Source organism: Oncorhynchus masou, chromosome 17, assembly GCF_036934945.1.
Source record: "Oncorhynchus masou masou isolate Uvic2021 chromosome 17, UVic_Omas_1.1, whole genome shotgun sequence".
Taxonomy (NCBI): domain Eukaryota; kingdom Metazoa; phylum Chordata; class Actinopteri; order Salmoniformes; family Salmonidae; genus Oncorhynchus; species Oncorhynchus masou.
Window position 1 is genome coordinate 34,256,433 of NC_088228.1, and position 144,179 is coordinate 34,400,611.

The window sequence follows — 144,179 nt, forward strand, 5'->3', positions numbered from 1 at the left end:
GTAAGGGAACTTTTTGAGTTTTTGTCTGGATGAAATGCTCACGCCTCATGAAGATGGATTACTGGGCTGAACACGCTAACAACAAGTGGCTATTTGGACATAAATGATGGAACTTTATGTAACAAATCAGTCATTTATTGTCGAACTCGGATTCCTGGGAGTGCCTTCTGATGAATATCATCAAAGCTAAGTGAATATTTATGGTGTTGTTTCTAACTTTGTTGACTCCAAAATGACGGACATTCCCCTGGCTGTTTTGGGCTGTGAGCGCCGTTCTCAGATTATGCTTTTTCCGTAAAGAATATTTTGAAATCTGACACAGCGGTTGCATTAAGGAGAAGTCTATCTTTAATTCTGTGAATAACACTAGTATCTTTTATCAATGTTTATTATGAGTATTTCTGTCATTTGATGTGGCTCTTTGCACTTTCACCGGATGTTTGTATGAGACAATGCATTTCTGATCATAACACAACAATTTCAAATGAGGTTTTTGGACATATAGATTAATCGATTTATCGAACAAAACACACATTTATTGTGTAACATGATGTCCTGTGAGTGCCATCTGATGAAGATCAAAGGGTAGTGATTAATTTAATTGCTATATCTGATTTTTGTGAGCCCTCTCCTTGGCTGGAAAATGGCTGTATGGTTTTCTGTGACTAGGTGCTGACCTAACATAATCGTTTGGTGTGCTTTCGCCGTAAAGCCTATTTGAAATCGGACACTGTGGCTGGATTTCCAAGAAGTTTATCTTTCAAATTGTGTAAAACACTTAAATGTTTGAGGAATTTTAATTATGGGATTTCTGTTGTTTTGAATTTGGCGCCATGCAATTTCACTGGCTGTTGGTGAAGTGGGACTCTACCGTCCCACATATCCCAGAGAGGTTTTAACACATATTGTTAACATTTATTGTGTCATAAAGTGTCACGACTTCTATCGAAGTCGTTGCCTCTCCTTGTTCGGGCGGTGCTCGGCGTTCGACGTCACCGGCCTTCTAGCCATCATTGATCCATTTTTCATTTTCCATTGGTTTTGTCTTCCCACACACCTGTTTTCAATCCCATTCATTACCATGTGTATTTGTTTGTACTCTGTTTCCCCTCATGTCTTTGTCAGAGATTGTTTTATTGTCAGTGTAGTTTTATGTTGTATAGGTGCGCATCGGGTCTTCGTACCCATGTTTGTACCTTTTAGTATTATGGAGCATGTTACGTGGACTTTATTAAAAGACTCCATTTTACACTCCGTTTGACTCTCCTGCGCCTGACTTCTCTGCCACCTATACACCTATGCCTAACAGAATCTCTGATATTATTATATGAAGTCAGCAGGAGAGGACACTATGCCCATGGAGCTGGAGGAACGCGTTCAGGAACAAGCGAGGGAGCTTGACTGTATAAGCTCCGTCATGGATCGCATTGTCCTGAAAATGGATCGCTGGGAGAGACGGGGAGTTTCTCCAGCGCCACCACCACCACAACCGGAATCTCCCGTGAACGTTTTTTCCTCTCCGGAATCGAAGATCCATTTATCCCTACCCACGGGATACAACGGAGATACTGCCGGCTGCCAGGGTTTCCTCCTTAAGCTGATCTTATATCTAGCCACGGCCTCCCCAATACCATCTGACCGTGAGAAGAGTTACGCCCTCGTCTAATGCCTCACCGGGAAAGCCCTGGAATGGGCCAGCGCTGTGTGTAGAAGGGAGGATGCGGCGTTGGACCATTTTGAGGAGTTCACCCGCCAATTCCGGATAGTATTCCGGATAGTATTCGATAGTATTTGCCTGAAGGCAAAGCAGCGGGTGAGCTCCTCTATCATCTGAGGCAGGAGACGAGGAGTGCACAGGAGTTTGCTTTGGAGTTTAGGACCTTGGCTGCCGGCGCTGGATGGAGCGTCAGGGCCCTGTTCGACCATTACCGTTGTAGTCTACGCGAGGACGTCCGTCGGGAGCTGGCCTGTAGAGACACCACCCTCACCTTCGACCAGCTGGTGGACATGTCCATCAAGCTGGACAACATGCTGGCTACTCGTGGACGCCTAGATCGGGGTCTGGTTGTTCCATCCTCCCGCACCCTCTCTCCCGAACCTATGGAATTGGGAGGGATGGTGCGCAAGGAGACCGGAGGGGGTTCCTGCTCGAGCACCAGTCATGGTCGCACACTGCTGGTCGGTGCCGGGTTGGTTCCTCTGGGAATAGAGAAGGCAGGCAGGGCATTCTGGCTTCACCCCAGGTGAGTAGGCACCATTCTCATCCAGAGCCCTCTGAGCACATATGTTTGTCTCTGTCTCTTTTCCTGATTTTTCACTGCATTCCCAGTATAAGGCGCTAGTAGATTCAGGTGCGGCTGGGAATTTCATTAATAAAAGTCTAGCTCATAGTTTAGGGATCCCTATTGTTCCTGTGGATATGCCTTTCCCTATTCATGCCTTAGATAGTCAACCATTAGGGTCAGGGTTTATCAGGGAGGTAACCGCACCTTTGTGTATGATAACGCAGGAGGGTCACAAGGAGAAGATTAGTATTTTCCTTATTGATTCTCCTGCGTATTCTGTGGTGCTAGGCCTACCCTGGTTAGTTTGCCATAACCCCACTGTTTCTTGGCCACAGAGGGCTCTCACAGGGTGGTCGCGAGAATGCTTAGGTAGATGTTTAGGGGTTTCCGTTGGTACTACTACGGTGGAAAGTCCAGACCAGGTCTCCACCGTGCGCATTCCCCCCGAATATGCCGATTTGGCTCTCGCCTTCTGTAAAAAGAAGGCAACTCAATTACCACCCCATCGACGGGGGGATTGTGCGATAGATCTCCTGGTAGACGCTGCATTATCCCAAGAGTCACGTGTATCCCCTGTCGCAAGCGAAGACGGAGGCTATGGAGACATATGTCTCTGAATCCCTGCATCAGGGGTTCATTCAGCCATCCATTTCACCCGTCTCTCCGGGTTTCTTTTTTGTGAAAAAAAAGGATGGCGGTTTACTCCCGTGTATTGATTATCGAGGTCTTAATAAAATCACAGTGAAATATAGTTACCCGCTTCCTCTGATCAATACGGTTATTGAGTTAATGCACGGGGCACGTTTTTTCACAAAATTGGATCTCAGGAGTGCGTACAATCTGGTGCGTATTCGGAAGGGTGATGAGTGGAAGACAGCATTTAGCACCACCTCAGGTCATTATGAGTACCTTGTCATGCCATATGGGTTGATGAATGCTCCATCAGTTTTCCAATCATTTGTAGATGAGATCTTCAGGGACCTGCACGGGCAGGGTGTAGTGGTGTATATCGATGATATTCTGATATACTCTGCTACTACACGCGCCGAGCATGTGTCCCTGGTGCGCAGGGTGCTTGGTCGCCTGTTGGAGCATGATCTATATGTCAAGGCTGAGAAATGCTTGTTCTTCCAACAATCCATCTCCTTCCTAGGGCATCGGATTTCCACTTCAGGAGTGGAGATGGAGAGCGACCGCATTACAGCCGTGCGTAATTGGCCGACTCCAACCACGGTAAAGGAGTTGCAGCGTTTTTGGGGGTTTTCCAATTACTACCGGAGGTTTATCCGGGGTTTTGGTCAGGTGGCAGCTCCCATTACCTCACTGCTAAAGGGGGGCCCGGTGCGCTTGCAGTGGTCAGCTGAGGCAGACAGGGCTTTTGAGCACCTGAAGACTGTGTTTACCTCAGTGCCTGTGCTGGCTCAGCCGGATCCCTCTTTGCCATTCATAGTGGAGGTGGACGCATCCGAAGCTGGGATAGGAGCAGTGCTCTCTCAGCATTCGGGTACGCCACTGAAGCTTCGCCCCTGTGCTTTTTTTTCGAAGAAGCTCAGCCCGGCGGAGCGAAACTATAATGTGGGGAACAGAGAGCTGTTACAGTAGCTGTCGTAGAAGCTTTGAAGGTGTGGAGGCATTGGCTTGAGGGGGCTAAACACCCTTTTCTCATCTGGACTGACCACCGCAATCTGGAGTACATCCGGCAGGTGAAGAGATTGAATCCTCGCCAGGCAAGGTGGGCCATGTTTTTCACTCATTTTGTGTTTACTCTTTCTTACAGACCAGGCTCCCAGAACGTTAAGGCAGACGCATTGTCTCGGCTGTATGACACAGAGGAGCGATCCATGGATCCCACTCCCATACTCCCAGCTTCGTGTCTGGTAGCGCCTGTAGTGTGGGAGCTGGATGCGGACATTGAGCGGGCGTCACGTGCAGAGCCCTCTCCCCCTGAGTGTCCAGCTGGTCGTCTGTACGTTGCGTCTGCTGCTCAATAACCGTATTGTAATAAGGCGCCAGAAAATTGCCGCAGGCCGCAGTGAGGCCCCAGTGTTCGCACCAGGGGACAGGGTCTGGCTCTCGACCCGAAACCTGCCCCTTCGCCTGCTCTGCCGGAAGCTGGGTCCGTGGTTTGTGGGGCCGTTTAAAGTCCTGAGGAGAGTGAACGAGATATGTTATAGGTTACAACTGCCCACTAATTACCGTATTAACCCCTCGTTCCATGTGTCTCTCCTCAGGCCGATGGTGGCTGGCCCGCTCCAGGAGGCTGAAGTGCGTGATGTTCCTCTGCCTCCTCTAGACATCGAGGGGGTTCCGGCGTACTCTGTTCGATCCATTTTGGATTCGAGACGTCGGGCGAGGGGCCTTCAGTCCCTCGTGGACTGGGAGGGGTACGGGCCGGAGGAGAGATGCTGGGTTCCGGTGGAGGACGTGTTAGATCCTTCCATATTATCAGAATTCCACCGTCTCCATCCGGATTGCCCTGCACCTCGCCCTCCGGGTCGTCCCCGAGGATGGTGTCAACGCGCGGCTGGAGCCACACGTCAGGGGGGGTATACTGTCACGACTTCTGCCGAAGTCGTTGCCTCTCCTTGTTCGGGCGGTGCTGGGCGTTTGACGTCACCGGTCTTCTAGCCATCATTGATCCATTTTTCATTTTCCATTGGTTTTGTCTTGTCTTCCCACACACCTGTTTTCAATCCCATTCATTACCTGTTATGTATTTAACCATCTGTTTCCCCTCATATGTCTTTGTCAGAGATTGTTTTATTGTCAGTGTAGTTTTATGTTGTATAGGTGCGCGTCGGGTCTTCGTACCCATGTTTGTTTATGTATGTACCTTTTAGTGTTATAGAGCATGTTACGTGGACTTTATTAAAAGACTCCATTTTACACTCCGTTTGACTCTCCTGCGCCTGACTTCCCTGCCACCTATACACCTATGCCTGACACTAGTAGTCAAAAGTCTGGACACACCTAATCATTCAAGGGTTTTTCTTTATTATACTATTTACTACATTGTAAAATAATTGTAACTACATCAGAACTATGAAATAACACATATGGAATAATGTAGTAACCAGAAAAGTGTTACATCTAAATATATTTTATATTCTTCAAAGGAGCCACCATTTGCCTTGACAACAGCTTTGCGACACTCTTGGCATTTTCATGTGGTAGTCACCAGGAATGCATTTCAATTAACATGTGTGCCTTGTTAACTGTGAATTTATGGAATTTCTTTCCTTCTTAATGCATTTTAGTCAATCAGTTGTGTTGTGACAAGGTAGGGGTGGTATACAGAAGATAGCCCTATTTGGTAAAAGGCGAAGTTCATATTATAGCAAGAACAACTCAAATAAGCAAAGAGAAATGACAGTCCATCATTACTCCTCTACGGGATCGGTGTCCCCCGCTGGGTGGTTGACCTATCATAGGATAATGTGATTAGCATGAGGTTGTAAGTAACAATAACATTTCCTAAGACATAGACATATCTGATATATAGAAAGCTTAAATTATTGCTAAACTAACTGCACTGTCCAATTTACAGTAGCTATTGCAGTGAAAGAATGCCATGCTATTGTTTGAGGAGAGTGCCACAGTTATGAAATTGAGCATTAATTAAATAAACCATTTAGGCACATTTGAGCAGACTTAATACATTCTGAACAGATAAGCAATGGTTCATTGGATCAGTCTAAAGTTTTGCACATACACTGCAATCTATGGCAATCTAGTAGACACAATATAATTTGCACCTAGGCTGGAATAATACGTTGTGGCAATTCTCTTGCATTTCAAAGATGATGATACAAAAACAATATGTTTTTTTTCTATGTATTATCTTTGCTAGGTCTAATGTGTTATATTCTCCAACATTAATTTAACATTTCCACAAAGTTCAAAGTGTTTCCTTTCAAATGGTATCAAGAATATGCTTGCTTCAGGTCCTGAGCTACAGGCAGTTAGATTTGAGCATGTCAATTTAGGCAAAAATTGAAAAAAAGGGTCAGATCCTTCAGGTTTTAAGAGTCTATTAAGAGTTTAACAGTTCATCATAGGTACACTTCAACTATGACAGACAAATTTAGAAGAAAAAAAATCCAGAAAGCCACATTGTAGCATTTTTAATGAATTTATTTGCAAATTATGGTGGAAAATAAGTATTTGGTCAATAACAAAAGTTTATCTCGATACTTTGTTATTATACCCTTTGTTGGCAATGACGAGGTCAAACATTTTCTTGTAAGTCTTCACAAGGTTTTCACACACTGTTGCTGGTATTTTGGCCCATTCCTCCATGCAGATCTCCTCTAGAGCAGTGATGTTTTGGGGCTGTTGCTGGGCAACACAGACTTTCAACTCCCTCCAAAGATTTTCTATGGGGTTGAGATCTGGAGACTGGCAAGGCTACTCCAGGACCTTGAAATGCTTCTTACGAAGCCACTCCTTCGTTGCCCGGGCGGTGTGTTTGGGATCATTGTCATGCTGAAAAACCCAGCCACGTTTCATCTTCAATGCCCTTGCTGATGGAAGGAGGTTTTCACTCAAAATCTCACGATACATGGCCCCATTCATTCTTTCCTTTACACGGATCAGTCGTCCTGGTCCCTTTGCAGAAAAACAGCCCCAAAGCATGAGGTTTCCATCCCCATGCTTCACAGTAGGTATGGTTCTTTGGATGCAACTCAGCATTCTTTGTCCTCCAAACACGACCAGTTGAGTTTTTACCAAAAAGTTATATTTTGGTTTCATCTGACCATATGACATTCTCCCAATCTTCTTCTGGGTCATCCAAATGCTCTCTAGCAAACTTCAGACAGGCCTGGACATGTACTGGCTTAAGCAGGGGGACACGTCTGGCACTGCAGGATTTGAGTCCCTGGCGGCATAGTGTGTTACTGATGGTAGGCTTTGTTACTTTGGTACCAGCTCTCTGCAGGTCATTCACTTAGGTCCCCCCGTGTGGTTCTGGGATTTTTGCTCACCGTTCTTGTGATCATTATGACCCCACGGGGTGAGATCTTGCGTGGAGCCCCAGATTGAGGGAGATTATCAATGGTCTTTTATGGCTTCCATTCCCTAATAATTGCTCCCACAGTTGATTTCTTCAAACCAAGCTGCTTACCTATTGCAGATTCAGTCTTCCCAGCCGGCTGCAGGTCTACAATTTTGTTTCTGGTGTCCTTTGACAGCTCTTTGGTCTTGGCCATAGTGGAGTTTGGGGTGTGAGTGTTTGAGGTTGTGGACAGGTGTCTTTTATACTGATAACAAGTTCAAAACAGGTGCCATTAATACCGGTAACAAGTGGAGGACAGAGGAGCCTCTTACAGAAGAGGTTACAGGTCTGTGAGAGCCAGATATCTTGCTTGTTTGTAGGTGAACAAATACTTATTTTCCACCATAATTTGCAAATAAATTCATTAAAAATCCTTCAATGTGAATTTCTGGAGAAAAAAAATCTAATTTTTTCTGTCATAGTTGAAGTGGACCTATGATGATAAATTACAGGCCTCTCTCATCTTTTTCAGTGGGAGAACTTGCACAATTGGTGGCTGACTAAATACGTTTTTGCCCCACTGTATGGTTACCCGCTACCTCTTATCACTATAGCGATTGAGTCAATGGACGGGGCGCGCTTCTTCACTAAACTGGATCTCAGGAGTGTGTACAATCTGGTGTGTATTTGGAAGGGAGATGAGTGGAAGACGGCATTTAGCACCACCTCAGGTCATTATGAGTACCTCGTCATGCCATATGGGTTATTGAATACTCCATCAGTCTTCCAATCATTTGTAGACAAGATTTTCAGAGAGCTGCACGGGCAGGGTGTAGTGGTGTATATCGATGATATCCTGATATACTCAGCTACACGCACCGAGCAAGTGCTTGGTCGCCTGTTGGAGCATAATCTATATGTCAAGGCTGAGAAATGCTTGTTCTTCCAACAATCCATCTCCTTCCTAGGGCATTTGATTTCCATGTCAGGAGTGGAGATTGAGAGCGACCATATTGCAGCCGTGTGTAATTGGCCGACTCCCAGCACGTTAAAGGAGGTGCAGCGATTCTTAGGGTCTGCCAACTACTATCGGAGGTTTATCCAGGGTTTTGGTCAGGTTGCTGCTCCCATTACCTCACTAAAGGGGGGCCAGGTGCGCTTGCAGTGTTCGGCTGAGGCGAACAGAGCTTTTAGGCACCTGAAGGCTCTGTTTACCTCGGTTCCTGTGTTGGCTCATCCGGATCCCTCTTTTCGATTCATAGTGGAGGTGGACGCATCCAAAGCTGGGATAGGGAGCAGTGCTCTCTCAGCGCTCGGGTACGCCACTGAGGCTCCGCCCCTGTGCCTTCTTTTCGAAGAAGCTCAGCCCGGCAGAGCGAAACTATAATGTGGGGGACCGGGGCTGTTGGCTGTCGTAAAAGCTTTGAAGGCGTGGAGACATTGGCTTGAGGTGGCTAAACACCCTTTTCTCATCTGGACTGACCATCGCAATCTGGAGTACATCCGGGAGGCGAGGAGACTGAATCCTCGTCAGGCAAGTTGGGCCATGTTTTTCACTCGTTTTGTTTTTACCCTCTTTTACAGACCAGGCTCCCAGAACGTTAAGGCAGACTCACTGTCCCGGCTGTATGACACAGAGGAGTGGTCCATGGATCCCACTCCCATACTCCCAGCTTCTTGCTTGGTGGTGCTGGTAGTGTGGGAGTTGGTGTTGCTGTCCTCGACCGACTGATCTATTGGGCTCACACATCACCCTCCTCTGGTCATCCTGGGATAGGTCGGACGGTGCGCTGTCTTGATGGGAGGTACTGGTGGCCCACTTTAGCTAAGGATGTGAGGATTTATGTTTCCTCCTGCTCAGTGTGCGCCCAGTGCAAGGCTCCTAGGCACCTGCCCAGAGGTAAGTTACAACCCTTACCCGTTCCACAACGGCCCTGTCGGTGGATTTTTTTAAATGATCTTCCACCTTCACAGGGTAACACCCCGATCCTGGTCGTTGTGGATAGTTTTTCTAAGTCCTGTCGTCTCCTCCCTTTGCCCGGTCTCCCCATGGCCTTACAAACTGCGGAGGCCCTGTTTACACACGTTTTCCGGCATTATGGGGTGCCTGAGGATATAGTGTCTGATCGGGGTCCCCAGTTCACATCACGGGTCTGGAAGGCGTTCATGGAACGTCTGGGGGTCTGAGTAATGGGTAGGTGGAGAGGGTTAACCAGGATGTGGGTAGGTTTCTGCGATCTTATTGCCAGGACAGGCTAGAGGAGTGGGCTAAGTTCATGCCCTGGGCAGAGATGGCCCAGAACTCGCTACGCCACTCCTCCACTAACCTTTCTCCCTTTCAATGTGTATTAGGGTATCAGCCGGTTTTGGTGGACAATTGGTTCTGGCGCGCGGAGGAAACCTGGGAGGCCGTCCACGTCCACCTTCAGCGCGCCATACTGCGGCAGAAAGTTGGCGCAGACCGTCACCGCAGAGAGGCCCCGGTGTTCGCACCAGGGGACAGGGCCTGGCTCTCGACCCGAAACCTGCCCTTCCGCCTGCCCTGCCGGAAGCTGGGTCCGCGGTTTGTTTAAAGTCCTGAGGAGAGTGAACGAGGCATGTTATAGGTTACAGCTACCCACTAATTACTAATTACTAATTCCATGTGTTCCATGTGTCTCTCCTCAGGCCGGTGGTGGCTGGCCCGCTCCAGGAGGCTGAAGTGCGGGATGTTACTCCGTTCGATCCATCTTAGATTCGAGACGTCGGGCGAGGGGCCTGCGCTGCGCCTGACTTCCCTGCCACACGACTCTGGCATACATACATCACTGTTCAAAAGTTTGGGGTCACTAAGAAATATTATTGTTTTTGAAAGAAAAGCACATTTTGTTCATTAAAATAACATCAAATTGATCAGAAATACAGTGTAGACATTGTTAATGTTGTAAATGACTATTGTAGCTAGGAACGGCTGATTTTTAATGGAATATCTACATGGGCATACAGCCGATTTATCAGCAACCATCACTCCTGTGTTTCAATGGCATATTGTGTTAGCTAATCCAAGTTTATCCTTTTAAAAGGCTAATTGATCATTAAAAAAACCTTTTACAATTATGTTAGCACAGCTGAAAACTGTTCTGCTGATTAAAGAAGCAATAAAACTAGTTGAGTATCTGGAGCATCAGCATTTTGCTGGTTCGATTACAGGCTAAAAATTGCCAGAAACAAAGCACTTTCTTTTGAAACTCATCAGTCTATTCCTTTTCTGATAAATGAAGGCTATTCTATGCGAGAAATTGCCAAGAAGATCTCGTACAACGCTGTTTATTACTGTCTTCACAGAACAGCGCAAACTGGCTCTAACCAGAATAGAAAGAGGAGTGGGAGGCCCCGGGTTATCTCACTCGGGATCCCCTTAATGGTAGTGGCCAGACGGAAGCCACTCCTCAGTAAAAGGCACATGACAACCCTCTTGGAGTTTACCAAAAAGCACCTAAAAAACCAAGATTGAACTCTTTGGCCTGAATGCTAAGTGTCACATCTAGAGGAAAACTGGCACCATCCCGACGGTGAAGCATGGTGGTGGCAGCATCACACTGTGGTGATTTTTTTTCAGAGGCATAAACTGAGACAGGATCAAGGGATAGATGAAAAAAGGGTCAATAAATAAATACAATTAAGACACTCGTTCCATGTGTACAACAAGTACACTTCCTCAAAATAGTCAGAATTCATCTAAGAGAACTTAAGAAATCAGTAATACATTCTGATGTCGCTCAATTTTACATCTTACTAAGATGTTTGGTGTAGTATTTCTCAAATGAAAAACTCCATGAAAACTAGTCATCTGTAATTAAATAAAAACAAACACTTAATTGAGGAAGCCCTACTGTTGACCAATCACCGATGTTGGCTACCAAACTTCGACAAGTCTCAAGAAAAAATGTTGTGTGGATAGTCTGGATAGTCCATCTGTAGATGCTCTACAAATGGTCATGCCAATAACAAACTATCTGCTGATAAGAGACTGCTTGTTGAGGTTAAGTTAGGGTTTGGGTTAGGTTTAGAATAAGGGTTCTAAATGGTAATGGTTAGGGTTGGGTTAGTAAATAGTTGAAATGTTAATGATACTGTGTAGATAGTATGTAGAGCATCTATAGATGGACTATCCAAATAAAGTATTACTAAATATTTGTGTTTGAGGAAAATGCATATTATATATTTGTGTAGGCTATATCTATAGAGCAAAAGTTTTTCTGTCTGGTCTTTACTTACTACCACACACCACAAACACCACTTCCCCACCAGTGGCCCCCGTCCCTAGGGGTCGCTTTATGTTGGTTTTTGTAATTGTGCAAAGGGGAGTGAGTTTTCTTATGGTCTGTACTGGACAACGAGTTGAGTTGAATGTTGACTAGACTACTCTCAACCTACAGAACCTCAAGCTGAGATTGTTGTCATCAGAGAGAAGAACTGCAGCTCATATTGGACAACTATATGACATTAGGAAAATAAATAAACTTCTCAGTGACGCTTTGAGCATTGCCAGGGATGGACAAACAAAAAGGTAAGCTGAAGGAACATCAGTGGGATAGCAAGGCAAGACTACTTTCAAGCAAAATAATGTTTCAGCAATACCAAGACATGGTCATTTGCTGCTCCGATTTTTTTGTAAGATCACTAGGCTCATTTTGGAGTTGGTGTCTCAAGCATTTTTGAAATGTGGAAAATGCTACTGGTTTAAGCAAATTTAGTTTTGCTAATAAATAGTTGAAAAGCTCCCTCTTGAAAAACTTCTGTATAATGAATCCACTGATTTAGCACATCTGATTTAACATATCTGTCAATGGTCTCTCTGTTTGGTTAGAAATGAATGGTCACCTACTTTTAACATTCTTTGAATATTCTTTGTTTGCCATCACAGCTTAAGATTGCCATCAGGTTAACAGACAGTATTTGTTTAGTGACTAGGTTTTAGCGCTTTCTTGTCAAATCTGTCGAGTCTGAAGGTTGCTATGTGCAGTTCAAACAAGTGAGGTAACAATAGAAGTCCTTTATCTCAAATGGTTAGTAGTAATACCACATTGAAGGGTCAATTAGTCTCCTTTTAATTAAAGACTATTACTATATTTATGCAGGTATATTCTTTTAATAACAATGTTTTTCTTATGTGGAAAAAAAACAATATTTTTTGACTAAAGGGCTGCTGGCAAAGTTGGGAGACATGAAGTGAAGCATCATTGTAAATCATTTATTCCTAAAATAAGACAAGCACATAGAAGAGGTGAAGAGAGTGAGCGAGTGAGTAACAGGGGGGAAATGCTGATTGCCCTGCATGTCTTTGGTCTCTATGCAATTCCCACTATGTTTTTCTGTGTACCTGCCTGGAGTGATGAATTAATAAAAAAACAACTGAGCTCGTGAGTGAGAGGGCTTCATTCAAGACAAGTCCTCAATGCTGCCCAGGCACTAAAAGAGTTATTTTCATGGCGCCATTTTAGAGACCATTGAGGACATCACATGTTTTATGTGGTCAATGTTGCAGTGGCATTACAGAGTAGAAAGGCCCCGAGTCCCTCCCATCATTTTCTCTTTTTGGTAACAAGTAGAGATAATGGGACTACTGCAGCACAAAAGGCCTCTGATTGCAGCGCCCACATACTGCAGGCTGCAGAACTGGGCCCTCACTGTGGGGCTAGAACAGTAGCACTGATCTATTCCCTTTGATGCTCTTCTACATATAAAAAAAGTCATCATCACACATACTCTGTAATGCCACTGCAACATTGACCACATAAAACATGTGATGTCCTCAATTGTCTATACTATGAGGATTGTCGCATATTCACATAGCTCTTATATTGACATCTTCTTGAGTCTATTTGTGTTTGGCCACATACGGTATGCCTATACTATGAGGGTCAGTTTCCCCAGTCACAGAATAAGCCTAGTCCTTGACTAAAAAGCATTTTTAATGTAGTCTACTGTCTGTACTGAAAGGTATTTTGTTGGATGTCATAAGAGGTTAATTGGTTAAGCTTTGCTTCTCTATTTGGAATCATGAATCTGCACTAACCTCATTAAGGGAGTCGTTCCTTCTCTAGTAAAGGATGTTTAGCAAATTAGGAGGGAACATGAAATTCAGTGGAATGCCAAAACAACTCTTCAAATCAAACCACTTTATGTGTAGACACATTCACAAGCTCTGACCTTGACGTAACAGAAGCGAGGATATGAGAAAAAAAAAATTGGTTTTCCAGGATCCATATTCATAAAACAGAGAGCTGATCTAGGACCACTTTTTCCTTTTTGATCATAATAAATAAGATCGCATGGACAGAAAAGACCTGATCCTATATCAGCACTGCTACTCTGAGGCTTTATGAATACGGCCCTGGCTTTCAGAAGGTTTAGAAGGTTCTAGTCCTTGTTGACGTCCAGGGGTGTAGAACACTTGGAACCAAAAAGAAGCATACGGCCGAAATGGGCAGGGACTAACCAACAAAAAAGGCTAGTTTTCATTTACCAGCCAACTCCTTTTTTCTAGTTACAACTTACGTCAGCTATGTTGCACTACGGATCCCTTGGGAAATGCAACTACCAATCCAGCCAATGATGGAATTTATATAAATAAATTATCTGGGCTCCCGAAAGGACTGATCTGAACAAAAAATATAAATGCAGCATGTAGTGTTGGTCCCATGTTTCATGAGCTGAAATAAAAGATTCCAGAAATTTTACATAAGCACAAAAAACGTATTTATCTCTAATTTTGTCCACAAATTTGTTTGCATCCCAGTTAGTGAGCATTTCTCATTTTCCAAGATAATCCATCCACTTGAAAGGTGTGACATAACAAGAAGCCGATTAAACAGCATGATCATTACACAGGTGCACTTTGTGCTGGGGACAATAAAAGACCAGTCTAAAATGTGCAGTTTTGTCACACAACGCAATACCACAGATGTGTATTACCAGTCATGTGAAATCCAATGATTTTTTCTCAATTGACTGATTTACTTTTAAGGGATAGGTTTCTGGAAACTAGGCATACGTCGCGGGTCACCATTTCACAGTAGAGCCTTTTGAACATAAACTTGTTTTTAATCAATTTTTTGGTGGGCAGAAATGCCTTCTCGAACATGTGAATTTCATGTGCCTTCATAACAAACGTTATGCAACATAACGAATACGAATAAAATCGTTAAATTACGATCAACAGAAAAAGTCAGCAACCTTCCCTCTAGCCATGATTGGCTGAGAAAATGAGTGGGCTGGAGATGAGTTTGGATTGGTCTGCCATATAGCACACTTCTGTCTATTTGAGCTGGTCACTATGTCTAGTAATCATGTCTAATGCAGATTTTTTTGAAAGGATATCGAAAGGTGTCGTGGAGTAAAACGGCATAAGTGTTTCTCTCCACTTTCTGGAGGATCGAGTTTTGAAATCAGTGGAATTCGAGTATGATAGCTTTTTTGTATTTTTTATTTAACTAGGCAGGTCAGTTAAGAACAAATTTTTATTGACAATGACGGCCTACCCCAGCCAACACTGGGCCAATTGTGTGTCACCCTATTGGACTCCCAATCACGGCTGGATGTGGTGCAGCCTGGATTAGATCCAGAGACTGCAGTGACACATATTGCAATGAGATGCAGTGCCTTAGACCGCTGCCCCACTCGGGAGCCCGAGTTATGGACGTGGATGGACGTGTCTCCGAATTACATCTTCAAACTAAGGGAAACCATGGCATCCATCCATGATGTATACGAGTATTACACATTTCTAATTTTGACAGAAAGTGGTTTCATTTCAAGTTAAAGTGTACTGCTGGCTCACTAGCTAACGTTATGTGTATGATCTTATTATTCGTATCTCAGAGCCAGTTACTTGGCTAGTTATAGCCTATTGTTGCCATCAGCACAGTTACATTCACCAACACTCTTGATAACATGAAAACAGCCTAACCAGCTCTGCTTTGGCAAGTAAAATGGTGGGGTGTTTTCTCAATTCTAACTGTAAGTAGCTAACGGTAGCTACAGAAGTTTTGTACTTCACACTGTTCTATACAATTGACCTTATTTTAGCGGCCAGGTCAACTGTAATATGAATACAATTATAAAGCACTATTTCTCCCCTTTCCAGCAAAATCAATGATGAGACCTTCATGCTGCTAGTCTCTCTGGGTGGCGCTAAAGTTATCTTCAGAAGTAAACAGCGACTGTCACGGCTTTTGAGAGGCATGATGGCTTGCAGTGATGACGCAAAAAATGAATGCATTCAATTGTACAATTGACTAGGTATCCCCCTTACCCTGTCCCTATCCCTTTCTTGTTTTTAATTTGTGAGAGAAGTGCTAAACCTGGTGGAGAGAATCTGAATGACACATAATGAGTTGCATGCTGTACATTACGTCATGACACGTCACAATTTAACGTACAGCGTCAGAAATAACATAACAGCCTAACCAGCTCTGCGTGGGCAAGTAATGTTCAGTGAGCTGTTCTAGCATTTGTGTCCGGAAGTAGCTAGCAAGTTAGCTTGGGTGTTTAACTGATGTTAGTACGGAACGCTCGGATCAACCCATAAAGAGATGGGTGGGGATATAGCTTAAGAGGGTGTGAAAGATGCTGAATGGGTGTAGACAAAAGAAGGGCTATCCAGTAGTAGTACCAAAATATTCAAAGGCCATTTTATCAAAAGTAAGTTTCCAAGTTAATCAGCTTTCAAAGCATAATTACTTTTCCCATTGTTCCTCAACTGTAGTGTGTGATATAACATTTTCTAGCTTTGAGTCTCTACTTTTATCCAATGTAAAAAACATAATTTAAAATGTTGCTACATAAGACCGATTTGAGCCAGGCAGTCACATATGAACTGCAACTCAGCAGAATCTTTGAAATTGTTGCATGTTTTGTTTATATTTTTATTCAGTATATATAAACAACTTTTGGGAAGCTCATATTCTGAGCTAGCCATTAAAAAATATGGTCCATAGATCTACTTGAATCTAAAAAAATATATACTTTTTGTTGCAAAAATGTTTACAAATGAGTAATGAATGTTGTGTCAACAGTGCTGAACCGGCTGATTACAGCCTTGCATTCATTCCTGGTGGTGCTGGACAGTGAGAACCTCAGCTATATCGCTCAAGCCCAGAAGATGTCCATCTCAGAACTGCTGTCAAAGCTGAAAGACACCCCTGGTAGGTCACTGTTGTTACTTACTTACTTACTTCGGCACATTTCACAATGAAGAGGATTGGCCATCAAAAATGCCTGTAATGATGTACGCAGAGATTCGGGAAGCAAGTTCAGGGAGTGAATAGATTTAAAAAATAAATTAACAAAACAGGAACACAAACAGCGCACCGACATGAAACAGCAACAATGACGACTGGGGAAGAATCCAAAGGGAGTGATATATAAAGGTAAATCAGGGAAGTGATGGAGTCCAGGTGAGTGTCATTATGCGTGTAACGCTGGTGACAGGTGTGCGCCCCAGTCTGATGACCTAGAGGCTGAGAGCACACGTGACAATGCCTCTCCAGCAAACTTGGCAAAATATGTGGAATTGCAGGAAATTCACTTTAAAACAAACATTTTCTCTCAGGCTCATGGCAAAATGTGTAGAATAGCAGGATATTTGCATTAATACTGCAAAATGTTATATCATCCTCATAGCAAAATGTGAAGAATAGCATGAGAAGAGCTACAGGGGATTGCCCCCCCCCCCATTCTCATTTGGTCAGAGAGCTGTTTATCTGGTTTAGATTTTGTTGGTTTTCCTGTTGGCTGTAATATTTGTTTGGGCTGCTCCATCGAGTTTAACAAGATGAAAATGGTGCTGCTACTGGAGCTGACATGGGACCCCTGGCAACCTGAAACGAACACACCAAAACAGTACTCCGTCGTTGTCTGTGTTTCTGTCGTTGGAACATAAACATTCAACAGCACAAGTGTCAGTCTTTGTCCATGGTAGGTTCACACCCGATATATATATATATATATATATATATATATATATATATATATATATATGTTTCTAGTATGTGGACACTTGCTCATTGAACATCTCATTACAAAATCATGGGTTTAATATGAGTTGGTTCCCCCTTTGCTGCTATAACAGCCTCCACTCTTCTGGGAAGGCTTTCCACTAGATGTTGAAACATTGCTGTGAGGACTTGCTTCCATTCAGCCACAAGAGCGTTAGTGAATTCTGGCCCTTTCTTTAAAGCTTTTTTTTGTACATTTAAACACAATCTACTTGTAGTGAAGCCGTTCAAAATTTAAATGACATTCAGTCATATAACAGACACCCATGCAGAGCGACACACAGAAGCAACCAGGGTGAACGCCCTGCTAAAGGGCACTTCGACAGATTTCCCACAAGGTCAAAAATGGAGACCCGAACCAATGACTTATCAGTCACTGGCCCAAGCTCCCAACTGCCAGGCCACTAGCCCTCCAAGACCCCCCCCCCCCTCCCACGTTTCCCTCAGAGCTGCCACTCAATCTTCCAGATGAGTTCATTTTTTTACTTTTATCTTTGACCTTCATTCTATCCCCCGCCCAGCAACTCCACTCCCTCTTGTCTCCATTTCCACATCCCCACCCTCAGTTTATCTCAGCCCATCCCATCTACTGTATCTCTGCTGGCCAAATTCTTCAGATTTCTTCGCCCCAAATATCTTTCAACTATGCTGTGATGTTTAACAAACATTTTGAATCTATCTAATCGAATAGAATCCACAGATTGCGAGTTGAATATAAATGATTTTACTAAGAGTATTAGTAATTGACTTACCAGGTCTCTCTAGATCGCTGAACAATGCTATTTCTAGGGTCAATTTTAGATTAATGTTATGCTTTTTCAGCCATTCCTGAACCTGAGACCAGAAACATAGTACCTGAGGGCAATACCAAAACAATTGGTCTATTGATTCTGTATGCTCACAACAAAATGTGCAGAGCTGTGTCATGACTCTCCTGACAGTGGATCAAAAGACCCATCAGCTAGGCAAATGTTTGAAGAGATTGCCAGACCTCCTCTCTCCAACAGAAGAGGAGCAGGGGCTGTGCCTGTCTTGACACCTTAACACGGGGTCATAAATCTCTTTCTTGCCCTGCAGTATTGGGAAAGGAATCCCTTTGTCTACTTAAGACCTTTGCAGCCAAAAACTCTAACGGCCAAAGAATGAAGGTTGGAACAATATTCATGAGATAGGAATATTAAGAATGGTCCATGGGGATCTAAAGAATAATGTTTATTATTTATTATTTTGTGATGTCATTAACCTGTTGCGACTCTAGGGGCAGTATTTTCATTTTTGGATAAAAAACTTTCCCGTTTTAAACGGGATATTTTGTCACGACAAGATGCTGGACTATGCATATAATTGACAGTTTTGGATAGAAAACACTCTGACGTTTCCAAAACTGCAAAGATATTGTCTGTGAGTGCAACAGAAATTATGTTACAGGCGAAACCTAGATAAAAATCCAATCAGGAAGTGATGCATTTTTTGAAAGCGCTTCATGCCAATGACTCCTTATATGGTGGTCACATGATGGCTCCCGCAGAAAATCTTGCGTAAAGTACTGAGGTAGCCATTACTCCAATCGCTTCTAATGAGAAACCAATTGTCCCGACGGATATATTATCGAATAGATATGTGAAAAACACCTTGAGGGTTGATTCTAAACAACGTTTGCCATGTTTCTGTCGATATTATGCAGCTAATTTAGAAAAAAGTTGGCCGTATTTTCCGGTCGATTTTTCAGCCAAACGTGAAGGACAAACGGGAGCTATTTCGCTTACAAAAATAATATTTTTGGAAAAAAGGAACATTTGCTATCTAACTGGGAGTCTCCTGAGTGAAAACATCTGAAGTTCTTCAAAGGTAAATGATTTAATTTCATTGCTTTTCTTATTTTCGTGAAAATGTTGCCTGCTGCTAGCAGAGCCTAGCATATCGTTATGTCATGATAAACTTACACAAATGCTTGTCTAGCCTTGGCTGTAAAGCATATTTTGAAAATCTGAGATGACAGTATGATTAACAAAAGGCTAAGCTGTGTCTCAATATATTTCATTTGTGATTTTCATGAATAGGAAGATGTTCTAGGAAGATTTATGTCCGCTGCGTTATGCTAATTCGTTTGAGGCTATGATTACACTCCCGGATCCGGGTTTGAGAGTCACAAGAAGATGGTATATCCAAGTAAAACCGTAACTCTGAAAGTGTACGCAGCCTATGTATCAAGTTTACATCTAAATGTTGTATAAAATATATCATTAAATATGAAAATACTTTGGTGAAGATGGCAATGTGATTTTAGCCTTCTAAATTAGATAATTGCTTTTCATATAAGTGTGCCCAGTCAGTAACCATGCCCAGGTGTGCACAGACATTGTGTTGGCATGATGGAACACCCTTTTTGGCCAGAGTGCTTAAAAGGACTCGGTAACAAAATTTACATTACACCAGCTTGACGGAAAAATTCTACAGACCCGCCGACGTATAGCATGAGCTAAACGTTACAAATGGTTAAAACTACCAGACCTGAAAGCGCGGAGCGGTGGCTACAAAGCCAAAAATGGTGAGACCTGTACATTGCCAGGTTACTGCTGGCGTGTAAAGTGGTTGGGAGCAGAACCCTGAATAATCAATCATTGAGACAACTACGAGACCAAAAGACTTGAGACTTGTGGTCCACACGTTGAAATTGTTAGAAACTCTGAAGCTCTCAACCTCTACACGAGAAGATAACCTTTACCTAGGAGACCAGAAACATTCACAGTCTGCAGCTGTGCATGTAAAAGTGGTCCTAGAATTTGACCAAAGACATGAGGGGAAAGAAAGATCCCTCTTAGACAACCATTGGTGATCTATCCATTCCAACAACCTCACCACTAACAAAGAAGGACATTGTGACCTATGGTGGACAACCAGAGCCTTACATCGAGCCACTACCCATAGATGGATCCATCGAGTTCAACAGACATAGACGACGATCAAGGACAGCTACGCGTTTGCAAGATGGCGTCGCTAGAGAAGGTCGCCTCGCTTATAGTCATTAGGAAACTATGCAGTATTTTGTTTATGTATTATTTCTTACATTGTTAGCCCAGAAAATCTTAAGTGTTATTACATACAGCCGGGAAGAACTATTAGATATCAGAGCGATGTCAAATTACCAGCACTACGACCAGAAATAAGACTTTCCCAAAGCGGATCCTTTCTTCGAACTACCCGAGGCACTCAAACTGTTTCCAGAGGCTGACCCAAAACAACGTCGCCACAGGAGAGGTAGACCGAGCCGCCCTCTGGTCAGACTTCGGAGGCACGCACACCACCCACCGCTTCCGAGTATTTTACTCGCTAATGTCCAGTCTCTAGATAACAAGGTAGACACAATTAGGCTAAGGTTTCTTTCCAGTGATGCATCCGGGATTGTAACATACTCTGTTCCACTCTCTAGGGTCATGTGGTCAGAGTCGATACAGCCACCGGGATTCTTTGTGCGTCGTGCCGACAGGAATAAACATCTCTCAGGGGAGAATAAAGGCGGGTATGTTTGTTTCATGATTAATGACTCATGGGGCAATTGTAACAACATACAGGAACTCAAGTCCTTTTGTTCACCGGACCTGCAATTCCTTCCAATCAAATGCAGTCCATATTATCTGCAAGAGAATTTTCGTCAGTTATTGTCACTGCTGTGTATATATATGCCACACCAAGCCAAAACCAAGAGAGGTCTGAAGGTACTCCACTGGACTTTATGTTAACTGGAAACCATATATCTAGAGGCGGCATTTATTGTAGAAGGGGATTTTAACAAAGAAAATCTGAGAACAAGGCTATCAGCATATCGATTGTAGTACCCGGGCTGGCAGAACTCTGGATCACTGCTACTCTAACTTCCACGATGTATACAAGGCCGTCCCCTGTCCTCCATTCGGCAAATCGGACCACGACTACATTTTGCTTCTCCTCTCCTATAGGCAGAAACTCAAACAGGAGGTACCTGTGACTAGGACCATTCAACTCTGGTCTGACCAAATGGAATCAACACTGGATTGTTTTGATCACGCAGACTGGTGCCCCAAATAGGTCCACAGATTATGCAATCGCCATCACATTGCCCTGGACAAGAGGAAAACAAGAGGAATGTAAGAATGCTGTTCATTGACTACAGTTCAGCATTCAACACCATAGTACCCTCCAAGCTCATCATTAAGTTTGAGGCCCTGGGTCTCAACCCCGCTCTATGTGATTGAGTCCTGGACTTCCTGAAGGGCTGCCCCGAGATGGTGAAGGTAGGAAACAACATCTCCACTTCGCTGATCCTCAACACTTGGGGCCACACAAGAGTACGTGCTCAGTCCCCTCCTGTACTCGCTGTTCACCCATGACTGCATGGCCATGCACGCCTTGCAGATATCAAGAGGTCTACGACATTCAGATTGAGACTGATGAGGTAATGATTAGTAAGTGACTTGGGAATTTGGGGCACCATGGAAAAAGTTGTTTCATGAGTTGGGGTCCTGTGTGGCTCAGTCGGTAGAGCATGGCGCTTGCAACGCCAAGCGTCGTGGGTTCGATTCCCGCTGGGGCCACCCATATGCAAAAGTAGTGGCCCCAGCCGACTTGTAAGTCGCTTTGGACAAAAGCGTCTGCTAAATGGGATATATATATATATGAGTTACCATCTCAGAATGAACTCTTAGAAAATATATAGACTAAACTCTACACCAACGATTCATCAGACACTTCCTTTCACCAGGGGGTGGAGTTTAGTCAATTAAATTAAACATACCTTTGTGACAATATCCATATTCTTAAGGAAAAGCCATTTGGTTGAATCAAATCAAATCAAATGAATAGGAAGCTTTTCCTTAAGAATTGACTAAACTCCACCCCCTGGTGAAAGGAAGTGTCTGATGAATCGTTGGTGTAGAGTTTAGTCTATATATTTTCTAAGAGTTAATTCTGAGATGGTAACTCATTAAACAACTTTTTCCATGGTGCGCCAAATTCCTAATTAGTTATTTGGATAATTAGATAACAATAAACATAGTTTGTTTGATTGGATAAATAACAGTCATCAGATTAATGATAATCACGTCATGACATTTGGGATGATTGTATGTCCAAAATATTCAACATTTTGTTGGTGGCAAGAATTCTGTACAATAATTATAGTTGTAAAGCACAAAGTCTTGAATCTTCTGTCGTTTTATATATCAACTCATACAACCATGTACCATGAAATTGGTACATCAACAAGCTCTCTGTAACAATACAGAGGCGGATGCAAGATGCAAGCAACGATGGTTTAATGAATATAGTTCACAGCAGCAACAGGACAGACAGACTGTACTCAGACGGAATCCGACCCAGGGACTCGGGCGCATCTTCCGATGATAGCGTGCTGAGAAAACCCAGGGGAGTGTGTCCGGATGAGTAGGAAGGAGCACAGCAGATAATCCACACAAGAGAAGAGCACGACACAACCTCAGGGAAGAAACAACGATCTGACAACAAGAAACACTGGTTACAGAACATATAAAGGGAAGATAAGTGGTTCCAGCTGGCGCAGACAATCAGGCCGAGATTGGGAACCACGCCCACACAAACACGGGAGAGAGAGAGAGAGAGAGAGAGAGAAAGAGAAAGAGAGAGGGAGGCAGTGGATTCATGAACCGTGACAATACCCCTCCCCCTAGGAACGCCTCTTGGCGTTCCCAGGCGAATTTACCTGTCGATTGAAATCATCGATAAGGGAGTGATCCAGAATGTCCCTAGCAGGCACCCAACTTCTCTCCTCCGGGCCGTAACCCTCCCAGTCCACCAGGTACTGGAATCCGCGTCCCCTCCTTCTAGAGTCCAAAATACGATTGACAGAAAAGGTGGTTTCCCCATCAACAAGTCGTGGCGGGCGGGGGAACCGGGACCGGCGGGTTAATGCGTGCCTGAAACACAGGTTTTATTTTAGACACATGAAAGGTAGGATGAATTCTCCTATACGCCGGAGGAAGCTTGAGCCGGACCGCCACCGGACTAATGATCCTGGTGACTTTGAACGGGCCGATAAATTTGGGGGCAAGCTTGTTCGAAACAGATCGGAGTGGAATGTTCTTAGTAGAAAGCCACACTCTTTGGCCAACGACGTATACCGGAGGCTTCGACCGGTGGCGATCGGCCTTAGCCTTGGTGCGCGCCCCCACCCGGAGAAGAGTCTCACGGGCTCTGCTCCATGCGTGACGGCACCTCTGGATGAAAGCGTGAGCGGAGGGAACAGTGACCTCGGACTCCGTACTGGGAAAGATAGGTGGCTGGTAACCTAAACTGCACTCAAACGGAGAGAGACCCGTGGCTGCCACTGGCAACGAATTGTGAGCGTACTCAACCATAGAGAGTTGTTGACTCCAGGAAGAGGGATTCTTAGAAACCAAACATCGCAACACTCTCTCCAAATCTTGGTTGGCCCTCTCCGTTTGACCGTTGCTCTGGGGATGAAACCCTGAAGACAGGCTGACACTCGCTCCCAGTAACCTACAAAACTCTTGCCAAAACTTGGACACAAATTGGGGCCCCCGGTCAGAAACTACTTCCATCGGCAGGCCATGTAAGCGAAAGACGTGATCCACGACAGTTACCGCTGTCTCCTTGGCAGATGGTAATTTAGGCAAGGGAATAAAATGAGTCGCCTTCGAGAACCGGTCCACCACGGTCAAAACAACCGTCTTGCCCTGGGAGGGCGGGAGGCCGGTAACAAAATCTAGCGCGATGTGGGACCAGGGTCTCGAAGGGACCGACAGCGGTTGGAGTAACCCATCTGGGGGTCGATTAGAAGTCTTCCCAGTGGCACAAACCGAGCAAGCCAAGACAAAACTGTGAATGTCACGAGCCATCAGTGGCCACCAAAAGCGTTGCTTAACCAAAAAGCTAGTGTGGCTGACTCCTGGATGACACGCTACGTTGGAGCAGTGCCCCCACCGAATAACATCGGACCGACACCCCTCCGGCACAAACAACCGATTAGGCGGGCAACCGGGCGGAGGCGTTACCCCTTCTAAGGCCGTTTTGACCCTCGATTCAACCTCCCATGTGAGTGTGGAGACCACTAGGGTCCCGGGTAGGATGCACTCGGGAGTGGATGGGCGTTCGGAATGGTCAAAAATGCGAGAAAGGGAATCGGGTTTGACATTCTTGGAACCCGGGCGATACGAGAGAGAGAAGTCAAAACGTCCGAAAAAGAGTGCCCACCGCGCCTGCCTGGAGTTGAGTCGCTTGGCGGTTCTGATATATTCCAAATTCTTGTGATCGGTCCAAACTATAAAAGGTACCCCCGAACCCTCTAACCAATGGCGCCACTCCTCCAGTGCTAACTTCACTGCCAACAACTCTCTGTTGCCAATGTCGTAGTTGCGTTCCGCAGGTGATAACCGATGGGAAAGGAATGCGCAAGGGTGCATCTTGTCGTCAGAAGAGGAACGTTGGGAAAGTACCGCACCTACCCCCACCTCTGTTTCGTCCACCTCCACCACGAACTGACGCGAGGGATCGGGAGCTATGAGGATGGGAGCCGAAACAAAGCGGCTCTTGAGTTTGGCGAATGCAGCCTCGGATGTATCGGACCACCTGAACGTCACTCTGGGGGAGGTTAAGGCGGTAAGAGGAGCGACTATCTGGCTAAAGTTGCGAACGAAACGCCGGTAGAAATTGGCGAATCCCAGAAACCTCTGTAGGGCCTTACGGGAGTCTGGGCTTGGCCAATCCACCACAGCCTTAACCTTGTCAGGATCCATGCGAATACCTTCAGTCGAGACGATGTAACCTAGGAATGGAACGGATTGTGCATGAAAAATGCATTTCTCCGCCTTGACAAAAAGTCCATTCTCCAACAACCTCTGAAGCACTCGTCTGACGTGCTGAACGTGTTCCTGGAGAGAAGAAGAAAAAATCAGTATGTCATCCAGGTAAACATATATGAACTGATCAATCATATCTCTCAGCACGTCATTGACGAGTGCCTGGAAAACCGCTGGGGAGTTGGATAGCCCAAAAGGCATGACCAAATATTCGAAGTGCCCTCTGGGGGTGTTAAACGCGGTCTTCCATTCGTCCCCCTCCCTTATGCGAACCAAATGATAAGCATTACGTAAATCCAACTTAGTGAACACGGATGCTCCCTGTAACCTTTCAAAGGCTGAGGACATCAACGGTAAGGGATAGGTATTCTTCACTGTGATGTTATTCAACCCACGGTAATCAATGCAAGGACGCAGAGATCCGTCCTTCTTCCCCACAAAGAAGAACCCCGCCCCCGCTGGAGAAGAGGAAGGACGAATGAATCCAGATGCCAGAGAACCAGAGATGTATCTCTCCATAGCCTCCCTCTCAGGAACAGAGAGTGAATATAACTTGCCTTTAGGCGGAGACTCACCTGGCAATAATTCTATTGCGCAGTCATAGGGACGATGCGGAGGAAGAGAAGCAGCACGGAACTTACTGAACACCTCCTTCAGGTCGAGGTATTCAACGGGCACGTTAGACAAATCCACTGCCTCCTATAGAAACACAGAATCAGACACAGATGAACAAGCAGACACTAAATAGGACTCAAGACACTTGTTACTCCACATGGATATAGAGTTATGACCCCAGTCAACTCTGGGGTTGTGTTGGGTGAGCCAAGGGTGGCCGAGAACTAATGGTGCAAGGGGTGAGTCCATGAGTAGGAATGATAGTGTCTCAGTGTGATTGCCAGAAGTGATGAGTGTGATGGGTTCAGTGGTGTGAGAAATGTTGGGGAGTTCTTGACCATTGAGAGCGTTGACGGATATCTTGTGCGTGAGTGAGGTGATAGGGATCTGGAGTTTGTGAGCGAGCTTGAAGTCCATGAAATTACCCTCTGCTCCTGAGTCCAGTAAGGCTTGGGTGTCGTGCGTGTGGGTGGCCCATCTTAGTCTTACCGGGAGGAGAGTAGATGATGAGGTCTTCTCTGTGGTGACACCACCCGATAGTAGCCTCATGTTTACTACCGGGCCTGATCTTTTACCGGGCAGGAGTGGATAAAGTGGCCCGCTCTACCACAGTAGAGACAGAGTCCTTGGGATCTCCGCCTCTCCCTCTCTTCCCGGGAGAGGCGAGCTCTCCCCAGCTGCATGGGTTCGTGAGCGGAGGCTGAACTGGCCGTGTTCCCGCCGCTGGCATGCCAGCCCTCCGTGTCGTTATACGGTCTGTTAGGGCATGCTCGGCGGCCAATACGACTCAGACGAGCGTCGACCCTCAAGGCTAGTTCCACTAGTCCATTTAAACTCCTGGGAAGGTCCAGAACATAAATCTCCTTCTGGATCCGGTCCTCCAGCCCATGCAGGAACATGTCCCACTGCGCCTCCTCGTTCCACTGACACTCTGCGGCCAGAGTGCGGAATTGGATGGAGTATTCCGATACTGAACGGTCTCCTTGGCGAAGGTCAGCGAGTAGTCTGGCCGTCTCCCTACCCGCCACGGCCCGATCGAAGACCCTTCTCATCTCCTCGGAGAGTGTCTGGAAAGAGGTGCAGCATGGGTCCTGGTTCGCCCACACCGCCGTTCCCCAAAGAGCCGCTTTGCCTGATAGCAGTGTGAGTACGAATGCTACCTTAGACTGTTCACGGTTGAAGGTCCGTGGCTGCAACGAGAAATGCATGGAACATCTCATAAGAAAAGCTCTGCAATAGTCAGGATCACCTGAATAACCCTCTGGTGTCGGTAGCCGTGGCTCTAGCTGGGAATCCGGCTCTGGCGGGGCGGGTTGAACTGCCGGTGTAGGTGGCGCAGCGGAACCCCTCAGATGTTGCAATTGTTGGTTCAGCTGGGATACCTGCGTCGCAAGGGCTTGTACTGCCCGACCTGTGCTGGAGATGTTCTCCTCTTGTTGATCCATTCTCGTGATACTGCGGGAAATGAATTCGGTCAGACTCGTTGAACTCGCTGCATCCATGGTCTGGTCAGATCGTTCTGTAACAATACAGAGGCGGATGCAAGATGCAAGCAACGATGGTTTAATGAATATAGTTCACAGCAGCAACAGGACAGACAGACTGTACTCAGACAGAATCCGACCCAGGGACTCGGGCGCATCTTCCGATGATAGCGTGCTGAGAAAATCCAGGGGAGTGTGTCCGGATGAGTAGGAAGGAGCACAGCAGATAATCCACACAAGAGAAGAGCACGACACAACCTCAGGGAAGAAACAACGATCTGACAACAAGAAACACTGGTTACAGAACATATAAAGGGAAGATAAGTGGTTCCAGCTGGCGCAGACAATCAGGCCGAGATTGGGAACCACGCCCACACAAACACGGGAGAGAGAGAGAGAGAGAGAGAAAGAGAAAGAGAGAGGGAGGCAGTGGATTCATGAACCGTGACACTCTCACAACAATTTTGCAACCCGTCAACATCCTGGTCCTCAAATGAAGCTTTCCTATTTATGATATTTTTTATTCCTCCACCAGTTTTGATCCTTATATTGGGCAGACAGACCTCCTCCCGCTGCCACCTGCCTCCTCCATTTTTGGGGTAATGCTGTAATCAATTGGTTGTAATATTGGATTGAGCAGACTTTCCCATACAATTCTGAAGACTTTACTCTACCAATTCCATTTTAAAATATAATTTAAAAACAAAATACCATTTTGAAACGTATTTTCTATCAAGCAGCACATTTGTGTACAGCCACAATATTTGTTGTCAAATTTTGTAATATTTGTTCTATCTTTTCAGAGGAATGAAATTGAAATTGTAACCAGCTCTGCGACGCTTGTTTAAAAAAAGGTAGAAACTTTGAAAAAGGTTTCATTTTCAATTAATCAAAAATGAGACATGGCAATCTGCACAAAGAGTAAAAGTTTTAACAATTTTTCTTGTTTTTTTTTACCTTTATTTAACTAGGCAAGTAAGTTAAGAACAAATTCTTATTTTCAATTACGGCCTAGGAACAGTGGGTTAACTGCTTGTTCAGGGGCAGAACGACAGATTTGTACCTTGTCAGCTGAGGGATTTGAACTTGCAACTTTCCATTTACTAGTCCAATGCTCTAACCACTAGGCTAAGTAAAACTTTTGTATAAGTGAAGCTTTAAGACAGAGGTTTAGTGCTTTTATATTTAATAATCTCAACCCACCCAGTTCATATTGATTTTATAGAAAGGTGTCACACCCTGATCTGTTTCACCTATCTTTGTGAATGTCTCCACCCCCTGCAGGTGTCGCCCATCTTCCCCATTATCCCCTGTGTATTTATACCTGTGTTCTCTGGTTATTTGTTGCCAGTTTGTCTTGTTTGTCAAGTCAACCAACGGTTTTGTCTCAGATGCTGCTTTTCCCTAGTCACTCTTTTCTCGCCCTCCTGGTTTTGACCCTTGCCTGTCCAGTCTCTGAGCTCGCCTGCCTAACCACTCTGCCTGCCCCTGAGCCTGCCTGCAGTCCTGTTACTTTGTCACACTACTCTGGATTATCGACCCCTGCCTGCCTTGACCTGCCGTTTGCCTGTCCCTGTTGCTGTAATTAAACATTGTTACTTCAACACAGTCTGTATCTGGGTCTTACCTTCAAACCTGATAGATATGCATTCTTTATCGTAGTTTAGCCTCCCAGATAAAGTGGAAAAAAGTTCTCATATCTTGTCTATTTTTACTAGTTTTGAAATCCATTGTGGAGAGCTCATTTACAGTACCAGACAAAAGTTTGGACACACCTACTCATTCAAGGGGTTTTCTTTATTTTTACTGTTTTCTACATTGTAAAATAATAGTGAAGATATAAAAACTATGAGATAGCACATTTGGAATCATGCAGTAACTAAAAAAATGTGAAACAAATCCAAATATATTTTAGATTTTAGCATGGCATTGGCATTCTCACAACAAGCTTCACCTAAAATGCTTTTCCAACAAGTAGTTCCTACATATGCTGAGCACTTGTTGGCTGCTTTCCTTCACTCTGCAGTCCAACTCATCCAAAACCATCTCAATTGGGACTATGTCGGGTGATTGTGGAGGCCAGCTCATATGATGTAGCACTCTCCTACTTGGTCAAATAGCCCTACACAGCCTGGAAGAGTGTTAGGTCATTGTCCTGTTGAAAAACAAATGATAGTCCTGCTAAGCGCAAACCAGAGGGGATGGCGTATCGCTGCAGAATGCATTGGTAGCCATGCTGGTTAAATCTGTCTTGACTAGCAAAGCACCCCACACCATCACACCTCCTCCTCCATGCTTCACGGTGGGAACCGCACATGCAGATATCATCTGTTCACCTAATCTGGGTCTCACAAAGACCGGTTTAAGACTAGACCGGCTTAAGACAAGTCCCAAGACAATTGTGGGATCTTAGAGAAAGAACACCATCGTGTTTGTGAGATTTTCATCTTCCATAAAGGGTTTATGTCCCTTAATAGTTTGTAGGCCAAACAGTTTGGATGCTACAGACGATTTTTTGAGAAAACCGATTTTCGGGTCTGACAAACATCTTTCTGACTCTGTCACCTTTCACCGCCGATGTGGAAGTGTCACATAGGCGGATGTGTTGGATTGAGACGCATCCAAAGCAAAAAACTGAGCAAATTTTATGGAGATTTATTTTATTATTCTCATTATATTTCCACGGGTGCAGGGATATCGACCATAGGGGCTTAATGATGGTGACAACTTATCCTTCCACCTATCCTTCTACTTTATATTGTGTTTTCAAAATACCCTTCAAAAGAGGCATAATAAGTCATGTCAAACTGTGCAGAATTGCAGGAAATGAAATTTAAATCTATCAAAACAATTCCAGAGGGAAGACCCCGGGCCCCCCGTCTACATACATAAAAGAGCAAAATTGTGATGTGGATATTGGTGGGAGGGACAAACAGTAGACGGAGGGGCCCGGGGGTACTCCCTCTGGAATTGTTTTGACAAATTCAAAATGCATTTCTTGCCATTCTGCACAGTTTGACATGACTTATTATGCCTCTCTTGAACGGTATTTTGAAAACAATATGTTTACCATGGCTATACTTACTTATCTACTAACCACATACTCTACTGTCGTTACCACTTGCCACCTTTACCACCTCTAATGCCAATGAAAATTCAGTCATCATGCATCTGACCATTGAAATACACACACTGCTGTATCTGGAAGTGGCTGTAATGACAACATAGTGCCGGGTCCTTGTCTGCGTTTCTGTCATTAGAAGAAAAACTTTCAGAATGACTGAGTTTATGCTGACAGAATAGTTGAGAGACATACAACATCCGCAGAGTACGACCCTGCCTCACACAGGAAGCGGCGCAGGTCCTAATCCAGGCACTTGTCATCTCCCGTCTGGATTACTGCAACTCGCTGTTGGCTGGGCTCCCTGCCTGTGCCATTAAACCCCTACAACTCATCCAGAACGCCGCAGCCCGTCTGGTGTTCAACCTTCCCAAGTTCTCTCACGTCACCCCGTTCCTCCGCTCTCTCCACTGGCTTCCAGTTGAAGCTCGCATCCGCTACAAGACCATGGTGCTTGCCTACGGAGCTGTGAGGGGAACGGCACCGCAGTACCTCCAGGCTCTGATCAGGCCCTACACCCAAACAAGGGCACTGCGTTCATCCACCTCTGGCCTGCTCGCCTCCCTACCACTGAGGAAATACAGTTCCCGCTCAGCCCAGTCAAAACTGTTCGCTGCTCTGGCCCCCCAATGGTGGAACAAACTCCCTCACGACGCCAGGACAGCGGAGTCAATCACCACCTTCCGGAGACTCCTGAAACCCCACCTCTTCAAGGAATACCTAGGATAGGATAAGTAATCCTTCTCACCCCCCCCCCTTAAATGATTTAGATGCACTATTGTAAAGTGGCTGTTCCACTGGATGTCAGAAGGTGAATTCACCAATTTGTAAGTCGCTCTGGATAAGAGCGTCTGCTAAATGACTTAAATGTAATGTAATGTACTTGGAATCAACCTTCGGGATCAACATTCTACTGCACTTTATAGAAGATTCCCCTGTCCTTGTAAAGTCCTTCTGTGTCCCTGTTATCCTGCTGGCCACTGTATCAGCGTGGAAGGAAAATCTGGGCCATGGATGACAGAGCACGCTTCTTGGAGCTGTACCAGGAGGATTCTTTTCCAGCTCTCATGCAGATTCAAGGGAAGTGTGTCTGGGACCGATCCTCTCATCTCTGTCCAGGAGATGAATCTGCCTGAGTGCATCATCCAACCTCCATGGGCCCTGGTCAAAAGTAGAGACCTATAAATGGTATGGGGTGCCATTTAGGCACATGTATTTTCTTTTGCATTTTAAGAGACAGGCCAATGTTTGCCTGAAGAACAAATATATGTGGATGATTTAGCACATCATGCTACACAAGGTTAATAAGGAAGAATCTATGCACCATACTGTTGTTCAGTATATGGTCCAAATAATTTACAAACTGTAAAATCTAATCTTGAATAGCTGGAATTCAGGATCCTGACACAATTTGGAAACATCTGAACAGAGATAGTGACCTTGAAAAATTCATTGAGACATTTTGTTTGTCTGTGTTCTTGTGTTCCAGTTGAGGATGCTGAGTATATGTTCATGAGCTGTCCATCAGCGGCCCCAAGCAACGATCTCAGGGAAACCCAGATGTCAGGCACAGGTACATGACTGCATTTCTCTCATCAGTATCATGTACATTTGATTTTGTCACTAATGTATCGAGGTGGAGGTTATACAGGTGTTTTTTCCTGTAACCTCTGACATTTAACCTGTAACCTAGCTGTGACCTTTACCGCCAGATGGCCTTTTCCAGTCAGGACCAGACCCGGACTCAGCCAGGGAACCCTCGTCCTCTGCATCCCCCGAATGGCTACAGAAAGGGGTTAGTGCTTATCACAACAGTTGCCATAGTTGTTGATAACTTTAGTTCAGGTCATTTGGTGTGCATTCCTCCACTTACACCCTGTATTGAACAATGTTAAACCCCATAGATTAAATTCTTAACCTATTTGGGTAACGCTTTATTTTTAGGGGTTCTTATTACAGTGTAATTACATGTGTAATTACACGATAAGAAGTATTGTAGTTAATTGTAGTAACTTATAGTTACACTGTAATAACAACATAACTGGTGGTAATTGCAGTCTGTAATTATAGAGCTACTGCAAAAAATACTTGTTGCCATGCTTGTCATAAATGGGCAAGTTTCCACTAAATTCACCAATTTAGTGTTAAGTTTCCACTCAGCTGCATCAAATTCAATAAGAATTGTCATGAGTTTGTAAACTCTTGTGGACAGATGTGCAGGGTGTCTGGGATTATAAAGGTTGGTGGCTTAATAAGCTAACTAGTCTTTGTCAGGATGTTTTGGGTATATGTGATTCATTACAGCTGATGATGTGTATCTTTGGTTTCGTGATCTTTGTTCCCAGTGCCTATGAAATCAATTGAATATCTTACATTTGGGTTGTGTCCATTGACAGTAGTACTGTAAGCAAAATGTTCAACAGTGTTGGGACTTAATTGTGAAAAGGGGTGTCTTGTTGTTGGAGTCCTGAGATGTTTAAAATAGCAGCCTCAAGTCCAAGTTAGTGTGCTTTTATCACACAATAATGTGAGGTGAACATTCACAGGACTAATTCGGCCTGCATTATAAAATGTTCCAACTAAAAGGGATACATACCTGAGTGATGTAAGAATAGGTTATCTGCAGCACTTGTTACCCAACCTGTTTTAATTATGTGATGCAGCAGACATTTTGGAAGGTTGGGAGTACATTCTGGTGGGCTACAGAGTAAGTGGCCAGTGCTCCTCTTCAGATGACTGGAAGAGAAAGTTACAGCAAGGAGGTGAAGATTCAGTGACAGCATTTATTTTCAGGTCCTTCGCCAGAGCATGTGACTATAATGACAAGGAAAAGCGCTGGGCCATGCAGCACCTGAGGGCCATTGGGGCAGCGAGGGGGAGGAGGGCAGGGGGTCTGTGATAGCGGCAGGGGGTCTCATTAGCATGAGAGGCCCTGCTGAGGTTTGTGGAGGTCCAACCACATGTCTCGCCAAGTGTTGAGGAGTGCAAGAGGTCAGAGGGCACTCTCCTGCCTCGAACACGGGCCTTTTCAAATGGCCAGTGGGAGAGACCCAAAATAAACAACATTTATGTAGCCTAACTATTCATCTTCATAGATGATCAACTGCAACCACTGTAAACTAAGCCTCTTCTCTGCTGCATGGAACTCTGTTCTTCCATCCTCCTCAAGGCTTTTGTCAGGGCCAGAGAGAATCCCAGCATGGGGATTCGTAATCAGGGTTTATGCTGAGAATCAAAGTGGGAATGAACGGTTGAGGGGAAAGAGGGTCAGTTTCAGCAAGAGAGGAAATGCTCTGTTTATGCGAGAGGCCATCTCCTCCTCTGATGCCATTGGTGAAGATGGAGCCAAGGTAGAGGAAGTGGATGTTAATGCCACAATTACATCTGTCTATGTGATGGAGTGATAGAACACCCACACAGGAGGAGGAAGTCCAATGGCCAGAGTCAAAACTCCCCAGAGACCATGAGCTCAGTGGCAGCCTTCTGTTCTGTGGGCACACACACACACACACACTCATACACACACTCATGCAGGTATGCTGACATACACACACACACAATAAGTAGGTCCAGAACCCCAAGAGAAGGAGCACTTTTGAAGACCACATAGGAGGCTGCTCTGTTTACAGTCTAAAACTCGACTCACTCAAGACTCTCATCCAGTGCCGTACTATGAATCTATATGACCTTTATTCGCCAAGAACATTTACACATACTCAGAATTTTACTCTGTGATATGGTGCTGCCAGTGATAGACAACATTTAGAGACATACAGACAATGAAGTTAAAACTAAGTTTACATACATTATATACACGTACAACTAGGTAAAGTGAACATAAAGCTACAGTACAAGATAATGAGCAGCTATACCAATGTACAGTGAGTATACGGTTGATATACAGTGTATTTACACATTTACAGTATCAGTATGAATATATCTAAATGCAGAGAGATGGACAGAGTGCAATACAGTATAGTGCAGTTATTTTGTGTACAGTTCAGAGATGCCTGATGCAGTGTGCAGCATAGAGTGCATAGTCCTTTAGTCTCTGTGGGTCAGATGGTCAGTTGGTGAGGGTCATAGAATGGGTGAAGGAGACTTTTTCAGGTGGAGGGAGGTTTTGGTCATAAGTTGCCTGAACCACCTGTCAGAGGTGAATTTTTAGAGGAGGGGGTGACTGAGATGGGAGGGGTCGGGGATGATCTTTCCTACTCGCTTCCTTGCCCTGAAATCGTGCAGGACCTCTCTGCAGACTGTACAATGCGTTGCAGACGCAGATCCAAACCAGACGGTGATGGAGGCGGTGAGGATGTACTCAACGATTGATGCGCAAAGGATTGACTGGGAGATTTAGAGTTTTTTCAGCTGACTCAAGTAATACATGCTGTGACAAGAATGGAAGTACTGTATGTCTAGTCTCATTAAGATAGCATTACCAAAGATCTACATTGTGGAAGTAAAGTCAGCTCAGATGTTTGTAAGGCCATTGCAATTCTGTGTGTCTTAATGGAGACATGGTCTGAGTCCAAAATTTGCACCGTATTCCTAGTCAGAAGTAGTGCACTATATAGGGAATAAGATGCCATTTCAGATGCAACTGTAGTGAGAGAGAGTGAAAAGTCGACTTTGTTGGTGAAATACACGCACAGTAGGGCAGACTGACTGAGCCACAGTCAGTGAAGAGGGGGTGTCTCTGTGTTGTCCCTTTTCTAATTGTCAGTGTCTGTGGGGACTGGGCACTGGGCTTACACAGCTGCAATCACTCTCCACTTTATCACTAATTGCGCAAAACAAAGGCTGTGGCACGGTGATGGTGACCACTCACTATGATAAAGGAGCTGGCTTCTCCCAATAAAGTGTAAAGAATATGCAGTGTTTACAAGCCTCTCTCTCTCTCTCTCTCTCTCTCTCTCTCTCTCTCTCTCTCTCTCGTCCAGATTTGGCCGTGGTAGGCCGTCATTGTAAATAATAATTTTTTCTTAACTGACTTGCCTAGTTAAATAAAAATGTAAATGTAGTGTCATTGTAGTGTCATTGTCATGGTAATTTCTGATATTCAACACCATATCAACTCAGTTCAGCCACCAGTAAGGTCTCTCAGCTACTGTGCTCTCATCTCCTTCAAGTGTGTGGTTTTGGTTAAGTTCCCTGGGGTACAATACAAATGACTGACCTAGAGAAGGATTTACATTATTTATGCACTACATTCAAACAGTCTGGGCATTTTTCTCATTTTTGCTGTTGCACTGCCTGACCTCTGAATGCTGAAAAATGTCCTCTTTCCAGTAAAAATGTTTGTTGTGTGCACTGGATATGGAACCCTGTAAATTACATGTTGGCTCATTGCTTTCAACCTTTAAAAGTAGATGTTGCTTGCCATAATGGTTGTATTGTGCAGATGAATGTTACCATTCACCTGTTTGGGTGATGTTCCGAACAGTGGAAGCAATTATGTGAAGCAAGAAACATACAGAATGTATGTATTCCGTTAGTTGGCAAAAGCATTGAAGCACAGATATATCTGGGTTGTGTCTCAAATGGCACTGCATAGTGCACTACCTTTGAGCATGGACCCTTGTCAAAAGGAGTGCAATATATACAGAGTAGGGTGCCATTTGGGCGTAGAAATAGATTGGGTCATGTCTCACAAAGATAAATAACAGACAGTTTTCCCAAACTAATCCAATCGGTCGGATTTATTGCATACTGAGATGATTGTTCCAGTTTAGATGACTGAGGTAGTCTCAGTATTCAGTCATTCTGAATGCAGGTTGCCGGGGTGATTGACAATTCCACTTGTTGGATACATACCTGAGTGATGTAACTCTAACTCTGGTGGAATTCCAATAGGATTTACACATCACTTTGCAAGCCAGCATAATGTGATTTGCAAGTCTGATGATACCTGTAAACCAGGATATTTCTTACACAACTGTGTTAGTGTAATGCTCCGGGTGTCGTGGGTGTGGAGTCAGACGCAGGAAACAGAGAGTGCAATGCTGTGCTTTTTAATGCACAAACGCACCACAGGGTGCTCACAACAAGAATGGCCCCAAACACGGGGGACGAAAATGTACAACTGAAATATACGACCAGGAACAAACACGTTCATCTACGGTTATTGGTAGAACTCCATAGAGGGTTGTTAGGCAAAACCCTTCATAGAGGGTTCTGGTAAGAACCATATGCACAGGGTTCTTTGAAGATCCCGACATAGAACCCTCTACAAAGGGCTCTACACAGCACCATCAAAGGTTCCCCTATGGAGAAAACCTGAAGAACTTGTATTTATTTATTTTACTACACAAGTTAGTTAAGATTAGTTAGTTAAGAATTCTTATTTTCAATGACGGCCTAGGAACAGTGGGTTAATGGCCTGTTCCAGACCTGAATCCAATCGAGAATCTGTGGAAAGAACTGAAAACTGCTGTTCACAAATGCTCTCCATCCAACCTCACTGAGCTTGAGCTGTTTTGCAAGGAGGAATGGGAAAAAATGTCAGTCTCTCGATGTGCAAAACTGATACCCCAAACGACTTACAGCTGTAATCGCAGCAAAAGGTGGCGCTACAAAGTATTAACTTAAGGGGGCTGAATAATTTTGCACGCCCAATTTTTCAGTTTTTGATTTGTTAAAAAAGTTTGAAATATTCAATAAATGTCGTTCCACTTCATGATTGTGTCCCACTTTGTTGTTGATTCTTCACAAAAAAATACAGTTTTATATCTTTATGTTTGAAGCCTGAAATGTGGCAAAAGGTCGCAAAGTTCAAGGGGGCCGAATACTTTCGCAAGGCACTGTACAGTAGCTTGCTTACTTTCTCTGGTTCTTCTTATTTCTTTTTCTCAGGTGTTTTTGTTCTACCTAACTTTATAGTACTACTTATATTGATTACTGCAGTGTTGGGAAATAACTTGCATGTATTTGATAATAAAACCTGAAACTTGAATGCCCCCTCTCATGACCACTTCCTGTGTTCCCCCTCAGAACCAGGGGCCGGCTGTACCCCTTCATCCGCCAGAAGGTTTAGATGAAGACTGCTACGAGGAGGCTGAGCCCTTTGTTTCAGTCAATCACCCCACAGGTATGCTCAACAAGTCATTAAATACATCAGTCTCTTCCACCCTCTCTCTCTCCCACTGTCTTTCTCTCTCTGTCAAGAGCCATTGCCAGCAACTTGAGTTACTTTCACAATGGGATACATGTGACTTTGTGCTGTTTCTACAGTCAAATAATTTACTTGAAAATTCCAGTTGTGTGATATTTATATAGCCAATATACCACGGCTAAGGGTGGAGTGCCTAGATACAGCCCTGAGTCGTGGTATATTGGCCACATACTACAAACCCCTGAGGTGCCTTATTGCTATTATAAACTGGTTATCAACGTAATTAGAGCAGTAAAAACAAAGGTTTTGTCATACCCCTGATATAGCACGGTTGTCAGCCAATCATCATTCAGTGCTCGAACCACCCAGTTTATAATTGTGCTATATTTCATCCTCAAACCTTTGAACTTCCACAGTTGTATACCCCTGAGGTGCCTTTTACTCTAAATAAAAACCCTGCATTGTCTCACTTTTTACAGTAGTATCAAAAATAATACAGAAATTTGTGTGTGTGTGTGTGTGTGTGTGTGTGTGTGTGTGTGTGTGTGTGTGTGTGTGTGTGTGTGTGTGTGTGTGTGTGTGTGTGTGTGTGTGTGTGTGTGTGTGTGTGTGTGTGTGTGTGTGTGTGTGTGTGTGTTCATCCGTGCATGTCCTCCAGACAAAGGTGACTCAGACAGCAGTCACTACGAGTCATATGGGGAGGAAGATGAGGAGTTTGTGAAAGACCGGGCCCCCTACATCCAAAGGTGTGCCTCCCAGCCCTGTCTGCGGCCCACTCCCGAGTCACGCATCTGTGGCTACCTGTGGAGGAAGAAATGGCTGGGCCAATGGACCAAACAGCTCTTTCTCGTCCGCAACAATCTGCTCTTGGTAAGCACATCCCTAAGGACAGAATACACGGTGAAGTCACCTGCTGGGTGTCGGTGAACATGTTTTGAACATTTTTCATCCAGGTAGGCAACTGCCTTTTTTAAAGGCATTAACCTCTAAATAGCCAGAAATTGTTAGTCTTATTTGCCTGTTTCATGTAGCTTCTCGATCTACAAATGATAGACAAAGTCATATTGGCAAGAGCAGTTAGTGGGTTTTGCCTTTCTTTTAAGGTTAAATTATTCCCACGCACCTGCAACAAGCAAACTCAGATGTGATTTTCCTATTTTGAATAACAGTGCTACAAATGTGCCAAGGACCTCTACCCTCTGCTGGAGTTGAACCTGCAGGGCTGCCAAGTGGTGTACAAGTACAAGCATAACAAGAAGATGCAGCACGAGCTTAAGGTGGTGGCTGGCTCTGACATGGTGGTGATTGGTTTCCAGAGCTGCCAGCAGGCGGAGGAATGGAGGAAGGTTTGGTTGTGTTTATCATTACAACATAGTCCCACAGAGTGAGAAACAGGAAGAAAGATAAAACATTTTTTGTAATAAGATAGCCTACTGTAACGAGTGCGCTGAGAGTCGGGAAGCAAGTTCAGGGAGTGAGTGTTTTAATAAATAAATGAAACACGTAACACAAACAACGCACCTACATGAAAACAGAGTCAATAACACCTGAGGAAAGAGCCAACAGGAGTGACAGATATAGGGAAGGTAATCAGGTAGGTGATAGAGTCCAGGTGAGTCTGAGGATGCGCAAGTGCGCACCACGATGGTGATAGGTGTGCGCCTTAAAAAGCAGCCTGGTGACCGGGAGGCTGGAGAGGGAGCCCACGTGACAGTACCCCCTCCCCGATGCCGACCAAAGAGACGATCCCTGGGATCAGGAGCTGACAGGAAACCTGTCAATCCGGCGGAGACGCAGGAGCATGGCGACCTAGAGCGCCGGAGAGAGAGCATACCAGACGGTACCCCATCTCCCGCACGTATTGGCTCCTGTCCGCAGGACAATCCCGGGGAAGACCCGGACCGGGCACCTCCGCTGATGCGCGGGAACTTGTCGCTGGCTGGGTAGTGGGAACCTGACAGACCGTCTGAGGCAGGGGAACCTGGCTTAGGCCTGAGAGTTTGACGAGCCGGCGTAGGCAGGGGAGCCTGGCAATCTGGCTGAGGCATGAAAACCTGTAAATGCTCCCGGAACCAACGTCATTCCACCTGACACAAAAAAAAACACTATCTGATGATTCCCTTAGGTGAGGTGTTATTCTGTAACGAGTGCGCTGAGAGTCGGGAATATTTTGATAAATAAATGAAACACGTAACACAAACAACGCACTGACATGAAAACAGTGTCAATAACAACTGAGGAAAGAACCGAAGGGAGTGACAGATAATGACAGGAAGGTAATCAGGGAGGTGACAGGAAGGTAATCAGGGAGGTGATGTAGTCCAGGTGAGTCTGAGGATGTGCAGGTGCAGGTGCGAGTAACGATGGTGACAGGTGTGCGTCATAACAAGCAGCCTGGTGACCTAGAAGCCGGAGTGGAGCACACAATGACACCTACAGAAGAAGTAGCCAGCAATGTAGAGCAAAGGGAGGAGTCAAAGGAAATGCCTTTTTGGATGGGTAAGCCCATGATTGTCCGAACAGGCCTGTCTAGCCTATCTGAAATTAATTGCTGTATTATCAAGTTATTATCAGACTGGGACAATTTGATAGTTATGACAGTATTTGGAACTTGGGAGATATAGGGCATGGCCGGATAAGTGTCAGCATTAAGGCAGATTCATGGACACATATTAAGCCTGGTCCTTGACATAAAATCAAGATCAGTGAAGAATCTCCAGATAATTCTGCCCCTAAAGATTTTGTTTGTGTTCTGTTATGAATTCGTACTTGATGTTTGGCTGGCACCTAGATCATTGAGGAGGTGAGTGGAACCTCCTACTATGAGCCAGAGTCCCAGAGTTCCTCATCGTTACTCAAGTGTGACAGACTAGACTCTTGCAGGGTAAGTAAATCTGCCACCACAATTATTAAAAATACTCCTGACCTTAGTTCACATTCAATTCACTTCCTCTCGACTTGAATGAATTAGGTAGCTCAGATTTTATCTAAATGTAGCACTTTCATGTGTTGTTTTCCTCACAGTCAAACACAGTCATACACACCTCCGACTCTGATGAAGAGAAACTGTCCAAGCTGCCCTCTGCTCTCAGCAGTGGGGAAATGAAGGATAAAGGTAAGCACGAGCAGGCAATAATTCTGTCCCTCTCAGCCTATTCCCGTGTTTTGTCAACATAAACAAATGCCTCTGGTCGGAACAGGACTGGAGCAACCTCTGTTTCAGAGGCTAAATATACAGTTGGTCGGCAGTTTACATTCACTTACGTTGGAGTCAGTAAAACTAGTTTTTCAACCACTCCACACATTTCTTGTTAACAAACTATAGTTTTGGCAAGTCGGTTAGGACATCTATTTCGTGCATGACAAAACTAATTTTTACAACAATTGCTTACACACAGATTATTTCACTAATTATTCACTGTATCACAATTCCAGTGGGTCAGAAGTTTACATACACTAAGTTGACTGTGCCTTTAAACAGCTTGGACAATTCCAGAAAATTATGTAATGGCTTTAGAAGCTTTTGATAGGCTAATTGACATCATTTGAGTCAACTGGAGGTGTACCTGTGAATGTATTTCAAAGCCTACCTTCAAACTCAGTCCCTCTTTGCTTGACATCATGGGAAAATCAAAAGAAATTAGCCAAGACCTCAGAAAAAAATTGTAAGATGTCCACCAGTCTGGTTCATCCTTGGGAGCAATTTCCAAACGCCTGAAGGTACCATGTTCATCAGTACAAACAATAGTATGCAAGTATAAACACCATGGAACCATGCAGCCATCATACTGTTCTGGAAGGATACGCCTTTTGTCTCCTAGAGATGAACGTACTTTGGTGCGAAAAGTGCAAATCAATCTCTGGACAACAGCAAAGGAACTTGTGAAGATGCTGGCGGAAACATGTACAAATGTATTTATATCCACAGTAAAACGAGTCCTATGTCAACATAACCTGAAAGGCCGCTCAGCAAGGAAGAAGCCACTGCTCCAAAACCGGCTTAAAAAAGCCAGACTACGGTTTGCAACTGCACATGGGGACGAGATGCACAAGATGGTACTTTTTGGAGTAATCCCTCTGGTCTGATGAAACAAAAACAGAATTGGTTGGCCATAATGACCATTGTTGTGTTTGGAGGAAAAAGGGGGAGGCTTGCCAGCCGTCGAACACCATCCCAACCGTGAAGCACGGGGGTGGCAGCATCATGTTGTGGGGGTGTTTTGCTGCAGGAGGGACTGGTGCACTTCACAAAATAGATGGCATCATGAGGATGGGAAATTATGTGGATATATTGAAGCAACATCTCAAGACATCAGTCAGGAAATTAAAGCTTGGTTGCAAATGGGTCTTCCAAATGGACAATGACCCCAAGGATACTTCCAAAGTTGTGGCAAAATGGCTTAAGGACAACAAATTCAAGGTATTGGATTGGCCATCACAAAGCCCTGACCTCAATCCCACAAACATTTTGTGGGCAGAAAAACTGAAAAAGCGTGTGCAAGCAAGGAGGCCTACAAACCTGACTCAGTTACACCAGCTCTGTCAGGAGGAAGGGACAAAATTCACCCAACTCATTGTGGGAAGCTTGTGGAAGGCTACCCGAAAAGTTTGATCCAAGTTAAACTAATTGAGTGTATGTAAACTTCTGACCCACTGGGAATGGGATGAAAAAAATAAAAGCTGAAATAAATCATTCTCTCTCCTATTATTCTGACATTTCACATTCTTAAAAGAAAGTGATGATCCTAACTGACCTTAGACAGAGAGTTTTTACTCTGATTAAATGTCAGGAATTGTGAAAAACTGAGTTTAAATGTATTTGGCTAATGTGTATGTAAACTTCCGACTTCAACTGTAGTTCCATCTTAAGTTGGTCCGTAGGGACTGATTGCATCACTGAGGACTCTGTGAAGACAGTGTGGTATTGTTTGCCTCGTTTGATAGTTAATAGAAGTCTACCTTTAAGTCTAAACAGGCACGTTGTTGATGTAATACTGGCTCATTATGAACAGGAGATTCCTGGGGAATTGATTTGTCACCATTAGAGTCTGGAGAGAGACATGAATGTGGTGGTTTTAGGCTGTGTCCAAAGTAGCATACTTTTGACCAGGCCCCATAGGGCTATACTGTATATAGGGACCAGGGTCCCATTTCAGAAGGAGTCATATACCCTTCCCAGCTTCTTTGTAGCCCTGATTGTGTAATTAGTGTTGTGGCGTGACTCTCATTAATGACTGTTATTTATTGAATAATAACCTACTATGTTTAATTGTTACTGGATTAAATTAATCATGTAACAATTAACTCTTTAGGAAATTGGGGCACCACGGGAGAAGTTTTTTACGGAGATACTGTCTCCCGATTTAACTCAATAATATATATATTGATAACAGTCACTAATGAATCATTTCCTCATATCAGTCTCATTCTGAACATCACAGACTTCATGAATCTGCACAAACTCGAGTCTTACTAATCATTCCATACCACACAAATTGATTTGATTATTTATTTACTAACAAACTAAATGATAACACAGGATACACACACGCGGTATAGGTTATTAATTTGAAACTTAATATGGCGACAACAGGTCCCTAGCGGACAGGATAATATTACACTTGTTACACAAGATGTTAACCTCTCTGGGATATGTGAACTAGCGTCCCAACTGGCCAAAAGCCAGTGAAAATGCAGAGCGCCAAATTCAAATAAATTACTATAAAAATCAAACTTTCATGAAATCACATATGTAAGACACCAAATTAAAGCTACACTTGTTGTAATCCAGCCAACATGTCAGATTTCAAAAACGCTTTTTGCCGAAAGCAAACGATGCTATTATCTGAGGATAGCACCTCCGTAAACAAAGAGAGAAAAGCATATTTCAACCCTGCAGGCACGACACAAAACGTAGAAATAAAAATATAATTCATGCCTTACCTTTGACGAGCTTCTTCTGTTGGCACTCCAATATGTCCCATAAACATCACAAATGGTCCTTTTGTTCGATTAATTCTGTCGACATATATCCAAAATGTCCATTTATTTGGAGCGTTTGATCCAGAAAAACACCGGTTCCACAACGTGATTACAAAATATCTCAATAGTTACCTGTAAACTTTGCCAAAACATTTCAAACTACTTTTGTAATGCAACTTTAGGTATTTTTTTAATGTAAATAATCGATAAAATTGAAGACGTGATGATCTGTGTTCAATACAGGAGGAAAACAAACTGTAGCATGCTTTCTGGTCACGTGCCTCTAACAAACAGTACACTACAAGTTATCCTCGTTCTGAACAGGGCTATTTCTTCATTTCTCAAAGGAAAAACCTCAACCAATTTCTAAAGACTGTTGACATCCAGTGGAAGCGGTAGGAACTGCAAGAAGGCCCCTTAGAAATCTGGATTCCCAATGAAAACCCATTGAAAAGAGAGTGACCTCAAAACAAAAATCTGAGTGGTTTGTCCTCTGGGTTTTGCCTGCTAAATAAGTTCTGTTATACTCACATACATGATTCAAACAGTTTTAGAAACGTCAGAGTGTTCTCTATCCACATCTACTAATAATATGCATATCTTATCTTCTGGGGATGAGTAGCAGGTAATTGAATTTGGGCATGCATTTCATCTGGACGTGAAAATATAGCCCCCTATCACCAATAAGTTAAAGAGAGAGAAAGTGAGAGAGAAATAGAAGCAACACTTGGATACATTTGGGAACGACGCTCACAGTAACCCTAATACCTTTCCCCAAACTGCCACTTTTTTGGGTAAGAAGTAATGCATGTATTTACGTGTTGAAGGTCTTCATCTGGTATCTCTGTTGGGCCCAGACCTTTGTGGAAAGGGTTCCGCTTTGTGAGAAGTGTTCGATTGGGCCTTCTTCTTCGGATAACCTTCCCCTTTGTTCTCAGGTGGAAGTCTCTGATTTTCCACAAGAGGTCACAATGTCCTTCTTCTAGTTGCCTGTTGACTTGCACTGGTTCTGGAAGAGAGGTCTTCTGAGGACAGCTAATCAGCCATGTCGATGATCCCCAGAGTGATGATGAGAGCAGTGTAGCCGACGATGAACGGAAGAGAATAAACTACTTAAATTCACTTTCTTAGACACAGTACTTAGAACAGCTACTCAACCGCAGCATTGATTGTTAGAGGTTCCTTTGTCTTCTTCCAGGGTCATGACTAATATAGACCAAGCCGTAGCTTGTGGTCCTTTTAGTCTGGTATGTTAATTCTTAACTCAATCTTTTTTACACCCGGGTTAAAAGGGGGCATTTTTGTCATGCTGACACGCTCTCTGTGCTCCCTGGGTTGTGGCTAGTTACGAGGCAAAGTATTCTAATTACTATGATCTCATTAGAGAACTAAAATCACAGGTCCTATCATCACAAAAACAATTCTCTTCATCATTGATATTTTCTACAACACGCAATGGATGTAAACCTGATATACACCGTGTCAAAGCTCCTCAAGTTACAATGGTTTGTTCTAATTTCTTTATACAATTTTTAATGACATCACAAAATAGACAATAATTTTATATATTCCATCTCTCATCATTCCCAACATTCGGATGTTGAAATATATTGTCCCACGTTCATTGTTTGATGTTGAAGTTTTGGGAGGCACACTCTTTTGTAACAAAAAGACATTCCATTCACCAGAAAGGAACCATCTGCTGAATTGCAATTAACGATCGAGGTGAGGTGTTATAAACCCCCACATCAATCCCACACCCCTCTATTTCACACAGAAAGTAGTATGTTCAACATGAAAGGCAAATTCATAAGCCCGCGTCCTCTCCTTCTCGAGACGAAAGACCGATTTGCTTCAGGTGGTAACCTAACAAACGCACCAAATACTTGTTTGTTTTTCAAAAAAGAAGCCTGAAACCTTGAATAAAGACTGTTGACATCTAGTGGGAGCCATAGGAATTGCAATCTGGGTGACGGACATGCATAGAAATAATAGGTTTACATAATAAGAGCCTGGGAGCTCAAAAATAAAATAATATTCTTCCGCCTGCCATATCAATTATTTTATAGTCTCAGACATTATTTTAACAGTTTTAGAAACGTCAAAGTGTTTTATATGCACTGCTACCAATTATACGCATATCCTGGCTTCTGGGCCTGAGTAACAGGCAGTTTCTATTTTATTTATTTTATTTCACCTTTATTTAACCAGGTAAGCTCATTTACAACTGTGACCTTGCCAAGATAAAGCAAAGCAGTATGACACAAACAACAACACAGAGTTACACATGGAATAAACAAGTGTAAAGTCAATAACACTATAGAAAAAAAGAAAGTCTATATACAGTGTGTGCAAAGGGCGTGAGGAGGTAGGCAATAAATAGGCCATAGTAGTGAAGTAATTACAATTTAAGCAGATTAACTTCATATGGCTGCAGGGGCAGTATTGAGTAGCTTGGATGAAAAGGTGCCCATTGTAAACGGCCAGCTCCTCAGTCTCAGTTGCTAATATATGCATATTATTATTAGTCTTGGATAGAAAACACTCTAAAGTTTCCAAAACTGTCAAAATATTGTCTGTGAGTATAACAGAACTGATATTACTGGAGAAAAACCCTGAGGAAAATCAAAACAGGAAGTGGCCTCTATTTTGAAAACTCCATGTTCCATAGCCTCCCTTTGCTCGATTTAAAGAGATATGAACCAGATTCCTTTTCCTATCACTTCCTCAAGGTGTCAACAGTCTTCAGACATAGTTTCAGGCTTTTATTTTGAAAAATAACATCGCGTCAAGTGGTCACATGAGTTTTGCTTGCCAACAGAATTTGGACAGCCATTGTTTTCCCCTCTCCTACTGTGAAAGACATTTGCGGTTGATATATTATCGATTATATATTTTAAAACAACCTGAGGATTGATTAAAAAAAACATGTTTGACATGTTTCTGTGGACATAATGGAAACTATTTGGAATTTTCGTCTGCGTTGTCGTGATCGCTCTTTCCTGTGGATTTCTGAACATAACGCGACAAACAAACAGAGGTATTTTGGATATAAAAATCAAATTTATGGAACAAACGGAACATTTGTTGTGTAACTGGGAGTCTTGTGAGTGAAATCATCCGAAGATCATCAAAGGTAAACAATTAATTTGATTGCTTTTCAGATTTTCGTGACCGAGCTACCTGATGCTAAGTGTACTTAATGTTTATGGTGCGATCGATAGACTTACACAAACGGTTGGATTGCTTTCGCTGTAAAGCTTAATTTCAAAATCTGACATGACAGGTGGATTAACAAAAGGCTAAACTGTGTTTTCCTATATTGCACTTGTGATTTCATGAATATAAATATTTATAGTAATATTTATTGTATGTAGCGCTATGCTATTCAGCGGTTGTTGATGACAATTATCCCGATAGGGGGATTGTAGCCATAACAAGTTAACACTGGAGTGATAAATGAGCAGATTATGATGTGCAAGTGGAGATACTGGTGTGCAAAAGAGCAGAAAGTAAATCAAAAAACAATATGGGGATGAGGTAGGTAGATTGGGTGGGCTATTTACAGATGGACTATGTACAGCTGTAGCGATCAGTTAGCTGCTCAGAGAGCTGGTGTTTAAAGTTAGTGAGTCTCCAGCTTCAGCAATTTTTGCAATTCGTTCCAGTCACTGAGTTTAGAGTTTTGGAAGCTATTTTGTAGATGACATCCCCGAAGTCGAGGATCAGTAGGATAATCAGTTTTACTAGGGTAAGATTGGCGGCATGAGTGAAGGAGGCTTTGTTGCGAAATAGAAAGCCAATTCTAGATTTGATTTTGAATTGGAGATGTTTATTATGAGTCTGGAAGGAGAATTTATAGTCTAGCCAGACACCTAGGTATTTGTAGTTGTCCACATATTCTAGGTCAGAACCATCCAGAGTAGTGATACTAGTCGGGCGGTCGGGTGCGGCAGCGAACGTTTGAAAAGCATACATTTGGTTTTACTAGCGTTTAAGAGCAGTTGGGGGCCACTGAAGGTGTGTTGTATGGCATTGAAGCTCGTTTGGAGGTTAGTTAACACAGTGTTCAAAGAAGGGCCAGATGTATACAGAATGGTGTTGTCTGCGTAGAGGTGGATCAGGGAATCACCCGCAGTAAGAGCGACATCATTGATATATACAGAGAAAAGAGTCGGCCCGAGAATTGAACCCTGTGGTACCCCCATAGAGACTGCCAGAGGTCCGGACAACAGGCCCTCCAATTTGACACACTGAACTCTGTCTGCAAAGTAGTTGGTGAACCAGCCGAAGCAGAGAAACCGAGGCTAATGAGTCTGCCGATAAGAATACCGTGATTGACAGAGTCGAAAGCCTTGGTCAGGTCGATTAAGACGGCTGCACAGTACTGTTTTTATCGATGGCACTTATGATATCGTTTAGTACCTTGAGCGTGGCTGAGGTGCACCCGTGACGAGCTCGGAAACCGTAATGCACAGCGGAGAAGGTACGGTGGGATTCGAAATGGTCAGTGATCTGTTTGTTAACTTGGCTTTCGAAGACTTTAGAGAGGCAGGGCAGGATGGATATAGGTCTATAACAGTTTGGGTCTAGTCTTCCTTTGAAGATGGGGATGACCGCGGCAGATTTCCAACCTTTAGGGATCTCGGACGATACGAAAGAGAGGTTGAACAGACTGGTAATAGGGATTGCAACAAAGGCGGCGGATAGTTTTAGAAAGAGTGGGTCCAGATTGTCTAGCTCAGATGATTTGTACGGGTCCAGGTTTTGCAGCTCTTTCAGAACATCTGCAACCTGAATGACAAAGCTTATAATGGGGACACTACAGGGCTGACCTAACGAAATCTGAAGAAAAAGCTGGGGATTTTATTTTATTTTATTAGGATCTCTTTTAGTCCTCATTTGGACGAATCTTCCAAGAGTCCTTAAAAATTCAAATACAATTTATTATATGATCCCATTTTCACATATAACACACTGTTACAAACAGACATGATACACTGACATATTGACCAGATAAATACTCTTAACAGTCTAAATAGATAGATTGATTATTCATCTACCATAGTCCAGCACAACTTCCCTATGTATTATATTTAAACGGTTTTAAAATATTGTTGGAATGTATATATTGAAATGTTTCTGGTTTGCTCAGATACATTTTTCCACTTCTTTATTGCTTTTAAATTAAAAAGTTATTTTGCCTATATCTCTTTTCTGTCTGGATAACACATAGATGGTGGACAAGCTATTCCTGGGAATTACTGAATGTCTGTCCGTTACCAACCAAATGAGCATTGAGTATGACTAGTATGACTACTATTGGCATCCGGCGCCGACAGAGATGGCCGCCTCGCTTCGCGTTCCTAGGAAACTATGCAGTTTTTTGTTTTTTTACGTGTTATTTCTTACATTAGTACCCCAGGTCATCTTAGGTTTCATTACATACAGTCGAGAAGAACTACTGTATATAAGATCAGCGTCAACTTTTTACAAGCATTTCGCTACACTCGCATTAACATCTGCTAACCATGTGTATGTGACAAATAAAAATTTGATTTGATTTGATAACAACAGAAGACCCATATCTCCACCTCAAAACAATCATTGCTGCTTTTTTCTGTGCAATCTGTTTCACCAGACCACAGAACAGTGGTTCACCTGACTCTCAATTAATGCTTGGGTTATTTGCTTAAGATGGATCACATAATGGGGTTTCAGGATATATTGCAGACTTTCCGAAAATCAGGATCGCTTCCGCCCCACTGCTGATCCTAGACCACATTAGGGCTTCCATTGCATGTGTGCGCCTATGCACATAGTAGGTACACACGACAAGGGCAATAAGACCAAGGATCATGGTAACAGCCAGGACACTGTCTGGCAACGTCCAAGAGCGGGTGACAGACCAATGTTTTGGCTTGTAGTCAGTCGGGTCAACTAACGCATCCATTACGCTCAAACTGGATTTGGTTTTAATGGTTTGTGGTAACTCAAGGGAACGTTTAGCAAAAGCATCAGGAATTTCAATATCTGTGTCTACCTGTCATCGGGAAGTTGGTATAGAGTGAGGTTGTCTATGTCGATAATCGCCCACTCTGTTATCTTAACAAAAGCAGTCTGGTTGGGGAGGTTCAGTTGGGTGGTTGAGTCATGGCGTTCGTAAGTCATAGTGGCGGATGCAAAAGGGGTGTTAACCAACTATTGATTCCCTACATCCTCCACTTGTGTGGTGGTGACCCCATACCTTGCTGTTAGTTTGGCTTGACAGCATTCTTTGCTGGTGATAGGCTAAAGTCCAAAAAGGAGTTCAGTTTTATCCCTGACGAATGGTTTGCTAGGACAAAGTTAGTGGACTTCTTTGGTTAGAAATCTGGATTGTGTTCCTGATGAACTACGACTGGGGGTGTGGAATGTCAGAATAATAGTAGAGAAAATTATTTTTTTCAGCTTAAATTTATTTCATCCCATTCCCAGTGGGTCAGAAGTTTACATACACTCAATTAGTATTTGCTAGCATTGTCTTTAAATTGTTTAACTTGGGTCAAACGTTTCGATTAGTCTTCCACAAGTTTCCTACAATTAATTGGGTGAATTTTGGCCCATTCCTCCTGACAGAACTGGTGAAACTGAGTCAGGTTTGTTTGGCCTCCTTGCTTGCACAGGCTTTTTCAGTTTTTCTGCACACAAAATGTCTAGGATTGAGGTCAGGGCTTTGTTATGGCCACTCCAATACTTTGACTTTGTTGTCCTTAAGCCAACTTTGGAAGTATGCCTGAAGTCATTGTCCATTTGGAAGACCCATTTGCGACCAAGCTCTAACTTCCTGAAAGATGTCTTGAGATGTTACTTTAATATATCCACATAATTTCCGTTCCTCATGATGCCATTGATTTTGTGAAGTGCACCATTCCCTTCCTGCAGCAAAGCACCCCCAAAAGCACCCACACAACATGATGCTGCCACCCCCGTGCTACACAGTTGGAATGGTGTTTGTCGGCTGGCAAGCCTCCCCCTTTTCCTCCAAACATAACGATGGTCATTATGACCAGAGGACAGACCAGAGGACATTACTCCAAAAAGTATAATCTTTGTCCCCATGTGCAGTTACAAACCATAGTCTGGCTTTTTTATGCCGGTTTTGGAGCAGTGGCGTCTTCCTTGCTGAGCGGCCTTTCAGGTTGTCGATATAGGACTCGATTTACTGTGGATATAGATACGTTTGTACCTGTTTTCTCCAGCATCTTCCTTTGCTGTTGTTCTGGGAATGATTTGCACTTTTCGCACCAAAGTACCTTCATCTCTAGGAGACAGAATGTGTATCCTTCCTTAGCGGCATGACGGCTGCATGGTCCCATGGTGTTTATACGTGCGTACTATTGTTTGTACAGATGAACATGGTACCTTCAGGCGTTTGGAAATTGCTCTCAAGGATGAACCAGTCTTGTGGACGTCTACAATGTTCTTTCTGAGGTCTTGGCTGATTTCTTTTGCTTTTCCCATGATGTCAAGCAAATAGGCACTGAGTTTGAAGGTAGGCCTTGAAATATATCCACAGGTACTCCTCCAATTGACTCAAATTATGTTAATTAGCCCATCAAAAGCTTCTAAAGCTATGACATAATTTTCTGGAATTTCCCAAGCTATTTAAAGGCACAGTCAACTTAGTGTATATATACTTCTGACCCACTGGAATTGTGATACAGTGAATTATAAATTAAATCATCTGTCTGAACACAATTGGTGGAAAAGGTACTTGTGTCATGCACAAAGTAGATGTCCTAACTGATTTGCGATAACTGTGGTTTGCTAAGAAGAAATTTGTGGAGTGGTTGATAACAAATTTTAATGACTCCAACCTAAGTGTATGTAACCTTCCGACTTCAACTGTATGAGGGGATTCTATTCATGGCCAAGTGATCCAAAGAAGAGCGAATTTCACTGAGAAATCCTCCAATAACAATCAAACCAATTGGACATGGGCATAGTCCTGGTTCATGACCTCTGCTAGCTTTCCTACCAACAGGAGGGTTTTGTTCAGGAGAGTAGCGTCTGTGTTTACCACCGTAATAGAATCATGGAGAGACTTTTCCACATGTTGCAACCTGAGTATCTGTGATTTCATCTGTTGCTGGATAAGTGGCATATCTTTAGGGATCTCCCTAACGTTTCTTTTGACTGTGGCTAAACTGACTGCATTGACAGCAGTGGTACCTAGAGCAAATAGTGACTCTACGGCTGCACCTAACGAGAGTAGCGCCCAACAAAACGTTTTTCTCGCCTGGGCTCTGCTGGTTTTGACTGGGTGACTGTGAACTTTTGGAGTTGGGCCAACATATGGGCAGTGTCTATCTGGGCGTGCTTAACTGCCTGTGTGGTCCAGTCAGCCCTGGCCAAACTCAAATGTGCCACAGGTGGAATGTGCTGGCAGTAAATGTTCTCTGCACTCTGAAGTTGATTATAAGGAGTCCTGGATTATCGTTGAGAACAATTCCCGTAGGGGGTTTCACTTGTGAGTATCTGCTGGGTTAGTTTTGACCAGGAACTCCATCTTAAAAAATGCATAATTAGATATATTGTTTGATTATTTCAGTTATCTGGTTTTTGTAAATTAAAATGTTATGAAACAACTTTTGCTGATTTCCCTATTTCAAACAGCACAGCGCAGGACAATAACGTATATCTTGTAGCTGGGAAGAAAAGAAAATATGTTAGGTGCAATGTACTAATCTACTGGAAGGGATCAGCTGAGGATACTTAAGAATTTTCTTAGTACCTCTGACTTTTCTAGGTTTCAATCTATTTGGTGCTGGATTGTACCCCTTCTATTCCCATGGGGGATTGTACAACTTGATTTGATTCCTATGGACCCACATGAACTTGGTGTTTTGTTGACCTTTGCTGATTCTGAAGCGACAGGTGACAGCTTCACCACAATCTCGCTGTCTAGTGGGGCAGGAACTCATTGCGACGCCCAAGGGTTTGGCGTATTTGTAGTTCCACACCTTATCCCCGACGTTGAGGCCTTTTGTCGTAGTGGGTTTTGTCACCTTCTGCACTTCTTTCCAACTTTCCTTGAGCATACACAAAGGTAGTCTGGAGGTGCATTCACAAATCCGTCATGTATTGATGAGCCGTGTAGGCTGTGGCTGAGGCGACATCTCCCGGTTGGTACAGGAAATGCAGTGGAAGCGTCGTTTGCCTGCCCATCATTCTCTCGAATGGGGTTATTCCCATAGACCTATTGCGTGTGGCTCTGGTTGCCATCTGTACCATTGGGAGTTTGAGGTCCCAATATTTGTGGTTGGCTGCTACATATTTCCTCAGGATACTGACGATTGTCTGATTGCTCCTTTCTAACCTGCCGGAGCTCCTAGGGTGGTACGTGATGTAGAGTTGAACTTCAACTCCCAGGAGCCGCCACATTTTGGTCATTATGGTTGTGGGCAGGCACTCCACCCACTTTGTGAATGCGCACGTCACTGTGAGGAGATACTCGTTGCCTCTAGCCAACCTGGCAACTGGGCCAACCCAGTCAATCTGGATTGAGCGTTGCAAGGGTGCTCTGTGGAGGGGCTTGGAGGGTTGAAACTGGCAGCAAACTAGGCACCCATCACGTATTGTGCCACGTCTTGTTCCATGTGAGGCCAGTAGGCCACCTGTCACAATGTTTCACATGTAGCCTTGACCCCCCTATGGCCTCCACATGGCACGTCGTGGGCATGAGCTATCATTATCCCCCTCCATGTTTTAGGAACCACCCACATTTGTATGGCGTCAGTTTCTGAAACATAAACCAGTAGGTCATCTACAAGTGTAAGGTGCTGTTTAGTTGTGTACTGCGAATGCAAATCGTGTGAGCCTGCCAAAGCCAGCTCGGACACTGAGTGATTGACAGGATCAGACAAGAAAGCCATCAAAGTGGCGAGGGACTCATCTTGGTGTTACATTGCTACCAAGTCACCATTCAGGAATGAATGAGTTAGCAACACAATATATTCGTGCAACGATGTTTTCCACTACATGGCTACGTGTTACTGCAGATACCATGGTCGCCTCAGTGATCATTGCATTCTGAGCATCGAACACCCAAGGGGTGCCGTGAATTGCACCAGATTTTGCCATGCTGTTGGCATGGTCGATGCCAAGTTTGTCACGACTAGATGATTTGGAGTGTCCCTTGACTTTCTTCCAATACTCATGTATGTCGTATTTGGTTATGAGGTCATCGCAAGCTACAATGAGCTCTTTGTTTTTCACTTCTTTACACTCGAAGTAGTCATGTGCTTTTGTTTCCAAAACGGTAAATGGTATAAGAAGGTGAGTCTTGGATTGTTTGAGTCGATGCAGATTGCCAGTTCTGACAAGTCATGTTTCACCGCTGTTTGCTCAGTGATAAATGCGCCAGCAACTTTTGCGACCTGGCTGGTCTTGAAATTGAAGAGGTTTACACGGAATGTTGTGCCATACCAATCCCACACCAGTTTGCAAGTGTTCTAGATGATGGTAAGAACAGCCATCCACAAATACCATTGGCATGCACGTTCTCTTCAAAGTAGTCATGGTTCGAAGGCAACGGCGGAGCTACGTTGCACGTTGTCGTCGTCACAACAGTGGTAACTCACCACCAGAGCCCCACTTAAAGGCAGGTGTTTCTGCTTTTGCATAGTTTACTACCAATTCGTGGCTCTGCAGCGCCATTAGCCAAGCCACTATTCTGCTGTTGTGTACAGCACCCTCGGCTTCGTTGGCTTTTCAGAAAAGTCACGGGCTGGTGACATGTTTCGTTGACCACCTTTTGTCTGCCAACATAACTGATGAAGTGCTTGACTGCCCAGACTGTCGACAGCAGCACTTTTTTGCAGTCCAAGTACTTGTGTTGCTTGCGTAAGCAACCACACATCAGTCTTGGTCATATTTTTGGTACAACCCAGCACTAAGGCAGTGCTTTGAGAAACCGACTTCCAAAAACAACGTCTTCTCTCTGTTGGGGTATACCAGGCAGGGTGCCTCACAAAGCAGGTTTTTCAAGGAAGTCACAGCTTCGTTGTGAGTGGCATCACAAATGAACTGGGTGTCTTTCTGAAGAAGACGGGTCAAAGACTTTGACAAGTCAACATATTTTTCAATTAATTGACGGGAGTAATTACACACTCTGAAGAAGCTGCGCACCTCATAAAGCTTTGTACATGTTTTGATGTTGTGGGCTGCTTGTGGCAGGATGCCCTCAGCACCCACCAGAAGTCCAACCTCAAGTTTACCTTGATCCTGCATCATTGTCCTTTCGTGATAGCCAACGTAGCCCCTGCCACTCCAAGTTGGGTAAGAACGTGGTCTCACTCCTCATGAGAACATCATCCATAAAAATTATCGTCCCCCTGGTGGCTACAATTTGTAAGTCGCTCTGGATAAGAGCGTCTGCTAAATGACTTAAATGTAAATGTAAATGTACATCTGGCATTGCCGTGGTCCAGAAACCATTCGCCACGTCGACAGTGGAGAAGTACTTGGCAACTCTTGGTTGAGCTGTGTCATTGGCCAACGAGACAATGGAACCAGCTTGTTGAGTTGTCTATAGTCAATGGTAAGACACCATTTAGCCGTTGGTTTCAAAACAGGCCACACGGGAGTGCTGTACAAACATAGGGCTGCTCCGAGTGGCATAGGAATATGAACCACATGAATACCGTAACATCTGTCAAACAGATCTCGCTGTGTTTGTTAAATAATTCCCGCAACTGATGCTGCCTCTGACAGTAGCTGTAGTACCTATGCATGGAAACCAGGATACTGTTCGGCGACATCACACAGATCTTCATCAGGTGGTGACGGCATGTCAATGTTGGGGGAATCATCGGCTATTAGTTCATCAGTGTGTACCTCACATGACGATGGAGAATATAAACAGCTCGTTGTCAGAATCGACATCCAGCCTGACTGTTGATGTGTCAATACGGGAGTTATTGCGGTTGCCTTTGATAGGCCTCCCTAGACCAATCTGGTGAGGGAGGAATGCTTTTTAGGAAGAGGCCCAATCATGGGAACAACAAGTTCAAAATCATGGAAGGAGTAATCAATCAATGTTCCATGCTGATTGTGCCGAGGAATGGAAATATCCGCTTGAGTCAGATTCTGCAACAAGAGGTAAGTGGATCTAGCGTTTAGCTCCAACAGCGGGTTATAGTTATATAACTAACCCACTAGTTAGCCCCAAGTCTAATAATCGCAGAGAGGGTGCCTTTTATCTGGTTACATTTACATTTTACATTTACATTTAAGTCATTTGGCAGACGCTCTTATCCAGAGCGACTTACAAATTGGTGAATTCACCTTATGACATCTAGTGGAACAGCCACTTTACAATAGTGCATCTAAATCATTTAAGGGGGGGGGTGAGAAGGATTACTTTATCCTATCCTAGGTATTCCTTAAAGAGGTGGGGTTTCAGGTGTCTCCGGAAGGTGGTGATTGACTCCGCTGTCCTGGCGTCGTGAGGGAGTTTGTTCCACCATTGGGGGGCCAGAGCAGCAAACAGTTTTGACTGGGCTGAGCGGGAACTGTACTTCCTCAGTGGTAGGGAGGCAAGCAGGCCAGAGGTGGATGAACGCAGTGCCCTTGTTTGGGTGTAGGGCCTGATCAGAGCCCGGAGGTACTGCGGTGCCGTTCCCCTCACAGCTCCGTAGGCAAGCACCATGGTCTTGTAGCGGATGCGAGCTTCAACTGGAAGCCAGTGGAGAGAGCGGAGGAGCGGGGTGACGTGGGAGAACTTGGGAAGGTTGAACACCAGACGGGCTGCGGGGTTCTGGATGAGTTGTAGGGGTTTAATGGCACAGGCAGGGAGCCCAGCCAACAGCGAGTTGCAGTAATCCAGACGGGAGATGACAAGTGCCTGGATTAGGACCTGCGCCGCTTCCTGTGTGAGGCAGGGTCGTACTCTGCGGATGTTGTAGAGCATGAACCTACAGGAACGGGCCACCGCCTTGATGTTAGTTGAGAATGACAGGGTGTTGTCCAGGATCACGCCAAGGTTCTTAGCGCTCTGGGAGGAGGACACAATGGAGTTGTCAACCGTGATGGCGAGATCATGGAACGGGCAGTCCTTCCCCGGGAGGAAGAGCAGTTCCGTCTTGCCGAGGTTCAGCTTGAGGTGGTGATCCGTCATCCACACTGATATGTCTGCCAGACATGCAGAGATGCGATTCGCCACCTGGTCATCAGAAGGGGGAAAGGAGAAGATTAATTGTGTGTCGTCTGCATAGGAATGATAGGAGAGACCATGTGAGGTTATGACAGAGCCAAGTGACTTGGTGTATAGCGAGAATAGGAGAGGGCCTAGAACAGAGCCCTGGGGGACACCAGTGGGTGAGAGCGCGTGGCGAGGAGACAGATTCTCGCCACGCCACCTGGTAGGAGCGACCTGTCAGGTAGGACGCAATCCAAGCGTGGGCCGCGCCGGAGATGCCCAACTCGGAGAGGGTGGAGAGGAGGATCTGATGGTTCACAGTATCGAAGGCAGCCGATAGGTCTAGAAGGATGAGAGCAGAGGAGAGCGAGTTAGCTTTAGCAGTGCGGAGCGCCTCCGTGATACAGAGAAGAGCAGTCTCAGTTGAATGACTAGTCTTGAAACCTGACTGATTTGGATCAAGAAGGTCATTCTGAGAGAGATAGCGGGAGAGCTGGCCAAGGACAGCACGTTCAAGAGTTTTGGAGAGAAAAGAAAGAAGGGATACTGGTCTGTAGTTGTTGACATCGGAGGGATCGAGTGTAGGTTTTTTCAGAAGGGGTGCAACTCTCGCTCTCTTGAAGATGGAAGGGACGTAAGCCAGCGGACAGGGATGAGTTGATGAGCGAGGTGAGGTAAGGGAGAAGGTCTCCGGAAATGGTCTGGAGAAGAGAGGAGGGGATAGGGTCAAGCGGGCAGGTTGTTGGGCGGCCGGCCGTCACAAGAAGCGAGATTTCATCTGGAGAGAGAGGGGAGAAAGAGGTCAGAGCACAGGGTAGGGCAGTGTGAGCAGAACCAGCGGTGTCGTTTGACTTAGCAAACGAGGATCGGATGTCGTCGACCTTCTTTTCAAAATGGTTGACGAAGTCATCTGCAGAGAGGGAGGAGGGGGGGGAAGGGGGAGGAGGATTCAGGAGGGAGGAGAAGGTGGCAAAGAGCTTCCTAGGGTTAGAGGCAGATGCTTGGAATTTAGAGTGGTAGAAAGTGGCTTTAGCAGCAGAGACAGAGGAGGAAAATGTAGAGAGGAGGGAGTGAAAGGATGCCAGGTCCGCAGGGAGGCGAGTTTTCCTCCATTTCCGCTCGGCTGCCCGGAGCACTGTTCTGTGAGCTCGCAATGAGTCGTCGAGCCACGGAGCGGGAGGGGAGGACCGAGCCGGCCTGGAGGATAGGGGACATAGAGAGTCAAAGGATGCAGAAAGGGAAGAGAGGAGGGTTGAGGAGGCAGAATCAGGAGATAGGTTGGAGAAGGTTTGAGCAGAGGGAAGAGATGATAGGATGGAAGAGGAGAGAGTAGCGGGGGAGAGAGAGCGAAGGTTGGGACGGCGCGATACCATCCGAGTAGGGGCAGTGTGGGAAGTGTTGGATGAGAGCGAGAGGGAAAAGGATACAAGGTAGTGGTCGGAGACTTGGAGGGGAGTTGCAATGAGGTTAGTGGAAGAACAGCATCTAGTAAAGATGAGGTTGAGCGTATTGCCTGCCTTGTGAGTAGGGGGGAAGGTGAGAGGGTGAGGTCAAAAGAGGAGAGGAGTGGAAAGAAGGAGGCAGAGAGGAATGAGTCAAAGGTAGACGTGGGGAGGTTAAAGTCGCCCAGGACTGTGAGAGGTGAGCCGTCCTCAGGAAAGGAGCTTATCAAGGCATCAAGCTCATTGATGAACTCTACGAGGGAACCTGGAGTGCGATAAATGATAAGGATGTTAAGCTTGGTAACTGGTAACTGTGACAGCATGGAATTCAAAGGAGGCGATAGACAGATGGGTAAGGGGAGAAAGAGAGAATGACCACTTGGGAGAGATGAGGATCCCGGTGCCACCAACCCGCTGACCAGAAGCTCTCGGGGTGTGCGAGAACACGTGGGCGGACGAAGAGAGAGCAGTAGGAGTAGCAGTGTTATCTGTGGTGATCCATGTTTCCGTCAGTGCCAAGAAGTCGAGGGACTGGAGGGAGGCATAGGCTGAGATGAACTCTGCCTTGTTGGCCGCAGATCGGCAGTTCCAGAGGCTACCGGAGACCTGGAACTCCACGTGGGTCGTGCGCGCTGGGACCACCAGATTAGGGTGGCCGCGGCCACGCGGTGTGGAGCGTTTGTATGGTCTGTGCAGAGAGGAGAGAACAGGGATGGATAGACACATAGTTGACAGGCTACAGAAGAGGCTACGCTAATGCAAAGGAGATTGGAATGACAAGTGGACTACACGTCTCGAATGTTCAGAAAGTTAAGCTTACGTAGCAAGAATCTTATTGACTAAAATGATTGAAATGATACAGTACTGCTGGAGTAGGCTAGCTGGTAGTGGCTGCGTTGTTGACTTTGTAGGCTAGCTGGCAGTGGCTGCGTTGTTGACACTACACTAATCAAGTCGTTCTGTCGAGTGTAATAGTTTCTACAGTGCTGCTATTCGGGGGCTAGCTGGCTAGCTAGCAGTGTTGATTACGTTACGTTATGTTAAAAGAACGACAATAGCTGGCTAGCTAACCTAGAAAATCGCTCTAGACTACACAATTGTCTTAGATACAAAGACGGCTATGTAGCTAGCTAGCTACGATCAAACAAATCAAACCGTTGTACTGTAATGAAGTGAAATGAAAATGTGATACTACCTGTGGAGCGAAGCGGAATATTGACCGGGTTGTTGAAGTTCTATTCAGTAGGCGTTGGCTAGCTGTTGGCTAGCTAGCTAGCTAGCAGTATCTCCTACGTTAAGGACGACAAATAGCTGGCTAGCTAACCTCGGTAAATTAAGATAATCACTCTAAGTCTACACACTCTAAACTACACAATTATCTTGGATACGAAGACAGCAAAGACAACTATGTAGCTAGCTAACACTACACTAATCGAGTCGTTCAGGTGAGTGAATAGTTTCTACAGTGCTGGTATTCGTTAGCTAGCTGCTGGGCAGATAGCAGTGTAGACTACGTTAGGACGACGAAATACGATAATTACGCAATAATCTTTGATACAAAGACGGCTATGTAGCTAGCTAAGAAGAAATTGCTAAGATTAGACAAATCAAACCGTTGTACTATAATGTTACCAGGTTCAGTCTTACAGAAACCTCTGTGGTTCTTTTATTTTTTAAATATTGTTTTCATCCCTTTTCTCTCCCCAATTTCGTGGTATCCAATTGGCAGTAGTTACAGTCTTGTCTCATCGCTGCAACTCCCGTACGGACTCGGGAGAGGCGAAGGTCGAGAGCCATGCGTCCGAAACACAACCAAACCAAGCCCATCCTACCCGGAATGCCCATCCTACCCGGAAGCCAGCCCCACCAATGTGTCGGAGGAAACACCGTACACCTGGCAACCATGTCAGCGTGCACTGCGCCCGTCCCTCCGCGGGAGTAACTAGTGCGCGATGAGACAAGGCCAAACCCTCCCTAACCCGGACGAGGCTGGGCCAATTGTACGCCGCCCCATGGGCCTCCCGGTCGCGGCCGGCTGCGACAGAGCCTGGACTCGATCCCAGAATCTCTAGTGGCGATCTCTAGTGCGTAAATGGGCTGAATAATTTTGCACGCCCAATTTTTCAGTTTTTGATTTGTTAAAAAAGTTTGAAATATCCAATAAATGTCGTTCCACTTCATGATTGTGTCCCACTTGTTGTAGATTCTTCACAAAAAAAAATACAGTTTTATATCTTTATGTTTGAAGCCTGAAATGTGGCAAAAGGTCGCAAAGTTCAAGGGGGCCGAATACTTTCGCAAGGCACTGTATATAGCGAATCGAGGACGCTTTTCCTGTGGTTCATTTTCATGCCAGCCAGGTAGGCTATACGTCTGTTTTAAAGAGAAGCAATGTGCTTAATATTAGGAAAGTTGAGAAATAAATATAGTAGGCCTAGCCTATAGAAAGTTGATGGGATTATACGATTTTTAATAGAGGCCATCACTGTTTTCTCACGCAATTGCATAGCCTATAGCAAAGTTGTGCAACATGAGCTCATGGGCTCTCATGAAGTGTTTGATTTGATTTTTGATTACGTTTATATTGATGTTAGAGTGATTAGAGGGACAATAGAGAGCGGAGCACTTGGCAGTTAGCAAGTTTGGTAGGCTACCAATGAGCATCAGCAGCATCAGAGCTTGGAGAAGCCTAATTACCGTGACTAAACGGTCACGTGGAATTTGACTGTCTTCATGACTCGTGACCGCCGGTATGGCGGTATTACGGTCACCCGAGCAGCCCTAGTCATAACCATAGCCTGGTCTTGCACTAACTCCTATCTCATCTACCCTAAGGCTCTCGTGCCCTTTGACCCTGTTTCCTGTTTGGGCTGCAGGGTTTCTAAATGTGCTAATGAACTGCCAGTGGCAGAGCCTGTGGTGTCAGGTTGAGGGCGGGGTCCTGAAGATGTACCGAGACAGGGGCTGTGAAAAGAGCCCCCAGTATATGGTGCCATTGAGAGGCTGCCAGGTTCGACCAGACCCCGACATGCCTCAGGCCTACCGCATCACTGTGGTCCAACACGGAGACCAGGTGGCAGTACTGGAGGTAAGAGCTCAGGGGTGAAGTTCCCCTTAGGTACATATCTAGGATCAGCTTCCCCTCCCCCAATCTTAATTATTGGGGGGAATGCAAAACTGACCCAGGATCAGCATCTAGGGGGAACTTCACCCTTCTCCCTGGTAAAAAAATATGTTGAAAAAGTTGGATATTCAAACAGGGCTTTTGGTGTTGTAAAGGGGGCCAGAGTTCATTGGATCACTTTGAGTCACTTAACGTCATTGTGGTTCAATTTGATCATTCTGGACAGTCATTTCACACTTACATTTTTTTAAAGAGAAACTTGTTATGTACATGATCACTACCAAACACAACCCAGCTATTTCCTATTTCCTTATATAAAATAATTCAAAGCCCCCAAAATTTGCTGTGCAGGATAAAATAGGACCAAATTATTCCTGGAACAGTGCATGGAGTGTTGTTGAACCTCTCCTTCTTCTCTCTCTGTCTTCCTCGTTCTCTTTATCACTCTCTCACACAACCCTCCCTTGCTCTGTTCATCCATGTCTCTGTTCCAGGCCGGCTGTGCAGATGAGAAAGAACAGTGGGTGCAGCTCCTGCAGGATGGGAGTGTAAGTCACGGTCAGGCTGACTCTCTGTACCACCATGGAATCACCTCAAAGCCTGCTGGAACACTGAGGTAACACATTTTCACAGTGGTCACTAGATCCTTTACTATATGTCTTGATTTAAAGAGGTCTTCTCGGGTTCAAAAAGTTGGCCTGGACCCAAACGGATACAATGTTTTTTTTTAAAGGGTGACCCAGACCTGAATGGACTGAGAATAATCCTACCTGAACACGGATGGACCCGACAATAACCAGTTCTAGACCTGACCCATACCCTTATGGGTCCGGGTCTAGACCAGACCCGATTGGACCCGAGTGAACAAAAAATAAAGTTTATCGACCAAGTTGCTCTTCTGGTTAACAAATAGGTCTTTATATGTTGGCTAGGCCTTCTATAAGTCAATAAATTCCCTTTCATACCGTAAAATAAATATGCTGCATGCTATGCAGACCGTGGCCGGGTCCATTCAGGTCCACTCGGGTCTATCAGCCGTAGTTGCATAGACCCGATGACAATCAATCAGGATCCAACACGGACCCGAGGGAAAGTTCAAATTTTGGACCCGGATCAGGTCTCTGGTATATTTCTTGTTCAGTCGGACCCGGGACGACATCTAGTGTGATGATCTACAATGAAAATCTACAGAACAGGGTCAATATCCACAAAGTGTGTCTGAGTAGGATTGCTGATCTAAAATCAGATTTGCTAGATTTAATATACAAATCCTAGATCAGTACGCCTACTCTAAGACAAGTTGTGAACACAGGCCCTGAACTATGTTTATAAACGCATACTTGATTAACATTTTTTTTCTTACTATCAGTGGTTTAAAGGAACTAAGGTTCCCAACCTCAAACATGTACATCGACGACTCCTTTCACCAGCTCTGTGGAAGTGGCAAATCGCAACCCATCTACTCCAACACAGCCATACTGGAGCACATGGTACGTCCATTCTTGGGGGGGAGAAACAGGAGCTGTAAATTAGTTGTATAGGGAGATATTATAGAGGGATATTCCGATTTCACTCCTTTGCTACTATTTTCTTCGGTTCTGTGAGACAAAGACTGGGATTCAAACCAATGCACATGGACTTCTAAAGGCAACAATTAAAAAAACGTTTTAAAAAATAATAGAAAACAAAGTGGTAACTGGCTCAGGCCACGGTGTACTGTGCATTAGTTTGGTCCGCTAGAAAGTGAATTGTTCCATTTCAATCTTCAGGCCACTGCTTATATCGAGTGCAGCTGACATCCAAGTCGTGTACGGTGAATACAATCTCCAGGAATGTCTGTAAAATTTCCTTTAAAAGTCTCTCTTTGCGCAGGTAGTTAATATGAGTTGGTTTGAATCACTGCCTAAAACACTGTACAGCGTTGTGTGTCCAAGGGTTCCGAGAGACTATGACTTCAGAGACTTTGACTTCAGGCTTGAATGAGGGCACAGTCAGGTGATAGTCAGAGGCGTACATACATTTATTGAATTAACAGCAAAAAACTGTAAACAGAAAACAGTACAAAGAAGTCCTGGGTCCTGTGTGGCTCAGTCGGTAGAGCATGGCGCTTGCAACGCCAAGCGTCGTGGGTTCGATTCCCGCTGGGACCACCCATATGTAAAAGTAGTGGCCCCAGCCGACTTGTAAGTCGCTTTGGACAAAAGCGTCTGCTAAATGGGATATATTATTATTATTATTAAGTCAGTGTGATATTTCAATAGATTTCCTTTGTTTTGCTCTCATCAGTTCCAGAATTCCCAAAATGTTGCCAGGGGAGAGTTGGTGTCATCCAAGGATTCAGTCGACTACAGCAACACTGAAATCTTTAACAACCACAGTGAGTCGGATTCGACTTTGAAGTAAAACAATTCTTTTACATTTAGCTTGAATTAGAAAAATGTCTACATAATTGTATGTTATAACAGATTCTCTGCACAGAATTTTCCATCATCATCCCATAGTTTATGTTGAAGTTGCATTCTGTTGCTTCAATGTAAAACACTACAGACACAAAGGCATAGTGCCTTATAGTGGTGGAAACCCGTTTACACTGGTCTCTACCCCACTGTTTTTGAGGAGATTAGATAAAATATAAACGTCTGGGACTACTTCATATAATGCCCCCAAGCTTTGGGTTATTTAAGCGCTAAGGGCTGAAGATAGAGTCTGATCCCAGACCTGTTTGTGCTAAACATGCCAAACATGAAAATGAGTGACAAGGTAGCACAAACACTTCTGGGACCAGGCTACTGAACACAGCTAAAAATAGTGTGCAGGCCATGAGGGCATGTAAGGCCACGGTTCCTCCAGGTCTTTACTCATCATTAAGCAGTGAGCTAGGATTCCTTCTCAAAATTGTGGGGGGGATGTCAATGTTCTAGGTGAATGGAATAATGCGTAGTCAGGCGTAGGACACAGGTATGAGTAAAAGTCACGATATTTACTCAAATTCAACAATAATCCAACAAGAATAAACATAAACAATCCAGATCACGTACACGGAACCACTTGACAAAAACAATCACACACAAAACAACAGGGGAAGCCATAAATAAGGAAAACTGATTATGGAATGGAAACCAGGTGAGTATAATGAAGACAAAACCAAATGAAAATGAAACATGGATCGGTGGTGACTAGAAAGCCGTAGAGGCGGAAGTCCTGACAAGGGAAATGCGCCTATGTGCTCTGATTTTGGAAAGCACTGGTTAGCTGTCATTTCTGGTGTTTTGGTATTTTTTCTCTGCCTTTTTGCAGAATGTTTTCCTGTCAACAAAACTCATTTGAGTCTTTAGAATAGAGTTGAGTTCCATCTTTAAATGTCAATTTGGTGCTATTGCTATTACAATATTACTTAGTGTTAATTTATTTTGTACAAGTATTTCATGTAAGTATTTACTGCACATTTGTGACAGTTACGGCTCTTTAACAGGTAGAAAATTGTGTGAGGTGGAGCTGGGGGTTCAGGAACTGGACCTGACCGGGAAGAGGTGGTTGCATCTAAGAGCTGGATCAAAGATTAACCTCATCACTGCACGGAAGACAATCAAACGCACCTCTTTCAGGCAGTCTCTGGCCTTCTGTACAGAACGGGCACAGGTAAGGCCATTATACGCTGCCACCCACAACCCTGTTATGCCACCCATAGAATTCTCATCCCTGAAAATATCCAGTGACCGTATACATAAAGTGTTTCAGAGCAGAAGTGCTGATCTAGGATCCGGTGCCCCATGTCCATATAATCATATTCATAATGCTCTAAAATGCAACACTGATCTTAGAGCAGCACTCCTTCCCTGAGAAGCCTTATAAATATGGGTTCAGATAGCCTACAGTGATGTTTTGTGGAACAATACTGTCACTTGGTGTTTTGAATACTCAACACAACCACTAGTGTGAAATACTGAAGAAACAAATGGATTCATAGTGTGACATGGGTTGACCAAACAGAATTGGTCAAATTCTGGGACAGGGACAAAACATCATGGGCCGACCAAAGTTGCTTGACACATTGTAAACTCTCCTTACCAGTACGTCACTGTATTGGAGTTTGTGTTTTATCTACTCTTGGCAGGGTCACTGTGACATTGTGGTAAAGTTGGAGCGCCTTTAAAAAAACATGAGCTGGCGCACACCCAGAAAAAAATATTTTATGTGGAGGTGCTGACTAAAGAGAGTCGCACACTCCATATTGAAACTCCCAGTAATTTATTGGGTAAATCAATTGGAGCTCCTGACAGCATGGGTCTACTCTAAGGTCTGTGCTCATTTTAATGGCCTTGTCTCCACAGGGTGGGTTATTCAATCCATTACTGCGACGAACAACCTCCGCTAAAAACTCACTGAAAAGAGCCCCTTCCACCCTATTTATTGAGCATGGCAAGGTGTTTCAGAGAAATAAGGTAAGTTTTGGCCTTGGTATGGTCTGATAATCTGATGAGTAATATATTCTGAACATCACTCTGCCCCATTGAGACAACCATATCAAGACAATTAAATGGAGGAATGTAAGTCAAATTGTTAAATATAATTGTTACATTTAATGTACCGTTGTGTTCTTTTTATTTGTATTTTTTAGGAGTGGGAAACAAAGGCCTTTACTTGATACTGGTCATTCTGGTAACAATTACCTTGTACTGTACACATTCCCTGACTTATATGAAGAGTTTAATTTGCAAATGTTGTACTGTATATCCATTTTCAGAAATGTTGGTAAATTAGCTTTTATTGTTTAAAGAAATTATGAAAGCGACTGGTTTGTTTTTTCACGATCTAATCATGGCATTGGGTGACAGAAATGGATTTGTTTAAAATCTATCACTTCATTGTTTCATTTCAGAGAGACAAATAATCATATTATTTTGCTAAATGTTATATATCCACCTTACTCTCAGAGAAATAAGTAGTATAGCACACACTCACATACAGACTCATATATGCACACAGTCCCTTTCTCCCCTTACCTTTCCTTGGTCTTTATTTCTTAAATTTCTCAGAAAAAATTACAATTTTTGTGGTATTGCTTTGTGCACTGATTTTACTGCTCTGGAGAAAACGAACATTGTCGCTGGGTGAGTACATCTGATAATGTGCTCTCCCGTCCATTAGACATTTTGTCTGCGGGAACTCCCTCTTTGTTACTCGGTCCACTCATCCAAATGCCGATGCATTTGTGGCATGATGTGAACAGTACGAATTTGTGTCACTACCAAAGTCTAATGGTTTAAATTACTGTTTTGTATTGTCTGGAATCTCACTTGTAGAATTCACTTGTAGTAGGTCTCTTAAAAAAGAGAAGCCGTGAAAGGTTATTAAACAGAGGTGCCTATATTCTTCTTTGTTGATATCAGGTAACATGCAACCTAACCCTGGCCCTGATATGCAATGTCTCCAAACCCCCTCTGATTTTATGTTTCGTTCTGGTTTAGGTATTTTTCATTTAAATGTACGCAGCCTGTTGTCTAAAATTGATGGGGATAGGATTTGGGCTAAATCCACTGATGCTGATGTAATTGTGTTTTCTGAAACCTGGCTCAGCAAGTCTGTTCCTGATAGGGATATTTGTATAAATGGTTACAATGTATATCACACTGATCGAGTTAAGAAAGGTGGGGTGTGGCTATATATGTAATGACTACGTGTGGCAAAGTCTGAAACTATTTGTAAACATTTGGAATTTCTTGCTTTGAATGTTGAGTTTTCAAAGGGTCTCTATAACTGTGATTGGCTGTTATAGACCCCCCTCTGCTCTCTGTGATGCATTTTCCTCTCTGATGAACCTTATGTCTAAACTTATTTACAGTTAAATGATCTTGATTGGTGATCTCAACTGGTGTTGGTTAAAGCCGGTGTCTGATGATTTTAAAATGTATTGTAATCAACTTACCCAGTTGATTAACTCACCCACCCGTCAAAATCTCAAATGTCCACAAAAATCTATCCTGATTGATTTGACACAAAAATATGGAACAAATGTTCCACATAAATATTCTGTGATTGGTGTTCTGTAATGATTTAAGTTACCATTGTGCTGTTGTTGCTGTTATACTAAGGTTCATAAGACAAACCCATGCTTTATTTGTAAGATCAATGTTAAGAGTTTTAATGAGCAGGATTTTATTCATGATTTGTTTGATTTTGACTGGAGCTTATTCCTGATGTGAAAACTGCCTGAGTATTCTTTCATTATGTTTTTTTCCAAATAGTAAACAAGTATGCCCCATTCCGCAGGTTCAGAGTTAAAGGGCGAAATAATCCATGGTTTTCTTCTGAGCTGTTCTTGTATTATTCACAAACATAATCTAGCCTGGTCTAAAGCAAGGAAATCATGTTCTGATGCTGATTGGTCTCTTTTTAGGCAGCTATGAAACAAGTGTTCTTCTCTACTCAGGAAGGCCAAGTCTGAATATGTTATGTCTATTACCACTGATAACCTGAATGACTGTCACGCCCTGACCTTAGAGATCCTTTTTATGTCTCTGTTTTGGTTTGGTCAGGGCGTGAGTTGGGGTGGGCATTCTGTTTAATGTTTTCTATTTATTTGTGTTTGGCCGGGTATGGTTCTCAATCAGGGACATCTGTCTATCGTTGTCTCTGATTGGGAACCATACTTAGGTACCCCTTTCCCACCTGTGTGTGTGGGAGGTTGTCTCTGTTTAGAGCATTTTGCTTGTGAGCTTCACGGTTTGTTTTTGTAGTGTTCATTAAATGGTACCCACAAAACACCAGTCTCCATGTCAACAGTGAAGAGGCGACTCCAGCATGCTGGCCTTCTAGTCAGAGTTTCTCTGTCCAGTGTCTGTGGTCTTTTGCCCATTTTCTTTTTTGTTTTTATTGACCAGTCTGAGATATGGCTTTTTCTTTGCAACTCTGCCTGGCAGGCCATTATCCTGGAGTCGCCTCTTCACTGTTGACTGGTGTTTTGCGGGGACTATTTGATGAAGCTGCCTGTTGAGGCGGCTGTTTCTCAAACTAGACACTCTAATGTACTTGTCCTCGTGCTCAGTTGTGCACCGGGGCCTCCCACTCCACTTTCTATTCTGGTTAGAGCCAGTTTGCTCTGTCCTGTAAAGGGAGTAGTACACAGCATTGTACAAGATCTTCAGTTTCTTGGCAATTTCTCGCATGTAATAGCCTTCATTTCTCAGAACAAGAAGAGACATGAGTTTCAGAAGAAAATTATTTGCTTCTGGCCATTTTCAGCCTGTAATCGAACCCACAAATGCTGAAGCTCCAGATACTCAACTAGTCTAAAGAAGACCAGTTTTATTGCTTCTTTAATCAGGACAACAGTTTTCAGCTGTGCTAACATAATTGCAAAAGGGTATTCTAATGATCAATTAGCCTTTTAAAATGATAAACTTGGATTAGCTAACCCAATGTGCCATTGGAACACGGAGTGATGGTTGCTGATAATGGACCTCTGAACGCCTATGTAGATATTCCATTAAAAATCAGGAGTTTCCAGTCAATGACAACATTAACAATGCCTACGCTGTATTTCTGATCAATTTTATGTTATTTTAATGGACAAAAAATGTGCTTTTCTTTCAAAAACAAGGACATTTCTAAGTGACCCCACATTTTTGAATGGTAGTGTATATTGGAATTTTAATTGATGAGAGCCTCTTTTAAATTGTATATTAAACAACTTCCAAAATTGAAGCTGAAGTTGGGATATTATTTTAGTTGGGATATTATTTTAAGGCCTGTTTTTCTTTTGAAACCAGAAGGGGGCTAGTATCAGCTATATTTAGGCCTGTACTAGACTATGGTAATATTTTATATGTGAATGCTTAGTGTTTGAGATCAGTTGGCCCTCTTTACCACGGAGCATTGAGATTTATTTTAACCTGCAAAACCCTTATGCACCATTGCACTTTTATGTTCCAGGATTGTCTGGCCTTCTCTAGTTAATCGTAGGCTCAGTCACTGGTATACTTTTATTTACAAAGCCATTTTTGGGGTTACTACCATTTTATGAGGGCATTTTTATTGATCAGAAATGGGATGGGTACTCTCTTCGTTCGCAGGACTAGCTGTTCCAAATGTCTGAACTGAATTTGGTAAAAGGGTTTTTATGTACTCTGCGCCATCGACTTGGAATGCCTTACAAAATCCTTTTAAACTGGAAGAACTTGTCCCAATAGGTGTTTTTAAATCATTGATAAATAAGGTTGATTTCCTTGACCTGTCAATGTTTTTAATTAGCTGTTTTATGATTTTGTTAGACTCCTGTGAATTCTGTTTTTTTACTAGATTACTTTTAGTTTTTCATGTTGTCTGTCTGTAATTGTGTAATGACTTGGTGCTGCAAGTCTGGCCACGACGCTCTTGAAAAAGAGATTTCAAATCTCAATGAGCCTTTCCTGGTTAAATAAAAAATAAAATAAAAATATATTTTTTTTGTTTACAAATAATAATTCAATACAGTAATATGCGATCTGTGTGTAAATCACTTACATTTTAGTCATTTAGCAGATGTTCTTATCCAGAGTGACTTACAGTAAGTACATTCATCTTAAGATACAGTAGCTAGGTGAGACAACCACATATCACAGATAAATATGCAGGATATGAATGTTCCATTCCAGCTAAATCATGGACATATAGCTTCTTACAAAAAAATACAACTAATTCTAAAATCTATGAACAAATAATCTGAGAACAGTAATAATTTACACACAGATGAAGGTATCCATAAGGAATCATTTCTGATTAAAAAAAACACAAATGTGAAAAATGTGTGGATATAGCATTTTGGAAATAAACTCTTCATACACTATATTGCACTGAACATATTATTTATGTGCATGTGGATCATACACCAGGTTTAGTCTTTTATACATTTTTTGTTGGGGGAGGGTACTTTTTAATTGAATACATTGCTTGTTTGGGGTCTTTCCCTATTTTCCTCTTTTCTACCAAGCATGTTTGTCATCAGAAATGTCATCTCTCCTGATGATAATAAAATAACATATCTGCCAAATCCCAAATGGAACCATATTCCCTATTTAGTGCACTACTTTTAAACCATGGCCCTTAGAGGTCTAGTAAAAAGTGGTACACTATATATATGGAATAGGGTGCCATTTGGGACAAACAAGTTTGTTTATCCATTTAAGAGATGAAGTTTTCTTACCAATACACTTTGCTGTTTTACATTTCTGAAATATTTTGCGATACAGTGACATTTATTTTAATGTTATGTTTCCTTAGAGAAGTTGTGTATTATTAAATGTTTGGTTGGCCTACAATTAGCTGTAACTGATAACTGTGGTAATGAAACACAAATTAAAACATATGTATGTGTTCGATAAAGTATTGCTGTGGTAATGTTTTCATTTTGGACAAATTTAGGATAGATATACATTATGGAAGTGTAGTTTGTTATTTATCTCAAAGTGTTGACAGGTGGTTAAACACACAATAATGCTTTGAATCAAATTAGCAGTTTGCTGTCAGATGAGATTGTGTATAAGCCATATGTCAACACTGTACATTATGATTCGGCTTAACAATGTGTTGGACATGGAAAAGGCCAGGTAAAAGAAAGTGTGGATTGTCTGGAAAGTCTGGAAAAAATTCTGAGGCTGTACGGAGTCAACGCCGATTCAAAAGTCAAACGGGCACGAGATGACGCACATGAGCAAGATGAGATATCATTGCGCGAGTAAAACACGAGTCGAGAGAGAAGAAATGTGGTCGAGTCAGCACAGGGCAGGTCCCACGAGGGCAGGCCAGCATGGTGAGTGCAAATTAAACTTGAGAACTGCATTCCCGCAAGCAGAAAATACATTTGAGAGTAGAGATTTTTGTTCCCCTGAAGATATACTTATTACATGACAAGGCAAACATTTCTGCACTCACAAATATGCCGTGTCCCCACACAGATGTCTCCTCTCCCTCTTCAAGTAGGTTACCTTGGCTCTCCTCTATGCACAGCATTCTGGGGACTTCTTGCAGGTAACCATGGCATCCACCAATCAACTTCCACCCTTGAAAACATGAAGGGTGGTATTTAAGTGATGTGATGTGTTGGATTTGTCTCAAACATAACGCTTATTCAGTTAACATGTGTACAACATTAACATGTTCTCCCTATAATTGTTAGCTGGGTATCCAGAATTGGCTCTTTTGATAAAGCCACAGCAGTCTTAAAATTAAAGATGTTAAAACAGTTAAACTCCAATTGAACTCCTGACTTCTTATTTTCCTCTTTCTCTCTCACTCAAGTTGTTTTCAGGAGACAGGTCAGTGTGTGTAGAAAGAACACGTTTGTCGAGGTGGAGTCAGGTTTGGCTGGAAGGGATGTCCTTGTCCCATCGTGCTCTATCAACTCCTCTGGCGGGATTGCCAGTTGTGCGGTGTTTCCTCTTACACATCGGTGCGGCTGGCTTCTGGGTTAAGCGAGCAGAGCAGAGCAATACTAATTTAATCACCTGTATAGTTCTGCCCTCTCTATAGATTATGCTGATGCAGCACTGTAAGAACTTTACTGGTTCTGAGGCAGGTGTTGTGGCCGCAAACAGCCTCGGAACACATCTAGTACTACTGCTGTCTTGAGAACAGGCAGGGTGGTCAAGAAATCTACCGCAACTTCATCTTTAGTTTGTCAGCACTACTGCACCTGGGAGCTAAAGGTATGACACAGCACTATCAAAAGTAATGTACGGTTAAATATACTTGTATGGTCACTACTGTTTTTCTTAAAGTGGCAGTTGAAACAATAAGAATGTGTTCTACCCGCCCCTGTTTTGGTAAAAAGCTGAGGGATGGCACTGGAGAAATGTAATCACACTACAATTGATTGACAGAGCTACGGATGCAAGGACTGACCATCAAGCCTTCTGAAGCCCCATTGGAGGAGACAAACCAAGGTTCCTCGCCTCAGACATCCTCCAATCGGTTTTGAGAAGGATACAAGTAGAGAGGAAGTGAGGAGCTGACCAGAGATTAATTTGTACAGAGATTATGTCATTGCTTTATGTGAACAATACATTTATTATCTGTTTACACTTATATTTAAGTCCTACTTGGGCTCTTTCCAAAGATGGCTCTGATAACATCTGATCTGGAGACACTTTTTGTGATTTGACTCCTGTATTACTGAATGTATTTAATAAAACTTACAATGCCAAATTGAAATATCAGATTATGTAATTGATAGACAATGGTAGTTCCTAATCAGACAATCACTATAAAACAAACCTGTTTTCCTCAGTTTAATGTTTGGTGAATGCATGGATTTTTTTGTCCTCAGTCCTCTTTTGAATGCTATGTGTAATTCAATCCTAAACGACCATCAGCTTGATCACCGTAACAGATTGTCCGGTCTGCTGAAAGGGTCATTGGCTGCCACCTCCCCTCCATCAAGGTCATGCATGACACCAAGGCTAGGAAGCATGCAGGAAAGATCATCGCTGACCCCTTCTACCTCCTCTTGAACAACTTCTTCCCCCGCAACGTGGCCATCACCAACCGGCCACCTGGTCGACGATGATCCTCTCATCCATGGTGTCATGATGTGGCTCTTTCTGGGTGTAGATTGTGGCTTCCCCCTCTCTCACTCTCTGCTACACCCAGATTCTGTTATCTCAGTTCGTAAATTCCTGGCCGAGACTCTCTTCCCCTGTTCATACAGAGAGAGAGACCACAGAGAGAACAAGAGATTTCAATTGGCCAAACTCCCAAATCGCCAAAATAGGAGTTTTAAACAATATGTCCACCTACAAGAGTGTGGGAATGGTCCGTTAACGCTTAATTTGGGCTGAGATCCCACTAACGGGATCGATATGACAACAGCCAGTGAAAGTTCAGGGCGCCAAATTCAAACAACAGAAATCTCATAATTAAAATTCCTCAAACATACAAGTATTTCACACCATTTTAAAGATACACTTCTTGTTAATCCCACCACAGAGTCCGATTTCAAATAGGATTTACGACGAAAGCACCACAAACGATTATGTTAGGTCAGAGCCAAGTCACAGAAAAACACAGCCATTTTTCCAGCCAAAGAGAGGTTACTACATATGTGTTATTTCATCGTTTTGATGTCTTCACTATTATTCTACAATGTAAAAAACAGTAAAAAAATTGGAAAAACCCTTGAATGAGTAGGTGTGTCCAAACTTTTAACTTTTACTGTGTAGTAAAACTAGTAAAAAAAACTGATTGGGGTATTGGAAATGATACAGACAATTAGATCTTTAATATTATAGCTGATCTACCGCCCTAAAACATCTATATTGATACTTATACCCCTTTCGCACCAATAACCAGGGTTTTACCCTGTATATTTGAAGTGGATTTAACCCGTGTCAGACCCATTCATACAAAACCTACGACACAGACAGTAAGCATGCAGGGCCGTTCATGGAAAAGACCGGTTCATCACACTAGTAGTGCTGTTGCGCTTGGACATTACTGACTTTGGGTCAGTGTATACAGATCGACCCATACAGACCAACGGCTCACCCATGTTTTACATGTGTTGTTAGTTAGGCCCTAATTCCATCTTGATGGTTTGTATTTTGAATATTGTGGAAGAAGGAATGGTTATCTGACCTGTTTGTGTGTATCACAGATCTGTGCATCAGCCAGGTTATAAACTATAAAAAGGGCAGGCCAGTCCTCGGGCAAGTTGTTGGGAATCCCTGCTGTAATGAATCATCTGTTGGCTCACATTAACCTCCTTTTAGGACAAGGGGATCAGACTCCCTCCCTAGGACAACCAAGTCCTGCCTCATCTGTTTGTCAGTGTGTTTGCATTGTTTATTGACATCTTTAAACAATTGTTTTGTAGAGTATCTTATAATGAGTGTTAGTGCTTGTATCAAGTCCCTCTGACCATACAACTGAAAGTAAAAAAAATGAGATGCTGGAGATGAAGATCAAGATGGAGGTGGGACTTCCTCTGCAAAACTGTTTACCAGTTGTATGGTAAGATAATGTTGGTAGTCTGTTTCCATATCTGCCTGGGTTTCTGCCATCCCAATTTGTCATTAAAGAGAAGTTGGCTTATATTACAGACAATCACTGATAATGACCGTCTTTTTGCTGAAATTAGCCTGAATGTTCTCTTTATTTCTCCTTTTACTGTAGGACAAGGAGGTCAGACTCTCTCCTGCCTCTTCTTATTTGCATAGTTTAATGGCATCTTTACATTTATGTTGTAAAGTAATGGACAGAGAACTTTCACATACACATATATAAGAGTGATAGTAATGATGATGAGATAGATAATAGCTACAAGTTTGACTCTTGAGCTGTGTCTAAACCTTATTAGCTGTTATTAACCTCTCAGTAGAGGTTAAACCACCTGACCAAGTCCTAAAGCTATGGGACTCCCTAAATCTTTCTCAGATTATTACCAATGCCACAAGGTATGAATTCAAAAGGACACTCTCCTTGATATTATACTCACAAATAATCCTGATAAGTATCAGTCTGGTGTTTTCTGTAATGACCATAGTGATCACTATTTTACAGCCTGTGTTCATAATGGCTGCTCAGTTAATTGACCTGTCATTAATGACATGTTCTTGCTAAAAAACTTTAATGAGCATGCCTTCCTGCATGACCTGGCCTCTAAATTGGTCTAGAATCAGCTTGATCCCCTCTGTCGAAGACGCTTGGACCTTCTTTTCTGATATGTTCAGTGGTATTGCTAACAAACACGCCCCCTTAAAGAAAATTAAAATTAAAAACTGGTTCAGCCCCTGGTTCGACCGTGATCTGCCAGTTAATTCACCTCACAAATTCAATTTGGCAAAAAGCTTGGCACATGCATACTCAGGCTGACTGGCTCTCGTTCAGGCAAATGAGAAATAAGTTCACCCAGGCAGAAGGCAAAACTTAGTTACTTTAAGGAGCAGTTCTCTCTCTGTAGGTCTAACCCCATGAAGTTCTGGAAAACGATGAAAGACCTAGAGAATAGCCCCTCCTTCTCACAGCTGCCAATGTCCCATAATATTGATGATGTGGTTGTTACTGACAAGGAGCTTATGGCTGAGCTCTTTAACCTCTCTGTGCACAGAACCCCTTAGCGGAATTAAATTCGACAACATACGGTGATCGCTACATAAATAGTCATATTAAACATTCATGAAAATACAAGTGTTTCACATGGTTTGAAAGCCTAGAATATTGCTTATCCAACTGCGTTGTCAGATTTAAAAAGGATTTACTGCGAAAGAATACGATGCGATTATCTGAGCACAGAGCCCCATAAAAAAAACTATTTCAACCAGCACAGGCGTAACAAAATCACAAATTGCAATCAAATAAATTGTTTACCTTTGGCGATCTTCCGCTGTTTGCAATCCCAATGCTCATTGTTACACAATGTATGGTCTTTTGTTTGATAAAATCAATTTTTATAGCCTAACATGAAACATTTTGAAACGCTTGTGTCGTGAATTCCGTCTCAATTTTTGATGACACATTCGATGTAAATACACACACTAAACGTGACTTTATCCAGTCATGTTTGGTTTCATTGCAATCAACTGGTTGTTTGTAACACAACCAAACTTGATGGGTCATTTCGCGGGACGTATTGACTAAAAGAAACCGATTTGAAGACAACAAGTAATGACATCATTGTGCACCAATGATATGACCGCTGTTTCGTTGATTTAATTTAACCCAATGACCACTGATCGTCTTGAAATCTAGCTTGGTCGATAGCCAATGAGCTGAGGTAAACGGCAATATGTAATGGTTATGTGTTGGAAGACCAACCCATGTAGTAAACTCCGGCATAAAGAGGGTCATTCGCCATTGAAGATTCATACTGGAAGGAGCCACGCATGTTACGCACAGCACTATTTTGGTAAAGAACATCTTCAGCTGTTTAAATATCAATCAGTATGGTGACTAAGTCAGGGAAAGCTAAATCTAAGTGTAGACGTACAGATGTACACAGAATTTTAGAAGAAAATGATCGGGAAAATGAGACAGATTGTTGGAGGACGATTCATTTAGCTAGCATAGCTTTGATTCCCAAATGGAGGAATATTTTTTTAACGGAGAGGACATCGTTTTGGACTGGTAAGTTCTTCTCATGCTAATGCCGTTGCTTGAAATTAATAATATAAAATATTATTTGTGATTTTTATAATTTTTAGTAGCAATATATAAAAATGTAATGAAATGTGTAAAGTACACGTTGGCTATACATTGTGGGTGGGGGTATGTTTGTATGTATGTGTATGACCCATAGCCTATGTTTGTATGTATGTGTATGACCCATAGCCTATGTGTGTGTATATATACATATTGTGGATTAGAGCGAGTATGGCCAAGATGCGTGTGTCTTCCGCTCCACCTCACCCCAACCCCACCCCACATGAAATAGCCTATTTGAGGCTGTTGAGGGGAGGGCAGGCCCACAACAATGGCCAAAGTGAAATGGAGACAGTAGATACAGCTGGGCTGTTGTAATATAATAAAGACAGTAGGACTGAGGGTCTTCCAAATATTAGAAAGTGTTATTTTGGAAATGTATGTATATTTTCAAGTTTTTCTCCATTTTTTTTTGGGGGGGGGGTGTGTTAGAATATCATTTTGGTATTTTGTATATCGTTATTCCATTCAAAACGTATAACTTCACTAATTTGGCCACTTGGGTACATTTGGGCTACTTGTGTGGGACACCTGGGGACTTCATGATAAATGTCATGTAAGCACACTCATTTTGGAAGTTATCATTCTGAAACTTTGCACAAGTACTTTTGCCCCCATGTTTTTCACTGAAAATGTCCCCATCATGCTGTCTGAATGTTTGTTTTGTCTTGTTCATTTTAAAGATGATGATACAACAATAAAAAAACGTATGGTTTTTTCATTGTATTATCTAAACCAGATCTATTGTGTTGTATTCTCCTACATTCAATTCACATTTACACAAACTTCAGAGTGTTTTCTTTCAAATTAAACCAAGAATATGCATATCCTTGGTTCTGGGCCTGAGCTACAGGCAGTTAGATTTGGGTATGTCTTCAGTCGGAAATTGAAAAAAGTAGGGGGGTAGCTGTAAGAGTTTTTAATAAACCACCTGACCAAGTCCTAAAGCTATGGGACTCCCTAAATCTTTCTCAGACTCTCCTTGATATTATACTCACAAATAATCCTGATAAGTATCAGTCTGGTGTTTTCTGTAATGACCACAGCCAGATCAGTGTAACGACATCGGGACAGTAGTTGTTGCTCAATATGCGATATTTGACTAGAATGGCATTGTAAACAGCAGCCAACTTTCAGGGACATAGACATGTCTTATATCGCCAGAAAGCTTAAATTATTGTTAATCGAACTGCATTGTCCAATTTCCAGTAGCTATTACAGAAAAAAAATACCAGGATAGTGCACAACAACAAAATACTTTTATCAAGGCAACTGGTTTTATACATTCACCTCTGACGGTAAATAATGTACTTACATTCAGTAATCTTGCTCTTTTGTCATCCTGAGAGTCCCAGAGATAAAATATAGTATAGGTTTGTTTGATAAAAACAATTTTTTATATCCTAACATGATCCATGTTATATACAGCGTTTTGAATGAATTCCGACTCTTTCAACTTGCAACAAAACAATTTATGAAATCTAATCCACAAAATGTTGCTTAACCCAGTCAAGTTCAGTTTCAGTGCAATCCTAGACACTAGAAGGTAACCAACCCTGTTTTATCATTCTACATTCTACACCCGTCAATTAGCCCATGAAGGTCAGCCATCATTACTCAAAATTTCACTTGATTGACAGTGTCTTGGTCCAATGACCACCTATCATTTTGAAACATATCTAGCTAGATAGCCAATGACCTGGGGTTTACAGTAGTATGTGAACACCCTTTGTACAACAAACAACCATCAAGTTATAGCTGTGCGCAACAGTGTTCATTCTCAAGGGGAAAGAAAAAAGGACTCACCGTTGTTTATGTTAAGCAGCGGTTCGTTCTCTTCTACAAACTTTCTCTAAACTGAAAAAGTAAAACATGTCTACAGAGTGTAAAAGCTAATTTGAAGTCCAAGTATTAAAATTGGATGAGATTATTGCAAAAATTGACTGGGAGAGTGACACAGAACAAATGAATGAGGACTCAGAGAGCACATTTTTGATTCCAGTGCGGAATAAATGTTTTTGGCTTTTTGCCACATTTCAGGCTTCAAACATAAAAATATAAAACTGTATTTTTTTGTGAAGAATCAACAACAAGTGGGATACAATCATGAAGTGGAACGACATTTATTGGATATTTCAAACTTTTTTAACAAATCAAAAACTGAAAAATTGGGCGTGCAAAATTATTCAGCCCCTTTTACTTTCAGTGCAGCAAACTCTCTCCAGAAGTTCAGTGAGGATCTCTGAATGAATGATCCAATGTTGACCTAAATGACTAATGATGATAAATACAATCCACCTGTGTGTAATCAAGTCTCCGTATAAATGCACCTGCACTGTGATAGTCTCAGAGGTCCGTTAAAAGTGCAGAGAGCATCATGAAGAACAAGGAACACACCAGGCAGGTCCGAGATACTGTTGTGAAGAAGTTTAAAGCCGGATTTGGATACAAAAAGATTTCCCAAGCTTTAAACATCCCAAGGAGCACTGTGCAAGCGATAATATTGAAATGGAAGGAGTATCAGACCACTGCAAATCTACCAAGACCTAGCCGTCCCTCTAAACTTTCAGCTCATACAAGGAGAAGACTGATCAGAGATGCAGCCAAGAGGCCCATGATCACTCTGGATGAGTGATCTACAGCTGAGGTGGGAGACTCTGTCCATAGGACAACAATCAGTCGTATATTGCACAAATCTGGCCTTTATGGAAGAGTGGCAAGAAGAAAGCCATTTTTTAAAGATATCCATAAAAAGTGTTGTTTAAAGTTTGCCACAAGCCACCTGGGAGACACACCAACCATGTGGAAGAAGGTGCTCTGGTCAGATGAAACCAAAATTGAACTTTTTGGCAACAATGCAAAATGTTATGTTTGGCGTAAAAGCAACACAGCTCATCACCCTGAACACACCATACCCACTGTCAAACATGGTGGTGGCAGCATCATGGTTTGGGCCTGCTTTTCTTCAGCAGGGACAGGGAAGATGGTTAAAATTGATGGGAAGATGGATGGAGCCAAATACAGGACCATTCTGGAAGAAAACCTGATGGAGTCTGCAAAAGACCTGAGACTGGGACGGAGATTTTGTCTTCCAACAAGACAATGATCCAAAACATAAAGCAAAATCTACAATGGAATGGTTCAAAAATAAACATATCCAGGTGTTAGAATGGCCAAGTCAAAGTCCAGACCTGAATCCAATCGAGAATCTGTGGAAAGAACTGAAAACTGCTGTTCACAAATGCTCTCCATCCAACCTCACTGAGCTCAAGCTGTTTTGCAAGGAGGAATGGGAAAAAAAATCAGTCTCTCGATGTGCAAAACTGATAGAGACGTACCCCAAGCGACTTACAGCTGTAATCGCAGCAAAAGGTGGCGCTACAAAGTATTAACTTAAGGGGGCTGAATAATTTTGCACACCCAATTTTTCAGTTTTTGATTTGTTAAAAAAGTTTGAAATATCCAATAAATGTCGTTCCACTTCATGATTGTGTCCCACTTGTTGTTGATACTTTTATTAAGGCAACTGGTTTTATACATTCACCTCTGACGGTAAATAAGTACGGTTGTTTGAATGCACACAACAAAGATCACACAAAGTCAATCTTAATTCCAACATTTATCTCTAATGAAAATTGATAAAAAGTTCATATATCAAATTTAAAAAAAATAAATAACAATAGTAATCCTCAAGATGTCAGAAATTAAAACAATGACATGCAGAATGTATACTGAACAAAAATATAAAAGAAACATGTAAAGTGTTGGTCCCATATTTAATGAGCTGAAATAAATTATCCCAGAAATTGTCCACACACAAAAAGTTTATTTCTCTCAAATTTTGTGCACAAATTTGATTACATCCATGTTAGTGAGCATTTCTCATTTGCCTATATAATCTATCCACCTGACAGATGTGGCATATCAAGAAGCTGATTAAACAGTATGATCATTACACGGGTACAATTTGTGCTGGTGACAATAAAAGGCCACCCTAAAATGTGCAGTTTTGTCCCACAATGCCTCAAGCTGAGGGAGTGTGCAATTGGCATGTTGACTGCAGGAATGTCCACCAGAGCTATTGCCAGAGAATTTAATGATAATTTCTCTACCGAATGCCGCCTGCAATGTTGTTTTAGAGAATTTGACAGCACATCCAACCGGCCTCACAACTGCAGACCATGTGTACGGCGTTGTGTGGGCGAGTGGTTTGCTGATGTCAAGTTGTGAACAATGCCCCATGGCGGCGGTGTGGTTATGGTATGGGCAGAACAACGAACACAACTGCATTTTATCGATAGCCATTTGAATGCACAAAAATACCGTGACAAAAAAAGAAAATGGCCATCAGGATTTTAAGTATCTTTGACCATCTTTGGCAAACCGCATATCTGTATTCCCAGTTATGTGAAATCCACAGATCAGGGCCGAATATATTTATTTCATTTGACAGATTTCCTCATATGAACTGCATGTAACCCAGTAAAATCTTAGAAATTTCTGCATGTTGCATTTAAATATTTGTTCAGTATATATTCGTCAGGTTAATTTATTGAGAAACATAAAACTAACAAAAACAAGTCAATGAGTAGACAACTCAGCCATATAAACTTTCCAGGTGTATGCTTGGCTTAGTCTCAATTCTCTTTCATCCTTTAGTGTGTAGTTGTTCACTTCCTTTCACTGATTTGAAAGGAAATAATTGGTGGAACAAATGTGGTGGAAACCCATGCCTCCAATTCATTGCTTTTAGATTTGTGGGTAGTAAATGCGTGCACACTTCAGAAGATATTGGGGGTTAAGCCCCTTACTGCCCGCTTCGTTGGTTATGCTTGGAGCATTAACCCATACGAGAGTTATGTATTTGTTTTAGTACTTTATGTACTAAGTCAATAGGAAAACTAAGAAACTGCTATCGAAGTCTGAGGGATGCTAACCAGCCCTAGCCATTAGATGTTAGATGCCGCATGAAATTCATGACCAAAATTTAATGACATGTCCGGAAAATATTCAACATGGGGCAGATTCAGACTTAGGAAACGCATACGTTTCCTACACACTTCTCAGTATTTGGTGTTCAGACTTACCTTAGTTGGGTAACACGCTCTGAAAAAAAATAATTCAATCACATTTGCTGGCAAACAGATTTTTCATCCAATAGGGTTCAGCACATTTATCTTAAGCCATCCCTTCCAATACGGTGTACCTTTTAGTTTGAATTTTGACTCACTAGAATATATTGAGAACGAGTTCAGAATATTATGGATCAATGAAAGAAAGCAATCAATACATATGCATCTGTCTGCGTTTCAGCACCAGTCGGTAGTGTCACACCCTGACCAGTTTGCTTTGTATGTTTATATATGTTTTGTTTGGTCAGGGTGTGATCTGAGTGGGCATTCTGTTGTGTGTCTAGTTTGTCGGTTTCTGTGTTTGGCATGATATGGTTCTCAATCAGAGGCAGGTGTTAATCATTGTCTCTGATTGGGAACTATATTTAGGTAGCCTGTTTGGTGTTGGGTTTTTCGTGTATGGTTTATTGTTTTTCATATTGATTCGTGTTTACTTCAGTTTATTAAACATGGATCGCAATAGCCACGCCACATTTTGGTCCGACTCTCTTTCACCTAAAGAAAACCGTGACAGAATCACCCACCACAACAGGACCAAGCGGCGTGGTGACAGGCAGTGGCAGCAGGAGCAACAAAGTCTGGAGTATATGACTTGGGAGGAAATAGACAGGTGGGCGGTCGACCCAGGGAGAGTGCCAGAGCCCGCCTGGGATTCGCTGGAGCAGTGCGAAGAGGGTTACAGGAGAATGGAGTTGGAGAAACAAGCACGGCGGCGTGGAAGGAAGCCCGAGAGTCAGCCCCAAAAAATTTCTTGGGGGGGCTCACAGGGAGTAGGGCGACGCTAGGTAGGAGACCTACACCAACTTCCTGTGGTTACCGGGGGGCTAGAGAGACCGGGCAGGCACCGTGTTATGCTGTGGTGCGCATGGTGTCCCCAGTGCGGGTGCATAGCCCGGTGCGGTACATTCCAGCTCCGCGTATAGGCCGGGCTAGAGTGAGCGTCGAGCCAAATGCCATAAAGCCGGCTCTACGCATCTGGTCTCCAGTGTGTCTCCTTGGGCCGGCTACATGGCACCAGCCTTGCGCACGGTGTCCCTGGTTCGCCTGCATAGCCCAGTGCGGGCTATTCCACCTCGCCGCACTGGCAGAGCGACCAGGAGTATTCAACCAGGTAAGGTTGGGCAGGCTCGGTGCTCAAAAGCTCCACGGTACTGGGTACGGTCTACCCAGTACCACCTCCACGCACCAGCCCTCCGGTGGCAGCTCCCCGCACCAGGCTTCCTGTGCGTGTCCTCGGCCCAGTACCACCAGTGCCAGCACCACGCATCAGGCCTACAGTGCGCCTCGCCTCTCCAGCGCTGCCAGAGCCTTCCTCCTCTCCTGCGCTGCCGGAGTCTCCCGCCTGTTTAGCGCTGCCAGACCCTTCCTCCTCTACAGCGCTGCCGGAGTCTCCCGCCTGGCCAGAGCTGCCAGTCTGCATAGAGCTGCCAGTCTGCATGGAGCAGCCAGAGCTGCCAGTCTGCATGGAGCAGGCAGAGCTACCAGTCTGCATGGAGCAGGCAGAGCTGCCAGTCTGCATGGAGCAGGCAGAGCTGCCAGTCTGCAAGGAGCTGCCAGTCTGCAAGGAGCTGCCAGTCTGCATGGAGCAGCCAGAGCCATCAGTCAGCATGAAGCAGCCAGAGCCGTCAGTCTGCCAGGATCCGCCAGTCAGCCAGACTCTTCCAGATCCGCCAGTCAGCCAGACTCTTCCAGATCCGCCAGTCAGCCAGGATCTTCCAGATCCGCCAGTCAGCCAGGATCCGCCAGTCAGCCAGACTCTTCCAGATCCGCCAAGACTCTTCCAGATCCGCCAGACTCTTCCAGATCCGCCAGTCAGCCAGACTCTTCCAGATCCGCCAGTCAGCCAGGATCTTCCAGATCCGCCAGTCAGCCAGGATCCGCCAGTCAGCCAGACTCTTCCAGATCCGCCAGACGCTTCCAGATCCGCCAGTCAGCCCAGAGACGCCAGAGCCCCTCAGCCCAGAGGCGCCAGAGCCCCTCTGTCCCGAGCTGCCTCTCTGTCCCGAGCTGCCCCTCAGTACAGTGGGGTTATGTAGTGGGGTCGTCGCCGTAGTTAGGAGACCAAGGAAGCGGACAAGGTGGCGGACTAAGACTATGGTGAAGTGGGGGCCACGTCCAGCACCAGAGCCGCCACCGCAGACAGATGCCCACCCAGACCCTCCCAAATAGGTTCAGGTTTTGCGGCCGGAGTCCGCACCTTGGGGGGGGGGGGTGTACTGTCACACCCTGACCATAGTTTGCTTTGCATGTTTATATGTTTTGTTTGGTCAGGGTGTGATCTGAGTGGGCATTCTATGTTGTGTGTCTCGTTTGTCAGTTTCTGTGTTTGGCTTGATATGGTTCTCAATCAGAGGCAGGTGTTAGTCATTGTCTCTGATTGGGAACCATATTTAGGTAGCCTGTTTGATGTTGGGTTTTTCGTGTATTGTTTATTGTTTTTCATATTGATTTGTGTTTACTTCAGTTTATTAAACATGGATCGCAATAGCCACTCCGCATTTTGGTCCGACTCTCTTTCACCTACAGAAAACCGTGACAGGTAGATTGAAAAATACTCTGATCTTGTCGATTATTCAGGTTTAAGAAAGTATTTATGAATCATAAAAAAACAGGTTTAGCGAGACTTTATGCACGAAAGAAAGAAAAAGGTTTGATTCATTCTGAAAATTGCCACATTCAATTACCCATGGCAATGTTGGAAGAGTAGCGTATATTGAATTATAATAGGGAGAATAGTGTACAATAGTAGGCTCTACCATCGTCTATTGCATGCACTGACCATGAAACTGTGTGATGATACGGCCAAGTATTGTGTCGTGTTCAAACTGTTACAGCTTGGTTTGCTCTCAACTCCATGATTTAATTAGCCTACACGTTTAAAAAATATATTACCAACTATTACTAATGATCGTCAGCAACAACCACATAGCCATGACTGCATTTACAGAGGAAGCAAATTAAGGTAATTAAAACAATGTAATTAAATGCAATGATAAAGGGAACAGCAAATTGGCAGAATGAATATTTAAGGGATAATAAACGAGGGGCTATGCGTTCTATGGAAAATAATGAACGATGTGGAAGGTGTGTCCCACGACGTACTAGAGTGGAACTGACCTTCCACGAGTTGCATTATTTTCCAGAGAAAGCAGAGCCCCGAGTTGATTATCCCTTTTATACCATGCCAATAATTTAACACATTTGCCTCTAGAAATGTGTTCAACATTCACTAAGGTAGCTAGGAACTTTACTAGATAACAAAACAGACTTGCTAGTTTAGCTAACCAAACCATCAGACCCAGCTTGCGATTATGAAAATCTAATTCAACAATGCCAATGTTTTCAATTCAACTTTTGCTTTCAATGCAGCTCAAACACAGAACATGTAATGATGAACTATAGCCATTGAATTCTACCGTGCTGATATACTGTGCTTTATTTCCCTATAACGCACGTTCTAGAATCCCCTTCAGAAACTAGTACTTAACAACGCCATGGTATAAGTGTGGTTATTAGGCCTACTGACCGTCGATACTGATAGTGGCTAATATTTAACATGATAGAAATAGGAAACGGAGAAAGTTGGGGGTAGCCTAAAATTAAGACTTTTGAGAGTGCCCATCCCTGCAAGTTAAAGGGCCATACAAATTAAATTCTGCATAATGACACAGCATTTCATAAACTTTACTGCAGGACATTTTTATATACTTCAGTTTTCTGCCATATTCATGGTATCCTCACTCGTAAAGGTGGTGGAATTATTAGTGGATTAAGTTCTAGGTCAGAGAGAAAAGTGCATAAAAAGGGAATTACGTTCCATTTACGCCCGCTTAACTCAGGTCGGAATCAGCCCCCATGTGAAAGCTGCATGGATGGGGATGACGTAGAAACCAGTCAAATGACTGACCATAAGACAGGTCAGTATACGGTGACAGACAGGAGTTCCTCTGGAGTCTGGGGTGGTTGGTTGGGTCCCAGAGGTGTGGTGGTGGTCTGGTGAGTAAAAAAGTCCCAAGGTAGAAACTGCAGTCTTAAACATGTGCCATACCTTAAAATGTTGGAGAGGAAAACACCCCCACACTCATCAATATGATGAGCAGCCAAGTCCCCCAATTTTTTTTTTGTCTCAGCTGCAAAAATAAGTATTTATTTTTGCAGCTAAGAAAACAAAAGATAAAAATAAAATATAACAATAAAAAATACAACTCCAGATGTTTTAATGTTGATTGAATGTAAAGAAAAAAATAACTGGAGCTTGACTTCTGAGTATCCAAAAGTACTGGTCTGAAGGACCCATGTTGGTCAGGGTAGGGTGTCCGTTGGGATGTCCTCAGTAAAATGCCAAAACAGCAGTAGCAGTATCCTGGCAGGCAATCCTTTAGGGGGACTAACGCTATGTACTTCCAGCAGCCTGGGCATCTCCTCCCTCTGAGTTAACTGCAGGACAGAGCAACAACAATGTTAATACCTGTACTACTGTATGATGGACAGAAGTAGTACATAAATAGTGATTGGAAAGATACATGAAGACATGCTGCTAACTGCAGGGAGAAGACTACAACAACTAGAGCAATGGGCCAGTTGGGAATAATTATTCACAATATACCACAGAGGCAGTTGAAGAACTTTGAAGTCACACTAAGTACTGGAATGCCACAGACACACACCAAAGTCACTCACACATGTCAATCTCTGGTCTAAACCAGAGACTGATGCACACACAGACACACACAGTAAGCCCACTAGAGATGTATCTAGTTATTGATCAGACCTGCAGCATTGTTGACCTGATCTTCCTCATCGCTGTCCCCTTCAGAGTGGGGCAAGTCAGCCTCGGGGGCACAGTCTGCAGCCGGGGCCTCCTGGGGCTCCTGGTCCGCCCGGCTCTTCAGGGCCAGGATACGATGGTGCAGGGCTGCTGCCAGCTGACCTGTGTCCTCCCTAGAACTAGCCTGGAGATGATGACAATAACAGCAAGGACGGACAGAGCGAAGTCATTAAAAACACCACAACAATAATAGGGATAAACAACACATCAGACAGAGAACTGCTGCACTGTGTCCTAAAAACTAGCCTCAATTGAACCACAATGACAGGGACACGGAAGTTATCAGAAACACTTGTGCTAATGAGGCGTTGAATTCAAGCACCTGTCTACTTCCTTATCCCTGTACTCCCTCTAGTGTCTCTACTGAGTACTACACCACATTTCAAAATAATTTATTTAAATAGGGACAGGTACAAACACAGGGGTATTTTAATTTAGACACAAGATCGCAGAAAGCAGTTGCAAAAAGCTTTGCAAAGGAAACCGGTTACTCCAAATGGAAAATGTTCTGTAATGAAATCAAGAGTCTTTTGGACAAATCCAGGTGAGTACTTCCGGCGCCGACAGAGATGGCCACCTCGCTTCGCGTTCCTAGGAAACTATGCATTCTTTCGTTTTTTTACGTGTTATTTCTTACATTAGTACCCCAGGTCATCTTAGGTTTCATTACATACAGTCGAGAAGAACTACTGAATATAAGATCAGCGTCAACTCACCATCAGTACGACCAAGAATATGAATTTCGCGAAGCGGATCCTGTGTTCTGCCTTTCAACCAGGACAACGGAATGGATCCCAGCCAGCGACCCAAAAACACGACTTCGTAAAAGAGGGAAACGAGGCGGTCTTCTGGTCAGACTACGTAGACAGGCACATCGTGCCCCACTTCCTAGCATTCTTCTCGCCAATGTCCAGTCTCTCGACAACAAGGTTGATGAAATCCGAGCAAGGGTAGCATTCCAGAGGGACATCAGAGACTGTAATGTTCTTTGCTTCACGGAAACATGGCTCACTGGAGAGATGCTGTCGGTGGCGGTGCAGCCAGCGGGTTTCTCCACGCATCGCGCCGACAGAAACAAACACCTTTCTGGTAAGAAGAGGGGCGGGGGCGTATGCCTTATGGCTAACGAGAAGTGGTGTGATCACAGAAATATACAGGAACTCAAATCCTTCTGTTCACCTGATTTAGAATTCCTCACAATCAAATGTAGACCGCATTATCTACCAAGAGAATTCTCTTTGATTATAATCACAGCCGTATATATTCCCCCCCAAGCAGACACATCAAAGGCTCTGAACGAACTTTATTTGACTCTTTGCAAACTGGAATCCATACATCCTGAGGCCGCATTCATTTTAGCTGGGGATTTTAACAAGGCTAATCTGAAAACAATACTCCCTAAAATGTATCAGAATATCGATTGCGCCACCAGGGCTGGCAAAACCTTGGATCACTGTTATTCTAACTTCCTCAACGCATATAAGGCCCTGCCCCGCCCCCCTTTCGGAAAAGCTGACCACGACTCCATTTTGCTGATCCCTGCCTACAGACAGAAACTGAAACAAGAAGCTCCCACGCTGAGGTATGTCCAACGCTGGTCCGACCAAGCTGATTCCACACTCCAAGACTGCTTCCATCACGTGGACTGGGACATGTTTCGTATTGCGTCAGGCAACAACATTGACGAATACGCTGATTCGGTGTGCGAGTTCATTAGAACGTGCGTTGAAGATGTCGTTCCCATAGCAACGATTAAAACATTCCCTAACCAGAACCGTGGATTGATGGCAGCATTCGCGTGAAACTGAAAGCGCGAACCACTGCTTTTAATCAGGGCAAGGTGACTGGTAATATGACCGAATACAAACAGTGCAGCTATTCCCTCCGTAAGGCTATCAAACAAGCTAAGCGTCAGTATAGAGACAAAGTAGAATCTCAATTCAACGGCTCAGACACAAGAGGTATGTGACAGGGTCTTACAGTCAATCACGGACTATAAGAAGAAATCCAGCTCAGTCCCGGTCCAGGATGTCTTGCTACCAGGCAGACTAAATAACTTTTTTGCCCGCTTTGAGGACAATACAGTGCCACTGACACTGCCTGCAACGGAAACATGCGGTCTCTCCTTCACTGCAGCCGAGGTGAGTAAAACATTTAAACGTGTTAACCCTCGCAAGGCTGCAGGCCCAGATGGCATCCCCAGCCGCGCCCTCAGAGCATGCGCAGACCAGCTGGCTGGTGTGTTTACGGACATATTCAATCAATCCCTATACCAGTCTGCTGTTCCCACATGCTTCAAGAGGGCCACCATTGTTCCTGTTCCCAAGAAAGCTAAGGTAACTGAGCTAAACGACTACCGCCCCGTAGCACTCACTTCCGTCATCATGAAGTGCTTTGAGAGACTAGTCAAGGACCATATCACCTCCACACTACCTGACACCCTAGACCCACTCCAATTTGCTTACCGCCCAAATAGGTCCACAGACGATGCAATCTCAACCACACTGCCCTAACCCATCTGGACAAGAGGAATACCTATGTGAGAATGCTGTTCATAGACTACAGCTCAGCATTTAACACCATAGTACCCTCCAAGCTCGAGACCCTGGGTCTCGACCCCGCCCTGTGCAACTGGGTACTGGACTTCCTGACGGGCCGCCCCCAGGTGGTGAGGGTAGGCAACAACATCTCCACCCCGCTGATCCTCAACACTGGGGCCCCACAAGGGTGCGTTCTGAGCCCTCTCCTGTACTCCCTGTTCACCCACGACTGCGCGGCAACGCACGCCTACAACTCAATCATCAAGTTTGCGGACGACACAACAGTGGTAGGCTTGATTACCAACAACGACGAGACGGCCTACACGGAGGAGGTGAGGGCCCTCGGAGTGTGGTGTCAGGACAATAACCTCACACTCAACGTCAACAAAACTAAGGAGATGATTGTGGACTTCAAGAAACAGCAGAGGGAACACCCCCCTATCCACATCGATGGAACAGTAGCGGAGAGGGTAGTAAGTTTTAAGTTCCTCGGCATACACATCACAGACAAACTGAATTGGTCCACTCACACAGACAGCATCGTGAAGAAGGCGCAGCAGCGCCTCTTCAACCTCAGGAGGCTGAAGAAATTTGGCTTGTCACCAAAAGCACTCACAAACTTCTACAGATGCACAATCGAGAGCATCCTGGCGGGCTGTATCACCGCCTGGTACGGCAACTGCTCCGCCCACAACCGTAAGGCTCTCCAGAGGGTAGTGAGGTCTGCACAACGTATCACCGGGGGCAAACTACCTGCCCTCCAGGACACCTACACCACCCGATGTTACAGGAAGGCCATAAAGATCATCAAGGACAACACCCACCCGAGCCACTGCCTGTTCACCCCGCTATCATCCAGAAGGCGAGGTCAGTACCGGTGCATCAAAGCTGGGACCGAGAGACTGAAAAACAGCTTCTATCTCAAGGCCATCAGACTGTTAAACAGCAACCACTAACATTGAGTGGCTGCTGCCAACACACTGACTCAACTCCAGCCACTTCAATAATGGGAATTGATGGGAAAGGATGTAAAATATATCACTAGCCACTTTAAACAATGCTACCTAATATAATGTTTACATACCCTACATTATTCATCTCATATGTATACGTATATACTGTACTCTATATCATCTACTGCATCTTTATGTAATACATGTATCACTAGCCACTTTAACTATGCCACTTTGTTTGCATACTCATCTCATATGTATATACTGTACTCGATACGATCTACTGTATCTTGCCTATGCTGCTCTGCACCATCACTCATTCATATCTTTATGTACATATTCTTTATCCCCTTACACTGTGTATAAGAAATTTGTTTTGGAATTGTTAGTTAGATTACTTGTTGGTTATTACTGCATTGTCGGAACTGGAAGCACAAGCATTTCGCAACACTCGCATTAACATCTGCTATCCATGTGTATGTGACAAATAAAATTTGATTTGAGGTAGGTCCCTCCCCATTTCGTTCTGTTGGCTTCCGTTTGGTTCGTTAGGTTCCCCCCCAAAGGTGTGACAGATGGAAAGAAAACTATAGAGCTGAATACAACACCCAACCCCAGATAAAATGCTAAAACTATACACAAAGCGTGTGATACGACGAACGTAAAGCAGGCTAAACGCTGGGCAATGGTGATGTCATACCGATATTAGGAAGACCTTAACCCCTTGGTCTTCTGTGTCCATGGCGGTGACACGGACACTCTTTTCGCTGGCCTTGTCCACTTGCATCTGAGGCCACAGTTTGGTGTTCAGGATCAATCTAAGGCTGCCCTGGGTCCGCATCACTTGGGGACAACACAGAGGTATATGGGTCAAGGAAGTTAGATAAAAAATGTAAACAGAAACAAAATTGGTAGACTACCGTTATAAAGTTTGGGGTCACTTAGAAATGTCATTGTTTTTGAAAGAAAAGCACATTTTTGGTCCATTAAAATAACATGAAATTGATCAGAAATACTGTTGTTAATAGACATTGTTAATGTTGTAAATGGAATATCTACATGGGCGTACAGAGGCCTATTATCAGAAACCATCCCTCCTGTGTTCCAATGGCACGTTGTGTTAGCTAATCTAAGTTGATAATTTTAAAACGCTAATTGATCATTAGAAAACACCTTTTGCAATTATGTTGGCACAGCTGAAAACTGTTGTTCTCATTAAAGAAGCAATAAAACAGGCCTTCTTTAGACAAGTTCAGTATCCGGAGCATCAGCATTTTTGGGTTCGATTACAAGCTCAAAATGGCCAGAAACAAAGAACTTTCATCTGAAACTCGTCCGTCTATTCTTGTTCTGAGGAATGAAGACTATTCCATTCGAGAAATTGCCAAGAAACTGAAGATCTCGTACAATGTTGTGTAATTACGCTCTTCACAGAACAGCGCAAACGGGCTCTAACCAAAATAGAAAGAGTGGGAGGCCCCGGTACACAACTGGGCAAGACGACAAGTACATTAGTGTCTAGTTTGAGAAACAGACGCCTCACAAGTCCTCAACTGGCAGCTTAATTAAATAGTACCTGCAAAATACCAGTCTCAATGTCAACAGTGAAGAGTCGAGTCCGGGATGCTGGCCTTCTAGGCAGAGTTACAAAGAAAAAGCCATATCTCAGACTGGCCAATAAAAATAAAAGATTAAGATGGGCAAAAGAAAACAGCCACTGGACAGATGAACTCTGACTAGAAGGCAAGCATCCGGAGTCACCTGGACAGAGTGTCCCATGGTGGCGTTGGGGTTATGGTATTGGCAGGCAGGCATAAGCCACGGACAACAAACAACTTTATTGATGGCAATTTAAAGGCACAGAGATACCGTGACGAGATCCTGAGGCCCATTGTCGTGCCATTCATCTGCAGCCATCGCCTCATGTTTCAACATGCTAATTTACAGCACCATGTCGCAAGGATATGTACACAATTCCTGGAAGCTGAAAATGTCCCAGTTTGTCCCTGGCCTGCATACTCACCAGACATGTCACCCATTGAGCATGTTTTGGATGGCTCTGGATTGATGTGTACGACAGGTTGTTCCAGTTCCCGCCAATATCCAGTAACTTCGCACAGCCATTGAAGCAAAGTGGTCAACAGACAGCCATCAACTCTATGCGAAGAAAATGCTGACTGGTTCTCTGATCCATGCCCCAACTTTTTTTTTTTTTCTTAAAAGGTACATATGACCAAAATATGCATCTCTGTATTCCAAGTCATGTGAAATCTATAGATTTCAGCCAAATGAATTTATTTCTTTTGACTGGTTTCCTTATATGAACTGTAACTCGGTAAAATCTTTGAAATTGTTGAATGTTACATTTATATTTTTGTTCAGTATATTATTTACTGAGACAAAAACAATCAGTCAAAATTAAATGTGCACAGGCCAGTGTGTGTCCAGGTGAGTGTGTACCTACCTAGACGTGATTGTAGTGATCCGTCGTCTGTGGATGCCATGTCATTAAGCCTGAGCAGCCCTCGACCCCGCTCTATCCACGTCTGGGCTGTCTTGTCAAACACAAACAACTTGCACTGGACCTGAGGGGGGAGACACACACATTACTTATCGGGGGGGGGGGGGAATCACCCATGTCCTTGTAATCTAAATATTTTAAACTAATCCTACATCAGCAATCCTACTCTGAGACGCTATGTGAATATGGGCCCTGATGTATTCGTATATCGTCAGCCAGAGACGAGACACCTACCTGCAAAACGTTACTTTCTGATTCTTCTCCAGTTTTGACGTCTACCTTCTCCAAGATGCACTTCTTGGCTGTGGCTTTGGTGTACGCTGCTGCAGATTCCTCCAGTGACTCTGTCACATTGTTACCTGTGATTACACACACACACACGTAACAAGTTAACTAGAAATATACACAGGGATCAGCACTGGGCTGTGTGTGAGTCTTACCCTTCTCTGGTATGTTTTCCTTGGATAAGGATTCAGACACAGGGGGAGCTGGTAAGACTTTACAGTCTTCCACTGATGCCTCCCCTCCCTTGGAAGGGCTCTGAAAATACACAGTACTGTCAGCCAACCATGCATTGTCACTACAGCGCAATAATAAAGTCCATTCCTACAGTTTACTCCTGATACAGCGCATTCCGGAAAGTATTCTAAAAATTGATATTAAAAACCTTTTCTCATCAATCTACACACAAAACCCCATAACGACAAAGCGAAAACAGGCTTAGAAATTTTTGCAAATCTATTAAAAATAAATATTACATTAACCTACGAATTCAGAGCCTTTACGCTGTACTTTGCTGAAGCACCTTTGGCAGCAGTTACAGCCTCGAGTCTTCTTGGCACACTTGTATTTGGGGAGTTTCTCCCATTCTTCTCTACAAATCATCTCAAGCTCTGTCAGGTTGGATGGGGAGAGACGCTGCACAGCTATTTTCAGATCTCTCCAGAGATGTTTGATCGGGTTCAAGTCCGGATGTTTGATCAGGTTCAAGTCCTGGCTCTGGCTGGGCCACTCAAGGACATTCAGAGACTTGTCCCGAAGCCACTCCTGCATTGACTTGGATGTGTACTTAGGGTTCTTGTCCTGTTGGAAGGGGAACCTTTGCCCCAGTCTGAGGTCCTGAGCAGGTTTTCATCAAGGATCTTTCTGTACTTTGCTCTGTTCAACTTTGATCCGTTCAACTTTCCCTCGATCCTGACAAGTATCCTAGTCACTGCCGCTGAAAAACATCCCCACAGCATGATGCTGCCACCACCATGCTTCACCGTAGGGATAGTATTGGCCAGGTGATGAGCGGTGCATGGTTTCCTCCAAACATTACACTTGGCATTCAGGCCAAAGAGTTCAATGTTGGTTTCATCAGACCAGAGAATCTTGTTTCTCATGGTCTGAGAGTCCTTTGAACTCTTTGGCAAACTCCACGTGGGCTGTCATGTGCCTTTTACTGAGGAGTGGCTTCTGTCTGGCCACTCTACCATAATGACCTGATTGGTGGAGTGCTGTAGAGATGGTTGTCTGTCTGGAAGGTTCTCACATCTCCACAGAGTAACTCTGGAGCTGTTAGAGTGACTATTGGGTTCTTGGTCACCTCCCTGACCAAGGCCCTTCTCCCCCGATTGCTCAGTTTGGCCGGGCGGCCAGCTCTAGGATGAGTCTTGGTGGTTCCAAACTTCTTTCATTTAAGAATGATCGAGGCCACTGTGTTCTTGGGGACCTTCAATGCTGCAGAAATGTTTTGGTACCCTTCCCCAAAACTGTGCCTTGACACAATCCTGTCTTGGAGATCTACGGACAATTCCTTCAACCCCATGGCTTGGTTTTTGCTCTGACAAACTGTCAACTGCGGGACCTTATATAGACAGGTATGTGCCTTTTCAAATCATGTCCAATCAATTGAATTTACCACAAGTGTACTCCAATCAAGTAGTAGAAACATCTCAAGGATGATCAATGGAAACAGGATGCATCAGAGTACAATTTCAAGTCACATAGCAAAGGGTCTGAATAATTATGCATCTGTATATTTATTTGTAATAAATTTGCAAAAAAATCTAAACCTGTTTTCGGTTTGTCATTATGGGGTATTGTGTGTAGATTGATTAAATAAAAAAATTATCCTCATCAATTTTAGAATAAGGCTGTAACGTAACAAAATTTGGAAAAAATGAAGCGGTCATGAAATACTTTCCGAATGCGCTATAAGTCAAAATAAGTGTGCACAGTACACACACACAGTTCTCTCATCTCCATAACAGTCCCAGGCGGTTGTATTTCTCAGGAGCCATCTCTATTTGGGTTCAACTGGGTTTGCTCGATCACCATCTCTATGGTCTATGTCATGGCCTAAAGGACAATGCCCCTACTAATCAAACGGACAGTCTCTACTCACTAGGACTCTCTCTGACATGTTCTGTCCAAAGACAAATTTGGCCCCCTTGTCGGTATTGTGTATGGCGTTCTTTGAACTGAAAGGAATCAAGAAGAACAAGAAGATATTAGCATATTTTAGTAATTTAACAGACAGTTATCCAGAGCAACTTACAATTAATGCATTCAATTAAGGCAGCTAAAACAATCATATTACGATTATTGCAAAACCATAAAAAATTGTGAAAAGAACAAGTCTGATCTGAACTCATAAAGAAGCAGATTCCCTGCCAGAGCAAAGGTCTGAAAAGCCAGTGACATAAAATGTTACCTGGGGGTGGCGATGTATTGTAAGAAATAGTTTGTTCCCTCCTGAGAATCCAGGGGTAACAACTTGCCATCTTTACTATTCTCGTCCAACTAGAAAGGGAGATAAAAAGAACCGTCAGCTAAAATATATATTCTGATGTTTCTTGCTAAGATTCTTTTTTACTAAAATAAATTGGATATTTAAACATCACCCTTGAATAATTTGAAGTGATTGTTTAAAGGGGAAATAACCACCTTTGCTCGGTCTTTGATATTTTGCCCAAACACGAAAGAGGACTCTGCAGAACAATCGTTCTTCTCTCTGCTCGCTCCATCCTCCCTTTCATGTTTCTACAAGAGGCAAGATACAGCAGTCAGTCATCATGATGGGTTTGGGGAATTCAGCTTTAATTTATTGTTGTAAAATAATAATAATAATAATAATTGGGCAACCAAAAATAAACAACTGCAGGATTCTGACAGTAAATGATTTCCAAAAAGTAGCTCTGGGCAGTTACTACTCTCTTTATGCAATTACAAGCTAATCAAATCACAAGTGTGCCATGTAGCGCAAGTACACTTCTGCCTCTGTATATTAGACAGGACCATAATCGTAGTCCTCACCGGTGACATAGCGAGGACGTCTGAGTGCTCAGTGTTGTTCTGGAAGATGCTCGACCCTTCTGACGTTACGTCGGAAAACTTCTTCACCCCGTTAGTGGACTCTGAGTTGGACTTGACTGGTGGGGCCTGGAGCAAGGCTGGCCGGAGCACACTGCGCTGCTGCTCCTTGGGTTTCTGACTGGGGACGCCTGGAACACAATCTGCTAATGGATTGGATCTGAATGCCTTACAGAACTACCCCATGCACAACCATGAACTATACCATGCACCACCATGCCATGTACAATATCACAACTATCATGCACTATATCACAATTACCATGCACCACCTTGTGCTACATCAGAACTATCACACAACTAACATTCACCACCATATACTATATCAGAACTACCATGCACCACCATGTACTATATCACAACTGCCATGCACCACCACGTACTACATCAACACAATATCAGAACTAACATGCACCACCATGTACTATATCAGAACTACCACCATGCACCGCCATCCATATTAACATGCTGTACTGCCACCTACGTTTATAAATTTACTTGGACCAGGAGTTTTTCCTGACTACTTAACCTGACCAGGAAAACTTATAGGGCCTAGTCATGGTCTATAACAAGGGCCCAGTTTATCTCCTAGTCAAGTCTGCACGCCACATACCAGACCACACCAGTTGAAACTGGTGGGAGGAGCAGGATGGGCTCATTGTAATGGTAAAGATGGAGCGGTATCAAATATATGAAAACCACATGTTTGACTCAGTTCCATTTATTCCATTTCAGCCATTACAATAAGGCCATCCATCTATAGCGCCATTCACCTATAGCTCCTCCCACCAGCCTCTACAGAACCACACATACACAGGCATCAATACCCACCTGAACTAGGCGCCTGACCATGGATGAGAGTAGGTGGTTTTAAACGAAATCCTACAGGCTTCTCATCTGGCAAGAGGAAGAAAAAACAGAACATGTAGAATTGTTTAAAAAAATCAATAACTAAACGGCAGCGTTCAAAGTATTATTGTACCCTCAGTACATTTTATCATTAAATAAACACAGCTGCACTACACAAGTCAACCACTGGATACTTCATGAGTGAAGCCTTTATGATGAGGAGTCTCACCTGGTTCTGAGTCCTCTGAATTCCCAGTTGGAGACTGGCAGAAAGTTGAGGGCATGAAGACATTGTTCTTACAAGACCCTGCAGAGAGCAGGAAAGAGGCAGCATTACACACAACACATACAAGAGCAAATCTAGAAAATAGTATATTATTTTCCAACAATGAAGTACAAATCAAGAAAAATACATTCAGCAGGGAAAGAATTATCTAATAAGTTTCATTACCAGAATGTGAAGGTGGGAACTGTGTTAAAGATGAAGTCCTCTCTCTTTTTACTGGAGGAAAGTAGCCACCATCCTCTTTGTCTGAACCTGAAAATAAGCAAATTGTCTTATTTTAGCCTTCTGTTGAAATGACCAGTTAAAAATGCTCTACCTGGGCACTAAGATACGCAGTAGGGCTGTCCTACTGGTCGATCGAGAGTCATCTGTTCTTTCGACTAATCGATTGGTTGAAATTTTAAAATGTGTATTTTTCCATATTTTGACACAGCCTGTGAGTTTTAATAAAATCAACTATAGGCTACTAGATGTATTTGGCTACTGAACATGTCTGATGCTTTAAGCACACTGTTTGATTAAATAATTAAGACACAAATCACTCAAGCGGGAGCCAGAGATCAAGATTGCCTAACCAGCAGGCCTGATGCTGCTGCTGGCCTGCTGCTATGCTCCTGAAGTTGCCGGTACTATTACCTGGCTACACCAGGGGTCAGCAAACTTTACCAGTTGGAGTGCCAATTTATCTTACTATTTCTATCGATCTGCATGGCAGTTATGGTTTTCATATGCACATTTTTGTGGAACATTTTTAATTTATAATAAAGTGTTCATATCTCAAAATCATTGTCATATGGTCAATCAATATTATATCTCAATCTTAACGACAATGATACAAATCTGAAAGCAACTATTGCCATTGCCAACTATGTACAAATAGCCTACACATATAAAACACTGCAGCTTGCAGGTAGAAAATATCCTGATAAAAATGAATATCCTATAAATCACACATAAGGCCTGTTTGCAACTAACCTGATAATCAACGGGGGTCCGGCCCGAAGCTCGCACTAGCAAATAGAGGTCGACCGACTATGATTTTTCAACGCCGATAGCGATTATTGGAGGACCCCAAAAAGCCAATACCGATTAATCGGACGATTTATTTTTTTATATATATTTGTAATAAAGACAATTACAAAAATACTGAATGAATGAACACTTTTATTTTAACTTAATATAATACATGAATAAAATCAATTTAGGTCTCAAATAAATAATAAAACATGTTCAATTTGGTTTAAATAATGCAAAAACAAAGTGTTGGAGAAGAAAGTAAAAGTGCAATATGTGCCATGTAAAAAAGCTAAGGTTTATGTTCCTTGCTCAGAACATATAAAAGCTGGTGGTTACTTTTAACATGAGTCTTCAATATTCCCAGGTAAGAAGTTTTTGGTTGTAGTTATTATAAGGACTTTCTCTCTATACCGTTTGTATTTCATATACCTTTGACTATTGGATGTTCTAATAGGTACTTTAGTATTGCCAGCCTAATCTCGGGAGTTGATAGGCTTGAAGTCATAAACAGCGCAATGCTTGAAGCAGCATAGCTGCTGGCAAACGCAGTAAGGTGCTGTTTGAATGAATTAATGTTTTTTATAATATACTTAATGCTAGCTAGCACCTTACCTTGGCTCCTTGCTGCATAACAGGTAGTCAGCCTGCCACACAGTCTCCTCGTGGAGTGCAATGTAATCGGCCATGATCGGTGTCCAAAAATGCCTTTTACCGAGTGTTATGAAAACTTGAAATCGGCCCTAATTAAATCAGCCATTCCGATTAATCGGTCGACCTCTACTAGCAAATTTACAAAATGTTATAAAATATTCTGGGACCTCAGAGTTTCCCGCTCCAGTGAGCTTGGAACAGACACAGCTGTAAGGCTATTTGTGCAAGGGATAAGAAGTAATCAAGTTTTGGTTTATTTTGAAATAAACTAAAATTTGTTTCTCACAAGTGTAGCATAGGTTTTGAGTTTTGCAAACAACGTGTCCACTCCAACAATGAAAACAGTAAAAACAACATTAATTATAATATGTTGAATGCATTAACAGAAATTACCATTACCAAACAAGCATGGAAGATTAGAAATTATGGGAATTAACGGTAAATATACTACTGGTGACATGTTATGGGGAATTGATAGACACTAACAATCAAAAGGCAAACAATTCACACAATGAAGTTGGGAAACAATGAATGCACACAAAATGGCGGGAGAGAGTGCATTCTGGAGAGGGACGTGCCTTGTGCATATTAGCCACACTCCCCTTCTTCTTGGACTATGGCATGCCCGCAGCCTCATCAATGGATTAGTCCACTGAGACAGGAGCAACTCAGACAGGTGTCTTGCATGCCATGAAAAATATTATCTATTTGCAACGGCTCGTCTAAATCAATCTCGGTCGATCAACAGCCTATCGACCAGTGGACTAAAAGGGGTCAACCCTACTACGCAGTATAATTTGATTCCTGGTAAATTAACTACAATAGTATTAAGGGCATTATAAGGTTAGATGGAAATCATATGATGAAATAGGCTAACAGTCAGATGCAATGTATGCATAACCTACCTTCATCTTCTGCACTCGAGCCATCAGCTGATCTCTGTAATAGAGAGCAGCACTAGGTCAACTCTTTGTTTCTCAGACTAGAAACAACTGAGTCATATTATGAAGCTTTACAGTGAATTTCCATGAAGGCCCATTGATTTCCATCAATGTGAGGGGAAAGAATAGAATACTGTCTAGCTTACCTTCTGTGCTTTATCTTTTTGGAACAGAAACACTGGTGGCGCTATGGCAGGCTTCTCTGTTTAATGAAGAGGGAAATCATGCTTTACCATACAGAAGAGTACATTTGTGACTTGTGTGAAGTGTAGGCCTAATATCAAGACATTACAGCCTGTGAATCAGTTGTTTGTGTCAACAATGAAAAACATTGTCACAGTGATTGTCAAAAATCATTTGTCATGAGCAAACACCCTGCAGCAGTTGAGTTGACACAGGTTCTGCCATAATGTTTTTTCAGAAAGCTAAAAGGCCTACATCTGTGCAATTCCATGTCTGACACTCTGGATTCTCTGTTTAACGTAGGCATGTGTTTCTAATTCCACAAAGATGTTCAGAGTGCCACTTGAGGAAATGCAGGAATACTTAGCTAAGGCTAAACCATAACCCTAGACAGAAAATATTTCTGCCAAAGAGAATCCCAACACATGGATTCAGACTGTTTTGTCCTTCCTCCAACTTTCTGCTAACTGGGTCTATTACACAGACTTCAACTCTCCCCATTCAATTGAGATACTTCTGAATAGATGCCAAATGACCATGATGCAAGGTTTGAGAATAAACAACTTGCATTATATAATCATTTATTCCATTCAGAGAGGGTGAAGTAAACATTCAGTTCAGTCAACCAAAACAACCATACTAGCCTAGAATTGATAAGGGACATTATATTTACTAAAACAAATGTATCAAAATCAAATTAGGCATTTCAAATAGGACAATGTGTGCATCAAACAAATGCTATTTTAAACACAGGCCACATGTGTGGACTTGACAAGAGCATTGGATTTAGACCATTAAAACTCATGGCCTATCCAACTGAAACTGCAATGACAACTAGCACCTCAGCAGGCCAGGGTCAGAGAAAGGACTGTCATACTTTGTAAATAAATACAAGCACATGATCTAACAATATGTGTAGCTTGATTGTCACGAGTGACATCATAGCCGAGCTTCCAATCCACATAATCCAACCTTACTAGCTAACTACAAAATGTGGATAGTCTGGGTAATATAAATGCGGTCACAATATAGCGCTGGCCAACTACAAGTTAGTTAGCTAACAGGTTTTGGCTCACCAACCAGATTTGATAAATTAGTCACCCAGTTCAGAATGTGCAGCATTCATTGGCTAAGATTGCTAGCAACATTTGCTAAGTTGGCTAACACTAATTGTTACCTCGCTGGCAAGTGGGGTGTGAACAAATAGCTTGCTACCTTTAAAAACACTTCATAATTGTATTAGCTAAATCAATGTCCTTGACAAATAGCAAGTTACTACTAATGCCAATGCATGATATAGAAAGTTAGCATTAAGAGGACGGTAGCTAGCTAAGTTAGCCATAGCCCCATGAAGTGTCATTTCACCGGTTAACGTTAGCTGAGGAAATTGTTAGCAACCTAGCTTTGACTGTAACAAATTAACAACTCGTATAGCTAACAAGGTGGCCAATGTGCGTTAACTAGCTAACTGATTAGCTACAGTATACCTTTCTAAATGTAGTTAAAAGTAACGTTAGCAAACAGATCTGATTAGCTAGCGTTAGCTAGCTTCCCATCCCCGCCTAAATAGCCTAAGTTAGATGAGGCTGGCTTGCTATGGTAGCTAGCTAACGTTACCTGTATTGTGAAAATTAATGTTCTTTCTTATGTAGCCGGTCTGAAACAACAATTAATTCCACTATTTTACTTAAAGGCTGTAAACCACTACGTTTATTGCAAAGTTTTTTTTTTTTTTTTTATAAATACGTAAACGGCCATGCAGATAATTCAAGTTTTGCTTTGTTTCCTCACACGGACACTGCTCACCTTCGTTTGCCAATTCCGCCATTTTACTTCTCTGCGCACACCCATAACCCACCGCGCAACATACATAAACACCGCCCATTTCTACAGTTTATCTTGTTTAAAAAATGCTGCTACTCTCTGGGCGCTTTCGTAAATTCACTCTGGCTATGTACTTCGATTTCAGAGCACTCCCGTCTGAGTGTGCAAAAGTGCAGAATAACTGATGAATTTATGAACGTTCAATACGTTAAATATGACCGGTGTCAGTCAACGTCGGCAAAGAAACGTAATTAAATTGTTTCCAGAAACACAGTTACAATCACCAACGCTTTGGATAACATGAACAAAGCCTAGAGAGCTCTGCAGAGCTAGGCTTTGTTCATGTTTGTTTGTTTGTTCATGTTATCCATAGCGTTGATGATTGTAACTGTGTTGCCTGTTGTCTGGAAGCGAGCAAGCGAGTTTACCTTAGCCAGTAAGCTTGGGTGCTTGACTGCGGTTGAGGCCAGAACGCTCGGATCAACCCTACTCCTAGGCCATTAGCGTCCAGTGTGCGCTCTGAACGTTCCGAGAACGGACAATCTGAAAACATTCTGAATTTACTAACACGAACGCACCGCATCCTCTGTTTGTTTCTATGCCATTGACTCTGTGTACAGGCACCCCCTGTAAAGCCTCATTACTGTTATTGTGTTGTTGCTCTTTAATCATTGGTTATTTTTTATAGTTAATTGTTTACTTCAGTTTATTTAGTAAATACTTTATCACTTATTTTTCTTAAAACTGCATTGTTGGTTAAGGGCTTGTTTTCAGTGCATGTGACAAATACAACTTCATTTTGATGTAGCATTTATATTTTTGTTCAGTATAAATTTTGCTTGTCTCAATTACCAATAGGACCGCTACTGTAATATGTTGTATGGCAGGCACTGTTTTTCTGCATGTGTCATTATCCATCATACCTGTCCTGACATTTTCAGCTCATCAAGAACAGTGAAAAAATTTAATATTTACTTATTCATATTGCAGGCTCTTTCGCAATGTTTTGGAGTATAAATCAATACATACTTGATGCTTCACTGATGTCATGAAGAGTAACAGACAGTTTTCTTTAATACAAAGGTCAGTATGTGAACCTATACTGAGGCTTCTCTCTGTGCCAAAATAAATGTTTAATTCTGCAACACTGATTAATGGTTTTGGATATTGCTTTTCTCAAATGCATGCAACTTGACGACAACTCGGCTATACAGGACTAAGATTTAATTTGCTATGGGCTCGCGCTAGTGATCCAATTTAGCCAACGTTCTTAAGCCGTTTTTCAGCCTTGTGTGAATTTTGACTCGTTCTATTGGATAGCCTGGATAGCTGGATAGCCTATAGATAGCCAGAGCGAATTTACGAAACCACCTGAATGTCCATTGAGAAAGCACAATGACTATACCATTTAGCTAAACTAAGAATGACGAGAATAGTCAAGTCATAAAACGTTGAGTAGTTAGATAGCCTGGCAAGATTGATGTATAACTACTGACGTTAAGGTAGGTAGCTAACATACGGGTACATACTGCTGTAATGATATCCTATGTGGTTCGTAAGTACAGCGCAGCTAACAAATTGTCAGCCAACATAAAGTGTAATTAACACGAGTAATTTTTCCAACAATTGTTTACAGACAGAATATTTTTCTTATAATTCACTGTATCACAATTCCAGTGGGTCAGAAGTTTACATACACTAAGTTGACTCTGCCTTTAAACTGCTTGGAAAATTCCAGAAAATAATGTCATGGCTTTAGAAGCTTCTGATAGGAAAATGTACATAATTAGAGTCAATTGGAGGTGTAGCTGTGGATGTATTTCAAGGCCTACCTTCAAACGCAGTGCCTCTTTGCTTGACATCATGGGAAAATCAAAAGAAATCAGCCCCCAAAAATTGCAGACCTCCACAAGTCTGGTTCATCCTTGGGAGCAATTTCCAACAATAGTACGCAAGTATAAACACCATGGGACCACGCAGCTGTCATACTGCTCAGGAAGGATATGCCTTCTGTCTCCTAGAGATTAACGTACTTTGGTGCGAAATGTACATATCAATCGCAGAACAACAGCAAAGGACCTTGTGAAGATCCTGGAGGAAACAGGTACATAAGTATCTATATCCACAGTAAAACGAGTCCTATATCGACACAACCTGAAAAGCCGCTCAGCAAGGAAGAAGCCACTGCTCCAAAACCACCATAAAACAGCCAGACTTTGGTTTGCAACTGCACATGGGGACAAATATCATTTTTGGAGAAATGTCCTCTGGTCTGATGAAACAGAAATAAAACTGTTTGGCCATAATGACCATCGTTATGTTTGGAGGAAAAAGGGGGAGGCTTGCAAGCCAAAGAACACCATCTCAACCGTGAAGCACGGGGGTGGCAGCATCATGTTTTGGGGGTGCTTTGCTGCAGGAGGGACTGGCGCACTTCGCAAAATAGATGGCATCATGAGGACGGAATTTTACATGGATATATTATATATGTTCTCCCCCTTGAGGTGGTCTGGAGCTATGAAGCCGTGACACTGGGTACCTCTAAGTCCCGCAGTGCAAGCTCGCAACTTTTAAAGGAGGAACCCATGTAGGTCATCCCTGTAGACTGCACAAAACTAGTACCTTACAACTGTAGGCTTATCATATAGTTATCAACTTAGGATAGTGCCTAAGCAACACACCAAGTAGGAAAACAGTAGACATGACATTAGAGACAATGTCATTTTGCCAGGAAATTGGACGTGTATAGAAACAGTCCAATCAGATGATTTTGGTGTGATAACCATATTTGGTTTATCTTTTGTTTATGCTTTCATTCCTTTTCGGTTCAGTTCCTTTGACAATTAGGAAGTGTTAGAGCCATAAACAAAGTCCCCATACAACCATCACTTAGTGCCACAATGACACTCATTTTGGAATTAATGTAATTATATATTTAGTGAGTGTGTGTGCATTGTTAACATCTGCTTAAGTTACTGCACAGATCTTCCAGTCTGGACGACCAGACGACGGTTCCTTGTGGCGGCCTGCCCCGCTGTCAGAGAGCCTACCAAGGTAAACCACCAGACTGTCAGCCAGATTCAGCCAATGATGTTCTGCTTGCTCAAAGTCACACTTGCTACAGTGTTTCTCCCTTTTAAAGTTTAGAGCTTATGCCGCAACCGTTAGTGGTAGATGGTGACATTGCACCACACTATCAAAAGGGGGAGTTAGAAAGCTGATCTATCGGTAGTCTAAACTGTGGCACAAATTGAGAATATTTTCGCAAATTAATGGAGGTGTTTTCAGTCTGAGAGTCTCTCTTCTCTAGAGTCTCTAGAGTCCTGCATCACGCAACAACAACACAAAACTGTTGGTGGTCCTGGAATTAAGCGAGACCTTGGGTAAATACAATGGGGGGGAATTACACTTGACATGCAGAAAGTTGGTTGCAATTTCAGTTCAATCCAAAAGAAAAGACAGAACAAATAATACAACAAATATTGAGAATGAACTAAAGTATACTAACTCATAGCAAAAATAACTTTATCAATTGGAACCTTTATCAAGCGGAAGGGGGGAAAAGTAAGGAACTTGTCTGTCAGCCCTGCAGTAAAGATCAAAATTGGTTAAAGAAAAATTGTGATAAATAAAAATATATACCAGTTTCATTTAACTTGTTGTAACTCCCATCCCTGTGAACGGGATCTTTGTCATCATCTGACACTATTTAGCATAACGCAACGGACATAAATATTACTAGAAAATATCCCTATTCATAAAAATCACAAGTGAAATATATTGAAACACAGCTTAGCCTTTTGTTAATTAATCACCCTGTCATCTCAGATTTTCAAAATATGCTTTACAGCCAAAGCAAGACAAGCATTTGTGTAAGTTTATCGATAGCCTAGCATATCATTATGTCATGCTAGCAGCAGGGAACTTGGTCACGAAAATCAGAAAAGCAATCAAATTAATTTGTTTACCTTTGATGAGCTTTGGATGTTTTCACTCACGAGACTCCCAGTTTTAGATAGCAAATGGTCCTTTTTTCCCAAAAATATTATTTTTGTAGGCGAAATAGCTCCGTTTGTTCTTCAAGTTTGGCTGAGAAATCGACCGGAAATTGCGGTCACGACAACGCCGAAAAATATTCCAAATTAGCTCCATAATATCGACAGAAACATGGCAAACGTTGTTTATAATAATCCTCAAGGTGTTTTTCAAATATCTATTCGATAATATATCCACCGGAACAATTGGTTTTTCAGTAGGAGCGAGAGGATAAATGGCTGCCTCTGTATTTTACGCAAGAATCACTCTGAGAGCCATCAGGTGACCACTTGTGCAATGGAGCCGCTTACGCTTATTCTTCAACATAAAGGCGTGAAACTACGTCACAATGCTGTAGACACCTTGGGGAATACATAGAAAAAGGAATCTGGTTGATAGACATTTACATTACATTTACATTTAAGTCATTTAGCAGACGCTCTTATCCAGAGCGACCCATTCACTGCTTAATAGGGACGCATCGGAACGCAGAGCATTCAAAACATGAGTCACTTCAGGATTGGATTTTTCTCAGGCCTGCAATATCAGTTCTGTTATACACACAGACAATATTTTTACAGTTTTGGAAACTTTAGAGTGTTTTCTATCCTAAGCTGTCAATTATATGCATATTCTAGGTTCTTGTCCTGACAAAATATCCCGTTTACTTTGGGAACGTTATTTTTCCAAAAATGAAAATACTGCCCCCTAGTCACTAGGGGCGCTATTTTAATTTTGGGTTGAAAAACGTTCCCGTATTAAACAATATATTTTTTCACGAAAAGATGCTCGACTATGCATAGATGCTCGACTTTCTTTGGAAAGAAAACACTCTGACGTTTCCAAAACTGCAAAGATATTGTCTGTGAGTGCCACAGTACTGATGTTACAGAAAAACCCAGATAAAAATCCAATCAGGAAACCGCCTAATGGCAATGACTCCTTTATATGGCTGTGGAGGAGCTAGGAGTCAGCTTACGTTTTCCACGTTTTCCCCAAGGTGTCTGCAGCATTGTGATGTATTTGTAGGCATATCATTGGAAGATTGACCATAAGAGACTACCAGGGGGTCGCTTGGAGTCCTCCGTCGCAATTATTGCGCAATCTCCAGCTGCAGTATTTTTCCATTTGCCTCTGATGATGAAACCAACTGCCGCGAATGATTTTTCATCGAATAGAATTGTGAAAAACACCTTGAAGATTGATTCTAAACAACGTTTGCCATGTTTCTGTCGATATTATGGAGCTAATTTGGAAAAACGTTTGGCGTTGTAGTGACTGCATTTCGGGGGGTTTTCTTAGCCAAACGTGATGACCAAAATGGAGCTATTTCTCTGACACAAATAATCTTTTTGGAAAAAATGAACATTTTGCTATCTAACTGAGAATCTCGTCATTGAAAACATCCGATGTTCTTCAAAGGTAAATAATTTTATTTGAATGCTTTTCTTGTTTTTGTGAAAATGTTGCCTGCTGAATGCTAAGGCTTAATGCTATGCTAGGCTATCAATACTGTTACACAAATGCTTGTGTAGCTTTGGTTGAAAAGCATATTTTGAAAATCTGAGATGACAAGTGTTGTTAACAAAAGGCTAAGCTTGTGTTTCAATATATTTATTTCATTTAATTTGCGATTTTCATGAATAGGAAACGTTGCGTTATGGTAATGAGCTTGAGGCTATGATTACGCTCCCAGATACGTGTTTGGAGTCGCAAGAAGTTAAGGACCAAAAAAATGGACAGCTGTGCCATATAGATTGCAAAATAGTTGGGAAGAGATTTGATGAATTGACCATTTTCAGTTTAATAGAAACTAATGCAGGCCTTAAACCTATGGGTTTAACCTTCTGAATTAATGATTATATTGAAGATGGAACTCATTAAGAGGCGGCTTCTAAGAGCCGATCTGTTATCCAACAATTATTATTAATATTTTATTATTATTTAAAACATTTTCCAAACCAACAGAGGTGTCACAAAAATCAGAAATAGCGATAAAATATATGACTTACCTTTAAAGATCTTCCTCTGTTTGCAATCCAAGGGTCCCAGCTACATAACAAATGGTCGTTTTGTTCGATAAAGTCCTTCTTTACATCCCAGAAAATGGTGCGCTTGATTCAGTAATCTACCTGATCCACTCATTTCAAAATGCATACAAAGGAATCCCAAAAGTGCGCGCCCTCATACAAATGCGCCACAAGACTACAGTCAAAATGAGGGCCACCTTGAAAAACTACATATTCTAGCTCATTGTGACCTTGATAATTTATTGTTAAAACGAGAGGCTGCCTGGATCTTTAATTTTAAAGACCCTTGCGCCCTTCGGTCTCAACATAGACTTTGATCTGAAGCCATTCTTGTGATTATTGTGACTTTGCCATTGTAATTGTTTGTAAACTTGTATAGTCAAATTAATCTATGATCGTATGCTATCCATTTGTTTGTATGCTGTTCTTTGTATGACATTTTAATATTTGATAATTAACCAATGATATTAGAGGCCACTCCTGGCCATGATTACAGACACCTGTGTCTTTTGACACTATATAAACGAGTCATCTCGCAGTGTTTGTGATTATACCCTGATGATGACAGCTTGGCTGTCGAAACGTTGGTATTCAATTTTTGCATCTGAGCTCCTAGAGTGTACGCTCTCTTTTATTTTCAAGTTTCTACTCCGCTCGCCAGCACCTCGTCTTAATAGGTGTGCGTTTCTTTTTCTTCATGAGCGCTTGTTGATGACATCACTCGCAAGGCACTTTTGTCGCCACGGAAATGATGTCGTGACTGGAGGTAACGGAGAAAATTGTTTGTGTCTTTCAGAAGGAAAATGCGTGCATTATTTTTTGAGTCACTTTTCAGAAGTTGATCAAATGTCCAAATATATTTTTAACCCTCCCTCCGTCCTCGTATTGTGTCTAGTCCCCGCGTCCTCCAGGTCACCCTGTCCCGTCCTGGCTAAAGGCCCAATGTGCGCAAGTGTGACAGTAGGCGTGTGAACAGCCTTTGCAGATGTATTTCTTACACCTGCAGCACACCGTGTGTGTCTTGGAGTCCTTCTTGGGTGGGCAGAGCTGACACCTCTTCCTCTTACTTGCCGGGGCAACGAGCGGCGGGGCCCTCGCGCAGTTGTTGATCACGAGCCGCCTCTGCCGCCGTAGCACTCTGTAGGACTTTGACAAGTGCTGACGCCTCTTCAGTGCGGGGCAGATGCTTTCTTCTTTGGATCAGCGGCTTCACAAGTGCCTTTCCCAGCTGCTCGAGGAACACCCTGCGCTTGGTCCGCTTTTGCGAGGCATCTAGTCAGGCTTGATCTCTTGGCCAATGACAAAGGCATTGTAGGAGGACACATCAAGGATGTTGTGGAAGACGACCAGGGGCCAGCGGGCAGTCATCTGTCTGCAGCTGTAGGTGCCGACCACCTTGTTGAGGTTGTCCACGCCGCCCTTGTTGCAGTTGTAGTCTAGGATGACGGCCGGCTTACGGTCGCGGTGATCGCTAATGTGGCCCTCTGTGTGCAGCGTGCTCAAAAGTAGCACGTTCTTGTTTTTCTTTGCCAGGTAGGACACCAGAGTGGCGGTGGGCGTGAAGGCAAACCTGGAGGACAGAACCTGTCTGCCCCTGGACTCGAGCAGCACGGGCGGGAGCTCGGCCTTGTTCTGTCTCACCGTGCCCACCATAGTGAGGTTCCTCTCGAGGAGCCGCTGGCCCAGGTCGTAGGAGGTGAAGAAGTTGTCGCAGGTGACGTTGCGACCGCTCAGCCCCGTTGTCAGATCGAGGAACGACTCGCATCCCCTGGTTCTTCTTGGGGCCTCCGCCGGCCGCCTTGCCGGTGTACACTTGCATCTTCCAAGCGTAGCTGGACTTGGCGTCATAGGCCACCCACAACTTGATGCCGTATTTCGCCGGCTTGCTGGGGATGTACTGACGGCAAGGACAGCGGCCTTTTGGAAAGCTGACAAGAGATTAGTGTTGTTACTGTGTCATGGGGGCCAAGGACCTTTTGTGTTACACACGCTGCCAATGCTGCTACAGCCGCTGCTTGTACCGCTGCTACCGCAGCACTACCTCTCTATAGACATATAAGCACACGCACATCAGCAGCCCTACGTAGAGGCGCGCAGGTCCGTGTCATCCATGGGTCGCCAGCTGTCGCTGTATTTTCTGGCTCCGTGCAGGTTCGTCATTTCCACAATTATCCTTTCTATCGCCGGTGTGACAAACAGGTGGAAGGCGGACGCGATGTCGAGGGCCTGGGTCGCGGCATAGGCCGTGGGGCCCGGAGTCTGGTCCGATCCGGCGTGGCAGATCGCAATTGCCCGCGGTGGCGGCCATAGGCCACAGGGGACCACTCGATTTCGACGTTTTTCGACAGCAACGGCGTCTCCGGGGCCGAGGAGATCTCTTCCTCTCGTCGGTCCTCGTGCTCGTCTTCGGCCCGTCCTCGGGCTCTTCCTCGGGCTCTTCCTCAGAAGAGGGAGAAGAAGCATCGTAGACCTTGCGGCGCTTGGGGGTTGTATTCCTCCCCTTCTTTGTCTTCTGAAACCTCTTCCGCCTCCTCCTGGCAATCCAAGTAGTCTTCTTGGTCCACGCTGGACAAGATCTGTTCTAGAACCTGCGCGGCCGTAAAATACACACGGCCATGGCCGCTCCGGCTCCACTGATCGGGTCCGCTGAGCGGCAGGGAAGAGCGCACTTTGCACAAGTGGGGCGCCGGTCACTGTGTGTGTGTGTGTGGGGGTGGGTGCCGCTGACAATATTAGTATCCTCTCATACGTAGGGCCGGTCGGCTTACGCGGGAGACCGAGACCCGAAAATGCACGAGGCTCGCCTGCGCGCTTGTGTGTAGCCGTGTGCAGTTGACCCACCCCACCCGAGCAACAATAACACTCGGCTGCTCTCGAGCACACAGCGGAACACGTCTCTGCAGCGGCTGGCTGGGTCCCTCTGACCCACAAAGTGCAGAGCGCAGAGCACAACAAGAACACTCGGCTGCTCTCTAGCACACAGCGGGGCACGTCTGGACCTGTGTAGCGGCTGGCAGGGTCGCTCTGACCCACGAGCGCAGGGCGCAGAGCGGGGGAGCCGGGCACAACCTCGCCACACTTGCAGACACTCTAAACCGCTCAACGGCATACGCCTCGCCAGGGTAGTTCTGACTCGCAGATCACAGAGTGCAGAGCGCCAGCCCTGGAAACACAGGGCCTGGGTCGCACACCTCTAACACTTGGCTACTCTCTAGCACACAGCGGGGCACGTCTGGACCTGTGTAGCGGCTGGCAGGGTCGCTCTGACCCACGAGCGCAGAGCGCAGAGCGCAGAGCCCAGACCGGGGAGCCGGGCACAGCCGCGACACAATCGCCACACTCGCAGACACTCTACTACGCTTTGCTGTGCTGTCTATTTGAGATGAAATGAACATTGTGTACAGTTTTCACGAAGTTGCGACATTGAAATGCAGAAATAAGCACTTTTCCATGAACAAAACTCTAAATAATGTTTGATGCACTCTGGATGTCCAATTTTTGCTGTGCTGTCTATTTGAGATGAAATGAACATTGTGCACAGTTCTCAGCAAGTTGCAACATACAGAAATGACTTGTCTTCCATAAACAAACTCTAAATCATGTTTGATGCAATCTGGATGTCCAATTTTTGCAGTGCTGTTTAATCGAGACAATATTAACAAGGTGGAAAATTTTCAGCAAGATGCAACATACAGAATATAACTTTTTTTCTGCACTCTGGATGTCCAATTTTTGCTTTGCTATCCATTTGAGATTAAATGAACATTGTGGACAGTTTTCAGCAAGTTGCAACAAGTGAAATGCAGAAATAAGCACTTTTCCCTAAACAAGCTCGAAATCATGTTTGATGCACTCTGGATGTCCAATTTTTGCTGTGCTGTCTATTTGAGATGAAATGAACATTGTGGACAGTTTTCAGCAAGTTGCAACATTGAAATGCAGAAATAAGCACTTTCCATAAACAAAACTCTAAATCATGTTTGATGCACTCTGGATGTCCAATTTAGTTTTTTGAAGCGCCCTCTTATTGATTGTTTTGTGAGGTTTCCTAAAGAAGACCTTATAGCTCTAGCTGACCATTATGGATTTGTTTTCCCTGAGAAAACAGGCTGAGCTTTTGGTGCTACTCAGGGAGGGTTTAGTGAGAGAACGGATTCTCTCATTGCAAGGAGAGGAGACGGGTAGACCTTCCGATGCCAAGTCGTAGGACAGGGCGGAAGGAAGGGGTTCCTCGTACCCCCTTTACATAGCCCCGATTCGATCCTTTATAATCTGCTTCGGGTCGTTCAGATGGGGCTGCTAGGCTGAAAGGTGAGGCTGGCTCGGTAAGAAATGGAGCAAAAAGATAAAGAGAGACAGATGAATTTTGAACTTGAAATTTGGAAAATAGAAGCTGACAAGGTGGTGAGGATCCGACAACTGGAGCTTGACGCTGGCTCCAGTGCGACTCCACAAGCTGCTGATCATCAAAGCCACTTCGATGTGAGTAAAAACATAGCTTTCGTCCCTCCATTCCGAGAGTCAGAAGTTGATTCTTTGAGCGTGTGCCCGCTGCGCTGCATTGGCCACTCGAGGTTTGGCTGGCTCCACAAGCTGCTGATCATCAAAGCCACTTCGATGTGAGTAAAAACATGGCCATTCCGAGAGTTTGATTCTTTGAGCGTCCTGCGCTGCATTGGCCACTCGAGGTTTGGCCTCTCCTGTTACAATGTAAATTTTCTGGGAAAGCCCAGGAAGTAGTAGCTGCTCTCTCCCTGGAAGACAGTTAAAGACAGCTCTCTCCCTACGATACAGTTAAAACTACAGTGTTGCGGGCTTATTATGAGTTGGTGCCTGAAGCTTATAGACAAGGGCTTTAGGAACCACAAAAAAACATCTCACCGTACATTTGTTGAATTTGCTAGGGACAAAGAGTCTCTGTTTAGTCGCTGGTGTTCAGCCAACAAAGCTAATAACACCTTTGCTGATATTCAAGAGGTTAATTTGCTGGGAGGTCATTGCAGAGAGATTGAATGTGATAGAGAATCATTGCTGAGAAAGGAGGCTGATGGCTGTGGATAATTTACTATGTTAGTTGTTGGTAGCAGTTGGTATGTTCAGTGAGTTTATTGCTCAGATAGAGCTTATTTGATGTCCTTTGTTTCTTAGTTTGTTTGAGAAATTATTTGTTCTCTTGTTTCATTTGTTCCCAGGGGGGAAGACACCTAGGGAGTGCTTAGGCAAGAGGCCCGCGGGCATACATATATCCCTAGTATATTCACTGTCTAGGCACAATAGGTAAGACCTGGGCGGACCACCCCCTGTATTATGGTTAGGGCACCAGGTGGTGCTAAATTAGGTAAGTATTGGTTAGGCAGGTAAGATAGGAGAGGGGGGGGGCTTTGAGATTTACTTTCTTTGCTTTGGTTCCGTCCAGCCACATTTCCTCATATTACCGTGTAAAGGAATTAAAGTCCTTGGAAACGGTACCACATTCTGCCTGTTGTCATCCTTTACTCACGCCTAAGGTCCATACATTTTCACTTCACGGAGAGTTTAGTTGTAAAGGGTGTTGCGTCCCTTACTATACATTCTGGATTAAAAAATTTTTATGTTTTATTCGAGATGTTATGAATAATGAAGACTGTTTTCAGCAAGTTTTGAAATGCAGAAAAAATCACTTTTCCCTAAACAAGCATAAAATCATGTTTGATGCAATTTGACAAAACATCATCAGTTTTTGGCCATATCTCATTGATTGTTTTGAAAATATTTCCTAAAGAAGACCTTAACTTGGTGAGCATAGGTTTGGATAATGGGCAGTTGGCCCTGAAAAAGATGGCTCTAGGCCTCAACAGCTTTTGAGTTATGGCCATTTTTCTGGGATTAAAGGTCCAAAATGAAAATAGAGAAATTATTTTTTCACTTCACTCAAAGTCAAGGAGCCTCCGGTGTCAATAAAAAAAAAACAGCCTATCTATCGATTTAAGATCTATCCTTCCGATTAAGAGGAGGACAGGGCGAAGACAGATTTGTGATGTTCAAATATAGGTGATCCTTTATAATCTGCTTCGATCCAGTTGCAGATGGGACTGCTAGGCTGAAAGTGAGGCTGGATTTTCTAATTTTCTGAAATAAGCAAAACTCATAAACCCTCCGTTTAATGAGTTCTTAACTTAAATTTGGAAAATATAAGCTGACAAGGAGGATGAGTTTCCGACAACTGGAGCTTCCTGTGGCAACAGGAAGTGCCTTAAATGGTGTCATCAAACCCTGTATCCAAGTGGTTAAAACATAGCTTTTCAAAACTTCATTCCGAGAGTGTGATTAGGCAATTTTGGCTCCTGAACTGTGGCCTATCCTGTTAGTCATTTCTCCCAACAGATGTCAAAGAAACAGTTTACACTACAGATAAAACAGAGCTCTCACACACACACACAGCAAGGATGGAGTGACAAAGCGTTGGTGTTTGAAGACACAGACAGGGCAGGCAATGGCAAAAACATAATCCCAAGGCCGTGCCGAATTTGATACGGATAAAGAGTCTCTGTTTAGTCGCTGGTGTCTGGAGCGCAGCGACCATGAGAAAAATAGGCCCACAATGAAGCCTGACCACAATGTCATTTGATTTTGACCAGTTTTAGTGACAGCGGCGGAACCGTTAGCTTTATAAGGATAATTCAAACACAGGAGAGAGTTTAATGTCCTCCCGATGTGTTGCAAGCCTAACCTTGACCGTGTGATTAACCCTTCACAGTTAAAATAAGTTGTTTACATAAAAACAGTTTGCATTGACTTCTCTCCCATAGGAATTTGCCTGCTCCCCTAAATTCAACCTGGAGTCTATATGGGTTATGAATGCTGTATGAACCTGTCTTGGTACCAGTCCATCAGGCCACTATAAGGTCTACCTGTGTCGATTCTAAGCTTCCTGGACCAACCGGAAGTGGTTAAAATCGCCCTAAAAGTGTATACCATAACCTGCCTGCAGTTTGATAGACATAGTGCATTCAACCCTGTGTAAATCAGTCAGTTTTTATGGTAAATACTTAAAACTCAGGATTCTGTAATAGAATACCCCAATGAGGATGTTGTGAGTTATTGCACCAGGTGAGTGCCATAATTTGTGTCTCATGGGCTGTTTCGAGGGGTTAAAAAAGGAGATCTTTCCAAAACTTCATATATGTGATTAGGCAACCCCCATGAACTGTAAATCAGTCATTTTTCCCATAAAATTTCAAAGGAAAACTAAATCACACACACACATTCAGCTTGGTCATAGGGACCCATTGGCCTACGGTCCGTTTCACTTCACGGAGAGACAAACACTCCCTGCATTTTAACCTTGTTGGAACTTTTAAAGAACCGTCAGACCTAGAGTTCTGAAGAAACTTTAGAATCCTTTCTAGACCTCAGGTCGATTTCCCTGCGTGGTGAGTTACGGTGCTCTAGAAGGTTCTCGACCGAGAAACAGCCTTCCCTAACATTTGCAATGACTTCATTCATTTAGACCATTACGAAAATGGCGACATTTAGAAATGTCCCAGAGTCACAAGACTAGGTGCATTGATGACCGTTTTAGAGACAGAACCAAACGTTTCTGTCCGATAGCTCATTCAAGGACCCCGTAGCCTAATTGAAAAAGTGGATTTTCAGCACCAATTAGGGTTTTACTCGGACACCAAATGACCTATCGAGCAGAAACTTGGGATTGGGGCTGAAAGCTAGGCCTGGCACAAGAAATGGACCCGCAGCTAAAGAACGTGAACTTTGTTTTATGTTTTTTATGGTTTGAACCGACAAGGCGTTGTGAATTTTTGGGCCAGCTCTGAAGTATGTGATGGACTCCTAAACGAGTTTGGAAAAGTGGGTTTGGTGTCAGTTTGTATCAGTTTGGTATCAGAATGATATCAAATTGACTGATGGACGGTGACTGCCGCTTGACCAAGCTGGCTTCAGGTGACTCTTGTCCATTTGCAATATGTTTAAGCGGTGAGGTACCATCACCAAAAGTGACATTCTGAAATCAACCCAAACGTAGCTGATGGAAGACCAGAATCACTGCCCAGCCATCCCGAGTTCAAACTCAGGCCAGTCAATTTTGCATTTCTGCAGAGTTTTGTGCATGTCAAATTTCTTATGACATTTGGAACCACAAAACATATGCCTTTTGTTGAATTTGCTAAAACAAAAAAAATATGATAATAAAATATGACTAAAGTATGTTGATACAAAGTTCTTATACGTGCTGATATTTGACTGATATTCTAAAGGTTAATTTGCAGAAATTTAATGTGATCCAGAAATCACTTTTTTAGGGTGTGTGAAGTTTTTTATGAAATTTTGCAATTTTTTACTTTTGACTTCTGACTTCCTATGAAATCATGTTGCAAATGGAGAAAACACATGCAATAATGCGCAAGTAAAAAATTTTAAAATAATATGATAATAAAATTGATATTCATACGGTTCTTACACATGTATAATTGACAAAAAAAGCTAAAGAATTTGTTCCCAAAACGGTCCAGAAAGCACTTTTTTAGGGGTGTAAGTTTTTGACAAAAAATTCATTTTTTCAAAATTTGGCTTTTGGATGTTGACTTGTCTAGTCATTTGCTATATGAAAAACCAAGGTGGAGCGCACACACCACCTGTTGGATTTTGGTTAAAGTGTTACCATGATGGCATTTGCAAAACATTTTGCATGAATCAACGTAAAATTTGAGGTGGTTTGTCCATTGTGTACATGGTTTGTACTATGCCAATGGTCTCCCATTCATTTTTGTCCATTTGAAACGGAATTCTGCCTTTGTCATCCTTTCACTTTCTTTCACTTCACGGAGAGTTTAGTTGGAAGCAGGGTGTTGCGTACACTCTGGATTAAAAAAATGTTTTATGTTTTATTCGAGATGTTATGAACACTGAAGACTGTTTTCAGTAAGTTGCAACATTGAAATGCAGAAATAAGCACTTTTCCATAAACAAGCTCATCATGTTTGATGCACTCTGGATGTCCAATGTTTGCTGTGCTTTATTTATTTGATTGATTGAACATTTGTGAGGTTTCAGCAAAGAAGACCATACAGAAATAATTATGGATTTTTTTCCATAAAACAGGCTAAATCATGTTTGATGCTACTCAGTGATTTAAAAAACGTTTTGTTATTTTATTGAAGGAGAGGAACACTATTGTAGACTGTTTTCATGCCAAGTTGGAACATTGAAATGGATTTTCCCTAAACAAGCCCTAAATCATGTTTGATAATCTGGATGTCCAATTTTTCAGATGGGACTGTCTAGGCTGAAAGGTGAGGCTGGCTCTAAGAAATGGAGCAAAAAGATAAAGACAGTTTAGATGAACTTTGAACTTGAAATTTGGAAAATAGAAGCTGACAAGGAGGTGCTCCGAAACTGGAGCTTGACGCTGGCTCCAGTGCGACTCCACAAGCTGCTGATCATCAAACCCACTTCGATGTGAGTTAAAACATAGCTTTCGTCCCTCCATTCCGAGAGTCGGAAGTTGATTCTTTGAGCGTGTGCCCGCTGCGCTGCATTTTGGCCACTCGAGGTTTGGCCTATCCTGTTACAAATGTAAATTGTCTGGGAAAGCCCAGGAAGTAGTAGCTGCTCTCTCCCTGGAAGACAGTTTACACTACGATACAGTTAAAACTACAGTGTTGCGGGCTTATTATGAGTTGGTGCCTGAAGCTTATAGACAGGGCTTCAGGAACCACAAAAAAACATCTCACCGTACATTTGTTGAATTTGCTAGGGACAAAGAGTCTCTGTTTAGTCGCTGGTGTTCAGCCAGCAAAGCTGATATTTGCTGATATTTTGCTGATATTCAAGATTAATTTGCTGGGAGGTAATTTGCAGAGAGATTTAATGTGATAGAGAATCATTGCTGAGAGAGGAGGCTGATGGCTGTGGATAATTTACTATGTTAGTTGTTGGTAGCAGTTGGTATGTTCAGTGAGTTTGTTGCTCAGATAGAGCTTATTTGATGTCCTTTGTTTCTTAGTTTGTTTGAGAAATTATTTCTTCTCTTGTTTCATTTGTTCCCAGGGGGGAAGGGGAAGGCACCTAGGGAGTGCTTAGGCAAGAAGCCCGCGGGCATACATATACCCCTAGTATTTTCACTGTCTAGGCACAATAGGTAAGACCTGGGCGGACCACCCCCTGTATTTTGGTAAGGGCACCAGGTGATGCTAAATTAGGTAAGTATTGGTTAGGCAGGTAAAATAGGAGAGGGGGGGGCTTTGAGATGTACTTTCTTTGCTTTGGTTCCGTCCAGCCCCTTTTCCTCATATTTACCGTGTAAAGGAATTAAAGTCCTTGGAAACGGTCATCCTTTACTCACGCCTACGGTCCATACCTCTTTCACTTCACGGAGAGTTTAGTTGTAAGCAGGGTGTTGCGTTCCCTCTTTATACATTCTGGATTTAAAAAATGTTTTATGTTTTATTCGAGATGTTATGAATACTGAAGACTGTTTTCAGCAAGTTGCAACATTGAAATGCAGAAATAAGCACTTTTCCCTAAACAAGCTCGAAATCATGTTTGATGCACTCTGGATGTCCAATTTTTGATAGTTTTTTGAAGCGCCCTCTCATTGATTGTTTTGTGCGGTTTCCTAAAGAAGACCTTATAGCTATAGCTGACCATTATGGATTTGTTTTCCCTGAGAAAACAGGCTGAGCTTTTGGTGCTACTCAGTGAGGGTTTAGTGAGAGAACGGATTCTCTCGTTGCAAGGAGAGGAGACGGGTAGACCTTCCGATGCCAAGTCGGAGGACAGGGCGGAAGGAAGGGATTCCTCGTACCCCTTTTACATTGCCCCGATTCGATCCTTTATAATCTGCTTCGGGTCGTTCAGATGGGACTGCTAGGCTGAAAGGTGAGGCTGGCTCGGTAAGAAATGGAGCAAAAAGATAAAGAGAGTTTAGATGAACTTTGAACTTGAAATTTGGAAAATAGAAGCTGACAAGGAGGTGAGGATCCGACAACTGGAGCTTGACGCTGGCTCCAGTGCGACTCCACAAGCTGCTGATCATCAAACCCACTTCGATGTGAGTTAAAACATAGCTTTCGTCCCTCCATTCCGAGAGTCGGAAGTTGATTCTTTGAGCGTGTGCCCGCTGCGCTGCATTTTGGCCACTCGAGGTTTGGCCTATCCTGTTACAAATGTAAATTGTCTGGGAAAGCCCAGGAAGTAGTAGCTGCTCTCTCCCTGGAAGACAGTTTACACTACGATACAGTTAAAACTACAGTGTTGCGGGCTTATTATGAGTTGGTGCCTGAAGCTTATAGACAGGGCTTCAGGAACCACAAAAAAACATCTCACCGTACATTTGTTGAATTTGCTAGGGACAAAGAGTCTCTGTTTAGTCGCTGGTGTTCAGCCAGCAAAGCTGATATTTGCTGATATTTTGCTGATATTCAAGAGGTTAATTTGCAGAGAGATTTAATGTGATAGAGAATCATTGCTGAGAGAGGAGGCTGATGGCTGTGGATAATTTACTATGTTTTGGTATGTTCAGTGAGTTTGTTGCTCAGATAGAGCTTATTTGATGTCCTTTGTTTCTTAGTTTGTTTGAGAAATTATTTGTTCTCTTGTTTCATTTGTTCCCAGGGGGGAAGGGGAAGGCACCTAGGGAGTGCTTAGGCAAGAAGCCCGCGGGCATACATATACCCCTAGTATTTTCACTGTCTAGGCACTCGAGGTTTGGCCTATCCTGTTACAAATGTAAATTGTCTGGGAAAGCCCAGGAAGTAGTAGCTGCTCTCTCCCTGGAAGACAGTTTACACTACGATACAGTTAAAACTACAGTGTTGCGGGCTTATTATGAGTTGGTGCCTGAAGCTTATAGACAGGGCTTCAGGAACCACAAAAAAACATCTCACCGTACATTTGTTGAATTTGCTAGGGACAAAGAGTCTCTGTTTAGTCGCTGGTGTTCAGCCAGCAAAGCTGATATTTGCTGATATTTTGCTGATATTCAAGAGGTTAATTTGCAGAGAGATTTAATGTGATAGAGAATCATTGCTGAGAGAGGAGGCTGATGGCTGTGGATAATTTACTATGTTAGTTGTTGGTAGCAGTTGGTATGTTCAGTGAGTTTGTTGCTCAGATAGAGCTTATTTGATGTCCTTTGTTTCTTAGTTTGTTTGAGAAATTATTTGTTCTCTTGTTTCATTTGTTCCCAGGGGGGAAGGGGAAGGCACCTAGGGAGTGCTTAGGCAAGAAGCCCGCGGGCATACATATACCCCTAGTATTTTCACTGTCTAGGCACAATAGGTAAGACCTGGGCGGACCACCCCCTGTATTTTGGTTAAGGCACCAGGTGATGCTAAATTAGGTAAGTATTGGTTAGGCAGGTAAAATAGGAGAGGGGGGCTTTGAGATGTACTTTCTTTGCTTTGGTTCCGTCCAGCCCCTTTTCCTCATATTACCGTGTAAAGGAATTAAAGTCCTTGGAAACGGTACCACATTCTGCCTGTTGTCATCCTTTACTCACGCCTACGGTCCATACCTCTTTCACTTCACGGAGAGTTTAGTTGTAAGCAGGGTGTTGCGTTCCCTCTTTATACATTCTGGATTAAAAAATGTTTTATGTTTTATTCGAGATGTTATGAATACTGAAGACTGTTTTCAGCAAGTTGCAACATTGAAATGCAGAAATAAGCACTTTTCCCTAAACAAGCTCGAAATCATGTTTGATGCACTCTGGATGTCCAATTTTTGATAGTTTTTTGAAGCGCCCTCTCATTGATTGTTTTGTGAGGTTTCCTAAAGAAGACCTTATAGCTATAGCTGACCATTATGGATTTGTTTTCCCTGAGAAAACAGGCTGAGCTTTTGGTGCTACTCAGTGAGGGTTTAGTGAGAGAACGGATTCTCTCATTGCAAGGAGAGGAGACGGGTAGACCTTCCGATGCCAAGTCGGAGGACAGGGCGGAAGGAAAGGATTCCTCGTACCCCCTTTACATTGCCCCGATTCGATCCTTTATAATCTGCTTCGGGTCGTTCAGATGGGACTGCTAGGCTGAAAGGTGAGGCTGGCTCGGTAAGAAATGGAGCAAAAAGATAAAGAGAGTTTAGATGAACTTTGAACTTGAAATTTGGAAAATAGAAGCTGACAAGGAGGTGAGGATCCGACAACTGGAGCTTGACGCTGGCTCCAGTGCGACTCCACAAGCTGCTGATCATCAAACCCACTTCGATGTGAGTTAAAACATAGCTTTCGTCCCTCCATTCCGAGAGTCGGAAGTTGATTCTTTGAGCGTGTGCCCGCTGCGCTGCATTTTGGCCACTCGAGGTTTGGCCTATCCTGTTACAAATGTAAATTGTCTGGGAAAGCCCAGGAAGTAGTAGCTGCTCTCTCCCTGGAAGACAGTTTACACTACGATACAGTTAAAACTACAGTGTTGCGGGCTTATTATGAGTTGGTGCCTGAAGCTTATAGACAGGGCTTCAGGAACCACAAAAAAACATCTCACCGTACATTTGTTGAATTTGCTAGGGACAAAGAGTCTCTGTTTAGTCGCTGGTGTTCAGCCAGCAAAGCTGATATTTGCTGATATTTTGCTGATATTCAAGAGGTTAATTTGCAGAGAGATTTAATGTGATAGAGAATCATTGCTGAGAGAGGAGGCTGATGGCTGTGGATAATTTACTATGTTAGTTGTTGGTAGCAGTTGGTATGTTCAGTGAGTTTGTTGCTCAGATAGAGCTTATTTGATGTCCTTTGTTTCTTAGTTTGTTTGAGAAATTATTTGTTCTCTTGTTTCATTTGTTCCCAGGGGGGAAGGGGAAGGCACCTAGGGAGTGCTTAGGCAAGAAGCCCGCGGGCATACATATACCCCTAGTATTTTCACTGTCTAGGCACAATAGGTAAGACCTGGGCGGACCACCCCCTGTATTTTGGTTAAGGCACCAGGTGATGCTAAATTAGGTAAGTATTGGTTAGGCAGGTAAAATAGGAGAGGGGGGGGGCTTTGAGATGTACTTTCTTTGCTTTGGTTCCGTCCAGCCCCTTTTCCTCATATTACCGTGTAAAGGAATTAAAGTCCTTGGAAACGGTACCACATTCTGCCTGTTGTCATCCTTTACTCACGCCTACGGTCCATACCTCTTTCACTTCACGGAGAGTTTAGTTGTAAGCAGGGTGTTTGCGTTCCCTCTTTATACATTCTGGATTAAAAAATGTTTTATGTTTTATTCGAGATGTTATGAATACTGAAGACTGTTTTCAGCAAGTTGCAACATTGAAATGCAGAAATAAAGCACTTTTCCCTAAACAAGCTCGAAATCATGTTTGATGCACTCTGGATGTCCAATTTTTGATAGTTTTTTGAAGCGCCCTCTCATTGATTGTTTTGTGAGGTTTCCTAAAGAAGACCTTATAGCTATAGCTGACCATTATGGATTTGTTTTCCCTGAGAAAACAGGCTGAGCTTTTGGTGCTACTCAGTGAGGGTTTAGTGAGAGAACGGATTCTCTCATTGCAAGGAGAGGAGACGGGTAGACCTTCCGATGCCAAGTCGGAGGACAGGGCGGAAGGAAAGGATTCCTCGTACCCCCTTTACATTGCCCCGATTCGATCCTTTATAATCTGCTTCGGGTCGTTCAGATGGGACTGCTAGGCTGAAAGGTGAGGCTGGCTCGGTAAGAAATGGAGCAAAAAGATAAAGAGAGTTTAGATGAACTTTGAACTTGAAATTTGGAAAATAGAAGCTGACAAGGAGGTGAGGATCCGACAACTGGAGCTTGACGCTGGCTCCAGTGCGACTCCACAAGCTGCTGATCATCAAACCCACTTCGATGTGAGTTAAAACATAGCTTTCGTCCCTCCATTCCGAGAGTCGGAAGTTGATTCTTTGAGCGTGTGCCCGCTGCGCTGCATTTTGGCCACTCGAGGTTTGGCCTATCCTGTTACAAATGTAAATTGTCTGGGAAAGCCCAGGAAGTAGTAGCTGCTCTCTCCCTGGAAGACAGTTTACACTACGATACAGTTAAAACTACAGTGTTGCGGGCTTATTATGAGTTGGTGCCTGAAGCTTATAGACAGGGCTTCAGGAACCACAAAAAAACATCTCACCGTACATTTGTTGAATTTGCTAGGGACAAAGAGTCTCTGTTTAGTCGCTGGTGTTCAGCCAGCAAAGCTTGATATTTGCTGATATTTTGCTGATATTCAAGAGGTTAATTTGCAGAGAGATTTAATGTGATATAGAATCATTTGCTGATGGCTGTGGATAATTTACTATGTTAGTTGTTGGTAGCAGTTGGTATGTTCAGTGAGTTTGTTGCTCAGATAGAGCTTATTTGATGTCCTTTGTTTCTTAGTTTGTTTGAGAAATTATTTGTTCTCTTGTTTCATTTGTTCCCAGGGGGGAAGGGGAAGGCACCTAGGGAGTGCTTAGGCAAGAAGCCCGCGGGCATACATATACCCCTAGTATTTTCACTGTCTAGGCACAATAGGTAAGACCTGGGCGGACCACCCCCTGTATTTTGGTTAAGGCACCAGGTGATGCTAAATTAGGTAAGTATTGGTTAGGCAGGTAAAATAGGAGAGGGGGGCTTTGAGATGTACTTTCTTTGCTTTGGTTCCGTCCAGCCCCTTTTCCTCATATTACCGTGTAAAGGAATTAAAGTCCTTGGAAACGGTACCACATTCTGCCTGTTGTCATCCTTTACTCACGCCTACGGTCCATACCTCTTTCACTTCACGGAGAGTTTAGTTGTAAGCAGGGTGTTGCGTTCCCTCTTTATACATTCTGGATTAAAAAATGTTTTATGTTTTATTCGAGATGTTATGAATACTGAAGACTGTTTTCAGCAAGTTGCAACATTGAAATGCAGAAATAAAGCACTTTTCCCTAAACAAGCTCGAAATCATGTTTGATGCACTCTGGATGTCCAATTTTTGATAGTTTTTTGAAGCGCCCTCTCATTGATTGTTTTGTGAGGTTTCCTAAAGAAGACCTTATAGCTATAGCTGACCATTATGGATTTGTTTTCCCTGAGAAAACAGGCTGAGCTTTTGGTGCTACTCAGTGAGGGTTTAGTGAGAGAACGGATTCTCTCATTGCAAGGAGAGGAGACGGGTAGACCTTCCGATGCCAAGTCGGAGGACAGGGCGGAAGGAAAGGATTCCTCGTACCCCCTTTACATTGCCCCGATTCGATCCTTTATAATCTGCTTCGGGTCGTTCAGATGGGACTGCTAGGCTGAAAGGTGAGGCTGGCTCGGTAAGAAATGGAGCAAAAAGATAAAGAGAGTTTAGATGAACTTTGAACTTGAAATTTGGAAAATAGAAGCTGACAAGGAGGTGAGGATCCGACAACTGGAGCTTGACGCTGGCTCCAGTGCGACTCCACAAGCTGCTGATCATCAAACCCACTTCGATGTGAGTTAAAACATAGCTTTCGTCCCTCCATTCCGAGAGTCGGAAGTTGATTCTTTGAGCGTGTGCCCGCTGCGCTGCATTTTGGCCACTCGAGGTTTGGCCTATCCTGTTACAAATGTAAATTGTCTGGGAAAGCCCAGGAAGTAGTAGCTGCTCTCTCCCTGGAAGACAGTTTACACTACGATACAGTTAAAACTACAGTGTTGCGGGCTTATTATGAGTTGGTGCCTGAAGCTTATAGACAGGGCTTCAGGAACCACAAAAAAACATCTCACCGTATATTTGTTGAATTTGATAGGGACAAAGAGTCTCTGTTTAGTCGCTGGTGCAGCCAGGTAATAACTGGAGTGATAAGTGAGAGAGGAGGCTGAATAATTTACTATGTTAGTTGTTGGTAGCAGTTGAGTTTGTTGCTCAGATAGAGCTTATTTGATGTCCTTTGTTTCTTAGTTTGTTTGAGAAATTATTTGTTCTCTTGTTTCATTTGTTCCCAGGGGGAAGGGGAAGGCACCTTAATATTGTTTTTCACTGTTTTTTGGCCTATCCTGTTACAAATGTAAATTGTCTGGGAAAGCCCAGGAAGTAGTTTCTCTCCCTGGAAGACAGTTTACACTACGATACAGTTAAAACTACAGTGTTGCGGGCTTATTATGAGTTGGTGCCAGTTGACAGTTTCTCACCGTACATTTTTGAATTTGCATTATTAGCTGATATTTGCTGATATTTTGCTGATATTCAAGAGGTTAATTTGCAGAGAGATTTAATGTGATAGAGAATCATTGCTGAGAGAGGAGGCTGATGGCTGTGGATAATTTACTTATGTTAGTTGTTGGTAGCAGTTGGTATGTTCAGTGAGTTTGTTGCTCAGATAGAGCTTATTTGATGTCCTTTGTTTCTTAGTTTGTTTGAGAAATTATTTCTTCTCTTGTTTCATTTGTTCCCAGGGGGGAAGGGGAAGGCACCTAGGGAGTGCTTAGGCAAGAAGCCCGCGGACATACATATACCCCTAGTATTTTCACTGTCTAGGCACAATAGGTAAGACCTGGGCGGACCACCCCCTGTATTTTGGTTAAGGCACCAGGTGATGCTAAATTAGGTAAGTATTGGTTAGGCAGGTAAAATAGGAGAGGGGGGGGGCTTTGAGATGTACTTTCTTTGCTTTGGTTCCGTCCAGCCCCTTTTCCTCATATTACCGTGTAAAGGAATTAAAGTCCTTGGAAACGGTACCACATTCTGCCTGTTGTCATCCTTTACTCACGCCTACGGTCCATACCTCTTTCACTTCACGGAGAGTTTAGTTGTAAGCAGGGTGTTGCGTTCCCTCTTTATACATTCTGGATTAAAAAAATGTTTTATGTTTTATTCGAGATGTTATGAATACTGAAGACTGTTTTCAGCAAGTTGCAACATTGAAATGCAGAAATAAAGCACTTTTCCCTAAACAAGCTCGAAATCATGTTTGATGCACTCTGGATGTCCAATTTTTGATAGTTTTTTGAAGCGCCCTCTCATTGATTATTTTGTGAGGTTTCCTAAAGAAGACCTTATAGCTATAGCTGACCATTATGGATTTGTTTTCCCTGAGAAAACAGGCTGAGCTTTTGGTGCTACTCAGTGAGGGTTTAGTGAGAGAACGGATTCTCTCATTGCAAGGAGAGGAGACGGGTAGACCTTCCGATGCCAAGTCGGAGGACAGGGCGGAAGGAAAGGATTCCTCGTACCCCTTTACATTGCCCCGATTCGATCCTTTATAATCTGCTTCGGGTCGTTCAGATGGGACTGCTAGGCTGAAAGGTGAGGCTGGCTCGGTAAGAAATGGAGCAAAAAGATAAAGAGAGTTTAGATGAACTTTGAACTTGAAATTTGGAAAATAGAAGCTGACAAGGAGGTGAGGATCCGACAACTGGAGCTTGACGCTGGCTCCAGTGCGACTCCACAAGCTGCTGATCATCAAACCCACTTCGATGTGAGTTAAAACATAGCTTTCGTCCCTCCATTCCGAGAGTCGGAAGTTGATTCTTTGAGCGTGTGCCCGCTGCGCTGCATTTTGGCCACTCGAGGTTTGGCCTATCCTGTTACAAATGTAAATTGTCTGGGAAAGCCCAGGAAGTAGTAGCTGCTCTCTCCCTGGAAGACAGTTTACACTACGATACAGTTAAAACTACAGTGTTGCGGGCTTATTATGAGTTGGTGCCTGAAGCTTATAGACAGGGCTTCAGGAACCACAAAAAAACATCTCACCGTACATTTGTTGAATTTGCTAGGGACAAAGAGTCTCTGTTTAGTCGCTGGTGTTCAGCCAGCAAAGCTGATATTTGCTGATATTTTGCTGATATTCAAGAGGTTAATTTGCAGAGAGATTTAATGTGATAGAGAATCATTGCTGATGGCTGATGGCTGTGGATAATTTACTATGTTAGTTGTTGGTAGCAGTTGGTATGTTCAGTGAGTTTGTTGCTCAGATAGAGCTTATTTGATGTCCTTTGTTTCTTAGTTTGTTTGAGAAATTATTTGTTCTCTTGTTTCATTTGTTCCCAGGGGGGAAGGGGAAGGCACCTAGGGAGTGCTTAGGCAAGAAGCCCGCGGGCATACATATACCCCTAGTATTTTCACTGTCTAGGCACAATAGGTAAGACCTGGGCGGACCACCCCCTGTATTTTGGTTAAGGCACCAGGTGATGCTAAATTAGGTAAGTATTGGTTAGGCAGGTAAAATAGGAGAGGGGGGGGGCTTTGAGATGTACTTTCTTTGCTTTGGTTCCGTCCAGCCCCTTTTCCTCATATTACCGTGTAAAGGAATTAAAGTCCTTGGAAACGGTACCACATTCTGCCTGTTGTCATCCTTTACTCACGCCTACGGTCCATACCTCTTTCACTTCACGGAGAGTTTAGTTGTAAGCAGGGTGTTGCGTTCCCTCTTTATACATTCTGGATTAAAAAATGTTTTATGTTTTATTCGAGATGTTATGAATACTGAAGACTGTTTTCAGCAAGTTGCAACATTGAAATGCAGAAATAAAGCACTTTTCCCTAAACAAGCTCGAAATCATGTTTGATGCACTCTGGATGTCCAATTTTTGATAGTTTTTTGAAGCGCCCTCTCATTGATTGTTTTGTGAGGTTTCCTAAAGAAGACCTTATAGCTATAGCTGACCATTATGGATTTGTTTTCCCTGAGAAAACAGGCTGAGCTTTTGGTGCTACTCAGTGAGGGTTTAGTGAGAGAACGGATTCTCTCATTGCAAGGAGAGGAGACGGGTAGACCTTCCGATGCCAAGTCGGAGGACAGGGCGGAAGGAAAGGATTCCTCGTACCCCCTTTACATTGCCCCGATTCGATCCTTTATAATCTGCTTCGGGTCGTTCAGATGGGACTGCTAGGCTGAAAGGTGAGGCTGGCTCGGTAAGAAATGGAGCAAAAAGATAAAGAAAGTTTAGATGAACTTTGAACTTGAAATTTGGAAAATAGAAGCTGACAAGGAGGTGAGGATCCGACAACTGGAGCTTGACGCTGGCACCAGTGCGACTCCACAAGCTGCTGATCATCAAACCCACTTCGATGTGAGTTAAAACATAGCTTTCGTCCCTCCATTCCGAGAGTCGGAAGTTGATTCTTTGAGCGTGTGCCCGCTGCGCTGCATTTTGGCCACTCGAGGTTTGGCCTATCCTGTTACAAATGTAAATTGTCTGGGAAAGCCCAGGAAGTAGTAGCTGCTCTCTCCCTGGAAGACAGTTTACACTACGATACAGTTAAAACTACAGTGTTGCGGGCTTATTATGAGTTGGTGCCTGAAGCTTATAGACAGGGCTTCAGGAACCACAAAAAAACATCTCACCGTACATTTGTTGAATTTGCTAGGGACAAAGAGTCTCTGTTTAGTCGCTGGTGTTCAGCCAGCAAAGCTGATATTTGCTGATATTTTGCTGATATTCAAGAGGTTAATTTGCAGAGAGATTTAATGTGATATAGAATCATTTGCTGATGGCTGTGGATAATTTACTATGTTAGTTGTTGGTAGCAGTTGGTATGTTCAGTGAGTTTGTTGCTCAGATAGAGCTTATTTGATGTCCTTTGTTTCTTAGTTTGTTTGAGAAATGATTTGTTCTCTTGTTTCATTTGTTCCCAGGGGGGAAGGGGAAGGCACCTAGGGAGTGCTTAGGCAAGAAGCCCGCGGGCATACATATACCCCTAGTATTTTCACTGTCTAGGCACAATAGGTAAGACCTGGGCGGACCACCCCCTGTATTTTGGTTAAGGCACCAGGTGATGCTAAATTAGGTAAGTATTGGTTAGGCAGGTAAAATAGGAGAGGGGGGCTTTGAGATGTACTTTCTTTGCTTTGGTTCCGTCCAGCCCCTTTTCCTCATATTACCGTGTAAAGGAATTAAAGTCCTTGGAAACGGTACCACATTCTGCCTGTTGTCATCCTTTACTCACGCCTACGGTCCATACCTCTTTCACTTCACGGAGAGTTTAGTTGTAAGCAGGGTGTTGCGTTCCCTCTTTATACATTCTGGATTAAAAAATGTTTTATGTTTTATTCGAGATGTTATGAATACTGAAGACTGTTTTCAGCAAGTTGCAACATTGAAATGCAGAAATAAGCACTTTTCCCTAAACAAGCTCGAAATCATGTTTGATGCACTCTGGATGTCCAATTTTTGATAGTTTTTTGAAGCGCCCTCTCATTGATTGTTTTGTGAGGTTTCCTAAAGAAGACCTTATAGCTATAGCTGACCATTATGGATTTGTTTTCCCTGAGAAAACAGGCTGAGCTTTTGGTGCTACTCAGTGAGGGTTTAGTGAGAGAACGGATTCTCTCATTGCAAGGAGAGGAGACGGGTAGACCTTCCGATGCCAAGTCGGAGGACAGGGCGGAAGGAAAGGATTCCTCGTACCCCTTTACATTGCCCCGATTCGATCCTTTATAATCTGCTTCGGGTCGTTCAGATGGGACTGCTAGGCTGAAAGGTGAGGCTGGCTCGGTAAGAAATGGAGCAAAAAGATAAAGAGAGTTTAGATGAACTTTGAACTTGAAATTTGGAAAATAGAAGCTGACAAGGAGGTGAGGATCCGACAACTGGAGCTTGACGCTGGCTTCAGTGCGACTCCACAAGCTGCTGATCATCAAACCCACTTCGATGTGAGTTAAAACATAGCTTTCGTCCCTCCATTCCGAGAGTCGGAAGTTGATTCTTTGAGCGTGTGCCCGCTGCGCTGCATTTTGGCCACTCGAGGTTTGGCCTATCCTGTTACAAATGTAAATTGTCTGGGAAAGCCCAGGAAGTAGTAGCTGCTCTCTCCCTGGAAGACAGTTTACACTACGATACAGTTAAAACTACAGTGTTGCGGGCTTATTATGAGTTGGTGCCTGAAGCTTATAGACAGGGCTTCAGGAACCACAAAAAAACATCTCACCGTACATTTGTTGAATTTGCTAGGGACAAAGAGTCTCTGTTTAGTCGCTGGTGTTCAGCCAGCAAAGCTGATATTTGCTGATATTTTGCTGATATTCAAGAGGTTAATTTGCAGAGAGATTTAATGTGATGGAGAATCATTGCTGATGGCTGTGGATAATTTACTATGTTAGTTGTTGGTAGCAGTTGGTATGTTCAGTGAGTTTGTTGCTCAGATAGAGCTTATTTGATGTCCTTTGTTTCTTAGTTTGTTTGAGAAATTATTTGTTCTCTTGTTTCATTTGTTCCCAGGGGGGAAGGGGAAGGCACCTAGGGAGTGCTTAGGCAAGAAGCCCGCGGGCATACATATACCCCTAGTATTTTCACTGTCTAGGCACAATAGGTAAGACCTGGGCGGACCACCCCCTGTATTTTGGTTAAGGCACCAGGTGATGCTAAATTAGGTAAGTATTGGTTAGGCAGGTAAAATAGGAGAGGGGGGCTTTGAGATGTACTTTCTTTGCTTTGGTTCCGTCCAGCCCCTTTTCCTCATATTACCGTGTAAAGGAATTAAAGTCCTTGGAAACGGTACCACATTCTGCCTGTTGTCATCCTTTACTCACGCCTACGGTCCATACCTCTTTCACTTCACGGAGAGTTTAGTTGTAAGCAGGGTGTTGCGTTCCCTCTTTATACATTCTGGATTAAAAAATGTTTTATGTTTTATTCGAGATGTTATGAATACTGAAGACTGTTTTCAGCAAGTTGCAACATTGAAATGCAGAAATAAAGCACTTTTCCCTAAACAAGCTCGAAATCATGTTTGATGCACTCTGGATGTCCAATTTTTGATAGTTTTTTGAAGCGCCCTCTCATTGATTGTTTTGTGAGGTTTCCTAAAGAAGACCTTATAGCTATAGCTGACCATTATGGATTTGTTTTCCCTGAGAAAACAGGCTGAGCTTTTGGTGCTACTCAGTGAGGGTTTAGTGAGAGAACGGATTCTCTCATTGCAAGGAGAGGAGACGGGTAGACCTTCCGATGCCAAGTCGGAGGACAGGGCGGAAGGAAAGGATTCCTCGTACCCCCTTTACATTGCCCCGATTCGATCCTTTATAATCTGCTTCGGGTCGTTCAGATGGGACTGCTAGGCTGAAAGGTGAGGCTGGCTCGGTAAGAAATGGAGCAAAAAGATAAAGAGAGTTTAGATGAACTTTGAACTTGAAATTTGGAAAATAGAAGCTGACAAGGAGGTGAGGATCCGACAACTGGAGCTTGACGCTGGCTTCCAGTGCGACTCCACAAGCTGCTGATCATCAAACCCACTTCGATGTGAGTTAAAACATAGCTTTCGTCCCTCCATTCCGAGAGTCGGAAGTTGATTCTTTGAGCGTGTGTGCCGCTGCGCTGCATTTTGGCCACTCGAGGTTTGGCCTATCCTGTTACAAATGTAAATTGTCTGGGAAAGCCCAGGAAGTAGTAGCTGCTCTCTCCCTGGAAGACAGTTTACACTACGATACAGTTAAAACTACAGTGTTGCGGGCTTATTATGAGTTGGTGCCTGAAGCTTATAGACAGGGCTTCAGGAACCACAAAAAAACATCTCACCGTACATTTGTTGAATTTGCTAGGGACAAAGAGTCTCTGTTTAGTCGCTGGTGTTCAGCCAGCAAAGCTGATATTTGCTGATATTTTGCTGATATTCAAGAGGTTAATTTGCAGAGAGATTTAATGTGATATAGAATCATTGCTGATGGCTGTGGATAATTTACTATGTTAGTTGTTGGTAGCAGTTGGTATGTTCAGTGAGTTTGTTGTTCAGATAGAGCTTATTTGATGTCCTTTGTTTCTTAGTTTGTTTGAGAAATTATTTGTTCTCTTGTTTCATTTGTTCCCAGGGGGGAAGGGGAAGGCACCTAGGGAGTGCTTAGGCAAGAAGCCCGCGGGCATACATATACCCCTAGTATTTTCACTGTCTAGGCACAATAGGTAAGACCTGGGCGGACCACCCCCTGTATTTTGGTTAAGGCACCAGGTGATGCTAAATTAGGTAAGTATTGGTTAGGCAGGTAAAATAGGAGAGGGGGGCTTTGAGATGTACTTTCTTTGCTTTGGTTCCGTCCAGCCCCTTTTCCTCATATTACCGTGTAAAGGAATTAAAGTCCTTGGAAACGGTACCACATTCTGCCTGTTGTCATCCTTTACTCACGCCTACGGTCCATACCTCTTTCACTTCACGGAGAGTTTAGTTGTAAGCAGGGTGTTGCGTTCCCTCTTTTTATACATTCTGGATTAAAAAAATGTTTTATGTTTTATTCGAGATGTTATGAATACTGAAGACTGTTTTCAGCAAGTTGCAACATTGAAATGCAGAAATAAGCACTTTTCCCTAAACAAGCTCGAAATCATGTTTGATGCACTCTGGATGTCCAATTTTTGATAGTTTTTTGAAGCGCCCTCTCATTGATTGTTTTGTGAGGTTTCCTAAAGAAGACCTTATAGCTATAGCTGACCATTATGGATTTGTTTTCCCTGAGAAAACAGGCTGAGCTTTTGGTGCTACTCAGTGAGGGTTTAGTGAGAGAACGGATTCTCTCATTGCAAGGAGAGGAGACGGGTAGACCTTCCGATGCCAAGTCGGAGGACAGGGCGGAAGGAAAGGATTCCTCGTACCCCCTTTACATTGCCCCGATTCGATCCTTTATAATCTGCTTCGGGTCGTTCAGATGGGACTGCTAGGCTGAAAGGTGAGGCTGGCTCGGTAAGAAATGGAGCAAAAAGATAAAGAGAGTTTAGATGAACTTTGAACTTGAAATTTGGAAAATAGAAGCTGACAAGGAGGTGAGGATCCGACAACTGGAGCTTGACGCTGGCTTCAGTGCGACTCCACAAGCTGCTGATCATCAAACCCACTTCGATGTGAGTTAAAACATAGCTTTCGTCCCTCCATTCCGAGAGTCGGAAGTTGATTCTTTGAGCGTGTGCCCGCTGCGCTGCATTTTGGCCACTCGAGGTTTGGCCTATCCTGTTACAAATGTAAATTGTCTGGGAAAGCCCAGGAAGTAGTAGCTGCTCTCTCCCTGGAAGACAGTTTACACTACGATACAGTTAAAACTACAGTGTTGCGGGCTTATTATGAGTTGGTGCCTGAAGCTTATAGACAGGGCTTCAGGAACCACAAAAAAACATCTCACCGTATATTTGTTGAATTTGATAGGGACAAAGAGTCTCTGTTTAGTCGCTGGTGCCGGTAATAACTGGAGCCAAGTAAATTGTTTTTGTTTTGAGACTTACATATATTTTTGACAAGTTTACTTCCACATAATATGGACCAGTTGGTTTTATTTTTTTCATTATTAGCTGATATTTGCTGATATTTTGCTGATATTCAAGAGGTTAATTTGCAGAGAGATTTAATGTGATAGAGAATCATTGCTGATGGCTGTGGATAATTTACTATGTTAGTTGTTGGTAGCAGTTGGTATGTTCAGTGAGTTTGTTGCTCAGATAGAGCTTATTTGATGTCCTTTGTTTCTTAGTTTGTTTGAGAAATTATTTGTTCTCTTGTTTCATTTGTTCCCAGGGGGGAAGGGGAAGGCACCTAGGGAGTGCTTAGGCAAGAAGCCCGCGGGCATACATATACCCCTAGTATTTTCACTGTCTAGGCACAATAGGTAAGACCTGGGCGGACCACCCCCTGTATTTTGGTTAAGGCACCAGGTGATGCTAAATTAGGTAAGTATTGGTTAGGCAGGTAAAATAGGAGAGGGGGGGGCTTTGAGATGTACTTTCTTTGCTTTGGTTCCGTCCAGCCCCTTTTCCTCATATTACCGTGTAAAGGAATTAAAGTCCTTGGAAACGGTACCACATTCTGCCTGTTGTCATCCTTTACTCACGCCTACGGTCCATACCTCTTTCACTTCACGGAGAGTTTAGTTGTAAGCAGGGTGTTGCGTTCCCTCTTTATACATTCTGGATTAAAAAATGTTTTATGTTTTATTCGAGATGTTATGAATACTGAAGACTGTTTTCAGCAAGTTGCAACATTGAAATGCAGAAATAAAGCACTTTTCCCTAAACAAGCTCGAAATCATGTTTGATGCACTCTGGATGTCCAATTTTTGATAGTTTTTTGAAGCGCCCTCTCATTGATTGTTTTGTGAGGTTTCCTAAAGAAGACCTTATAGCTATAGCTGACCATTATGGATTTGTTTTCCCTGAGAAAACAGGCTGAGCTTTTGGTGCTACTCAGTGAGGGTTTAGTGAGAGAACGGATTCTCTCATTGCAAGGAGAGGAGACGGGTAGACCTTCCGATGCCAAGTCGGAGGACAGGGCGGAAGGAAAGGATTCCTCGTACCCCCTTTACATTGCCCCGATTCGATCCTTTATAATCTGCTTCGGGTCGTTCAGATGGGACTGCTAGGCTGAAAGGTGAGGCTGGCTCGGTAAGAAATGGAGCAAAAAGATAAAGAGAGTTTAGATGAACTTTGAACTTGAAATTTGGAAAATAGAAGCTGACAAGGAGGTGAGGATCCGACAACTGGAGCTTGACGCTGGCTTCCAGTGCGACTCCACAAGCTGCTGATCATCAAACCCACTTCGATGTGAGTTAAAACATAGCTTTCGTCCCTCCATTCCGAGAGTCGGAAGTTGATTCTTTGAGCGTGTGCCCGCTGCGCTGCATTTTGGCCACTCGAGGTTTGGCCTATCCTGTTACAAATGTAAATTGTCTGGGAAAGCCCAGGAAGTAGTAGCTGCTCTCTCCCTGGAAGACAGTTTACACTACGATACAGTTAAAACTACAGTGTTGCGGGCTTATTATGAGTTGGTGCCTGAAGCTTATAGACAGGGCTTCAGGAACCACAAAAAAACATCTCACCGTACATTTGTTGAATTTGCTAGGGACAAAGAGTCTCTGTTTAGTCGCTGGTGTTCAGCCAGCAAAGCTGATATTTGCTGATATTTTGCTGATATTCAAGAGGTTAATTTGCAGAGAGATTTAATGTGATGGAGAATCATTGCTGATGGCTGTGGATAATTTACTATGTTAGTTGTTGGTAGCAGTTGGTATGTTCAGTGAGTTTGTTGCTCAGATAGAGCTTATTTGATGTCCTTTGATTCTTAGTTTGTTTGAGAAATGATTTGTTCTCTTGTTTCATTTGTTCCCAGGGGGGAAGGGGAAGGCACCTAGGGAGTGCTTAGGCAAGAAGCCCGCGGGCATACATATACCCCTAGTATTTTCACTGTCTAGGCACAATAGGTAAGACCTGGGCGGACCACCCCCTGTATTTTGGTTAAGGCACCAGGTGATGCTAAATTAGGTAAGTATTGGTTAGGCAGGTAAAATAGGAGAGGGGGGGGCTTTGAGATGTACTTTCTTTGCTTTGGTTCCGTCCAGCCCCTTTTCCTCATATTACCGTGTAAAGGAATTAAAGTCCTTGGAAACGGTACCACATTCTGCCTGTTGTCATCCTTTACTCACGCCTACGGTCCATACCTCTTTCACTTCACGGAGAGTTTAGTTGTAAGCAGGGTGTTGCGTTCACTCTTTATACATTCTGGATTAAAAAAATGTTTTATGTTTTATTCGAGATGTTATGAATACTGAAGACTGTTTTCAGCAAGTTGCAACATTGAAATGCAGAAATAAGCACTTTTCCCTAAACAAGCTCGAAATCATGTTTGATGCACTCTGGATGTCCAATTTTTGATAGTTTTTTGAAGCGCCCTCTCATTGATTGTTTTGTGAGGTTTCCTAAAGAAGACCTTATAGCTATAGCTGACCATTATGGATTTGTTTTCCCTGAGAAAACAGGCTGAGCTTTTGGTGCTACTCAGTGAGGGTTTAGTGAGAGAACGGATTCTCTCATTGCAAGGAGAGGAGACGGGTAGACCTTCCGATGCCAAGTCGGAGGACAGGGCGGAAGGAAAGGATTCCTCGTACCCCCTTTACATTGCCCCGATTCGATCCTTTATAATCTGCTTCGGGTCGTTCAGATGGGACTGCTAGGCTGAAAGGTGAGGCTGGCTCGGTAAGAAATGGAGCAAAAAGATAAAGAGAGTTTAGATGAACTTTGAACTTGAAATTTGGAAAATAGAAGCTGACAAGGAGGTGAGGATCCGACAACTGGAGCTTGACGCTGGCTTCAGTGCGACTCCACAAGCTGCTGATCATCAAACCCACTTCGATGTGAGTTAAAACATAGCTTTCGTCCCTCCATTCCGAGAGTCGGAAGTTGATTCTTTGAGCGTGTGCCCGCTGCGCTGCATTTTGGCCACTCGAGGTTTGGCCTATCCTGTTACAAATGTAAATTGTCTGGGAAAGCCCAGGAAGTAGTAGCTGCTCTCTCCCTGGAAGACAGTTTACACTACGATACAGTTAAAACTACAGTGTTGCGGGCTTATTATGAGTTGGTGCCTGAAGCTTATAGACAGGGCTTCAGGAACCACAAAAAAACATCTCACCGTACATTTGTTGAATTTGCTAGGGACAAAGAGTCTCTGTTTAGTCGCTGGTGTTCAGCCAGCAAAGTTGATATTTGCTGATATTTTGCTGATATTCAAGAGGTTAATTTGCAGAGAGATTTAATGTGATGGAGAATCATTGCTGATGGCTGTGGATAATTTACTATGTTAGTTGTTGGTAGCAGTTGGTATGTTCAGTGAGTTTGTTGCTCAGATAGAGCTTATTTGATGTCCTTTGTTTCTTAGTTTGTTTGAGAAATGATTTGTTCTCTTGTTTCATTTGTTCCCAGGGGGGAAGGGGAAGGCACCTAGGAGTGCTTAGGCAAGAAGCCCGCGGGCATACATATACCCCTAGTATTTTCACTGTCTAGGCACAATAGGTAAGACCTGGGCGGACCACCCCCTGTATTTTGGTTAAGGCACCAGGTGATGCTAAATTAGGTAAGTATTGGTTAGGCAGGTAAAATAGGAGAGGGGGGGGGCTTTGAGATGTACTTTCTTTGCTTTGGTTCCGTCCAGCCCCTTTTCCTCATATTACCGTGTAAAGGAATTAAAGTCCTTGGAAACGGTACCACATTCTGCCTGTTGTCATCCTTTACTCACGCCTACGGTCCATACCTCTTTCACTTCACGGAGAGTTTAGTTGTAAGCAGGGTGTTGCGTTCACTCTTTATACATTCTGGATTAAAAAAATGTTTTATGTTTTATTCGAGATGTTATGAATACTGAAGACTGTTTTCAGCAAGTTGCAACATTGAAATGCAGAAATAAGCACTTTTCCCTAAACAAGCTCGAAATCATGTTTGATGCACTCTGGATGTCCAATTTTTGATAGTTTTTTGAAGCGCCCTCTCATTGATTGTTTTGTGAGGTTTCCTAAAGAAGACCTTATAGCTATAGCTGACCATTATGGATTTGTTTTCCCTGAGAAAACAGGCTGAGCTTTTGGTGCTACTCAGTGAGGGTTTAGTGAGAGAACGGATTCTCTCATTGCAAGGAGAGGAGACGGGTAGACCTTCCGATGCCAAGTCGGAGGACAGGGCGGAAGGAAAGGATTCCTCGTACCCCCTTTACATTGCCCCGATTCGATCCTTTATAATCTGCTTCGGGTCGTTCAGATGGGACTGCTAGGCTGAAAGGTGAGGCTGGCTCGGTAAGAAATGGAGCAAAAAGATAAAGAGAGTTTAGATGAACTTTGAACTTGAAATTTGGAAAATAGAAGCTGACAAGGAGGTGAGGATCCGACAACTGGAGCTTGACGCTGGCTTCAGTGCGACTCCACAAGCTGCTGATCATCAAACCCACTTCGATGTGAGTTAAAACATAGCTTTCGTCCCTCCATTCCGAGAGTCGGAAGTTGATTCTTTGAGCGTGTGCCCGCTGCGCTGCATTTTGGCCACTCGAGGTTTGGCCTATCCTGTTACAAATGTAAATTGTCTGGGAAAGCCCAGGAAGTAGTAGCTGCTCTCTCCCTGGAAGACAGTTTACACTACGATACAGTTAAAACTACAGTGTTGCGGGCTTATTATGAGTTGGTGCCTGAAGCTTATAGACAGGGCTTCAGGAACCACAAAAAAACATCTCACCGTACATTTGTTGAATTTGCTAGGGACAAAGAGTCTCTGTTTAGTCGCTGGTGTTCAGCCAGCAAAGCTGATATTTGCTGATATTTTGCTGATATTCAAGAGGTTAATTTGCAGAGAGATTTAATGTGATGGAGAATCATTGCTGATGGCTGTGGATAATTTACTATGTTAGTTGTTGGTAGCAGTTGGTATGTTCAGTGAGTTTGTTGCTCAGATAGAGCTTATTTGATGTCCTTTGTTTCTTAGTTTGTTTGAGAAATGATTTGTTCTCTTGTTTCATTTGTTCCCAGGGGGGAAGGGGAAGGCACCTAGGGAGTGCTTAGGCAAGAAGCCCGCGGGCATACATATACCCCTAGTATTTTCACTGTCTAGGCACAATAGGTAAGACCTGGGCGGACCACCCCCTGTATTTTGGTTAAGGCACCAGGTGATGCTAAATTAGGTAAGTATTGGTTAGGCAGGTAAAATAGGAGAGGGGGGGGCTTTGAGATGTACTTTCTTTGCTTTGGTTCCGTCCAGCCCCTTTTCCTCATATTACCGTGTAAAGGAATTAAAGTCCTTGGAAACGGTACCACATTCTGCCTGTTGTCATCCTTTACTCACGCCTACGGTCCATACCTCTTTCACTTCACGGAGAGTTTAGTTGTAAGCAGGGTGTTGCGTTCACTCTTTATACATTCTGGATTAAAAAAATGTTTTATGTTTTATTCGAGATGTTATGAATACTGAAGACTGTTTTCAGCAAGTTGCAACATTGAAATGCAGAAATAAGCACTTTTCCCTAAACAAGCTCGAAATCATGTTTGATGCACTCTGGATGTCCAATTTTTGATAGTTTTTTGAAGCGCCCTCTCATTGATTGTTTTGTGAGGTTTCCTAAAGAAGACCTTATAGCTATAGCTGACCATTATGGATTTGTTTTCCCTGAGAAAACAGGCTGAGCTTTTGGTGCTACTCAGTGAGGGTTTAGTGAGAGAACGGATTCTCTCATTGCAAGGAGAGGAGACGGGTAGACCTTCCGATGCCAAGTCGGAGGACAGGGCGGAAGGAAAGGATTCCTCGTACCCCCTTTACATTGCCCCGATTCGATCCTTTATAATCTGCTTCGGGTCGTTCAGATGGGACTGCTAGGCTGAAAGGTGAGGCTGGCTCGGTAAGAAATGGAGCAAAAAGATAAAGAGAGTTTAGATGAACTTTGAACTTGAAATTTGGAAAATAGAAGCTGACAAGGAGGTGAGGATCCGACAACTGGAGCTTGACGCTGGCTTCAGTGCGACTCCACAAGCTGCTGATCATCAAACCCACTTCGATGTGAGTTAAAACATAGCTTTCGTCCCTCCATTCCGAGAGTCGGAAGTTGATTCTTTGAGCGTGTGCCCGCTGCGCTGCATTTTGGCCACTCGAGGTTTGGCCTATCCTGTTACAAATGTAAATTGTCTGGGAAAGCCCAGGAAGTAGTAGCTGCTCTCTCCCTGGAAGACAGTTTACACTACGATACAGTTAAAACTACAGTGTTGCGGGCTTATTATGAGTTGGTGCCTGAAGCTTATAGACAGGGCTTCAGGAACCACAAAAAAACATCTCACCGTACATTTGTTGAATTTGCTAGGGACAAAGAGTCTCTGTTTAGTCGCTGGTGTTCAGCCAGCAAAGCTGATATTTGCTGATATTTTGCTGATATTCAAGAGGTTAATTTGCAGAGAGATTTAATGTGATGGAGAATCATTGCTGATGATGGCTGTGGATAATTTACTTATGTTAGTTGTTGGTAGCAGTTGGTATGTTCAGTGAGTTTGTTGCTCAGATAGAGCTTATTTGATGTCCTTTGTTTCTTAGTTTGTTTGAGAAATTATTTGTTCTCTTGTTTCATTTGTTCCCAGGGGGGAAGGGGAAGGCACCTAGGGAGTGCTTAGGCAAGAAGCCCGCGGGCATACATATACCCCTAGTATTTTCACTGTCTAGGCACAATAGGTAAGACCTGGGCGGACCACCCCCTGTATTTTGGTTAAGGCACCAGGTGATGCTAAATTAGGTAAGTATTGGTTAGGCAGGTAAAATAGGAGAGGGGGGGGCTTTGAGATGTACTTTCTTTGCTTTGGTTCCGTCCAGCCCCTTTTCCTCATATTACCGTGTAAAGGAATTAAAGTCCTTGGAAACGGTACCACATTCTGCCTGTTGTCATCCTTTACTCACGCCTACGGTCCATACCTCTTTCACTTCACGGAGAGTTTAGTTGTAAGCAGGGTGTTGCGTTCACTCTTTATACATTCTGGATTAAAAAAATGTTTTATGTTTTATTCGAGATGTTATGAATACTGAAGACTGTTTTCAGCAAGTTGCAACATTGAAATGCAGAAATAAGCACTTTTCCCTAAACAAGCTCGAAATCATGTTTGATGCACTCTGGATGTCCAATTTTTGATAGTTTTTTGAAGCGCCCTCTCATTGATTGTTTTGTGAGGTTTCCTAAAGAAGACCTTATAGCTATAGCTGACCATTATGGATTTGTTTTCCCTGAGAAAACAGGCTGAGCTTTTGGTGCTACTCAGTGAGGGTTTAGTGAGAGAACGGATTCTCTCATTGCAAGGAGAGGAGACGGGTAGACCTTCCGATGCCAAGTCGGAGGACAGGGCGGAAGGAAAGGATTCCTCGTACCCCCTTTACATTGCCCCGATTCGATCCTTTATAATCTGCTTCGGGTCGTTCAGATGGGACTGCTAGGCTGAAAGGTGAGGCTGGCTCGGTAAGAAATGGAGCAAAAAGATAAAGAGAGTTTAGATGAACTTTGAACTTGAAATTTGGAAAATAGAAGCTGACAAGGAGGTGAGGATCCGACAACTGGAGCTTGACGCTGGCTTCAGTGCGACTCCACAAGCTGCTGATCATCAAACCCACTTCGATGTGAGTTAAAACATAGCTTTCGTCCCTCCATTCCGAGAGTCGGAAGTTGATTCTTTGAGCGTGTGCCCGCTGCGCTGCATTTTGGCCACTCGAGGTTTGGCCTATCCTGTTACAAATGTAAATTGTCTGGGAAAGCCCAGGAAGTAGTAGCTGCTCTCTCCCTGGAAGACAGTTTACACTACGATACAGTTAAAACTACAGTGTTGCGGGCTTATTATGAGTTGGTGCCTGAAGCTTATAGACAGGGCTTCAGGAACCACAAAAAAACATCTCACCGTACATTGTTGAATTTGCTAGGGACAAAGAGTCTCTGTTTAGTCGCTGGTGTTCAGCCAGCAAAGCTGATATTTGCTGATATTTTGCTGATATTCAAGAGGTTAATTTGCAGAGAGATTTAATGTGATAGAGAGGAGGCTGATGGCTGTGGATAATTTACTATGTTAGTTGTTGGTAGCAGTTGGTATGTTCAGTGAGTTTGTTGTTCAGATAGAGCTTATTTGATGTCCTTTGTTTCTTAGTTTGTTTGAGAAATTATTTCTTCTCTTGTTTCATTTGTTCCCAGGGGGGAAGGGGAAGGCACCTAGGGAGTGCTTAGGCAAGAAGCCCGCGGACATACATATACCCCTAGTATTTTCACTGTCTAGGCACAATAGGTAAGACCTGGGCGGACCACCCCCTGTATTTTGGTTAAGGCACCAGGTGATGCTAAATTAGGTAAGTATTGGTTAGGCAGGTAAAATAGGAGAGGGGGGCTTTGAGATGTACTTTCTTTGCTTTGGTTCCGTCCAGCCCCTTTTCCTCATATTACCGTGTAAAGGAATTAAAGTCCTTGGAAACGGTACCACATTCTGCCTGTTGTCATCCTTTACTCACGCCTACGGTCCATACCTCTTTCACTTCACGGAGAGTTTAGTTGTAAGCAGGGTGTTGCGTTCCTCTTTATACATTCTGGATTAAAAAATGTTTTATGTTTTATTCGAGATGTTATGAATACTGAAGACTGTTTTCAGCAAGTTGCAACATTGAAATGCAGAAATAAGCACTTTTCCCTAAACAAGCTCGAAATCATGTTTGATGCACTCTGGATGTCCAATTTTTGATAGTTTTTTGAAGCGCCCTCTCATTGATTGTTTTGTGAGGTTTCCTAAAGAAGACCTTATAGCTATAGCTGACCATTATGGATTTGTTTTCCCTGAGAAAACAGGCTGAGCTTTTGGTGCTACTCAGTGAGGGTTTAGTGAGAGAACGGATTCTCTCATTGCAAGGAGAGGAGACGGGTAGACCTTCCGATGCCAAGTCGGAGGACAGGGCGGAAGGAAAGGATTCCTCGTACCCCCTTTACATTGCCCCGATTCGATCCTTTATAATCTGCTTCGGGTCGTTCAGATGGGACTGCTAGGCTGAAAGGTGAGGCTGGCTCGGTAAGAAATGGAGCAAAAAGATAAAGAGAGTTTAGATGAACTTTGAACTTGAAATTTGGAAAATAGAAGCTGACAAGGAGGTGAGGATCCGACAACTGGAGCTTGACGCTGGCTTCCAGTGCGACTCCACAAGCTGCTGATCATCAAACCCACTTCGATGTGAGTTAAAACATAGCTTTCGTCCCTCCATTCCGAGAGTCGGAAGTTGATTCTTTGAGCGTGTGCCCGCTGCGCTGCATTTTGGCCACTCGAGGTTTGGCCTATCCTGTTACAAATGTAAATTGTCTGGGAAAGCCCAGGAAGTAGTAGCTGCTCTCTCCCTGGAAGACAGTTTACACTACGATACAGTTAAAACTACAGTGTTGCGGGCTTATTATGAGTTGGTGCCTGAAGCTTATAGACAGGGCTTCAGGAACCACAAAAAAACATCTCACCGTACATTTGTTGAATTTGCTAGGGACAAAGAGTCTCTGTTTAGTCGCTGGTGTTCAGCCAGCAAAGCTGATATTTGCTGATATTTTGCTGATATTCAAGAGGTTAATTTGCAGAGAGATTTAATGTGATAGAGAATCATTGCTGATGATGGCTGTGGATAATTTACTATGTTAGTTGTTGGTAGCAGTTGGTATGTTCAGTGAGTTTGTTGCTCAGATAGAGCTTATTTGATGTCCTTTTTTTACTTGCGCATTATTGCATATGTTTTGTCCATCTGCAATATGATTTCATAGGAAGTCAGAAGTCAAAAGTCAAAAATTATTAAATTTCATAAAAAACTTCACACACCCCTAAAAAAGTGCTTTCTGGACCGTTTTTTCGAAATTTTTTCGAATTTTGTGTCAGTTACACACGTATAAGAACTGTATCAACATACTTTAGTCATATTTTATTATCATAATGTTTTTGTTTTTTTTTTCTCACTTTTGCATAAGGCATATGTTTTGTGGGGGCCAAATGTCATAAGAAATTTGACATGCTCAAAAATCCTTCAGAAATGCAAAATTGACTGGCCTGATGAACTCGGGATGGCCGGGCAGTGATTGTTGTTCCTTTCAATCACTCGTGGTGTTGATTTCATCATGTCCATTTGTTTATGTTTTCTCACTTTTGCAAAGTCACTGTGCATTTGCCATATGGTTAACTGGGCATTCACCATCACCAATTTGTCATGCCATAAAAATCATGCAGGAATGCCAAATTGACTGGCCCGATGAACTCGGGATGGCTGGGCAGTGATTCTGGTACCTCTCCATCGCTCGTTTGGGTTGATTTCAGAATGTCGCTTTTGGTGATGGTACCTCACTGTTAAAACATATTGCAAATGTTGTCTCACTTTTGCAAAGTCACTGTGCATTTGCCATATGGTTAACTGGGCAGTCACCATCACCAATTTGTCATGCTATAAAAATCATGCAGGAATGCCAAATTGACTGAACCGATGAACTCGGGATGGCTTGGCAGTGATTCTGGTACCTCTCCATCACTTGATTTCAGAATGGTTTTGATGGTCCATATTGAATGTTGTCCATTTGGTCACTGATTTTTGGTTAACTCACTCTTTCAAAAAAATCACTGTGCATTTGCCATATTCTGGTTATCACTGGGAAGAATCCATTTGGTGATTTTTCCATTACCAATTTGTCATGCTATAAAAATCATGCAGGAATGCCAAATTGACTGGCCCGATGACCTCGGGATGGCTGGGCAGTGATACTGGTACCTCTCCATCGTTCGTTAGGGTTGATTTCAGAATGTCGCTTTTGGTGATGGTACCTCACCGCTTAAACATATTGCTAATGGACAAGAGTCACCTGCAAGTCACCGTCCATCAGTCAATTTGATATCATTCTGACACCAAACTGATACAAACTGACACCAAACCCACTTTTCCCAACTCATTTAGGAGCCAAGTATAACATACTTCAGAGCTGGCCCAAAATTCACAAGGCCTTCGGTACAAAACATTAAAAAACCATAAAACACATAGTTACTTTCTAGCTGCGGGGCCAGTTCGGACATTATGTGTAGTCCTATGTGAGGCGACCCCGAATCCCGAGTTTCGGCTCGATAGGTCATTTGGTGTCCGAGTAAAAGCCTAATTGGTGCTGAAAATCCACTTTTTCCATGCCTTGCTACGGGGTCCTTGAATGAGCTATCGGACCGAGATGTTGGGTTCTGTCTCTATGGGCCGAGACGGTCACAATGCACCTAGTCTTGTGTCTCTGGGACATTTCTAAATGTCGCCATTTTCGTAATGGTCAAAATGAATTGATGTCATTGCAAATGTTCGACGCTGTTTCTCGGTCCGAGAACCTCCTAGAGCGCCGTAACTCACCACGCACTATCTACCTGAGGTCTAGAACAGGATTCTAAAGTTTCGGAACTCTAGGTCTGACGGTTCTTTTTTAGCTCAAACAAAGCTAACTATTGGAGGCACTGTCAGTCTCTACACACCCCAATACGTCCCTCCATCCAAGTTGTGAATATGAGTG

General features: G+C 43.3%; 2 protein-coding genes across 5 annotated transcripts; one reads left to right on the forward strand and one right to left on the reverse strand.

Annotated features, from left to right (window-relative positions):
* Positions 1-16,321: 16,321 nt before the first annotated feature.
* LOC135558263 (actin filament-associated protein 1-like 2) lies at positions 16,322-70,523 on the forward strand. The gene is made up of 15 exons (XM_064991982.1): positions 16,322-16,469; positions 31,860-31,943; positions 32,083-32,165; positions 37,361-37,457; positions 38,140-38,351; positions 38,651-38,827; positions 40,273-40,365; positions 40,506-40,596; positions 60,965-61,176; positions 61,707-61,828; positions 62,582-62,702; positions 63,499-63,589; positions 64,685-64,851; positions 65,544-65,654; positions 65,831-70,523. The coding sequence occupies exons 1-15, from the start codon at positions 16,322-16,324 to the stop codon at positions 65,855-65,857; spliced, it is 1,836 nt and encodes a 611-aa protein (XP_064848054.1). The 3' UTR covers positions 65,858-70,523.
* A 13,601-nt stretch (positions 70,524-84,124) lies between these two features.
* Positions 84,125-101,521, reverse strand: ranbp3b (RAN binding protein 3b). 4 transcript variants are annotated; one of them, XM_064993134.1, is made up of 17 exons: positions 101,448-101,521; positions 99,605-99,660; positions 99,423-99,456; positions 97,015-97,101; positions 96,793-96,870; positions 96,546-96,611; positions 95,658-95,845; positions 95,289-95,384; positions 95,056-95,144; positions 94,747-94,822; positions 92,798-92,897; positions 92,592-92,716; positions 92,301-92,421; positions 91,860-91,946; positions 90,537-90,679; positions 86,287-86,467; positions 84,125-85,952 (listed from the first exon to the last, which is right to left on the reverse strand). In XM_064993134.1, the coding sequence occupies exons 1-17, from the start codon at positions 101,467-101,469 to the stop codon at positions 85,909-85,911; spliced, it is 1,593 nt and encodes a 530-aa protein (XP_064849206.1). In that variant the 5' UTR covers positions 101,470-101,521; the 3' UTR covers positions 84,125-85,908. The 4 variants fall into 4 exon arrangements, with proteins under 4 accessions (XP_064849206.1, XP_064849205.1, XP_064849208.1 ...); XM_064993133.1 differs by having other exon boundaries at positions 95,658-95,857; XM_064993136.1 differs by lacking the exon at positions 91,860-91,946.
* Positions 101,522-144,179: the final 42,658 nt, after the last annotated feature.

Coding starts and splice junctions, on each gene's coding strand:
- LOC135558263 (XM_064991982.1), top strand. CDS start 16,322: ATGAATGTTGTGTCAACAGTGCTGAACCGGCTGATTACAGCCTTGCAT. Junction 40,366..40,505: donor ACAGACTAGACTCTTGCAGG/GTAAGTAAATCT, acceptor TTTTCCTCACAG/TCAAACACAGTCATACACAC. Junction 64,852..65,543: donor TCTGTACAGAACGGGCACAG/GTAAGGCCATTA, acceptor TTGTCTCCACAG/GGTGGGTTATTCAATCCATT.
- ranbp3b (XM_064993133.1), bottom strand. CDS start 101,469: ATGGCGGAATTGGCAAACGAAG. Junction 96,612..96,792: donor TTCAGAGGACTCAGAACCAG/GTGAGACTCCTC, acceptor TCCTCTTGCCAG/ATGAGAAGCCTGTAGGATTT. Junction 95,385..95,657: donor ACGTCCTCGCTATGTCACCG/GTGAGGACTACG, acceptor TGCCTCTTGTAG/AAACATGAAAGGGAGGATGG.